Here is a 144,179-nt window from a genome sequence, read left to right as displayed (position 1 = left end):
ACTGGGGGCTTGTGTCCACTCTGACCACTAGAATACAGTGGAAGTGAGACCATATGACTTCAAGTCTAGGTATTTATGAGGATTTGCATCCACATGGGTTTTTCTTGGGATGTTAGCTCTGGGGGACTGAACCAGCCAAAAACCATTATCCACCACCAAATAAGGGAGTGAATGAACCTTCAAGTTATAGCAGATTCTAGCCTTTGAGTCTTCCAGCTGACCCTAGACATCACAAAGAGGAAAAATGCTGGTCTCATTGTGTTCTCTCCAACTACTGACCCATAAAATTCATGGTTGGTTTTTACAGTAAGTTTTGGGGTAATTTATTACAGAACAATAAATGACAACAATGACTTAGATGTTAGGATAATCTAGCTATGTATGACATCTGTAACACCAGTAATTTCCAGTTTTATTTGGGTTGATATGGGTGCTTAAAGAGATGCCCCCTTACTCTCTCACAATTCCCTCTTAAAGTTGCAAGTTAAGAAAATTAAGTCAAATTTCCCAGATAGAAGAGGATTTGATGTTGACTGAAATATATTCCTTCATTAGGACCTCCTGCTCCTTGGAAATTTTAACTGATTTGAACCTGAATTCTCTGTCTCTATGAATCAATAATTTAATTTTTATTTGGAGTATTTATGAGTTCATTATAACACTTCCTGGAATATCATATATGCAAGATCAATTTTTTTTCTATACAGTCAGCATTATTTGAATTTCAAATAGGACATGGATGCTTTTAGAACAATTCAATAAGGGAAAAGTTTAGCAAATTCTATCTTTTGTCAAATAATAAACTGTGTGTTAACAAGCAATTGTAAATAGTAATAATATGTAAGTGCATAGCTTCATACCCAGTGGGGAAAAAAGCTAAGTTATAGTGATAAACTCTTTTTTAGAGGAAAAAAATTGAGAATGGATCCAACATCAAGAGGTATTATGTAAAATATGTTGTATAAAAGTGGATTAATATTTTGAAAGATAACACTTCCATGCTACATTTCTTTTGAGTTGTTCATATTTTCTTCAAAACTTATTGATATACATGAGCTAAAATATATCTAAAATCTATCATGTACAATTATAAAAGAAAACAAGAGAGGTAGATAATGATAATGGGATATTAATGTTAGTGTGGTTAAAGTCAAACTCATTTATCACTAATGGCAATATAAATTGGTACAATATTTTTGGAGAGCCATTTGGCAATTCCTATCAGGAGAAATAAGAATGTTCATATCCGATGACTCAGGGATCCCACTGCTGGGATATAAAAGTAATAATATGAAGTTTTTATTACGTAAATTTTTTAGACTCAAAAAATAGCGATAATCTAAATGTTGAACAATTAGGGAATCGTTTTTAAAAGCCAGTGGATTCTTATGCAGTTATTAAAACTAATAATTTCAAAGGAAATGTAGTGCCATGGAAGATATGTTAGTTTTCATGGTAAAACATTAAATGATAATAGAATAATACAAAAATAGAAAACATTACCATACTAAATTTAAAAATAAATATAAATGTGGGCAAGCACTAGAAAGGAACACATAAAAACAAAAATATGTTGATTTTTAGGAGTTGTAAGCATCTTCAGTTTATTTTACATTTTAAGTTTCTGATATCCTTTAAGAAATAAAATAAGTTAAAATAAAATAAAATTCTGATATCCTTTAATTTGAAAACAATGATGATTCTACAATAAATTATAATAGACCCATACTCCTTAAACACAGTTGGCTACTAATTTAGATCTCTGTCATCCACCTGCATTAATAAAAAATTATGCTAACCATTCTAACAGGTAGTATCTCATTGTGCTTTTGATTTTCATTTCCCCAATAACTTGTGATATTAAATATCTCTTCACATACCTTTTGGCCATTTATATATCTTCTTTGGAAAAATACCTATTCAGTTCCTCTGCTTATTTTTTAATTTGATTGCTTGAGCTTTTTTGTTAATGAGTTGTATGAGTTCTTTGTATATTTTGAATATTAACCCCTTGTCAGATGTATGATTTGCAAATATTTTCTCCCATTCTGTAAGTTACTTTCTCATTCTATTAATTACTTATTTTACTTAAGCAAAAGCTTTTTCATTTAATGTACTTCTTGTTAGAATGACTATCATCAAAAAGACAAGAAATAACAAGTGTTGATAATGATGTAAAGACAAGGGAACACTGTGCACTGTTGGTAGAAATGTAAGCTGGTACAGTCATGATGGAAACAAGGATGGAGATTCCTCAAAAAAATTAAAAATATCATAATCCAGAAATCCCACTCCTGGACATATATTTAAATGAAATAAAAACAGGATGTCAAAAAGATATCTGTACTCCCATGTTGATTGCAGCATTATTCACAAAAACCAAGATGTGAAAACTTAAGTGTCTGTCAGTGGGCAAAGATGTGAGAAATATATATTTATATATATTTTACAATGGGAGATTATTTAGCCATAAGAAAGAAGGAACTCCTGCTATTTGGGAAAACATGCATGGACCTTGAGGAAATTATGCTAAGTGAAATAAGTCAGACAGAGAAAGACAAATGCCATATGATATCAGTTTTATTTGGAGTTTATAAAAATGGAGAGTAGAATAGTGTGGTTACCAGAAGCTGGGCTGGGGGATGTGGGGAGATGTTGGTCAAAGGAAAAAACTTTCAGTTAGAAAATGAGTCTGGGAATCGAAGGTACAGCATTGTGATTTTAGTTAACAATATTGTATTGTATACTTGAAAAGTGCTAAGAGAGTAAATCTTAAATGTTCTCATCATAAAAGAAGAAATGGTAATGATGTGATGTGATGGAGGTGTAGCTAAGGCTACAACGGTAATCTTATTGCAATATAAAAGTGTATCAAATCAACACACAGTACATCTTAAATTTGCACAGTGTTATAGGTTAATTATATCTTAATAAAACTGGAAAAAAATATGCAGCAATTCATACATAGCTGCTAAGAGAATGAACTGTTTAATGAGCAGAAATTTCCTAAAGCCAAAAGTTCTTAGCTTAAATAGATAATACAGGGATCCCTGGGTGGCGCAGTGGTTTAGCGCCTGCCTTTGGCCCAGGGCGCGATCCTGGAGACCCCGGATCGAATCCCACGTCGGGCTCCCGGTGCATGGAGCCTGCTTCTCCCTCTGCCTATGTCTCTGCCTCTCTCTCTCTCTCTGTGTGTGTGTGTGTGTGTGTGACTATCATAAATAAATTTAAAAAAATTTAAAAAATAAATAAATAGATAGATAGATAGATAATACATATACACATGGCAGACCTTTGCCTATTGGAAGTCCTATGATTTGAGTAGACTATCCTCATAAATGAAAAACATTTTGTCCCATAGTCCTCACTCTGCTCCAGATTTTACGACCTTTTTTCTAATTTTTTTCAGAATCTGCATTTTGTTCTAACATAGCATTAACTCATCCTATCCTCTAGATCTTATAAGGAAAGGTAAAAACAGAAGGGGCTTGGAGTTATGAGACACAGTTAGGTGACAGGAGACTATATTTCACCTACTTGATAATTTTGTTTGAGATGGACCTATTGAAGATCCCTTAGTACAAGGGTTCTTAAACTGTACCATGTTTAAGAAAACTTGAGGTTTGGAGCTTTTAACATATAACTTGTACACCCAGTCCACATGCCCAAGGATGATGCTTCAATGTCTCTAACCTGTGGACCAGGATCTAGGTTGTAACAACATTTGAAAGGGATTCTGATACATGTGGTCCCAAGACCATGCCTGGGAAATTTTGATAAAAATTTAAATGAATATACCTGGTTTTTCTTTCCAGGTAGTCCTCATCTGATCAAAAAAGGGAAGGAAAAAATATAAATATATGGCCTCCATGGTATTCTTCTTTGTTTAATTTCATTGCTTTTCCCCCAGGTGAAAGGGAACATGGAAAAACAAAAACTGTTTTAAGAGAGAAAAATATCCAATCAGATGTTATAATTTGTAAAATATTCTACATGACTAATCAAATATATACTAAAATTATCTATAGAAAACAGTGGAAATTTACCTGGTAAGCCCCAGGACCAGGGTAGGGTGGTCAATAGGCTACTGCCCAGACCTTCTCTCTGTCCTCAGTTCTTCATTTTCTGCACTAGATCAAAGTGAAGGCAGCAGCACTGCCACCAGCTCCCCGTCTCACTCTCTCACCTCCTCTGATTGTGCTTTCCATTTAATTGTGATTATCATGAAATAGGCCTTAAAAAGGAAAAAAAAAAAAACCTGAGGATTCTGGCTAAATAAATAAATAAATAAATAAAATTGGAGTCAAAGAAATCTATTTTAAAAAGTCCATAATCATCTAGCAAAAACAACAAAACTAATCAGTGGAAGTCATAGACATGTATGTCTTCCCTGCTCCCCCACTTTCCATGAGTCTTTAATGTTGGAAATTCTGAACATTTGTACCTTCTAAAGAAAATTTCAAGAAACTTAAGATGCATGATGGGTTTAGCATTTCCATGTTTTGGCCTTCACATTTTCTATACCTAGAGCCATTGGAAGCCCAGTGCATGAAAAATCTCTAAAAAAGAAAAAGAAGTATATTTAAGAATAATTGGTGGCAAAAGGATCACTGAAGATGTGATGTGTCTAGTATCCAAGATCTATAAAGGACTTATCAAACTCACAACCCAAAAAACAAATAATCTAGTCAAGAAATGGGAGAAGACATGAACAGACATTTCTCCAAAGAAGACATACAAATGGCCAACAGACACATGAAAAAATGCTCAACATCACTCAGCATCAGAGAAATACAAATCAAAACCATGATGAAATACCACTTCACCAGTCAGAATGACTAAAATTAACAAGTCAGGAAACAACACATGTTGGCGAGGAAGAGGAGAAAAGAAACCCTCTTACACCATTGGTGGGAATCTAACTGGTACAGTCACTCTGGAAAACAGTATGGAAGTTCCTTAAGAAGTCAAAAATAGAGCTACCCTATGACCCAGCAATTTCAATACTAGGTTTTTACCCCAAAGTTTCAAATGTAGTGATCTGAAGGGGCACCTGCACCCCAATGTCTATAGCAGTCATGTCCACAACAGCAAAACCATGGAAAAGGCCAAGATGTCCACCAACAGATGAGTGGATAAAAAAGATATGGTATATATACATGGAATATGACTCAACCATCAGAAAGGATGAATATTTACTCTTTACATCAACGTGGATGGAACTGGAGAGTATTATGCTGAGTCAAATAAGTCAATAAGAGAAAGACAATTATCATATGGTTTCACTCATATGTAGAATACAAGAAACAGTGCAGAGGGAAGGGAGGGAAAACTGAATGGAAGTCATCAGAGAGGGACACAAACCATGAAAAACTCTTAAGTATAGGAAACAAACTGAGGGCTGCTGGAGGAGAGGTGTGTGTGGGATGGGGTAATTAGGTGATGGGCATTAGGGGGGGGCACATGATGTGATGAGCACTGAGTGTTGTATGCAACTGATGAATTATTGAACTCTACCTCTGAAACTAATGATGTACTATATGTTGGCTAATTGAATTTAAATTTAAAAAAAGAATAACTGATGGCAAAAGAATCACTAAAGATGTGATATGTTCCAGATTGACTAGAGAGATCTATAAATGTCAGGCTGTGTTGGCACCAAAACTCTGAACTGCAGGGGGAAAAAAGTTTGAGAAGAGTTAAGAAGAGAAATTAAAAGAGCAAAGGAAAGGGAGAGAGGGAAGAAATGGGAAAGGAAAGGTCACAGGCATTGATGAGAACAATGGGAAAGTCTACTGTGGGGAAAAAAAAAAAAACACAATTGGGCAAAATAAAAGACATGTTTTAAAAGAGAGAAAACTACCAAATAGAACATAATGGCCTGAGAACATTCAGGGAAGAGCAAGTGGCATGAACTCCCTTCAATAGCCCTTGAGGACCAGTATTATTCCATCTTCAGGAAGAAAGCCTATGTAAGGAACATGGCACCAGTGCCAGCAATGGAGAAAGCTGTATTAAAAGGCTATTCTAACCTTTCTGCAGAGAAAACCTGGAAGAAATATAAAAAGATTGATGTCACCTTATCAGACAATGGAGATCTACATGCACCTTGCAACCTAAAATGGGAACACTTTGAAGATCAATAAAATATCAATTCAAACATTTTATATGCCATTGGAAGTCATAAAGGAAAAGTTATATTCTTTGCAGATTCCGAGGCAAAGAAAGGTTCATCAGCAGCCCTATCATGAGTCAAACTAGTTCACAACATTCTGTTTTTGTTTGGTCTCAATAAAAAAATAAATAAATAAATAAAAATAAATCAGTCTGTCCAGCTTTGTTCCAAATATATGAAATCTGTGTTACAGATGATATTTATGATGGCAATGAAGTGTGGCATATATTGGAGTAAAAATATATATATTCTTACATTAAAATTATACCTTCCACATTCCTAAGGTGTCACTTGGAGAATCAAAGAAGTAGGTCAAGATGGGGAAGCATAAAGAATTCAAGAGAAGTTCCTTTAAAGAATAATTACCTTTGCTGACTCTCAGACACAGATTTCAAGGGATTAATCTCTGTGTCTTGGGTTTTGTTTTTGAAATATTTGGAAAGATAAGAAAAAGCATGAAAACCCTGTCACTGGGAAAGCACTTTTCATTCAGAGTTCTTCACAAATATTTACAGCATTCATGTGGCTCTCTGACATGCTGCTGGAGCATAGTCTAGAAGGCAGTGGAGAAAAAGACTTAAAAAGATAAATCAATTTTTAACATCAGGGTTTTATCAAATTGCCTCAATTTTTATTTAGTTGCTGGACCCTGAGTGCCATGAAGATGTCTGTAATTAGCAAAGTTGTAAAATATTCCAAAAGCCAGCAGGAGGTTGAATGAATGAAAGTTCCATGTCCCTCCTAACTTACAACAACATGGCTATCTGAAAAATGCCAATTTTGGCTGTGGTGTTTTCGGAGATGCCTGAAGCTAAATATTGAAAACACAGGCAAATGGGTTCAACACTGAAGCAGATTGACTAGATTTTAAATATGCTATCAGGCTTTCCAGACATGTTTTCACCTTTCTATAAGAAATACTTTTTTTTTTTTTTTTACCTAATGGAATTGACTTCTCATCTGCAACTGTTCAAATGCACCCCAATTCTCAGAATGCTCTATCACTGAGTAATTTATCTAGCCTTCTTCATATCCACTGTTTTGCAATCAGTGTGTTGGGACATTCAGTTAAAAAAGCAGACCTCGATGGCATGTGTGCATCCAGAGGGTAACGTTTAAAGAGCAGGACAAGGGGTCCTTGGGTGGCTCAGTCGGTTAAGCATCTGACTCTTGATTTCCACTCAGGTCATGATCTCAGGGGTTGTGAGACAGAGCCCTGTGGCCGGCTCCACGTTCAGCAGGGAGTCTGCTGGTGAATCTCTCTCTCCTCCCTCTGACTCTCCCCACTGTTCCACCCGCCTTCCCCATGTTCGCTCTGGCTCGCAGCCATGCTATTTCTCTCTCTCTCTCTCTCTCAAATAAATAAATTAATCTTTAAAACTCTAAATAAAAATAAATAACTAAATATCAGGACAGGTGGGCCAGTCTTCTCAACTGGTTAGTGTACACCACAAAAGGAGCTCTTCCAGCCTCCTGGAAGGTCATAGATGTTGAAGTCCCCAGACTTAGAGCTATCCCGTCCTGATATGTACTAGCTGAGTGATCTTCATTAAGCTACTCAATTTCTTTGTACCCTGTGTCTCTCATGAACAAAACGGAGCTATATGGCGTAAGGTTGCTGTGAGGATTTAATGAGCTAATACGTGCACGAAACTTAGCCCGGGGACTAGCCCCTGTCTCAATAAACATTAGATACGAATTTCAACATTTTAACTAGACCATTGCGAATTATCTGGGTCCCTTGGGACTACTGGGGTTTAAGTGAGCACCCACCACTAAACAGAACTCCAACTCACAATAAAATATTAGCCCAATTTTAAAAATGCTCTAACAGAAATGTAAATTGAATAGTAGGGGAAGTGATATAAATAAATGTCCATGATGGACAGTGGAGGGGAGAAATATTTCAAGTTGATACAGTTTCCAGATTAGAATTTCAGGTTAGAGGGACGCCTGAGTGGCTTAGTGGTTGAGCATCTGCCTTTGGCTCAGGGCGTGATCCCGGGGTCCTGGGATCCCGCAGGGAGCCTGCTTCTCCCTCTGCCTATGTCTCTGCTTCTATCTCTGTGTCTCTCAAGAATAAATCAATAAAATCTTAAAAAAAAAAAAAAAAGAATTTCAGTTAGACAATTAGGATCTCTATCTAGAGAGATTTTTTTGTTGCTTGTTTTACTCCCTAAAAGCTTTCTGAACCAAAAACTTATAAAAGCATATATATATTATTTACTTTTTAACTCTCCAGATAATTTTCTGAGAGTTTGACTAATAATATTAATTTGGGTTTGTATAAATTCTACCTCCACAATTTTTAAGCACTTCAAGATATTAAAATAAAAGTTAGAGAGCAATTAAAAAACATAAAATATGCCACATATATAAAGATTCAGATGCTACCTTTGGCAGTAAGTACTTGGCCAGTAATCTATCATTCTGCTTTCTCAACACATTAGCGTCTTTAACATTCTGAGCAGTGGCTATATAAATGTATCTTGCTGAGCCTCAGGGTTCCTCAAGGGTGACCCAAAGGCAACACCATTGGTGGGGAGAATGGGTGGGTTTCCAGGCTTTCCATTCATGCCCCACTTTCCCATGCCACTTCTAGGTCCATTTTTACCTATTTTATACATGACAATAATTCTCCTTAATGGAAAAAGAAAACGGTTTGACTCCTATTAAATAGTTTGACAGCTCTAAATATTACATGAAATTCTAAATAAAAAATGCTTTAATGCAGGAGCTTTAATGCAGGAGACTGAGTCTTGCCCTTCTACATGAAAGTATTTTTTCCAAATTTAGAAAATGGTAGGTTTCAAAGTTTTAAGCCTAACCCACACTTAGAGATGTTCATAAAATCTCTAGGCCAACTGGTACTCTCCCTTCTCTGATCTGCTAAAGAAGCAAGTGTCCACACCTCTCCCAGGGCCCAGAGTATTGTTCACACCTTGTGTCCAAGAATGATGCTGGTCTTCTGCTCTTCTCTCTCTCCTGAGTTCATGTCTCCTTCCTCCACTGAGCCTATACATTCCCTTATAACAGGACTATGCCTTAGAACTCTTCAGTAGATTTTACTTTCTCTGCCCATTAAACATGAAGAATTAAAAAAAAAACAAAGCTGAACTAAATAAATTAGCTGTAAGTTTTCAGAAAGTCTTCTGTAGGAAAAAAGCAGAATTCTATTCTAGTGCTTAAATAGACACCCCTGAAAAAAAAATTTAGCAAAAATATAAAAGTATGAAATAAGCTGGGGGTGTTAATATGTTCTTGAACGACAACAAGGTAGCAAATGTAAATCAAACATCAGTCTCTCTGTAGTGAGGTAGGGTGCCAATTTTGTTTTAATTTCTAATAAACCCACAGGGGTTTTTTTAGTAGACTATAATAACTGAAAAATTGGATAAGGCCACCCAAGAGGCCTAATAGCTCATGGGGGAAAATGGCAATGCAGGTGTGGTCTTCCCAATTGTTTCTATGGTTAATGATTACCACCATATAAACCCCCTAGCAAACTAACCCTAAAACTCTGAGAAATAAAGACAATGACTCAAAAAAATATAAATAATGAAACAGTTTTGGCATGCATTAGTAAATTATTTAATACAAAAAAAAGTGTCCGATAGGAGTTAAGAGATTTGTTTTTTATTACCTTGTAATTATTCCAGGGTACAAAGCAAAGCTCGACAAAAGCAAAATTTTTTCTGTTAGGAATCCCCCTAATCCCTGGAACTTCCTTTCTAGTAAAAAATGTATTTGAATTAATCTATGATCCAATTGTTTCCTGTGAATAAATATGTATAAATGTTTGTGTGCATATTCATACTAGCAAAGTTATGAATCAGAAATGTGCCAACATTTTTCTTGAGTATACTAATGTTTACAATAATAAGACTGTATATTCTGATGATTATAATAATCCTTTAAATTCATGTTGAGCTTTACAGTTTATCAAGTGGTATTCTTTAGACTGTTTCATTTTTATTCTCACAGTTACCCTGTAGGAAGTTCTAACACCGTTACTGGCATATTCACTGTGTAGATGAAGATGCTCAGGCTAAAAGAGCTTGAGAGGACTGCCCAGTCACACAAGGAGATGTAGACATGCACTTAGCACAGTGAAAAAAAATATAGACACAAAGTAAAGCCAAGTGTTCTGAGTATGGATCTATTGCTTCTGCCACATAAACACTTTAGCTGCCATGATTTTAAAAGGTATTCTGAATCTGCATATCTGATATGACACACAAAATAAAATTTTCAAATATAACATCCTGCGATGATATTAGAACTATAGTAACAGACCACAGATTGGAATCAGTAAGGCAAATAAAAGAATAATGAATTTCATTTTTCTTCCCTGTTGCTGTCTTAACTCTATGCATATGACATCTTTATGAAACCTATACATTTGCTTTCTTTCATTCATCCGATTCACTCAGCAGATGTTTACTGGGTCTTCTATTTTCCAGGCAAGGTGCTTGGGGTACAGAGCTGCACAAAACAAAGCCACCCCACCCTCAGGATACTGAGAGTCTGCTTACAGATGCAACAGTAGGCAAACAAACAAATACAGAAATGGTGAGAATGGTACAAAAGAAAAGAATAGAATGGTGTGAATTAAGATAGTCGCAGTCTAATTTAGAGTGGGAGAGAAGTAACCTTTTCTGAGCATGTGACATTTAAGCTGCAGCCTAAACTCCTAAACTATCTTTCTATTTCTTTAACAATATTCCCCACATACATCCACTGTGCCAGCCTGAGTTCCTGACGGTAAAATCATACAAATGCCATTATAGACAAGGATAAACAGGATAGCTCTCAGAGAACTCATTGTATAAGAGCAACAGTGGAGCTTGGAAAAAAATATTTTCAGCTATTGAGTTCAAAATAATTAACACAATAAATTTTTGCTGGGTGCATTATTTTAAAACCTAAATTCAGACCAAAGAGGTCTATCCTGAAAGATTTGCAGATCTTCATCCTTCAATGTTATCTTTTAAAGAAAAGATTTTGTTCCTGGGAGTCTGATCCAAGGAGAAGTATTATCTTGAGAACACTAGGATCAAGTTTGCAATAAACTAAGATAAACTTAGTTTATCTCTGCCTCTTTGTGTCTTTCATGAATAAATAAATCAAATCTTAAAAAAAAATAATGTCTGTTCATTATGGAACCTAAATATCAAGAAAAGAGATATATATCCCTGAAGTTATTATGAGAACTGAAATATAAAACAATCATTACTATGTGTGGCCATGCTAGGCTTTCTTGCTCTAACTATAAAAGTTTACCTAGGCTTCTATTTCCAATCAAGAAGCTTATTCTCCTAAGAAAATGCACACATACAGAAATAAAGAATAAAAAATTGATTTTCTGATCCATCACTATGATTACCGGAAATTCTGTTACTCTTTGTATTCCAAAAATTTACTTTTTCTTTATCTTAAATATAAAGAATTACACAATAGAAGTGAAGAATATGGACTATAATGATTTTTCTTAACATTTTATTTATTCATGAGAGACAGACAGAAGGCAGACACATAGGCAAAGGGAGAAGCAGGTTCCCTGCAGGGAGTCTGATGTGGGACTCCATCCTAAAATCCTGGGATTATGACAAAAGGAAGATGCTCAACCACTGAGCCACCCATGTGCCCCAACTATAATGATTTTTGAAAGCAGTAAAAGCAAAGTATAATTAATTGCAAAGAACTAGATTCAAATATGCCTGCCATATCAATAAATATAAATGGATTAAATTCAGAAGGAAAGAAATGAATGGATAAAGTTATCTAAACCAAATGTAGAAAGAGAAGGAAGGGAGAGAGGGAGGGAGAAGAGAAAAAGGGAGGGAAGTAAAATAAGGAAGATAGGGGGACGCCTGAGTGACTCAGCAATTGAGCATCTGCCTTTGGCTTAGGGTGTCATCCCGGAGTCCCGGTATCGAGTCCCATGTCGGGCTTCCTGCATGAAGCCTGCTTCTCTCTCTGCCTGTGTCTCTGCCTGTGTGTGTGTCTCTCATGAATAAATAAAATCTTTAAAAAAAAAAAAAGTAGGAAGATGTAGAGGGAGAGAGAGAAGAGGGAGAAAGGAAAGAAGGGATGAAAGAAGAATAGATTGTAACCTTAATATCAGCTTGTTTTAATTCATGTCATAAAACATAAATAAAACAAAAGGTCACTATAATGTTAAAAGGAGATATTCATAGTGAAGCTTTTTAAAAGTCAAGACTGTCAGTGCACCAAAAGATACATAGCAACAAAATCCACAAAACAAAAACTATAGATGTTATCATGAAAAATACAAATGTAGTAGAATTTTAGTCTCCTCTTTTAGTCTTTGATGGATCAGGAAGAAAAAAAATTAAGAAATAATACAGAGGATCTAAATGACATAAAGAAGGACTGAGTAAATATGGATCAAACTCTGTTCCCTTAAATAAAAACTACAACCTGTATTTACATAGAACCATCATAAAATGATCATTAGGCCACAATAAAAATCATAATTAATTCCAATGTTACAATAATACAAGGGATATTGTCTGATCACAAAGCAATAAAACTAGAAATTAATAATAAACCAAAAACAAAAATAAACTTATTAATTATGCAACTTTGCACAATTATTTATCTTTCAAAGCTTTCATTAACTGCAAAATGAAAATAATACTGAAGTCATAGGGTAATTTTGAAAATCTTTGCATTATAAGACATTATACAAGTAAAATATTATCCAAGAAAAATCATATTTCTCTTCACACTTGAAAAATGACATCTTTGGCAGCTCCAATGATTTGAGCAACTTAGTCTATACTGTCCACATATGGCTATTTAAATAAACCAAATTAAATTAAAATCTTAGATTTCAACACTAGCCTCATTTAAAGAGCTCATTAAAAACATTATGCTAAGTGAAGGAAACCAGTAACAAAAGACCACATATATTGTATAATTCCATTGATATGAAATGTACAGAATAGGCAAATTTATAGAGGCAGAATGTAGAATAGAGGTTGCCCAGCACTGGGTGGGGATGGGAGAGAAGAGAGTGACTGTTAATGGGTACAAGTTTTCTTTCTAGAGTGACAGCAATGTTCTAAACTTAGATTATGGAAATGGATGCACAAGTCTGTATACTGAAAACCAACAAGTTCTACACTTTAAATGGGTGAATTTTATGGTATATAAATTATATCTCAATAAAGCTGGGGGTCTTTTACTTGTGAAAAAAAGAGTTCATTAGCTATATGTGGCTAGTGGCTACCACCTTGGACATCAGAATATTTCCATCATTGCAAACAGTTCTGTTTAATAGTACTGGCTTGGCTGATACTCAACAAATCAAACAAATATCTAGAAGTTCATAAGAATTATTTAAGCTTTACTTCAGCAAATTAACAAGGTCCGTCTAGTGAGAGTCTCAGATGAATTTTTTTTCTCACTTCACTTACTAATTATAGCAAAAGATCATCCTCTCACTTAATATAATCCAAATACATTAAGGTGCTAATTGAATATGCTGAATAAGCTGTGCATACTAATTGTCACTAATAAGTTTAATGCTGATTGCTTAAGTTTATAACAGCTACTCACCTACCTAGTGGTTCAAGTCAACTTGATATCCCTCACTCTTCATTAGGAAAATGTGTTTCATTAAGTTGATGTCATTATATGTGAGCCCAGAGGATTTACACCATGGGTAGTCCTTTTAACGTTCAAAAGTATACCAAATGTGAATCCTGAGCAAATTGCTCATGCAGCTGAAAGTGACTCTTACATCATCCCCAGTTTTCCAGTGATGCTTAGAGCATTCCATTATGGTAAGCTTTGAATCAAGAAGTAATTCTATGTCGATTACTTTTTTCACGCATTCAGTATATTTTTGAATACCTAGTATTAATTATAGTCTTGTGATCCTGGACATTTCATTTATCTTCTCCAGGCTTCAGATTCTCAAAAGGGAGGGAGAAAAGAGAGCGAAATTAGCAGCCTAATTATAGGCTTATGTCCCCTTTTCCCTCCTAGTTGAGGTAACTCTACTTTAAAAATTACTGGAGATTAGATCTTAATTGTTCTCACCACAATAAAAGAAATGATAATTATATGACATGATAAAGGTGCTAGCTAACACCACAGTGGTAATCATATTGCAATATATAAATGCATCAAATCAACACATACACCTTTTATTTACACATTATCTTTTAATTATATATCACTAAAAAAATAGTAGAGCTTATCTGGGGAGCTTGGAGAGGTCACAAATATACCTAAGAATTTTTTTTTTAATAAAAAGCAGACGTAGATACCACTATGAACAATGTCAGAGAGAGGAAAAGAAGACCAGCTGCTCCCTCCTTGTTGCAGTCCCCGTTAAAAACTTAAGGCCCTATGGCAGCCTGAGACAGCCCAGCAAGCTGAGCATGGATCATTCTGCAAATGGAAAACTCTCAAATGTCAGTGTAACAGAGGTTGGTTGATGCTGCATAGGCTGCAGTGCTGAAGGAAAATGAGCAGAGCATCTTGGGCTAATTCAATAAGTACAGAACAAGACTGTGACCATCTGATTGTTCCTTCCCTCTCACACCTATGAAAACCCCAACAATAAAGGAAGTGTTCCATTCCTGCCTTGATACAGATTCCAGCTTGTCTGTCCTTCTGAGGTTGGCTGGACCACTGGAAAATAAATATCTGTCTTATTTTTCACCATCTACTAATCCATTTCACCTTCCCAGGAGCAAAAAACTACCAGATCGGGCAGCCCCAGTGGCTCAGCGGCTTAGTACCGCCTGCAGCCCAGGGTGTGATCCTGGAGACCCAGGATCGAGTCCCACGTCAGGCTCCCTGCATGGAGCCTGCTTCTCCCTCTGCCTGTGTCTCTGCCTCTCTCTCTCTCTCTCTCTCTCTCTCTCATGAATAAATAAATAAACTTTAAAAAAAAAAAACTACCAGATCTACCAGAAGAAATAGGAGAAAAGGCCAGCTGAGAGGAATCAGGGACCCAAAAGAAAGAAGAAGGTAGGCAAGCCAATCTATAAATGTGTCCCCACTGGGCCAGAGCTAATGGAAGAAACAGAATAGGACCACTAATGAAGACTATGGTAAGAGGATCTATTGATCAAAACAATGAAACTCTAAAACAAACAGCTAATATCTGGGCAGCCCAGGTGGCTCAATAGTTTAGCGCTGCCTTCAGGCCGGGGTGTGATCCTGGAGACCCAGGATTGAGTCCCAGGTAGGGCTCCCTCCATGGAAGCCTGCTTCTCCCTCTATGTCTCTGCCTCTCTCTGTCTGTCTTTCATGAATAAATAAATAAAATCTTAAAAAAAAGCGAATATCTGAAAATTAAAATATAATAGAAGAATTAGAATTAGCAAAAAGAAAATACATTGGCGGAGGAGGAGGAAGAGAAGGAGAAGGAGGAATGGAACAATTTTGTGTCCTGGAAAATCAAGTGAATAAGTTGTTTCATTACACATAGGAAAAAAAAATAAAATTATGAAAAAAAATTTAGAGATGCCACTATACATACAACTATTAAAATGGCCAAAATCCAGAACACTGACAACATCAAATGCAGTGAGGATGTGAAGCAACAAGAATTTTCATTCATTGCTGACAGGAATGAAAAAGGTACAGCCACTTTGGAAGACAGTTTGGCAGTTTATTATAAAATTAAACATAGTCTTGCCATGTAATGCAGCCATAGCGCTTCCCAGTATTTATACAAGTGAATTAAAAACTTTAACATCTACACACACACACAAAAAAAAAACTGCACATGGATGTTTATGGCAGCAGTTATATTCCTAATTGGCAAAAATTGGAAGCAACCAAGATATCTTTTGGCAGGTGAATAGGTCAATAGGCTTTGGTACATCCAGAGAACAGAGTATTATTCAGCACAAAAAAAAGAAATGAGTTCTCAAGCCATAAAAAGACATGAAGGAAACTTAAATACATATAATGAATTGATTTTTTAAGTAAAAAGCAGACATAGATACCATTGTGAACAATGTCAGAGAGAGGAAGGGAAGACCAGAAACTAACCTGAAAAGGTTACATACTATATGATTCCAACTATGTGACATTCTGGAAAAGGCAAAACTATGGACACATATTAAAAAAAAAGCAATGGTTGCCAGGGGTTAGAAGGGAGAAAGGGATAAATAGGTAGACACAGAGGATTACTAGGGCAGTGATAATACTCTGTAGGATACTGTAGTGGTGAATATATGTCATTATAAATGTACAACACCAAGAGTAAACTCTCATGTAGGTATGGACTCAGGCTAATAACAATGTGTCATTGTAGGTTCATCAATTATGACAAATGAACTGCTCTGATGGTAGATGTTGATAATGAGGGAGACTATGCCTTTGTTGGGGCAGCAGGTATGTGGGAAATATCTGTACCTATTGCTCGATTTTGCAAAACCAAAAACTGTGCTAAACAATAAAATCTCTTAAAAAATAAGTTTAGAGGCATATGAAGAAAACAACTTCTGGAAAGACAATATGTAAGAGATAACAAGCAATTAATGAAATAACAGTACATTTTACTGAATTGAAGAAAAACTTGAATTCAGAGGATATGGGAATCTCCAAGTGCTAGGCAAATCTAAAGAGAAAAAAGATCTATATCTAAATATACCCTTGTGAAATGTCTGAGATTTAATAGTAAAGAGAAAATTATATGACCAGTCCAAAATAAAATGTGACTTTCGAAGTAAAAGCCAACACTCTAGTATCAGACTTTTCACTGCAATAGATGTTAGAAGACAGAGGAATATAACCTATTAAGAGAAAAGAACATCTAGGAATCTTATTCCTGGGCAAGAGAATGCTTGCAAACAGAACAAAACAATGACATTTTCTCTAATGGTAAGAAATACAGCAAAAACAAAAAGAAAATAAATGGTTGAACCTAAAAGGAATAGGTAAAGCATATGAAGGAAATGCAAAAATAATATACAGATAGAGTAATAGAATATAAAGTGAAATTTAAGAGCAAAATAGTATTTTATGCTTTAAAAACCATAATCTCCAAAGAATATGTAAAAACTGTATATTTGCAGAATAAAAATAAAATTAAAATATATAAAACAGAATACTAAAAATGGGACACTGATAAATTATGAGAGGATTGTGACATATCTAAGTATTTGAGATCATATAGATGAAATCTATGTAAAAATATGCAAGATTTGAATAATATAATCCTCAAGGTTGGACTACTAAATACATATTTAAAGAGAATATTTGGGCTGCCTGGGTGGCTCAGCGGTTTGGCACATGCCTTCAGCCCAGAGCATAATCCTGGGGTCGGGGGATCGAGTCCCGCATTGGGGTCCCTGCATGGAGCCTGCTTCTCCCTCCGCCTGTGTCTCTGCCTGTGTGTGTGTGTGTGTGTGTGTGTGTGTCTCACGAATAAATAAATATCTTTTTTAAAAAAAGAGAATATTTTACCATCTAAGAGAAAATAAACATTCTTCCTTCATTACTAGTCATATTTACAAAAATGTAATCATCTATTAGGCCAGAGGCAACAACCTTATTTAATTCAAGAAAAAAAAATGGGGGAGGAGGACCATATCTTGGACATTCTGCAATAAAACTAAAAAGCATTGCTAAACAAGGTAACCTAGGAGAAAGTTCTAGAATCCTAATCATAGGAAAATATGTAACTCCACATGCTGTTATATTTAAAAATGAAAGACTGACTATAAACTAGATGATAAAATGACTTAATAAACTAGGAAAACAGTAAAAAAATAAAACAAGGAAATTAATACAGGTAAACATCAAAACTGATAATACAGGATTAGAGAAGCTGTACACATACACACACGGAAGCCAAACAGCGGAAGTCTGCAAGGGGGGCAGAAGTCTTTCTCTACCATTCAGGGTCTTCCAGGTGGACTAAGAATTCAACTACATGAGACAGATGTAGAGGAGGAAAACACCAAGTATTATCACACGTGCATGGAGGCCCAATAATGAAATTGTGACCCCAAAGAAATGACCAAGACAAGCAGGTTTTACACACTTTAGACAAAAAGATGATAAATTTGTGAGGAATTTACAGGATAAGGAAAATACGTGTTTGGGAGCTTTAATTAGGAAGGAATTCTAAGTGGAATTTGGGCTGAGTTAGTAGATTAGTAAGAAAGTAACAAGGTTCATTTCTACAGCTTTCTCGACTTTAGTCCCACCTCTAGTGATCAGGATGTCTTTTTCCTTCTTAGTACAAGGAGGGTGTTTTTCATATGGGAGATATGTTTCCTGCTCTCAGGGAGACAGAAGAGGGTCTGAGGGCCCTTGCGTTGGCTGTTACCCCAGTAGCTTCAATTCAGATCATTATGCTTTTGGGGTACGTTTTGGGGTGGGTTGTCCTGAGCCCCTACAGATCTAATTCCAGCTGTGCCAGATCTTGCTAAGTAACTTGGGCAATAGTTTCATTCTCCCTGCACCTCATTTCCCTCATCTATAAAGTGGGAACAAAATAATAGATGATATATAGGGCTATTAAGAGAATTAAATGAATTCACAGTTGTAAAGATTTTGTACAATGCCTGACAGGTGTGTTATATACATGTCATGAAATGAAATCATAAAATAAAATAAAGATAGCAAATATGATCAATCAAGCACTTTGATATTTTTAAATATTTAAAAATAAATACATTTAATATTTATCGATTTTTAAAATAAAGTAACAAAATAGACAAATTCCTAACAATCTGGTTAGATCTCTTGTTTTTATAGGACAAAAGTGGGAACCGTGTTAAGACTCAGAACAAAGGGCAGCCGCGGTAGCTCAGCGGTTTAGCACCGCCTTCGGCCCAGGGCGATCCTGGAGACCCAGGATTGGGTCCCACATCGGGCTTCTCCCTCTGCCTGTGTCTCTGTGCCTCTTTCTCTCATGAATAAACAAATAGAATATTAAAAAAGAAAAAAGACTCCGAACAAACAAGAGTACAATATAAGCAACACTGATTTGTAACAACAATTTAAATGTTAAGCATCCAGGTGATGCTATATATATGTAGCATATAATATACATATTAATATATGTATAATATGTATAATATAATATACATATATGTACGTATAATATATGTATAATATAATATTATATATATAAACATTTTGTAGAAGAATAGAAAAAGGAAATGGTATGAAAGAATTCGTATAAAAACTATTGACAATTATTCTCTGACCTGAAAATGCAATGAATGTCAGAACACTAGGATAAGATTAAAGAGAACAAGAAGCAATCAATCCAATATTTCCTTTTTTTTTTTAAGATCTTATTTATTTATTCATGAGAGAGAGAGAGAGAGGCAGAGGAAGAAGCAGGCTCCATGCAGGGAGCCCGACGTGTGACTTGATCCCGGGTCTCCAGGATCACACCCTGGGCTGAAGGTGGCACTAAACCACTGAACCACCCGGGCTCCCTCAATCCAATATTTCTTGATTAAAACATGTATTTTAGGGATCCCTGGGTGGCGCAGCGGTTTGGCGCCTGCCTTTGGCCCAGGGTGCGATCCTGGAGACCCAGGATCGAATCCCACATCGGGCTCCCGGTGCATGGAGCCTGCTTCTCCCTCTGCCTATGTCTCTGCGCCTCTCTCTCTCTCTCTCTCTGTGTGTGTGTGTGTGTGTGACTATCATAAATAAATAAATAAAAATTAAAAAAAATAAAATAAAACGTATTTTACTTTTGTACTTAAAAATAAGATTAAGACGGAACAAAACCTCAGTCTCCTAGAAAAATAAAATTAGTGGTTTCAATTACTTCAAAAGACCCCTCTAACTCAAAAGTATTCCCAACTGTTCTATGTTCAGAAAAGGATAGCAGGATTTGTGAGAAGCCCCCTAAGAACAACCTAGCTCCTGATTTTCAGTCAAATTGAAAAACTGGAGATGAAACAAAACAATTGTACAAAGCTATATAGGAATAACTGCAAATATAATGAAATAAAAACGTTTTCACAAACTGCTGCTGGAAGTTAAGGAATATAATACCCACTCAGACCGAAATTAAATATTAACGAATTGAGTCAAACAGTATATTTTAAGAAATAACACACCATGACTATGCAAAGTTTGCCTTATGATTAACAGATGAGACATCAGTTGATATTATTATATATGTCATTATATTCAAAAATGAAGAAAGAAAAATATTATACAAAAAGATACTGAAAACAATCAAATTCACCATGATTCCTCAAAAATTAAATAGCAAAGGAATAAAAAAAAATCCACTACACAAGATGCTAGTATTTATCAGACACTATCATTAAAATTATTTACATTGTGAAATGTTAAGACTATTTCTCCTAAAATCAGGAATTAGTGATGTCTTATGTGTTTTCTAGTATTCAACATTTTAAGGATCTAATGAAAAAGAAAATAGAATTATTTTTACAGATGAAATGCTTTCCTGAAGAAAAAAAAATAGTTCAGAGTGGTTTGCATAACTTTCCTTATATCCCTTCATCTTCGTGAGACTAGACTGTAAACGGAAGCCTTCTCTGAATCATACTTATGATCTGTTTTTCCTCAGCAAGTACTTGGCACATCAACTTCACTCTGACACCAAAATTCTTGTATTGTAGTCTTGTGTTTTAATTTTTCTTCTAAAAATGATGAACTAGTTGGAAAGCTCTCAGAAGACAGAAATCCCCAGAGCAGTTGGTGTATTTGCTTATATGATAATTTAGATATATTTGGAATTAATGCTCTCTCATCTCTGAAGTCTTGCTATGGTCATTCGCTTGTCCCCCATTCTCTCCCATGTCCTTGACACCTCACTGTCACTTAATGCCAGAGTTCTTATAGTGTATTCCTATAATCTTGTATTATGTATGATCCACACAAGCTCTTATTTCTCCATAAACCTTTTACAGATCACTCTAGTCAAGTGGGGAAAAGATTTTTCTATTGATCTCCTAAAGGCTGTCGTCTAAACAACTCTTCTAGGGCTTATCTATGCTTTTCTTCCACAGAAATTGTCACACCAAGAATGGGTGCAAGGTTAGATTTGTTGAGTATAAGAAGAAAGAAGGGGAGAGAGGAAAGGAAGAAAACAAGGAAGAAGGGAGGAAGATGCTAACACAGAAACCAACACAAAACAAAATCCATTGTAAATATTATTATTATGGAGCTTTCTTCATGCTTCTTTAAGGAATTAGGTAATGAGCCAAATACAGAAGACATAAATTCCCTGAATTCAAAAGGAAAATCATCCTGTGCCCTTCTAGCATGTTTGAAATAAACTTATGCAGAGAATTAGAATCCCTGGGATTCCTATTCCTGCTGCAGACTGCTGGGTTTCTGCCTGGAACAATATGGGGAGAAGAGGAGCTCTGACCATCCTCTGCAACAAGCAGGTCCCCCTGTTCTCCATGTATAATGCTAGGTCTCCCCCACATCACTTGGACGTGAGGTCTTAACCCTGGGTCCTGGTTCTCAGTCCCCAGCAAAAGTCATACCCCAAGCACAGAGCCTCTTCTGTCCACACAGGAGAAGAGTGAGGTCAAGGTTCATCGGCCACTGGACTCAAGTGAGGGATGGCTTCATCATGGAGCCCTTTCCCCAGCAGCTCTAGTTCACTCCAAAAAGTAGAGAATCAGGGGCAGGGTCAGCTTTCAAGACTTAAAGCTTATATAATTTGGGAGGCTCCAGTTATGGTAACAATACAAAATTCTGTATTCAAAATTACATACAAAAGCAAATACTTATTTAAATTCTAGTATTCCTTTTAGGTATCTATTTTGGGGATTATTGTGATTTTTTTCCCTTAATCTTCATGATTTTAACCATCAGACATTTTGTTTTCTTTGTACTGTTACAGAAGAGTTTTTGGCATCTTGAAGTTTCTGCCAAACTTATTTTAGTTTGTATTTCCACAATATTTTTCCATCATAGCTGACTTTTGGTAGGGTTAATAATTCCAGAAAAAAAATACAAATTAATTTGGATTCAGGCATATGCAAGAGAAACTCAAATTAAGTTTAAAATCACTATTATGCTATATTGAACTACAAAATGTGATTAAATACCTCATATAAAAAATATACTGCTTTACTGAGGAATACACATAGGTGTTTCGTCACAGGAACACTTGTTTCTTTAGGCCATTCTGCTGAGTGTGTTTTTTTGTGGAACTGCAAGATTTCACCAGGAAAAGATACACTGAAGAACTTAAGACACAGTCCAAAGCCTCAGGATACATAAAACATGTAACGTTACACACAGCGGTACACATTCTTTGTAGTAGTCCAAATTTGTGCCTCAGAAAGTAGAATTCTGGTAAATTGTACTTCATATGATTCTCATCCAAAAAAAAAGTTAAGGAATAAAAGATATTTTCTACAAACACTATACATTTCTGACAAAAATGAACTTCTGTTTTACCTAAGCATATCTGAACACCAAATCCTCCACTTTTAATCCTACACATCTGATGATTGGAATACTTTTGCAGGCTAGCTTCTAACCCCATATATTTCAGACTGTAATATATATATATATATATGCCATAGTCAGACACAATAGAACATGACAGATTGCAATGCAGCTTCTGGTCTTACAATTTCTGATGATCCAGATGAGTTGGCCCAAAAGGTGCTTAGAGAATTCCTGGAAGCCACACCACACCTGAACACTAATGGATAACCCGTTGTCCCACTAAACCTAACGAAATCTACACCCTGCCCCACTGAAGTTCTCATCAGTCAGATCCAAAAAACAAAAAATGCTTTGGCCAGTCCACTGCCAACAACATAAGGGTAGGTGTGACTGCAGGAAAGTAGAAGAGTTACAGTGGAACTGGACAGCCACTCTGATTGTAATTAAAATATCTTACTTTTGCAAATTATAAAAACCAGAATTATACAACATATTGCTAGCAAACCCTCCCAGGATCTTGGAAGAAGCCTAGCCAGGTGAGGGTCTTAAAGACTGAGCTTCACAGACAGTCTACCTCTGAGGAGAAGATAACATATTTTCGTATTGACGAACTTGCCCATTCATAAAATCTGCTTACTGGAGAACCTGTATGGCTCAATCGGTCAGGAATCCAACTCTTGATTTCTGCTCAGGTTATGATCTCAGGGTTGTGAGATCCAGTCCTGTGTCGGAGTGTGGAGCCTACCTAAGATTTTCTCCCTGTCTCTCTGACCCTCCCCCACATGCACTTGCGCACTCTCTTTCTATGTATATATCTCTCTCTTAAAAAAATTTTAATAAAATCTGCTTACTATTCACTATCCTTAGATTTGTATCTGATTATTACTATCCATTACCAATCAGCAGTTGGTTGATATACCAACTGTTTCATTCTTTCTGAAAGGAAACCAAACTCCTTAGAGTTTGATTTCATTATTTTATTATATATTTTTTTTATTTCACACCATATTTCCAAGAGGCAAAGGCTCATTCAAAAATGAAGTATCTGGCTCCATTCAACTAAGGGCAGGATCACCTAGTCTGAAGCCTGATGGTAGGAGGGACAGTGGGGACAGCTGTGTGACGACAAGGAGAAAGGGATGTGTGATGGTGATGGGTCCCCATGAGCCAGGGAGGATGAAAGCAGCCTGAGTGTAGGCCGAGTTGGAGGCTCTGGAGGGAGTTGCCTGTGTGGATGGCCTCTCACTCGGTGAGCTCAAAATGCAACGGCAGTGGAGAGCAGAGCGGGTATGTCTGGCTCCCAGGGAGAGCACTCCCCAGGCCACTCCATTCCTCATGCCCTAAGCATGGAGGCCCCATCTGAGTCCAAGTGAAATAAAAAAGGCTGAGTGCTCTGTAATGGCATCCCCCACCCATTTTTAGTCACTCTGGATGTCTCCCCCCTCTGCTGGGGAGACCCTGAAACCAAAAGGGCCCCGGGGAAAGGCTAAGGCTCACCCACCTGCCAGAAAGGGAAGTGAGATGCCTTTGCAAGGCATTCTAAATGGTCTGGAGGAGCCTGAAGGAGGAGTCTTGATAAGAACCATGAAGAGTGTGTGGGTGTGCTTATTATCTCCATGGGGAAACTGCAGCTACAATTGTACCAGAGAGCATGCTATATTCAAGTGGGCACCAACATTTGAGGGTTATCCAGATCAACAAAAAAGAAGTGATAGGTGTACACAACCATGTGTGAGTGGTAACTCTGGGTATCACATGCATTTGCCTCACTTCCCACTCCCTGAGGTCTAGCTGCTGTCCTCACCAGCTCTACACTGGGACAAGAACATGCTGAGGTGGTGGGGCTACCCCAGGCAAAGGCTGCAAGCCTACAAAAACCTTAGAGCTAACTAGGCTGCTTCTCTGGAAGTGTGTAAAGATATCCATCCATGGCCATAAATAGCAGCTCCACCCAAGCATGCCCCTGCTACTCCTCTAACTTAAGCTGTGTGTCCCTTCAGATGCAAAAGATTTTCTCATTCATTGGAAAAAATTTGTTTTACCTCCTAAAACCAGCAGCAAAGGATTATGCCAATACTCAGGCCATTTCATCCGGGGATACAATGGACAGTTCTATTTGTAATAAAAAAAAAAAAAAAAAAAAAAAAAAGGAACAAACCCAGGGGCACCTGGATCTGATTTAACTCTTGGTCTCAACTCAGATCATGATCTCATGGGTGGTTATCTAATGGGTCATGAGATCAAGCCTCCCTCCCCCACCTCGTGCTCAGGCTCCACATTCAGCAGAGAGTCTACATTAGATTCTCTCTCTCACCTCTGCTTTTTCCCCCACCCCACGCTCACACTCTCTCTCATAGATAAATCAATCTTTAAAACAAACAAAAAAGATCAAAATGCAGTCATTTGCCCCCCATGACAGCAAACCAAGATTTAATTAGTTTCACTTTATCCCAGGAAAATATGACCTTTTAACAGTCAATCTGAAATTTCTTGACCAGCTCTAGTGAGGTAATCCACATAATAAAAACCTCCTCCTCATTGTTCCCTTCCCCCTAAACATTGTTCCCTTCCCCCTAAAAAGATGTTCTGGCCTGAAATAATCCTTTCTTTTCTTTTGCTAATAACATTCTTGGCCCACCTTCCTGCCTATAAAATCCTTCCATTTTATACAACTCATTGGAGCATCTCTCTTTGCTAGATGAAATGCTGCCTGATTCATGAATCACTTGATAAAACCAATTAGATCTTCAAATACACTCGATTGAATTTTGTTTCATAACACTGTGTTTAAGGCAGAGAAGTGCCTAGCAGCAGAATCCACTCTATGACTTGGTTCAGGGTCTTCCAAGAGTCCAAGAAGAACCATCCTTTGTTGAAGAACATCAGAGCCCATTTGACCACAGTGACCCCAGTTTCTAAAAATAAGACACTCAGCAGGATTTGTTCTTTATTAAGGAATCTCAAAGGCTGCCATTCTTCGTATGGTTCAGAGGTGAACATCATGTTTAAGAATATGGAAGAGAGCAACATGGCAGAAATTCCTGGTACCATGATATCTGAGACCAAGGAGACAGGAAACTTTGAAGCCCATCAGAAGGAGCAAAAGTGTAGGAACCAAGCTCTTTCCAGCTCAGCTTCCTTGGTTTTAAATTTAAAAAATCATACCGTCTGAAAATGAAATCATACTTTTTTTGAAGTGTTATCTTTTTTTTTAAGTAGGCTCCACACCCAGCACATGCAGCCCAACATGGGGCTTGAACTCACAACCCTGAGATCAAGACCTGAACAGAGATCAAGAGTTGGATGCTTAACCAACTGAGCCACCCAGGCATACCTGAAATGCTGTCTTTTTAAGTTTATGCATCCCATAGCATAATGGAGACCTCACAGTAGATTCCGTGACATTAACTGTACTACAGCCTGAGACCCCAGTTTTCTAGTAGAGCAGAGCCCTACTTCACACCCAAATGAATAGAGCCAAAGGAATGCTCTATCTGCTGCAACCATTATTTGCCTTTGGTTCCCCCAGGCTATGGCTAAATGTCGTGCTGTGGGCTGAGATGCACCAGAACTTCCCCCTCTTATTCCTCTTTTTCCCTCTGCAGGTCCCTGAACATAAAATTAAATCAATTCTACTAATAAAACAAGAACAGGATTCATGTCCTCTTCAGATATTCAGGGAAGGGAGGCAGCACACAGTAGTATTTGTTGGCAATCAGATAAAGACCGCCATCTAGGGTATCCCGGAGTGGCTCAGCGGTTTGGTGCCTGTCTTTGGCCCAGGGTGTGATCCTGGAGACCCAGGACCGAGTCCCATATCGGGCTCCCTGCATGGAGCCTGCTTCTCTCTCTGCCTCTCTATCTCTGTGTCTCTCATGAATAAATAAATAAATAATCTTAAAAAAAAAAAAAAGACCACCATCTAGGTTTAGCAATTCCACTTTTGGATATAGATCCTAGAGAAACTCTCACACATTTACCTTAGAAGACAACTACAAAAATGCTTTTAGCAAAATAATTCATAAGAGCAAAACATTGGAAATAGCCCCAATTGTCCATCACCTGGAAAGTGGGATACTATACAATAATGGCAGCTAACTTTGGAATGAATCTCACCGTTGAATATTAAGACCAAGTCACATAAGAACACATGTGTTATAGATTCATTAATAGAATAGTTAAAAAATGAGACCACTTAGAATGTGTACTTGGCAAAACTAGAGAAACACAATTATCTGTAGGGTGGAAAGGAGGAAGATGTCATCAGAGTTGTAAATGCAAGAGTTTCAAAAGGGTTAGGAATTATTCTCCTTCATAAACAATGTGATGGGTATTCAATTATTTTAATATTTTCACATTTTGACATTTCTGAATTCAGGAGGATCTTAAAAGGTGTACTTGTTATTGTGATAGAAGTCTTAACCAATTTCCGTGTTCACAGTATGTGCTATTAAACAGAAGTCTGAGAAATACTTGAGTAAGTACAAAATAGAAATTCAAAGGGACAAGAGAAGATGTATCCATAGGTCATGAAACCTATTTCAAAGGAAACATCTACATTTATTCTACTAATTCTCACATCACAGATGCCACCAAAAGTATTTCCCAAGTTGTTTATAACCTTGGATAGAGGCTTAAGAGTAATCTTCAAAGATATTTTTGAGTATTCTTTTGGCATAAGTAGATAAATAAGTAGTTGAAATATTTCTCATAGTTCTGTGAGATTTATGAAAAATTTAAGTTTAATAAAAGAATTTTGAGTATAGCAATCAAGTATTTACTAGAAAAATGTAAATCCAGTAACATCCAGCTGAAGGTCACTTTTTCTTTCAGAGCTTTACATACTGCCCAGCAGGGTAAGTGAATCTCTCTGTGTTTCTGAGAACCTTCAGTTCCTTGGCCACTATCCCAGTATTACTGTAGAGTTCTACTATAAAATATGAATAAAACAATTCCATTCAAGCGTTGCTCTGCACACCAGGGTTAAGGAAAAAGAAAAAGAAGTCTTTCTTTTTCCTTTAGCTCTAAGCCAATATGTTGCTTAGTGTCTATAAGATAAGCTAAAATCTCATTCCATTTCATATCAATTCAAGTAAAAAAACTTACTCCCTGATATTTTTAGGTCCACTTTTCATTTGTGAGGAAGATCCCTGAACTAGTAGGAAGCAATTCTTTGTACATTATAAGAAAAAATAAGGAGAGCTGCAGAATTGGTGGAAAGGGATACAACTGGGAAAATAAAAGCAAAAGAAATGATAAAGATTTTCTTTGCCCACAGATGCATGAGAAAACAAATGCACCAGGAGCAAAACATATTGATAGCTCACTAGGAAACACCCCATAGAAGGGCTGCTGGCTGGCTCAGTGGATGGAAAATGTGACTCTTGATCTCAGGGTTGTGAGTTCAAGTCCTAAGTAGAGCTTATTTTAAAAAAACAAAAACCTCAGTGGAACTGCTAAAATAAACAAAAGAGTTACTTTTGATTTTTGTAAAATAATTTATTTCCATTTAGAAATAACCTGGACATAAACTCAGTACCTTCATTCACATGGCCCACATCCTTATCCCCCCTAAATATACTTATTTAAATATGAAGGTAAATATGAAGGGAAGCCACTAAACTTCAAAACCCATCTGTTTTCAGAGCCATAGGGAGGATGATTTTTTTTTTTTAAGTGTTAGGTCTTGTTTATAAAAAGCAGTGTGTTCACCTGCAGGAAGAGGTAATATCAACATGGAAATAAGGCAGACAGAAATGCCAGCCACATGACCAGCCTTATGTTAGCCAAGAAAAGTCTGACCACCAGATTTTATAGAAAGAACTAAAACACAATGTAGGATGTAGGCAGTTGCTGGGAATCCAACACAGCTTCAGCAACAGAGTTATCCCATCCTGAAACAGAAATATCTACCGATCTTTTTTCCTCGGTTCTGCCTTTAACAAGACTCAACTGTCCCACCTGCTGCTGCTACTGTGCACTTCTCCATTCTCTCTTAGCTGGCTTCCACTTCTTCACAGTTTCTACTTGGGCTTCTCATCTGGTTTTGTGTGCTGTCTTCTTCTCAGACATCAAGCCACACTCTAAAACTGCTACCAGATCACCAGCATAACTATCCAGCTTCCATTGGCCAAAGATTCACACCAGAACTACTTACAGGCTCCTGGTCAGGCTGTGAACCAGCTACCCTTGCATCAAATGCCCTGGCTTGGTCAGATCAGCTCTGGACAAGGGCAATGGTACACAATGGAACCCAACAGTTCCATATATAGGCAAGTTTTCAAAAGGGAGTTTGCATGAGACTTGCTCTCTTCAGTGGAGAAGATATAGTATTTAGTGCATCCTCCATCACACAATTTCACATTCCGATGTTTTCTCATTTTTTGCATTATTTCTTATAATAAAAAACTTCAACTTGCTTTAAATATGCAATTTTGGATTGGATTTTTCTCCTTTTATCCCAGATCTATTGAATTTCTATGTTAAAAAAAATAGTAATATACTAGGTACTGGGCATGAAAGGTGGGAAATAAAACATTCTAGCAAAAGAGATATTACAACAAAAAAAATTGAAAGAAAATTCTTTTTATGCGTGGGAGAATAGTAATCAAGAAGTGGTCACATTTACGGTCAGGGAGACCGGGGTTCAAATTCCAGCTTTGACATTTCCTAACTGTGGATTTTGGACAAGTTGCTTAATGTCCCCAAACTTTAGTATCTTTTCTATAAAACAGATAATAATAGGACCTCCTGCAGGAATCTCTAGGATCTGTTTTTAAGCACTTAGGCGAACACACATACATGAGTCCACACATGCATATGCACACAAACATCAGCTTGGCACTTGCCATTATGAGATCCCAGGATATCACATTCACTCAGAATTCTTTTCTAAAGATTTTATTCATTTATTTGTGGGAGAGAGAGCGCGCACAAGTGGTGGGGAAGGGCAGAGGGAGAGAGAGAAGCAGGGAGCCAAGGAACAGGGAGCCCAACACAGGGCTTGACCTAGGATCGTGACCTGAGCTGCCTTAGATGCTTAACTGAGGCACCCAGGCGCCCCTCACTCAGAATTTTTAAATTATGTTTTGCAAAAAGGGAAAAAATGCCTTAGTTCTTGGCCAAGTCCAAAGAGATAGTGGAGAAATGTCTCAGCAAAACACAAAGACCGCTTCTTTTCTTTAGAATTTATTCTTTACTATCTGTACCCTATGCCCACTTGTGATCCAATCAGTGAGCCAGTGTTACCAGCCAAACATCACCCTTCTATACCGCATGAAGTCCATGCAGGGAGTGTTTTCACCCATCTCTCCTTGTTACTAACAATTCCGGGATCACTGGGAACAAATGCTTCAACCTATAATCAATAAGTATGCAGGAGCCATCTGGAATGTGTGCCAGAAAAGGCAGTGCTAAATCCTTCCCATTCTCCTCTCCATTTCCTGGCCCTTCCATAGTGAGATAAGAACATGTTCTAGTTCTGGAGAATTAAATGTGCACAGAAGTGACACATATCACCTCTGGGCTGAGGTGGTAAAAAGTTCAAATGATTTTCTATGCCTCGGTGACTGGCAAAAATCCAGTGGGAATAAATCTTTGTTGGACTAAGCTCAGCAATTGTAGACTTAATTTGTTTCTGAGGAATACTCTGGCTTCTACTGACTCATACAGAGTGGCTTTCGGTACTATAGGAAATTATTAAACTGATCCAAGTAAAGATGCTCTTTGTATTCCAGGAGGCAGAGATTGTAAATCATTTTGCCCTCACCCAAGAGCACCAGTCTCAATTCACTTCCTGAGTTGCTACAATTCTAGGGGCTACAGAGGCTGAGCCACAGATGGGGTGTAGCAATGCCAAGAGGACAGAAGACAATGTGTCACGTCTTCCACAAACCATCAAGTTTAATAACACACAGAATTTTCTTCTTATGCCAAGTTCTTTGTTAGCCAAAGTAAATGACCATTATTCAGACAACTGTTGTATCAGCAGTCCTATAACAGCTAATAACTTTAGAGTGCTCGTGATTCAAAGCACTTTGCGCATAACTCATTTAACACATATTAACAACCCCTTAAGGTTGATATATTCTCGTCCCCATTTTCAAGATCAAGAAACTGAGGCATGGTGAACTCTCACAATTTGGAGGAGACAACTGGTTCATGGTGAAGCCAGAAGCTAATTATTTGGTCTGCAAACAGATTCACTTGCTTCACAATGTGGTCAGGATACAAAACAGCACAGCCTACATGAAACGCTTTGTGAATAACCTCATCTGCCCTAAACATCCAACATGCATTTGCCTTTATCACGACTATACTGATGATGATGGCTGAGAATGGTAGGAGTCATCCTTGAGCTTCCCGGAGAGCCAAGTGTTATGTTGCCACATGGGCACTGTGGTCCATTTGCCACTGATGTGAATAGATACAATTCCAAAGACAAGAACTCAACCTCCAGTTGAGCTGAAAGAGAAGCATCCAGGTAAGACTAAAAGTGCCCATAAGTCCTATGCTATGTAGCATTTCAGCAGTTGTTGGTTAACGTATCTCTCATGTCCCTGTCACTAACATAAGTAATGTACACCGATAATCACTATCAACGGCGTTGTTGTTATTATCAGAATGACAGATAACCATACAGGTGCAAGAAGCGTTTCCTGTAAGGGAGTGCTTGTGTCCTGGGCAATAAATGCCTACCAGGATAGCAATTCAAAAGTGATGACACAGGAAGTTAGGTTTTAATTACTTCACTCAGCAACTGGAATACACAACTTGTCAATCTTAAGGAATATAAACCCCCTGTCAACAAACAAAAGGGAAGGCATGAAATTGAGGGAGGCTGGCAAGCAATGTACGAGCTAATCAGTGTGATTTTTAGGTCTTAGATGCATATCACATAGAGTATTATAAAAAGCATCAAGTAGGTCTGCAAATTCAATACTGAATATGGGAATGATTAAAGGGCTCCTGTTTTGCCATTCACAGATCATGTGGCAATATTTTAGAAATATTTCATAGACTATAATTTCTGGCACCTTCCACTCACATAGGTAGTGTGCTTCACTGTTGCCTAAGTGCCCACACACTAGTCAAAGGGCCAAGAGAATAACCAACAAGCCTGGGTGCATCTACCTGTCTGAACATTCTGCTCTTTCTGAAGAAGCTGGTTGACTTTTAATAGTAAGTTGCATGTTCTGTATCATGCCACCTTAAGTAATATGGAAATCTCTTTTAATTTTTCAAATGTAGAGATATAGCTTAAGTTTCACATATCAACTGAGAAAGGGAGAGGAGGCAGGTCATCATGGTGTCTATTTTAATGCATTTTTTAGTATATCATAAGCCTTTTATCTCAGTTTATGTTTCTTCAGTTCTTTACTGTTATTATCCAAGAATCCTTATAAGAATTGAGAGTTCGATCAGAGTTGACCAGATGGTCTAATTATTCTATAAAAATAATCGCTCATTTAAAAAAACTCATTGACCACAATGAGAGGATTCTAGGCAACCACACAATGAATCTGAAAACTGGTAAATAAAGAGAGTAAAGCATTTAACCTGTCATTCCTGCATGACCAGGCATCTAGGTAACAAACAGTTAATGAGAAAGTTTGTCTTATAGAAGCATTACAGCTAACAAATGAAAAAAAGAATGATGGGTTTTCAATATGACAAACACTAATGAATTACTGGATCTATGCACTGATCATCAGTGACTCCCAACATCACTAAAAGAAAGACAACCAGATATTATGTGTATCTTGATATAAGTACACAACACTTCCTATGAAGTATTCTTGCCAAGAAAGTCAAACCTGAATTGGTGAATTGATGAAAATCAAGCCTCTAGATCCTGCCACCAACTTACAGAAAAACAGGGGGCAGAGGTAAGTGTTAGTTAATATCACAGGCATGTGGTCAGGAAAATCCAGACTGTAGGAAATTCTACAGAACAAATGAACTCATTCCTTTAACAAATACTTTCCAAGTGGAAAAAAGAGATGGATGAAAATATAGATTAAAAGGCACTTAAGAGATATATCAAACAATTGCAGTGCATTAGATTCATTTAGAACTGATGCAAACAAATTACATGCTAAAATAACTTATGAGACAGGGAAATCTGAACACAACTACAATTAATTGTAAAATTTAAATTTACCTTTTAAGTGTTAAAATGGTATGTAATTATTTTTAAAGCGTTCATATCTTTTAGAGAGACAGGTTTTTTTTAATTATACATATAGAATTTGCTTCAAAATAATCTTGAGAATTGGTGAGGATAGAGATGAACTATGACTGGCTATGAGCTGGAGATTGTTGGAGCCGGGTGCAGAGTATATGAAGGTTCATTATGCTATTCCACCCATGTTTGTGTGTTTCGTATTTTTCATAGTACACAGTTAAAAGCCATACCTCTTTCAAATTTTAAAACTCAGATGAAATCAGGCTGATCATAAAAATTTGATGGTGATCTTGAACTTCAGATCAATTGCCCAAAAAATGATGAGTTCTTATTATTTTCCATTGTAAATTATAAACAAAAAACCCAATTTTGTTTCTCTATCTGTGACACCATATGGTTTGAAGGTTTGTAGGGGAGGAATTTTTCTCATCCAAATTCAATTTGAGGGAATTGATCAATTTCTCTGTAAATTCAAGCAAGAATTTGAAAATTAAAGAAAATATATGTAGTGCAACAGGTGGGTAGAGGAAGTCTGGAGTGATAATAGTGATAACCATCTTTTACCATCACAGAGGAGATCTATATGGTATTTGCCTACTCCTGATGAAATAATAAATTTACCTTGATGCAGATAATTTGCTATTTCATGTACACGGAGGGAATTTAGATGAGACACAGCCTGCAGCCTGAGTGGCAATAAAGAAATACAGTTGGATCTGTGCTGACAAATAGAAAATATTTATTCAATCAAAAAAATCAACAAGTTTCTTACACTTACTGCTTACTATATCTTTTATCTTTTTAGGCAATAATTTTCTATATAAAGCTGCATTGATAATGTTTGTCCTTTGATTCACTGAAAATAAAATAATAATGTTAATCATACTTTTCTCTGTTACTTCAAAATTATATCACCTCAATAATTATAATTCCACATGCTTGAATTTTGAAAGTTTGGATTGCAGGTAAGCTGCATTTTACCTATGCCTAAAAACCTTTCTTCAAAAAATCTTTAATTCATTGGCTTCTTCATGAAAACAATAAACTAGACATCGTGTTAGATATATAAGAGTCAATAAGAGTGAATAATAAACAGTCTGTGCTTCTTTGAGCTTATGGTATAGTAAGAGAGATAAACAAGTAAGCAAATTATAAATGCACAATTTTATTTTTTTAAAGATTTTATTCACTTATTCATGAGAGACAGAGAGAGAGAGAGAGGCAGAGGCACAGGCAGGGGGAGAAGCAGACACCATGCAAGGAGCCTGATGTGGGACTTGATCCCAGGTCTCCAGGATCACGCCCTGGGCTGAAGGCGGCACTAAACCACTGAGCCACCCGGGCTGCCCTAAATGCACAATTTTAATTTGGGGTAAAAGCTTTAAAAGAAATACTCAGGGTTAAGAGATACACACACACATACACACACACACACATATATATGTATTTATCACTATATATATAGTGAGTGAATCCACTAACATTTTTCATTTAAAAATGTTCATTGGGACTTCTGCTTCCTGTCAAGATTGAGTAAGGGACCAGATTTTTTCCTCCCACCTGGGAAAAAATAAAAAGATATAAAAATGGTGATGTTCCAATATTGGACATCAAGAATGCAGGACAGTCATTTTTGAAAAAAGGGAAACAAATAATGTGAGCTCTTTGATTAACTCAGCTGATTGCCCAGAGATTTCCAGGCAGCAGCAGAGGAAGCTGGAACACAAGTGGATTCCAGGACTCTCCCTGAGTTGAAGAGTCAGAGCTGGGAGCCAAGAAGGCCAAAGTAACTAGGGTACAAGAGGCAGACAACTGCAGAGATTGAGACCTGCAAAGAGTGAGAGCTCCCAAGATCTGTAAATGGTACTCCTTGGGTTTTCAGGTAGTACTAACCAGTATATCTGAATAAAGTCTGTGCATTGTTCCCAAGGCAGGGGGGAAAATACACAAGAGGAGTGAAAGGAAGAAAACTTGGGACTCCTCCAAGACTGGGAATGTTCTATATTCTCACTAGCTAGGGTAGAAAACTTCATGGTACATGATGTATCCACTAGAGTAGGTAAGAGGCAATTGTTCTAATACTGGAAAAAAAATCAGACAATAATAAAAACTGCATCATCCTATCTAAAAAAAAAAAAAAAAGTAAAAGCAAGCTTTAAAAGGATTAAACTGTTTCCAAGGAATTTAATTGTGTCCCAGAAAGCTCAAGAGAGTTTACAGACCACAAAAATATCTAGCACACAAGGTAAAATTCACATTCTAGCATTCAGAATAAAAGTTACAAGTCATACAAAGAAGCTTAACAATAGGGCAGCCCGGGTGGCCCAGTGGTTTAACGCCGCCTTCAGTCCAGGGCTTGATCTTGGAAACCTGGGATCGATCGAGTCCCACGTTGGGCTCCCTGCATGGAGCCTGCTTCTCCCTCTGCCTGTGTCTCTGCCTCTCTCTCTCTGTGTGTATCTCTCATGAATAAATAAATAAAATCTTTAAAAAAAAAAGAAAGCTAGACAATATGACTCTTCAATTGCAATAGACCTAGAAATAACATAGATAATAAAATTAACAGGCAAGGACTTTAAAATAGTTCATGTAAATAAGGATGTAGAATATATAATAATATCTAATAATGACCCATATCAAACTTGGAAAGATGAAAAATATGATACTTGAAATAAAAACTACAGTGGATGGGATCAACAGCATATCAAGAAAAGATCAGTAAACTTGAAGACATAGCAATAAAAATAATTCAGAATGAAACAGAGAGAAAAAAGACTGAAATTGAAAGAATAAAGCTCTGGAGATGTGGACAATTACAAGCAATGTAATATACATAAAAGAGAGAAGCAGGGAGAAAAAAAATTTTGAAGAGATAATGACTGATGATTTTTTTTGAGATTTATTTTATTTTAGAGAGACAGAAAGCAAGCACAGGAAGAGAGAGAGAAAGTTAAGCAGACTCTGTGCTGAGCAGGGAACCTGATGCCAGGTTCAAACTCATGACCTCAGACTGATAAAATTATAATCCAAAGATCCAAGAAGCTTAAGCAGAAATTATAAATCCAAAGATCCAAGAAGCTTAAGCAGAAATAAAACTACATCAAGTGACATCATAATCAGATTACTTAAAACCATAATAAAGAGAAAAATCTTAACAGCAGCCAGAAGAAAGACCATTACATACAAGAGAGTAAAAAGTAATGACCAGCTTCTCAAACACTGTGCAAGCCAGCAAACAGTGGAGAAAGATTTTTAAAGACTGAATTATTGAAATAGTATTAAAATAAAAACATTTATAGAAATGAAGAAAAGATTAATGATTCCTAGGGGCTAAGGACAGGATGGATAGGAGGCACACATGTGGCTGTAAAGGGATTGCATGAGGGATCTTTGTGGTTACATGTGATGAAACTGCATATATACTCACACAGGAGCGTGTAAAACTAACAAAACTAGTAATCAGGTATATGGATTGTATCAATGTCAAGTTCCTGATTTTAATATTATACTATAATATGCAAGGTGTTACCTTTAGGCAAAACTGAGTGCAGGGTATAAGGAACCTCTCTACTATTCCTTGAAAGTTTCTGCAATCTATATTTATTACAGAATAAAAATGTTTAAAAAATAAGACAAAAACAAAAACCAAAAGAATTCAAAATTAATAGAAATGTACTATAAGAAAAAAGCAAAGGAATCTTTTGGGAAGAAAGAAAATGATACCAGATGGAAATCTAGATCTACACGAAGAAGTGAATAGTCCCAGAAATAGAATATGTGCGGCAACTTTAAATTCATTTCTTATATTTGCATATCTTTAAATAATAATGGTCAGCTTTAAGAAAAAATAATTATCCACTGTAAGATATGTGACATGAGTTGCATATAAAATGTATATAAAAGAACCCCAAAGACCGGGAGGGAGGAAATGGAAATGGATTGCTATTAAGTTCTTATTCCACACATGACATATTACAATATAACTCGAAGACAGCTGGTAATAAATTAAAGAAGTATATTGTAAAATATACAATATTTATTTTTTTAAAGAAAGGTTATAGAAAACATGCCAAAAGGAAAATAAAAATACTTAGTCCAAAAGAAAGCAAAAAGAAAAAGGGTGGGGAAGGAGAACAGATAGGACAAATAGAAGGGTATTCGATTTTTAACTCCAAAATAATAACATTAGCATGAAACGTACATAGACAAAGATCTCTGTTACAGGTTGAATTGTGTCTCTCTGAAAGATATATTGAAGTTCTAACCCCCAGTAGTTCAGCATGTGAGCTGATCCAGAAATATGATCATTGCTAATATAATTAGTTGAGATGAGATCATACTGAAGCAGAGTGAGTTCTTATCTAATATGACTGATATTCCTATAAAATGAGAAAAGATGATATGAAGACAGACACACAAGAATACCATGTCAAGACAGAGGCAGAGATTGGAGTTATGTGGCCACTAGCTAAGGGACACCTAGGGCCACCAGTAGCTGGAGGTGGCAAGGAAGGATCTCCCCTAGAGGCACCAGAGGGAGCACAGCCCTTATAAGAGCTTGGGATTTCCAGGCTCCAGACTATGAGAAAATACATTTCTGTTGTTTTATACCACCAAGATTGTGTCACTTTGTTCTGGCATCCCTAGAAAGCCAGTGCAGTATCCAGATTATAAAGCAGAGAATGCCAGATTGATAGACAAGCAAGTGTCAACCGCACTCTGCCTACAAAAGACCCACTTTAAATATCAAAACAGAAATTTAAGGGGTGTCTGAGTGGATCAGTTAGGCGTCCAACTCTTGATTTCAGCTTGGGTCATGATCCCAGGTGGTGGGATTGAGCCCTGCAGTGGGCTACGTGCTCAGTGGGGAGTCTGTTTGGGATTCTCTCCCTCTCCCTCAATTCTCTCTCTCTCTCTCTCTCTCTCTCTCTCTCTCACACACACACACACACACACACACAAACACACACACAAATAAATAAATCTTTTTTTAAAATAACAGAAATTTAAACATGGAACTATCTCAAAAAGTTAAGTATAGAATTATCTCCAAAAATAAAACAGAATTACCATGTGACCCAACAATTCCCCTTCTAGGTATATACCTAAAAGTATTCAAAGCAGGATTTTTTTTTTAAGATTTTATTTATTTGTTAATGAGAGATACAGAGAGAGAGGCAGAGACACAGGCAGAGAGAGAGAAGCAGGCTCCATGCAGGGAACCCGACGTGGGACTCGATGCAGTTCTCCAGGATCACGCCCTGGGCCGAAGGCAGGCGCCAAACTGCTGAGCCACCCAGGTGTCCCTCAAAGCAGGGATTTAAATAGATACCGGTTTTTACCTCAGGAATAGTCACAATAGTAAAAAAGATGGAAACAATGCAAGTGTCTATCAACAGATAAATGGATATACTGAGAATTATGCCAATAAGGGTTTCGCCAAAGAAGATATAAGATGACAAACAAACATATGAAAGTATGCTCACCATGTTTCATCATTAGGAAAATATACATTTAACTAAAATGAGATGAAACTCCTAAGCTATTAGAATGGCTAAAATAAACTTTAAAATGACAATATCAAAAGCGCAGATGAGAATGCGCAACAATGGAAATGCTCATATAGCGCTGATGGGAATGTAAAATGCAACTGTTGCCTTAGAAATCTGTTTGGCATTTCTTAAAAAGTGACATGAATACCAGGAAAGGATCTGTTCCAGGTGTCTCTTGTCTCTCGTCTCTTGTAGCTTCTTGGCTTGTGGCAGCATAACTTCAATCTTCACATGGTGTTCTCTGTGTGTATATTCATCTATGTCAAAATTTCCCCTATTTATAAGGACATAAGTCATATTGGATTAGAGGCACATCAGACCCCAGTATGACCTTATCTAAACTAATTACATTTGTAGCAACTCTATTTCCAGATAAGGTCACATTCCTAAGTACTGGGGATTAGGACTTTGTGGGGGAAACAATTTGATCCATAACAGCACCTATTAGAATGGCCAAAATCTTCTGTTCTCCTAGAGATCTGTTTATTTTTCAATTAACAAAAAGTGAATTTCTGACGTTTTTGTTTGGGGTATTGGATTTAAAAGTATGTCATTTATGTCTGATAGATTTAATTAAATGTTTGGCAGGAGTTTATTAGGAACTTCTATTTATTTTAGCCAGTTTAGACTGCAGTAGATCATTTAAAATTCCATTAGAGATTATTGTTGACATTATTATTTTTAAAAAGTACATCTGATAGGAGAAAGCCTCTCTGGTGCCAAATTTTTTACTCTTCTCTAATAATTTTTTTTATTTGGTAAATGTGTTAACCTCATTCTCTCTTAGTAATTTCCTGATTTTGTAGTTTATGATTCAGATAATGCTATTTAATCAGTAGGTCAGACTAATAAGCTCAAGCTCCTAAATAAATAAATAAATAAATAAATAAATAAATAAATAAATAAATAAGACTGACCATATCAAGTATGTGAGAATATAAATGGTACAAGCACTTAGGAAAACAGTTTAGAAGTTCCTTTAAGAGTTACACATATTCCTACCATATGGCCAGCTATTCCACTACCAAGGTATTTACCTAAAAGACAAGACAGTATACACCCATGCCAGGGTTATACAACAATATTCACAGTAGCTTCAGTTATGCTTTCCAAAAACTGGAAACAATCCATGTCCACCAACAGGTGAATGGTTAAACTAACTGTGGTATATCCATACAATGGAATACTACTCAGCAATAGAAGAGAATGTACAACTGATACACAACTTAAATGGATATTAAAATAATCAAGCTGAGTAAAAGAAGTCAGGAAAAAAAAATATATATATATAGTGCACAGTATATGATCCCATTTGTGTACAATGCTAGAAAATGCAGACTAGTCTATAGGGGGAAAACATGGACTCACAGGCTAACTGGGGACAGGAGGAAGAGGGGCAGAAGAGGAGATTAAAACAGGATACAGTGAGGGGCACCTGGGTGGCTCAGTGGTTGAGTGTCTGCCTTTGGCACAGGGTGTGATCCTGGGATCCTGGGATTCGGTCTGGCATTGGGCTCCCTACAGGAAGCCTGCTTCTCCCTCTGCCTATGTCTCTGTGTCTCTCATGAATAAATAAATAAATCTTTTTTTAAAAAAAGGGCAAGAGAAAACTTTTGAAGGTGATGAACCTGTTCATTATTTTGACTATGGTGATAATTTCACAGATATATATATATATATAATAAACTTATCAAATTGAACACTTTAAAGAAGTTCAGTCTACTTCATGTCACCTGTACCTCAATAAAGCTGTAAAAAAAATCCTCTGACTCACTTAAAAGGGTATTATATTTATCACATATCTACAAAGTACCTAGGAAAAAGCCAGAAATACAGAAAATGCTCACTGTAAACTTGATGACTGAAAAGAATACTAACTAAAAATTGTGATTAAATTTTAAACTAACCTCAAAAGGTGTACATTTATTAAGTATTTACTAGTCTGTAGTATTTCTTTTGTTTATGCAGGCACAGAGCATAAACAAAAGTATAAGACAATATCGTATCAGCTTCTAAAAGAACAAATTACACAAAAATAACCAGTTATATATAATTCACTTTCATCTCTTTATTAAAATACTTTCTCTAAAGATTTGGGTGACACTGCTTATATGATTTATTTAACATTTAATAAATAAATCTCTATAAACAATAAGCTGAATTATATGCTTAGTTGCTTTATTATTGCTATTATTATTATTATTATTCTCTTAGACTAGCTGGGCTTTCTTCCTATTCCCTGTCTGGGGAAATCAAAATTAGTATAGTTCTTTTTCTATTAAATAAAAATTTAACAAGTCAGTTTCTAAAATTTTTACTTCTTGCACTTAACTCTACTTACCAAAATGAGTACTTTCCTCTCCCACATTCCGCCTATCCCCAGACCCCATTCAAGTATTTCTTTATCATATACATTAGCAACACAGTGTCAATTTTGGTTGGTCATCTTAAAATCCTTCTAAATGCGCAGTGAAACTTCAGCCTTTACTTTATTCTAATAGTCCATAATTTCTTAAAAATTAAAGCTATGCGCCCTTCCCAGAGCATCTATTAATAAGCCAAAAGATTTTATAAATCAGTTAGTGTCCATATACTAGCTGTCATCTTATTAAAATTATTCTTGTTCATGCATAGTTTCCTTATTAAAAAATAATCTTAGTAAGTTTTATCTTGGGTCTTCCCATTTGATTTATGTGGTAGATTTTATAATGGCAACTTTACCAAATCTCAATTTACAAAATCTCTGGTATGTGATATAGTATAATAAAACTTTGACTTGAGATATTAACTAGGTGATAAAATGCTACATAAGATTCATTTGTAAGGTGTAAACTGCTAGTTCTAACTTAATACCCTGTAACTAGAGAGAAATATAGAACTCATGCCTATGCCTGGAAGAAAAAAAAGGCAGAAGAGCCAAGAAAGTTGCCTTTTCACTATTCCAGCACCTTAAGAATGATGACATAAGATGGTGATCATCTGAGTAAAACTCAATACAGTACCAACAGTCCTCCTGGGAAACAGGATTCCCTATTCCTCTGTCAGGGCCCCACCATCCAGGGCAAGGACAAAAGATCGCAACAACCGGATCTACATCAAATCTGGATCTGACCCAAAAAATGTTTTCCATCTGTAACCACCTCTTCTCTTGCCAACTCTTGTCCAGTACCCTTTGCTACCACTTTTTAAAGCATATTAGTGTGTTGTGCCACTGACCTGACCTCTTCTTTTAAATACTGGTAGCAGCAGCAGCTTCTTTGAAGAGACAGACTCCCAAGAGCACGCTACTGAGCTTAAAGAAAAGCAAAAGGATGCAGATTTTGTGTTCAGTTACTCCATTCTTTTCTTAGAATGAAACACTGTCTTAGGGAGTCTATTTATATCATCAGACCCCTGAGGCACCACCACTCACCAGGAAGAATTTACACCCCACCGGAATCCCTATGCTCCCTCCTTCAGCACACTTGTAGTTGAATCCCAGTCTTTCCTTTATTTTACGAGCCTGGAAAATCTCTTTCCTATTCATTCAGTATCTGCACCATACTTCAGTATCCGTGCTATATAGTGAACATGACTAATACTCAAAAATAAGAACCAGACTCTGAGTTATATTTTCCAATATATCTTGGATTATCTTGAAATGAGTCATTCACCAAGGTGGTAAGACAGGATATCTGATAACTCACTTTCACTGAAAATATCAAGATGCTCTATAGATACCTGGACTGATTCTGTCATTTATTTGCTTGTTTACGCAGGTGAATATCGTTCACGAAATAAGGATCTAATGTTATCCTTCAGCAAAAACTCCACTCAGAGAAAACCTATACTTCTAAAACACTGGAACTCTGTGCTATTATTTCATTACCTGTAAATCGATACTAAAACCCCCAGACGATTTTCCATAGGTGTCAGAAAGAATGACCTATTATAAAATAAGGAGTGGGGAGATAAGGGGCAAGAAACACCAACATGCATCCAGGAACTCCAACCAATCTGTTTATGTCAAAATCAAATTCTCTAAGATCTTTTCTATCAGGGTCAATTCAATTCAAAGTGTAACTAGGACTTTTCCATGGGCTGACTGAACTGAATGACCTACACGTTTTTAAGGAGAGAAAGCGTTCAAGAAACCATCATAAATGAAATTGAAAGACAAGAGGATGAACAAAAAACAAATTCACAATACAAGTGACTGAGAAAGGCTTAATAGCCATACTACATAGAGGGTACAGAGACATTCATTAAGTAAAAGATAAACAATTCCGTATAAACTAGGCAATGTATATGAACTATCAACCTCAAAAGATAAATACTCAAGATATTTAAAAAATTGGTCACAATAATAATCAGAGGACTGAAAACTGAAATGATAATAATATACTTTTCTCACTTGCCAAACTGGACAATATTTTTACAATAATAATGCTCAGGGTTAGCAAGGGTTTGGGCAGCAAGGTGTTCACATATGTTGCTATTCACAATGCAAATTGCTCTTCTTCAGGGCACCTGGTTGGTTCAGTGGTTGAGCATCTGCCTTTGGCTCGGGTCATGATCCTGGGGTCCTGGGATCAAGTCCCACATCAGGCTCCCTGCAGGAAGCCTGCTTCTCCCTCTGCCTATGTCTCTACCTCTCTCTCTGTGTCTCTCATAAATAAATAAATAAAATTTGTAAAAAAATTGCTCTTCTTAGAAGGCAATGTATATTTATAGGATATGTATATTAATTTATGTATATTTTTAAATGTATACATATTTTAAAGGCATACATGTCATATATTTTAAAGACACAAATATATTTATATAATGTATATTAATTGATATTATGTATTATTATGTATTTTAAAATATAACATTGAAAACATATTTATTTATTATATATGTATATGCAAATATAATGGAAGTATATATTACACGATTATTTTGAAAGGTATATTTCTATTTTACTACCATTTCCTAACAAACTAATTGAAAATATGCTGATTTAAGATTCTGGCTCTCCTAAAGTGGATGACTTTCATGGCACATAGACAAAGTCTCCTTTGGGATTCTTCTCAGAATCTTTGGTATCATCTAATGGAGAATGAAGAATAGACATCATTCTTCAACAAACCAACAAAATTAGATGTATTGTCAAACATTACAGACACTCCCTCTACAGGCAGAGTAGATGGAATTTTCTTCCAATTGAATTTTTTCTTAGCAAAGTAACTATTTTGAAGAAGTCAACTTCACAATTTCCAAAAGAGGCCCACAAAGTGATATTAGCATATACATAATATGGGGAAATCCAAAAATTAGATCATTAAGGTATCTGGGTTTTCACTCAGTTGTGTGTTGATGGAAAAATGGAGTAGCTTCCAATTCCTTCATTATCCACTTCAAATTATTAGAATAAATGTCAGCAATTCTGGAGTCTATGACATCATGTAAAGACTAATTCTGTTCTCATTCTGCTCCAAGTTACAAATAAGCACTGCCATTTCCAGCACAAATGGATTCACCAAAATCAGTCATTATGTAATGCTTCTTTTATTTGACATTATAACAAACAATTTCCTAGAAGAAAACTTTAGTCTTGGTAAAATTCCAGGCTTTAAATTGAAACTACTTCACATTTTTTTATCTGTGTTTTTGATTGACCAATGTAGGGGGCTCATTGGTTCCAAGAGCTTCATGTTTCCATTGTATGAGTCTTTCTGTAAGGAAGTAGGCTTTGAGGCCCATCACATTTAATGATAAGCAAAACCAATGAGGGACATCAAAGTGGCTCAGTCGGTTAAGCATCTGCCTTTGGATTAGGTCATGATTCCAGAGTCCTGGGATGGAGGCCCACATCAGGCTCCCTGCTCAAACCTGGAAAAGGAAGATTTATCTCTCAAGGAAGATCTCCTTGAGAAGACGATGCCTCAGCAAAGTCTTAAAAATGAAAAGGCGTTGGGCAACCCGGGTGGCTCAGCAGTTTAGTGCAGCCTTTAGCCCAGGGTGTTATCCTGGAGTCCCAGGATCGAGTCCCATGTCGGGCTCCCTGCTTGGCGCCTGCTTCTCCCTCTGCCTGTGTCTGTGCACCTCTCTCTGTCTCTGTCTCATGAATAAAGTCTTTAAAAATAAATTAATTAATTAATTAATTAGTTAATTAATTAATTAATAAAATGAAAGGGCTTCTTTTATCTGTTCTTACTTCAGTGAAACAAATAATCAATTTATTAGGCACGTACTTTAAAACCATGCAATGAGAGAGGTTAAGCAGTGCCTTTAATATTTGGGCCCAGGGTAGAGTAGTCTGTCAAGAGGCATGGCTCTGGAGAAAAGCCCAGTGTGAAAGAAATGTTCAGGACAAACTGAGTAAGAACCTGAACTGAGGCACGTAAAATTTTATAATGAAAAAAATATGAGAGAATAGGATTTGGTAAGTAACTGGACATAGAAAGAATTATAAAACAAAGGGCACAAATTTGTTTCTATGAATTACCTGGAAAGAGATAGTGATGACACACTATTAATTAAAAACAGAGGTCTCATGATGTGCAGGTAATCACCTTTGGGGAAAGCTGCTAAGTCCAGTGAAAACATGTAAGTCTAGTTCATGAGATCAGTTGGCCTGAATGAAGAGGGACAGTGATACTGGGAGCTTGAGGACAGAGAGGTGACAGATCGGGGAGAGTGATCTATGAAATGGACAAGAGAAGAAAGAAGTAGTGGTAAAAGCCCAACTAAAATTAGAGATCATCAATCTTGAGTGTAATAAATTATTTCACCATTGAATGACTTTCTTCAGCAACATTCTATGACCTGGAAGCAAAAGCAGATGGAATAAATGCTGCACTGAGAAATGGTATCACAGAAAAGCAAAGCAGCAAATAAATCCATGTGCCCAAATGTTTGCCAAATACTAGCTCATTTAGTGCTCACCAAAGACTATTTAATAGAGCCTAATCAGACCTGCACTTGTCAGACCTCCTAGAACTTTCCACATGCCCACAAACATGGCATCATTTTATAGTTCCAATATGACTAGACATGTTTGAGGACTACTATTATGATACTTTGTTTAAAATGTTTCTTTTGTTCTAATAATAGCAAATAACTTCAATGAGATTCATATGTTCAATAATCTTCACCAAGATTTCAACTCCTGTGCTTTGAGAATTCATTTCATCTTGTGCAATAAGTTTTTATTTTGTTTCCATTGCAGAAAAAAGTAAGTTGAGACCTAAAACAGTTAACGAGGGTCAGTCAGCTACCCAAAACAGTTAACTAGGGTCATTCACTACCATGTGGTGGAGGAAGATTAAGGCCCAGACTTTTCACATTTCTACCTTGGTAGAAATGCAAAGCAGGCAAAGAGAGAAAAAATACCTGTTCATGAAGGTAAGAACAAGATTTAGCATGGGGCACCTGGGTGGCTCAGTGGTTAAGTGTCTGCCTTTGGCTCAGGGTGGGATCCCAGAGTCCTTCACCGGGCTCCCCTGTCCTTTTCCCTCTGCCTATGTTTCTGCCTCTCTCTGAGGGTCTCTCATGAATAAATAAATAAAATCTTTAAAAAAAATAAGATTTAGCAGATGTAAAGAAATGTCAAGTAAGTGTCAACTAAAAACAAGCAATATGTGACCTAGAACAGGGTTGATAATGGCAAAATCCAGGGTATGAGAGTAGTAATGAGCAGTACTAGGAAGTGGAAGTGGAAGGTTGCTGGCAGTATATTGAGCAACAAACTTTGATTCAATGTTCATGCTCAACATGGATATTAAGGTTCCTAAGTATTGAGCGGGAGATAAGAAGAAATATGAGAAAGTAATGTGAGCAGTAGCATGAACACAATGTCCAAGTGAACCAATGGCAGGAAACAATTGAAATGCCAAAGGCTTAGAAATGCAGAGAACAAGCTGAGCCTTTCTGAGTTTATAAGAATAACAAAAGAAGCCAACTAGATAGATAGATAGATAGATAGATAGATAGATAGATGATAGATAGTTTTATAGTTACAGTTAGAGGTGTTTCTACTTATATACATGATATATCATATAGTTAGATAGATATGTATACTTTTATATAACCTTATTTGAAGACCACATTTCTACTGAAGGAGTAAAGAAAGTCTGAAGATGATAGAAAGTTTCTAGCAGTGAAGTAAATGTTACATTAAAAAAAAAAAAGCCATGGGAGAGGTTAGGTGAGGGATGGGCATGAGTAGCCCATGAATGAAATTAATGGATGAGCTGAATCTGAATGAGTTTGTGTGGAAGAATCAGGAAAGACAAAGCAAACCAAAGAGAGCAGTGACTAATACCAGAGCCTGGGAAACGGAGAAGAAGAAAGGAGTATTTAAAAAAAAAAAGATATTATTTATTTATTCAAGAGAGACACAGAGAGAAGCAGAGAAATAGGCAGAGAGAGAAGCAGGGTCCCTGGGGAAAGCCTGATACAGTACTCGATCTCAGGACCCCGGGATCACAACCTGAGCCAAAGGAAGACCTTCAACCAATGAGCCACCCAAATGTCCCAGAAGGAGTATTTTTGTAGTAGTTTAATTCCAAAGTAAGTACACTATCATTAGAGTAGTAGGCAGAGATTCTTACAAAATTTCATGAAAGGTGTTTTCTGATTTGGTCATGTACTTTGTACTTTATAGCAAGATCAAGCATTTTCCCAGCCTGTTTTGCTCTTAAATAGACCTCAAATTAGAAGCAAGGTGTGTGCTTACCAGGAACATGGGATACATCAAACTCTAGTCTATGAATTTTTTATAGGCAGTGAAGAATTAAAAGATCAGATTAAATTCAGAGCAATAACTGAAACCCTGCTCAGAATTAATGTGCCTCATTACTTGAGTGAACCTTCAAGAGTAAATACTGCTCATTTTGCAGTCAGAGCACCAAACTAGTGACATGTTTCTAGTGAGCTCAGGCAATTCACTCATACTTTAATATGATATTTCATAATTATGATAAAATATTCTAGGATGGAAATTATGTTTGGCCATTTATGCAAACTTTCATTTTGTGCAAGTTAATATAATTCATGACCTGGAATGCCTCAGGGCTTAAATATTTAAATGATGTTTAACATAATCTTTCCCAATGGGTAAAACTATTTGGGGGGAAAAAAGCAAGATTTGAATGATACTAAGAAAATGTTTACTTAAACTTATATTTGCATGATGCTTAGAAGGAATGCTTCAATTCATTTTATAATCTACTGTTCTGTGCTGTTCTTTATTCTTAGGATATTTGTCATCTGAATCTCTTCAGATTTGTTTTAAGTAACAACAGATATGTGTTTTAAGTAACCATATATCCATTTTTACTAACCATGGTAGGTCATTTGCAAAGATGACCTCTCGTTTACGTGCACACTTGCAATGTGACTCTGCTTCTCCTCACACCAAGAAGTGTTTTTCTCCACCCTTTGAATCTGGGTTTGGCCATTTGACTTGCTTTGACCAATGGAATATTGCCACAAGATAAGCAAGCATGAGATAAACAAAGACTTAAAAAGTACTTGCACATTAAGGCTTGCTCTCTTTTGACTCCATTTGGAGCTCTAAGACCACAGTGTAGATAATCTTGAACTAGTCTACTGAATCAATCATTCGGAGTGGAGCAAAGCACCCCAGCTTGACAGACTGCTAACCACCTCACTTGTGAGTGAGCCCATCTTAGACAATTGAATCCTTCCTTGTTAAGCCACCAGAAAATGACAGCCAAGTGATTGGCCCAGGAAAGACCATCAGCCCAGCTGAGCTTGAAAACTGCCCAAGCTGATGACTCATAGAATCATAAGCAAATGAAATTATTTTAAGCCAATAATTGTTTTTACGTTTTGTTATACAGCAATTAACCAATGCATGAAATAGATAGCAATTGTTCATTTAAAGAGCAGTGGTAAAGAAGAGAAGTGGTAAACAAAGCACTGCTTTAGTTGGAGGAAAATGAGGAAATAAAAGTATGAGTGTTATGTTAATCCTCAGTCTCACCCAGTTGCAATATATACCTCCACTGACCCTCTAGAAAATGCTTAGTCTTGGAAGCTAGCTTATGGTATTTGAAAACTCTAGAAATATGTTACTTCCAAATGATAGCCATTCCAGTATCCTATTATTCTAATAATCCATTTATTAAACCTTATTTCCTGATTTGTTAATAGTGAAATACTGGGAAGCAGCTTCGGCGCTGGATTAGTTCATTGCTGCATCTCTACACTGATCACCAGATACCTGTGTCACAGTCATTCACTTTATATCACTCATAGGAAAGGCTTCTGAGGGAGATGACTCCACCAAGAGTTAGACTGCACTAAGCCCTTTGCCACAAGATAAGGAAAAAATTACCAAAATTACTGGTCAGGATCTGTGATAATTGTTTTTAAGGATGGATTTAATAATCACCAGTGGATTTTTTTTAAACTACCCATTTTTTCCCCATTTACTGGAAATTTTAATTCATTTAGTCTGAGATGGGGTGCTAACATCTGCCTTGTTTTAACATCACAGGTAACTACCATGCAATTTTACTAGTGTGAAAACAAAAGAGGACATTAACAATGTGATATGATTTGAGAGGTAACAAGGGATTTTTTAATAATATAACTACCTCTGCTTAGGTGGTTCAGTTGGTTGAGTGTCTGACTCTTGATTTAGGTTCAGGTCATGATCTCACTCCTGGGATTGGGCCCCAAGTCTAACTCTGAGCCCAGCAGAGAATCCGCTTAAGGATTCTCTCTCTCCCTCTTCCTCTCCCCTTCGCTCCTCCCCCTACTCACACATATGAGCATGCTGTCTCTCTCAAATAAATAAATCTTTAAAAATAATAATAATAATAAGATAAAACCCCTCTGACCTAATATCATGCTTGATGTTACACTGGCTCTTCTTTGGCAAAAAATAGATTATTCATGTGCAGGGCAGTTACATCATAAGGGAAAAGCTTTTAACCAAAAGACCTGGATTCTCTCATAATTGCTTACCTAACCTTGGTAGAGTCATTTAACCTCTCAGTTACCTCCTCTGCATGATAGGGAAAGAAATATCTGCTTTCTGGATTACTGTGAATGTCAAATGAGATGCATGGGAAAGTATTTTGAAAAATCTAAAATGTCATCTAAAATAAGGAATTACCACCTTTCAAGAGGAAAAACCCATTAACTTCTCAGAACAACCTCACTTATTTGAATCTCTAGCCTATTACCTAATAAAATCATGAGGAAATGAGAATAGGCCCAGGTAATTTTAGATTGGAAGGGAGGAGACCTCTGAAGTGGGATAATATTCACAAAGGAGGAACCAAGCATTTCACTTCAATGGGGGGATCCTCCCCAAGTGGCATGAGGACAACACAGATTAATGGAACAGAATGAGGTAATTAAAAAAAAAAATGTTGGACACAAGTATCACCTACTTCCTTATTTAAGGAAGCTCAACAAATGGCCCCAAATCAAAATGGTTCATTGGCTTCATTTTATTCTTAAATGATGGGACAGACAGAGAGAGAAAGAATAAAGTAAGATATACCTCAGAATAATGCACTTGATTGGATATATTTGATTTTTATAGGCAGCTTTTCTCTTCATCTTTTTTCATTTGAAAATCAGATTATATCTATTTTTCATATTTGGAAGCACAGACCTATACTAGCAGAGTCAGAGGAGGAATTTTGCAGATACAGTAAAAATAAAAGTGAATTGCTCCTCTAATTGCCTTGCAGACTTAGCTTATATGAATAATTATTCATAATCTTTTTTGATGCTGTAGTGTAATAAGTTTTTTTTCTTTTGATTGCAATGAAATAGGTTCATTTATTGAGGCTATAACGATCAAACTGAAAACTTGAAAAATGATGGACTCGTGTACTAGAGAAAAAAAGCGTCTGAATATTTAAAACACTAAACAGTAAAAGTAAAGTTTTTCTCACTTCAAGCTTTCGGGAATTTTAGATGATAGTAAATCCTGTGCACTTGGTTTATTTTTTTTAATGTTAACATACTTTAACTCATTATATCCAAAATATTATTTCAATATGCAATCAATATAAAAAAATATTGAGATATTTTACAGTCTTTTTTCACACTGAAATTCAGTGTGTATACACTTGCCATATATTTCAACTTGGATTAGCCACACTGCAAGTACTTAGTAGCCACAATGATGCTAGCAAACTGGAATAATCACATGGATTTAAAATATAAGAATATTCTTAGGAGAAGCAACAATTTAACAAAGAAATTCAGTTAATTTACATAATAAAGAGCTCAGAGGTGTAGGGCAAGTAGATTAGGGACAAAGCCTCTGCACTTGAGCTTGACAATGGGGATGGGTGGGGGGAAAGATAGTGGGCTCTAAGGGAAGAAGGTGCTGTGCTGTCTGGCTGAGTTGAGCAGTCAATAGGAGATGAAAAGGAGGATTTTATGAAGCATTAAGGGCCTATGGGTCCCTTCTATGGAGTTAAAAGAAAAACCTAAAGATTTTGTTATTTTAAAATATTTTAAGTTTGTATGGACCTCATTCTTTGTCAAGGGCACTGCTGTGTATTACAACCACAAAGGTTAAAACTTCAAAATCTTAATAAAAATTTTAAAGGAGGAGGATTTTTGGTCCAAAGACTAGAGTGGGGGTGGGAGGATTAAATCCCTAATTCATCCTTCTTTTTCATTTTCATAGAATATGAGTTTGAACACTTCCTATTGCCTTCTCTGTAATTACCCATTGGAAAAGAAGCAGCAAATCTGGTGAGTTGGGAGTCTGACACTCCCTGGGGCTCACATTTCTGGGGAAAGGGCCCTGATGTTCACAGCCACTGGCCCAACTGTCTTCCTCTGTGCTGTGGGCTGCAGCACAGGCTCTCCCTTTGTGCTCCTCCCACCCCTTGCTCAGCCTCTCTCAGGTGGTAACAGACATATAATCTCAGTGCAGCATCATAACTGCTTTACTGGAACCTTAAATTCAAAATAGCATAAAAACAGGAAGGTGGGGGTCAGGGGTTTGGAGGTCATTCTTCACATCAGAGGGCCTTCTCTTCTACTCACACACCTTATATAATGCTATTTTGTCATTCCACATTACTATAGAAATGTTATTTTCTACCGGCTTTATGTTTTTTTTTAAGAGGAGCAGAGGGCGAGGTAGAGAGAGAAACCTAAGGAAGGTCCACGCTCAGCACAGAGCCCCATGTAGGACTCGATCTCACAACCTTGAGATCATGGCCTGAACCAAAATCAAGAGTTGGATGCTTAACTGACTGAGCCACCCAGGGACCCCCTCCCAGCTTTACTGAGATATGATTGACATAGAAGTTTTAAGTCTAAAACATAATGATTTGATATATGTATATGTTGCAAAATAATTACCACAAAAAAAAGATTAGTTAACAGTTCTACCAAACATCACACAGTTATAAATTTGCATGTGTGGTAAAAATATTTTAAATCTTCTCTCTCAGCAACTTTCAGATATACAAGACACTATTGTTAACTATAGTCACCATGTCACATTACATCCCCAGAATTACTCATCTTACAACTGGAAGTTTGTACCTTTGACCTCATTTGCCCATTTCCCCCACCTCTCACACCTGGCTCCTGGCAATCACCATTCTACTCTCTGTTTCTATGAGTTCAGCTTTCTTAGATTCCACATGTAAACAAGATCTTACAGTATTTGTCTTTCCCTTTCTGACTTATTTCCCTCAACATAATGCTTTCACATTTCATCCATGTTGTTGCAAATGGCAGGATCGCCTTCATTTTATGGCTGAATAATATTCCACTGTATATATAACATTTGGTCTTTATCCATTCATCTATCTGTCAATGAACACAAGTTGTTTCCATGTCTTGGGTATTGTAAACGATGCTGTAATGCATATGGGGGTACAAAGATCTCTTCAAGATAGTGATTTATTTCTTTGGGATATATATTCCAGTGGAATTGCTACATTATATGGGAGTTCTATTTTAATTTTTTGAGGACCCTCCATACTGTTTTCCATAGCAGCTGCACCAATTTACATTCCCACAACAGTGGAAAAGGGTTTCCTTTCTCCCCACAACCTCCCAAACACTTGTTACTTCTTGTCTCTTCAATAATAGCCATGCTAACAGGTACAACTCTGTTTGCTGTAAGCCCTGACTCTCTTCTCTGTTTCTATCTGATTCCTGCCCCCTGGGTTTCTGAGACTTTTACAACAGTGTCCTATCCCTGAATAGCGGCTAGTTGGTCTTCTTGTGAGAACTGAAGTTGAAAACAACCTATGTCACCATGTTGATATGTGTACTTGGTTTTAATTCAAAGAATGAGATGCTAATTTGGGAAAAATATGGGAATTCTTCTATACTCTCTAACATAAAAAGCAAAAACTATAGTCCTTTCTTCTTTTTTTTTAAAGATTTTATTTATTTATTCATGATAGTCACAGAGAGAGAGAGAGAGAGAGAGGCAGAGACACAGGCAGAGGGAGAAGCAGGCTCCATGCAGGGAGCCCGACGTGGGATTCGATCCCAGGTCTCCAGGATCGCACCCTGGGCCAAAGACAGGCGCCAAACCGCTGCGCCACCCAGGGATCCCCTATAGTCCTTTCTTCTAAAACAAGTTCATCAAATTATTTTAAGATTTGTGTGGAATCAGAAAAGACCCCGAATAGCCAGGGGAATTTTAAAAAAGAAAACCATAGCTGGGGGCATCACAATGCCAGATTTCAGGTTGTACTACAAAGCTGTGGTCATCAAGACAGTGTGGTACTGGCACAAAAACAGACACGTAGACCAATGGAACAGAATAGAGAACCCAGAAATGGACCCTGAACTTTATGGTCAACTAATATTCGACAAAGGAGGAAAGACGATCCACTGGAAGAAAGACAGTCTCTTCAATAAATGGTGCGGGGAAAATTGGTCATCCACATGCAGAAGAATGAAACTAGACCACTCTCTTGCACCATACACAAAGATAAACTCAAAATGGATGAAAGATTTAAATGTGAGACAAGACTCCATCAAAATCCTAGAGGAGAACACAGGCAACACCCTTTTTGAACTTGGCCACAGTAACTTCTTGCAAGATACATCCACGAAAACAAAAGAAACAAAAGCAAAAATGAACTATTGGGACTTCATCAAGATAAGAAGCTTTTGCACAGCAAAGGATACAGTCAACAAAACTCAAAGACAACCTACAGAATGGGAGAAGATATTTGCAAATAACATATCAGATAAAGGGCTAGTTTCCAAAATCTATAAAGAACTTCTTAAACTCAACACCAAAGAAACAAACAATCCAATCATGAAATGGGCAAAAGACATGAAGAGAAATCTCACAGAGGAAGACATAGACATGGCCAACATGCACATGAGAAAATGCTCTGCATCACTTGCCATCAGGGAAATACAAATCAAAACCACAATGAGATACCACCTCACACCAGTGAGAATGGGGAAAATTAATAAGGCAGGAAACAACAAATGTTGGAGAGGATACGGAGAAAAGGGAACACTCTTACACTGTTGGTGGGAATGTGAACTGGTGCAGCCACTCTGGAAAACTGTGTGGAGGTTCCTCAAAGAATTAAAAATAGACCTGCCCTACGACCCAGCAATTGCACTGTTAGGGATTTACCCCGAAGATTCAGATGCAATGAAACGCCGGGGCACCTGCACCCCGATGTTTCTAGCAGCCATGTCCACAATAGCCAAACTGTGGAAGGAGCCTCGGTGCCCATCGAAAGATGAATGGATAAAGAAGATGTGGTTTATGTATACAATGGAATATTCCTCAGCCATTAGAAACGACAAATACCCACCATTTGCTTCAACGTGGATGGAACTGGAGGGTATTATGCTGAGTGAAGTAAGTCAATCGGAGAAGGACAAACAGTGTATGTTCTCACTCATTTGGGGAATATGAATAATAGTGAAGGGGAATATAAGGGAAGGGAGAAGAAATGTGTGGGAGATATCAGAAAGGGACACAGAACATAAAGACTTCTAACTCTGGGAAATGAACTAGGGGTGGTGGAAGGGGAGGAGGGCGGGGGGTGGGGGTGAATGGGTGACGGGCACGGAGGAGGACACTTGACGGGATGAGCACTGGGTGTTATTCTGTATGTTGGTAAATTGAACACCAATAAAAATTAATTTATATAAAAAAAATAAAACAAGTTCATGTCAATGCTAAACACTATTCAGATCAATAAAAATTTGTTCGCTAACCTGGTGAAGACATATTTTTCTTCCATACATTTCCTTATCCTATTAACTACCAAAATTTGCCTTCTGACCTTCTCTCTCCATTCCTACAAATGAACACAATGGCATATATTCCTTTTTTCATGGGCTACAGTTGAGGGCAATAGTAAAAGACACCTGGCAGTACTGTCCAGCTATCCTGAGTTGGACAAAGACTAAAACTGACTGGCCAAGTGGCTTTCTTCACTTCTGGAGATGTTCTACAAGTATGTATTATCTTATATGTCTTGATTCTCTGCCTAGATGTCTGTTATAACCTGGGGTCATCCAACCAAGCATAATTAACAGGCAAGTTACCAATAACAATACAGTCTGATAGATACTGGAATAAAAGTAATATAAAAGTACAGCAATATTACAACACATCATAGGGGCAGTCAGGGACTTGTCTGTGCACTAATGTCCACGGAAGATGGTGCTATTAGTTTTCTATTGCTGTGGAACAAATTACCACAAGTTTAGCAGCTTAACACAACCACAACACCTCCTGATTATCTCACAGTTTCTAGGGACCAAAGTCTTGGCTCAGCTTAGCCAGATCCTCTACTCAGTGTCTTCTTCATCTGAAATCCAGCCATTGGTTGACTTACATTGTCACCTGGAGCTCAGGGTGCTCCTCCAAGCTTCTGTGGTTGTTGGGAGAATTCAGGTCCTTGCGGCTATAGGATGGAGGTCCCTGTTTTCTTGCCGGCTGTCAGGCTATCATCCCAGGGCTACTCTCATTCCCTAGGGGCTGCCTGCAGGCCTTTGCCCCACAGCTTTCTCCCCAGCCTTCTCAGAAGGAGCAATGGGAAAACAAAAAAAGGAGACCTTATTTAAAATGAAGTGGGGCGCCTGGGTGGCTCAGGTGGTTAAGTGTCTGCCTTCGGCTCACGTCATGATCTCAGGGTCCTGGGATTGAACCCTGCTTTGAGCCTTGCATCAGGCTCCCCGGCTCAGTGGGAGCCTCTTCTCCCTCTTCTTCTCCCTCTCCCTCTGCTGCTCCCCCTGCTCCTGCTCTCTCTCTCTCTCTCTCTCTCTCTCTCTCTCTCTCTCTCTCAAATAAATAAAATATTTTTTAAAAAAGAAAAAGGCAAACAACTAAGTCAGAAACCTCCCTGAAGGGCGAGGTTTCACGCACCTGCCACTCATTGCTGCCTGCTTAACCAGTAGGAGGAAGGTAAGATAAGAATAATTTTGGCAAGGGAGGAAAGACATTTTTCACATAGGAATTTTATCTCCTGCTTTTAGGGAAAAGAGAGAAGATCCCTCCCTGCCCAACAACACTGCACCAACCCCGGGTTGATGCCAAGGAGAAACAGCCACAACCGCCAACATTCATTCTTCTCGGTGAACTTTGTTTCCATCAACATTCCCCCACTCTCCTCTCCAAGACTAAGAAAAGCCAAGGACCTTCCCCTTGTTTCCTCAGACTAGCCCGTGGCTCACCACAACTTGCTTGCTTGTCCCAAATTGCAATGCCTCTCCTCTTCCAGAATAAACTCATTGTTTTACTTAAATAAAATGCTTTTTTGCTCTATTCAAAGTTCCTAACAGTTTACTTTTTCAAGGCCAGGAGAACAATCTCCTCTCCAGTCTGCTAATATGGAGTCTTATAGAATGTAAGGTAACCACAGGAGTAATCATCCCATTGCCTCTGCCATATTTTATTGGCCAGAAGCAAGTCACAAGTTCTGCCTACACTTCAGAGGAGAGAATTACCCAAAAGCATGACTCATTTGGAGGTCTTCTGAGGATGTGTCTGCCACAAGACGACAAGAAAATTTCACAAAGAGGAGGTCTGAGATGAGTTTTGTAGGCTGCCTTTGATGGGACAGCAGGGGGAAGGAGTGGGGAGAGAGATGAGGAAAAGACATTCCAAGCAAGTTGAAGAGCCTTAGCAACAGAGCAGAGGAGGGAAGTACAAAACATTCTGAAACAGCAATTAGTCCTTAGAATGGAATAAAAGGACCTCTGTTCTTTCTACTTTGTGTGAATTTTTAGGAATCCCCAAAAAGAAGGCAGAGTTTCTGCTGTGAAGTCTTTGTGTGAATTAGACAAAGACACCCCTTCTCCCGGTGTGTACACACACCAGAGACAGTTGGGTGGCTGGGTGACCGCAGGCTGACTTTCATCCCCCACCCCCTCTTCTCTACGATGGCCTTGGGGGGGAACACCTGCAGAGGAATTGGGGAAGTGGCTAGCCTGGTGCTACTAGACAACCGTATCACATACGTTCCGCACCAGAGGCCTGGCCACCGAGCCCTATGGAACTTTCCCGTGGCTCCTTCTAAGGTTTTCTGCCATCACCCATGAGATGGCATTGGGCTGCCCTGAGCCCGGGCTGACCCCGGGGCACATTTCAAAACTGGTAGATCTGAGTGGGGAGAGGGATGGCAGTGGGTATGCAGAGACTGTATGCAAGAAGAAGGAAACCTAATTTAAAATTGAAGACTAGAAAATTAAAGTTCTGGAGATTATTCTGCATTTTTTTTATAAAGTGGCAATTTTCTCCAGGCCTTCCTAGCTCTAAACACTAATGTTTCAAAACAAGTTAGGTATAATATATTTCAATATTCATTAACTAAAATTATTTTCAATCCAACTCTATACATGGTATTAAGGACGAAATGCATTTTTATTTTTCAAAAAAATAATAATAATAAAATTATTCCTCAAGTGCCTACCATATGCTAGGTACAAAACTTTATAAACATTGTTTCAATTCATCCTTACATCCCTGAAAAATAATTATTAACATACATATCTTATTGAGATGCCAGGATATGAGGTCCAAAGCAGGAGTTCCATTCCCATGTATTTTGTGTGACTCATGCCTCTCAGGAGTTGTACAATCTGTCCAGGTCAAATGTTCCCACTTAACTGGAAAAGGAAACCCTAATCCTTTGGCTCATTCTTTGTACTGCACCAAAGAATAAACTTCCATTGCTTCAGAACTCTGGAAAATTTTACGTTTCAGATTTGAGCTGTGGTTTTACCGAGTTCCATAGCTATTAGGTATTTATTGAGCCCTTACCATATGTCAAACACAGTCTTTGGTGCTCTACCTGTTATTTCATCTAATCTTCATAGCTTTCTTTCTCAGATATGATCAAGCCCCCATTTCACATACAGGGAAACTGAGATGACAGGTTAATAAACCTGCTCAACGAGAATCAGGCAGTAATTGGAGGGTTCAAGATTGAACCCAAGTATCCTTGACTCACTGTGCAAAACTAATCTGAGAAACTATGGGGGACACAACACACTCCTCAGGCTGACTTCCCCACATAGTTAATCTGAAAGTATCTTCACATTTATCTCTTTCCTATTTAAACTGTCATGCTACTTTGCAATGATTTATCATCACACATCAGATTTTATAGTCACCTCCACACAAATCTGCGGCTGATTAATTAACTAAAATTGGAAGACATTTTGATGATGAAAAGTGCTAAGCATTGCTATGAATAATAATTAGTGTACTACTCCAACTAAATTATGTATGTCAGTATTGGGAATCAATCAGCAGAGGGAGGGTCAGACCTCAGATGGCCAAACTAGATAAGATGGATTAGTCAGAGCAACACAAGTGACTCAGACACATATTAGCAGGAAAAACAAAAATAAAAAACAACAGGAGCACCTGGGTGGCTCAGGGGTTGAGCATCAGCCTTTGGTTCAGGTCGTGATACCAGGGTCCTAGGATCAAGTCCCACATTGGGCTCCCCGCAGGGAGCCTGCTTCTCCCTCTGCCTGTGTCTCTGCCTTTCTCTGTGTGTCTCTCATGAATAAATAAATAAAATCTTTAATAGATAAATAAATAATAAAAAATTAAAAAACAACAACAACAAAAGCCTTCCTGACCACCTACTATAAGCTATGCACCATTCAGGATCCTGGAGACACAATGTCGAACACCATAGAAATGGTGCCTGCCTTTGGGCATCTTAGATTTCAGAACATGGCAGGCATGACCTGTGGCCCCAGCACAACAATCTACTGTGCTAAGAACATCTGGCAGTCCGCAAGCATAGCAGAAGAAAACAAGTACATGTCCAAGGTCACTGTGATTCAGAGCTTGCTCTCCAGTCCCTAGGATGGTTGAGATGCAGGTGAGGTTTTGGTCTTAGAAGAGAACCAAGACAGGCAAGGCTTTGATGGGGTCTCAGCTACTGAAATAAGGCAATGACCTGCCCACAGGAAGTAAGCAAGAACTTGGTAACTAGAAACAAATCAGGGCCTGATCACCAGGAAGGGTAAAGTAAGGTTAGTTTTCAGGCCTAGACTTTTATAAAGCCCCCTGCAGCCTGCTAGAAACAGCAGTGACCCCAGAGACCGAGGTACACATGAGCTATGTTCTCCTGTGTACTTGCTGCTGCTGTGGGAACCAGAGAGCCACGAAGGGAGGAAGCCCCATAAGCCACCCCACTCTCCCAGGCTGTTTTCTTTCTAAGATGTCTCACATTTATATAGCTGTAATGAAACATCATGCCACCAGAAGTCCCAAACCGGAAGTTACCCAAATGGTAGTCACACACAAGGCCCTACAAAAGACCTTTTTTCTGAGCAAGAATTAGATAGCTGTCTCACAAGTTTTCACAGTCCTTGCTCTAAGCTGTGAATTCGCTTTAAAAAGGGAATCAATCCTGAAGCTGGTGCACATGCAGATGTGTGCTGTCTTGGATTGCAGGAGGCCGCTGTGACCCACTCAATTCTCTGATTTGAATTCTTATCGGGGAGTCAATTTCTTCACAGGTGCCATTTCATTTCCCTTCTAATTCTATGACTAATCCCTTCCAATACTGCAGAGGCGTCTGCATTTCTTCCCTTTTGCCCTACTCTTGTTAATTTTTCAGGTGTGATAGGAGAGTCCTTTTCCTTCGGTGATGCGATGCGTAAGCCTATAGGCTATAATCCCCAGTGGTGACTGGCACAAATTGCATTCATTTGATCAAACAAATTAGAACCACTGTCTTTTGAGAAGCAATATTTTCCCAAAGAATGAGATTTTTAAAACGGGATGTTTCAAGTGTCACTCACCCCACTTTCTTTAAAGACATTTCTTCTCAAGAGCATCATCACAAACAAACTCATTTGCATCTAAGCTCGGACCTAAGCATTGCCAAAACTGTCAAATATGTTAGGACAAGTATTTGTAAATGTTTCCATGTGAGGTATATAAAAGGCTAAGTGACTCTTCTGTGGGCATGTGGTAAAATATTCAAGAATCAAATATTCTACACAACTCCTGGTGACCAATAACCTTAGAAGGTTCTTTCATATATTTCAAATTATTTTATCCACAAAACTAATTAGAGTTATGATGCCCATTTGGCCTTGACACGCTCATGTTTATACACATGGACCCTCACAACAGCCCAGATCTCCTGACCTTAAATTATTTTCCTTTCTGAACTGTACATGCTCAAAAACTGTTACCTAACATACAAAGAGGTGGATCAGGGAATAAGATAAATAGGTGATGGAGATTAAGAAGCGCACTTGTTGCAATGAGCACTCGATGTTGCATGGAAGTGTTGAATCACTATATTGTACACCTGAAACTAATATTACACTGTATGTTAACTAAGTGTAATTTTTTTCAAGGCTTATCTAAATTCAAGCTAATTAACATAGAGTGTTTTATTAGTTTCAGGGGTAGAACTTACATATAATATGCAGTGTTTGCATATAATACCCAGTGCTCATTACAAGTGTCTTCCTTAATGCCCATGATCTATTTACCCCATTCTCCCACTCATCTCTCCTCTTGCAACCTTCAGTTTGTTCTCTATAGTTAAGAATCTCTTATGGTTTGTCTCCCTTTCTGTTTTATTTTATTTTTCTTTCATTTCGCCATGTTCATGTGTTTCATTTCTTAAATTCTACATGTGAGTGAAATCAAATGGTATTTGTCTGTCTCTGACTGACTTAGGTCGCTTAAGATAATACATTCTAGTTCCATCCACATCGCTGCAAATGACAAGATTCCGTTATATTTGAGGGCTGAGTGTATATATACCATGTCTTCTTTATCCATTCATCAGTCTGTGGACATTTGGGCTCTTTCCACATGTTGACTATTGTGGATAGTGCTGCTATAAACATTGGGGTGCATGTGCACCTTTGAGTCATTATTTTCGTATCCTTTGAATAAATACCTAGTAATGCAATTCCTGGATCATAGGGTAGTTTTATTTTTAACTTTTTGAGGAACTTCCACACTGTTTTCCAGAGTGGCTGCACCAGTTTGCATTCCCAACAGTATATAAGCCAGTGAGATAAATTGCTGTTATCCTTAGAATGGCTGAGGAAGGTAAGGTTCTCTCTTGGTAAAAATTCATCCTGAAATGACTAGGTTTTTTTTCCAAAAATACTCAGATGGTTACCTCTTTATTGAGTTGGAAATTTTTATATCAAAATAGACTCTTAAGGACAGCCAAAAGTAGGCTAAAACTCTTGATTTGATTTTTTTTTCCTCACAATATAGTCTTCCTGAGGTTTCAAACTGGGAAGGCTCATCATCAAGGACTCCTTGTCATAGAAGGTGACCAGAAGAATACAAAGCTCTTTGGGTCTTAACCACTACATGACCCTACTTCTCATTGTACTGTGTAAGTAAACACACAAAGACACCCACACACAATGTGTGTGTGATTTTCACATGCCAGTCACTGCAATAAGGACTTCTGCATGTTATTTTCCATGTCACCACTATAAGTGAGGTATAATCTTATTACTTTTTGTTCTATTTTTGTATCAAAACTTGCTAATTTCAGAAATACAAATTTGAGCTCTTATTAAACTCCCTCTTTGCTAATAAATAAGATGAGTTATATAATTGGGTAAATAATCAGGCCTTTTAAAAGAGTTAAAGATGAAATTGCCCAAGGAATAAAAATCAATGGGAGTAAAGACCTCATAAGGAAAAAAACTTGTACATCCAAAGTCAGTAGATGAGAGTAATTGACACTGCAAAGATGATGCTACTAAGGTAGTTTCTAAGAAGATTAAGAAATAAATAGCACTGCAAAAGACTTTGCCGTAAACTTCAGAGAAAATAAATCTGTAAATAATTTCATATTCAAGCTGGAAAGTGTATTTGGAAGAACAAAGTTGCCAAATTTCTATTAAAAATCAGATACAGACAACCTCCAATGATGAGTGATCATAAAGCTCAGCTTTGTAGTTCTAAACAGTGACTGTAAAAAACCATTATCCTCTCTCTTTCACACACACACACACGCACGTGAACATGCACACATACACACTGATGCACAAAATACATTTTGCATTTTTATTCTACTTGCCAATATTCATAACTTAATCACTGGTCAAATGCATCTTCCACCATGTTTTGCTTTCTTTCTAGCCCCTTCTCCATTCACAGGGGCCTGGGGTCTCACAACCATGAAAGTCAAGTAAGTTATCGAATTTAATATGTTTCAACATAAGCATATCAAAAATTTCCTTAAGAGAGGCTAATATGCTATATTCACACGGACATATATATGGAAATATTATTTTTTAAAGATTTATTTATTTATTTATTTATTTATTTATTTATTTATTTATGATAGATATATATAGAGAGAGAGAGGCAGAGACACAGGAGGAGGGAGAAGCAGGCTCCATGCAGGGAGCCAGACATGGGACTCGATCCAGGGACTTCAGGATCGCGCCCCGGGGCCAAAAGCAGACGCTAAACCGCTGAGCCACCCAGGGATCCCCGCATACATATATATATGGAAATATTAATATGTGAGAAGTACTGAAGGCTTACTATGCATCAGACCCTTTATAAGCATTACTTATAATCCTACATGTAACACTATGTCTGCATTTTAACTTGAGGAAACCAGTACACAAAGACATTAAAAGATGTGTTCTAGGTCTTAGAAATAGAAGTGACAAAGTTAGAATTTAAGCCCTTTTCCTTTTTTTCTTTTTTTTAAGATTTTTTTTTAATTTCTTCATGAAAGATATAGAGAAAGGCAGAGACAGGAGAAGCAGGCTCCATACAAGGAGCCCCATATGGGACTCGATCCCAGGACGCTGGGATCACACCCTGAGCCAAAGGTGGACACTCAACCACTAAGCCACCCAGATGTCCCAGGATTTAAACCCTTTTCTTCCTGACCCCAAAGACCTTACTCTTTTTGCAATACCAATCTGTCCTGTAAGTACATGAGACACAGCAAAAAGGAGCCCACAATCTCTAGGAATCTTTATAACTAAAAAAAGTAACATAAAATGATTAAGAATATCAAAACAAATGGAGTTGGAGAGAGAAGAAAGATAAAATCACAGATTACTCAAGACCTATTTATCTATGAAATAATTGTTTTTCTTTAAACAGAAGTCACAAAAAAGTTACATTCAGATATTATTTGAATGCACATAAAGAGCAATCTTTATAGTCTGTATAGTCTGCACATGTCTAGACTTTGAGAAATGCTAAATTGTGTAAGCACCTTTTGAGACAACCAATGCCTTCCTACTATTTGAGTTGATACATGCAAGGCACTTAGGGCCTTGCATGGCTTATAGTAAATGCTATACAAGTGTTTGCTGCTGTTGTTGCTATCTTTGATGATCTGTTCCTCCCCCTTCTCCTTCTCCTCCTCCTCCTGTAAAAATTCCATCACTGCCATCTCTGCTAATAGACTCTTGCAGTCATAAACTTGCCTCCTCCTTGGCTGCAGATGGTCAATCCATTAGAAATCTGACTCAAACCATTCAGATTTCCTCTCCCAGAAATTTATTTGGTGATTGTACATCATCTCTGTTAGCAATAAACTGAGTGGACAGTTAGGGGTCCAGGAAGGCTATTTAATAGTACATGCACAAGTAAGTCAACCTGCTAAGAGAGAGGAAAGTGAAGGAGATCAGAGAAAAAGACAACAGAGATATCTCATAGACCCAGAGGGAGGGAGACAGAGAGAATGAGGATGCAGTGGATTGGAATGACATTTCATTTTGGCTTCAGCTCTTTCTGACTTCACTTCCTCTCACTAGGGTGATGTTTACTTTTAACACATTCCCATTTTTGCTTAAGTTAATTTGAATGGATTTTGATAAATGGCAAAAGTTATTGCTCATTATAACAAAAATGCATTCCAAAATAAAAGGTGACAAAGAAAATTTGAGGAAAAAACCCAAGACCCACATTCTAATTTACTTATTTTAGGAGAAAACACAAGAATGACTTTAGATTGAAGTTGTTTTTATAATACTCTTGATTGGAACGATTCTACTTTGAGATTCTACTTTGAGTATACTCTAGTAGTTTGAGATTTAGACCTGTATACTTCTTTAATGGCTTTCTGGAACATTTTTCTGTAAGCGCACTACTACAATGCACAAAATTGTATCTTGATGGACTGAAAGGATTAAAAAGCTTCTTTTATTAACTGACAGCCTGCTGAGAAATGACTTGGGTACGGGCCAAAGGAGAGGATTCTAGCAAAGACTGCAATACCTGGATACTATTGACACAACAGTGGGAAATATTAATATAAGTTTTAGAGCAATCAAGTCTTCATGGAAGCATATGTAAACTGGGAAACAAAATTGTCTGACACATATCCTGTTAGTCTGGTATAGCTGAATTTCCTGTCTCTTGAGAATTGCTTCTTATGACTGGTTTGAGATTTGAAGTATGAAACCATGTTATTCTATGGCTATAAAATGGTGAGACTGATTTCTGTGATGAATCTACAATAAAAATCATCTTTTCCCATTTTACACATGCACACACACACGTATACCATCCTGATTTACACAAAATTCTTGCATGCTGAGAGGCAGGCAGCAGCAGTTCTTTTTTCCACTTCACCATAGTAAGGATTTCCTGCTGTTCCTTCTTTCCACACCCGCACATCTGTTCTGACAGTCTACTACCACCATTTGTGCCTCTCCAAGATCCTTCCTAGATCCTTCCTGTGCCTTCCTAGAGCCTCTACTTCCAACCTCTGACCTTGTCAGTCCTTCATCCAGGCCTGCTAGAGACCTCTTCCCTAATTGTGGAAACTAAATTAGTGACCTGATGAAAGGTCTCCACCCATACTTCTGTGTATACAGGAATGAAGGGAGGAAAGATAAGTTACAGACATCCCAAGTTAGAATTCTGAATATATCTTCCAATGTAAGCAATAATATAAATAACATTATATCTTTAATGTAATTGCTAATATCCTTCAATTTTTCATTCATTTATTCATTTACTTATTCAACAAAATATTTTTTGTTGTTGTCTACTATATTTCATTCACCATTTATGAGTTTGGGGAAATGGCCATAACAACAGATAAAAGTATGATTTTTTTATGGATTGGTCTTAATACATAAACATGATGAATAAATAACATTGATCCTATACGGAATTGTGTACTGAGTTCATAATAAGCTTACAGACTGCAATAATCCCATCAGTTGAGAAATTCCTATATATGTCTTTATCTATACATTCATAAATACCAATCTCTTAGTCAAAATCTTAAAAGCCTGTTTGTTCATTCATAGACACATTGCTAAATAAATATACATACTTAGTATCCACATACTATGCCACAGGAACTGGTATCCAGACCTCAAATCATTGGTGGTGATTTCTCATTATTGCCCAAAACATCACATCAAATTTCTAACACGTATTTTAAGTCTAAAACAGAGTTCCAAATCCAAAATTTTGTTTTGGTTTCCACATAAATTAAGCATAGTTGCCAAGGACATGTGCTTTGGAATCAGACAGCCCTACATCCAAATCTTAGTATTTTGTCACTTTGTGCAAGTTATTAAACTCGTGTAGCCCTCAGATTTCAGAGCTGTAATGAAGATAATAGTACATATCATATAAAGTTGATGTGAGAATTAAATTAAATTAAATACTGTATATATTAAACCCACCATGTGTAGTACAAGCTAAGTACTCAAAAACTTATTAACATATAGTGGTTATAATTCCTCTATTTGATGAGCCAAACATCAAAAAGAATTAGTTGACTTGGAAACCCTTGAGAAACAATAGGCTACCATGTTCCTCTTCTGATAGAAGTATATTTGGAAGGTGAAAGTACACAAATTCTGTTTTGTAACTAGGTGGTCAATTTTATTTTTTTCCATCTCTGATTCATATAATGTTATCATGCCTTATGATAAGTGTTTCAATATTCCCCTCAACTGTACTGTAAGGAAGTAAATATAGTAATTCCATGAATATAAATACAACCTCAACCTGAAAAGTCTTATGAACACTCCAACCAAACTCCAGAGGAGCAGCTGAAGGTGATTTTTTAAAATTATATCTCTGACCAAACCTAAGGGGCAGATATGGATCAAAATGATGTATGAACAGGCCCCATAACCATTCCCCATAAATAATTTCCTTGCAGGACTTGGAAATGACATTGATTGAGAAATGACATGCTATTTCTCACATGAGCTATTAGCTAAGACATCTCTTTAACATTCCTTTTTTTCCACTTCTCTCCCCAGGGCAGCATTTCAATATACAATGCTAGTCTGGAATGGGCATTTGTTCTGAAGGAGAAATGCCTTTACAAGCAGCTCTTCCTGAACAGCTTCTCCAGTGATGAAATAGCTCCCATGCCTTTGTCCCAGGCATCTACCCTCCAGTTAGTTTCCTCAGCATCTGACAGATGAGATGTTCTTCATTTTCCAATCATGCCAATGCTAAGCAGGAAGAAAGAAAAATTATCTTTAATTGACCTTCTTACTGGAGAATTAAAACCACCCTTTGCCTGTAATAAAATTCCTTCTAAACCCCAAAGGGCAGTGGTGTCAATTAAAAGTTAAAAACCTCAGGCAGAAAGCAAGTCCACATCACCACATGGTTGAAAAGTATGCTATCTAATCAAGCATTGCAGGTCCTGGGGTGAGGAGTCACCCAAAGAGCAAAACTCTGCCCATGTGAGGAAAAGTCTCAGATACTAAATAGAGGAATCAAAGTCTTTCTGTTTTCATAAGATATCCTGGCCTTAAACATGAAATGCAGAGTTCCTTTTTCGCCAGAACCTAAAGAATCCATTACCCTTGTGCTCTGCCTTTCACACAAGTAATTTTCTTTCCTTATTTGCATCCACTCACCCTCACTAGTCCAGGTCTTCTAGCTCGACTTTGAAAATAAAATTAAAACAAAGAAGACTAATAATCAAGGAGTAGACATAAAATAAATATAATTGTCTTATCTTGCCTTCTTTGTTTTTTACATTCTATTGAAGAATCCTAAGTCCACATATATATCTTTGCAAATGCTGTGCATAGATCAGTAATCTTTATTTTGAAAATATATTGAAAAAGTCTTTGTGTACCTGTCTCTCTCATTAGACCATAAGCTCCTAGTTACAAAATCTATGCCTTATACATCTTTGTAGTACAGCATAGGATCGTGTCTTGGAAATTTTGCCTCTGCTCTTAACCTGTTTACATTTAGATAAAACCTAACATGAAATTTCTATAGCCAAATTTAAGGATGAGTTTGAGTTGACGTTACTTGAAAATGAAGGCAGTTTGTGTCTGTTAAATACTAAACAGAACATCTAGCTCTGATACCAGAAATATTTGTGTGAACTTTTGATCTTTAAAAATATATTCTTTTATACAACAAAGATGGCATCGTAAATAAGTGAGGAAAAGATGGATATTTTTAAATGCCATTGAAATAAAGGATAGTCATTTGGAAAAAGGTAATTGAAGTTTCATTTCACACTGACTCCAAAGAGATCCGATATCTAAAATATAAAACTTAAATTAAGAAAATTATACACAGAGAAATAAAATAAGAGTAAATTTCTTTATAACTTGGGAATTGGAAAAATATCCCTGATTCATGATTTAAAAACAATAAAAGGAATAATAAGTTTGATTAAACTAAAATTTTTTAAAAACTTACATAAGAATAAATATCATAAACTGAAAGGACAAACTAAGAAAAGATATTTATAACAATATCATAGGCAAGGGGATGATATTTTCATGACATGCGGATATCCTAAAAATTGAGGCAAAAAAACAAGAACCAGATAGAAATATGAGCAACCAATGTGAACAAACAATAAACAGAAGAATGAAACATGACAAGATACTCAAACTCAACCATACGTGAAAATTTTATTAAGATATCACTTCTAACTGGCAAACATCCAAAATATTAACAATGTATTATTTTATTTTGATGGAACAACCCCATGGCAGATAAGAATACAAAAAGAGTTAACAGTGATAAAGAAGGATGTGACAGTAACTAAAAGTAGTAACTTTTTTTTTAAGATTTTATATATTCATGAGAGACACAGAGAGAGAGAAGCAGAGACATAGGTAGAAGGAGAGGCAAGCTCCCGCAGGGAGATTGATATGGGACTCAATCCCAGGGTCCCGGTAACAGGACCTAAGCCAAAGGCAGACACTCAGCTCAACCACTGAACCACCCAGGCACCCCTCTAAGAGTAGTAACTTTTTAAAAAAAATCCTTCTTTAAAAAAAAAGTTACTAAAATACTTATGCATTTTATTTTTGACTCAGCAATTCCACTTCTAAGTATCTGTCAAGAAATGGCAAAATTATGAAATATTTTACATACAAAGTTCTTCATTGCAAAATTATTTTTAAAAACCAAGGCACCTTGGTGGCTCAGTCAGGTAAGCACCCAGCTCTTGATCCTAGGATCCATCATCGAGGGGCTCCATGCTCAGTGGGGAGACTGCTTGTGATTCTCTCCCTCTCCCTCTGTCCCTCCTCCCCTTCTCAAATAAGTAAATAAATTTTTTTAAATTATATTTAAAAAACAAAAACCAGAAACAACTCAAATGTCCATAGGCAGGTACTGGTTAAATAAATTACAGTAAATTAAATAGTGTATAATCATAAAAAAGAAGAACATTGATATACACTGATATGGGTAGCCCAGGTGGCTCAGCGGTTTAGCACTGCCTGCAACCCACGGCGTGATCCTGGAGACACGGGATCGAGTCCCACGTCAGGCTCCCTGCATGGAGCCTGCTTCTCTCTCTGCCTCTCTCTCTCACTCTGTATCTCTCATGAGTAAATAAAATAAAATATTTTTTAAAAAAAAGATATACACTGATATGAAATGATCTCTAAGATATACAAAGTAGAAAAAACGCAGAATAGCATATACATTATACTATCTTCTGCACAAGAAAATAATTTATTTGGTAGATTATGTTTGTAAAAAGAATTTTTTGTAGTAAACTTGTACTATCACAACTTATTACAAAAAAATAGCTATAGAAAAAGAGAAGAGGATGGAATACATTGAAATTGAAGCAAGAGCTCTAAAATATGACAATAAGAAAAAATAAACTTACTTGTATATCCAGTTAGAGACATAAGCACACATACAAAACTGTTTTTCCACAAATGTTTTGATTTTTCATACTTAGTGGAATAGGATATATTTCATGGACAAATAGAGTTCAAAAGAAATCTTAACAGTATTCATTTGTTGGTACTCATATTGGTAAGTTTATTTCAACATTATATATGTGTGTGCAAATATGTAATTAAGTTTAATATTATACTAAAATACTCCATGTAAGAGAAAAAGGCACAAAATCAAAAATTTGACTTAAATATTTTAATGTTAAATCTGAATTTGAAATACTGTTATAGATTCATATTTTTTCTCCTTTGAAAAAATACAAATGGAAAAAAAATGTTCTGTCTACAGAAGATACCTAGAAGTAATGAAAACCAAATATTTTTAGGCACAACTAGCATTATGGTTTCCAAATACCATCTCTCTCTAACAGGATCCAGGGAATTCAGAGGAAAAGTTGATTCTACATATGGATCTGGAAATAAAGATGAACATTTTGCTGTGTCAGGGAGCAGGAAAATTGTCAAAGTTAAAGGATCATTTCCAAAGATCACAGAAGCCAAGAGGAAGGCTTGAAATGATTTGAGTGTCAAATATAATAATGAATGTAATTGTTTAAACATTTAATATAGATATAATTTAATGAATAAATAATATTTTTTTAAAAAAGCAAAAAATCTATTTAATACACATTTAAAAAATCCTTACTTTGAATCCTTGACATTTGAAAAATGTCAATTAAAAGGATGAAATTGAGTCTCCATCGGCCTTTACTAACTATATTTCAGAGATGCAAAATCATTCTTCTTTTTTTAAGATTTTATTTATTTTTTTATTTATTTGACAGAGAGAGAGAGCACAATCAGATGAAGTGGGAGACCTAGAGAGAGAAGCAGGCTCCCTGCTGAGCAGGGAGCTGGATAAGGGAAAGTTCTTTGCACAGTGGTGTGGGTAGAATTATGGGATTGTAATATAAAATTCTTAAAAACACATTTTATTGCCTGAAGTGAAATAATTGATCCAAACCTTATCAATAGATGAAATCATTAGACAGGAGCCTTTACAATGCGGGGAGGGTTTGGGCTGCAATCACTCAAAGCACCCTCATCATTTGTGGCATCACAAAAATTTAGACAATGCATGCACCTTAATGAACTGTGACAAAAGGCACCCTGTGCCACTTATGAGAGTGTCTTACCAAAAAGTTTGAGGGAATTACAGTGAAGGGAATAAGGCAAGCCTATCTTAACTAGGATGGAGACACCAAAAGCATTACCAGTAGCCATTACCCAGAAATTTACATACCACACATATTCCACAGTCATAGGGTTTTTTGAAAATAGCTGAAAATGCCCTCCTCCCTGATAACCATCAGTCAGCTCCAGGGCAGGTAGCTCTCTCTGAGATCTGCAGTCAAGCAGAAGGAAGAAAATAATAAAGAAAAAAGTACAAATCAATGAAATATGAAACAAAATACAGTAGAAAAAAATCAATGAAACCAACAGTCAGAATGATCCAGAAAAAAAGAGCAAAGAAACAAATTATCAATGTCAGAAATGATAAAGGACACTTAAATAGAAACCTGAAGAGATATTACAAAAACAATAAGGAAGTAAGAAACATTTGAATTACTTGAAAAATAAAGAACTCTGGTTTTTTGTATGATACTTGTACAAATACACTAGGAAGGGGATGAGATGGAATGGCATTCATCACTTCTGGCTTGTCTGAAGATTCAGGACCGCTCAAGAAATCTGAACTTTTCGAGGTGCATGGCTTTTTCTCCTTTCTTCAGGAAAGAACTAGGAATCTCATAGAAATACACAAAATGAGCCAAATCAAGATATAAAAAGAGCTTTTCGGGAGAAAAACAAAATATTAATTAAACTTCAAATTAGGCCCATAGCCTGACTTGGAGAAGTCCTACTGGAGAAATACTACTGAAAACAACACATAATGAAAAAGGAAGGGGCACCTGGTTGGCTCAGTCAATTAAGTGACCAACTCTTGGCTTTGGCTCAGCAAGTCAGGGTGGTGAGATTAAGCTCCATGTTGGACTCAGTGGGGAGTCTGCTTGAAGAGTCTCTCTTTCTGCCCCTTGCACCACTTGCTCTTGCACACATACACTCCTCACTCTCCCTCTCTCTCTAAAGTAAATAAATAAATCTTTAAATAAATAAATAAACATACCAAATCCAGACCTTCATTGACCTATTAGACTCAAAGCCCTGAGGAGGTAAAATGAATTAATAATATTTTTAACTTTTTACATTTTTTAAATCTATATTTAGGGGTGAGTGGGTAGCTCAGTGGGTTGAGTTCTGATTCTTCATTTTGGCTCAGGTCATGATCTCAGGGTTTGAAATGGAGCCATGTGTTCAGGCTCCATACTCAGTGGAGAGTCTGCTGGAGATTTTCTCTCTCCCTTCCCATGTCCCTATCCCTCTCCCCGTGCTCACTTGCACTCTCTCTCTCTCAGTAAATAAATCTTTAAAAATAATAATTATTATTATTGGGACAGGAAAGTCCCAAGAACAGTTAACTCCTATATGCCCTTCACCTACATTCACTGATTGTTGACATTTTGCACATTTGCTTTCCATTTCTCTCTTTTCTCTCTCTCTTTACATATATTTACATATATACATATTCATAAAAACAATAAAAATAATTATTATTACTAATGTTATACCATTTGAAAGTTGGTTACAGATATTATGATCTTTTTTTAATGTTGACCTTTTATTTATAAATATTCCCATGTTTATCTTTTAAGAATATATCCTTACATAATCTCAGTAGTCATTAAGTTCAGAAAAATCATTATTGATATGATGTCATAACATAATACACTATAATACCATAACATACATCCTTTATATAATTTTGTTCCTGATCTAGAATCCATTCCATAATCATCCACTGCAATTAGTTGTCATGTCTCTTTAGCAGTTTCTCATCTGTCTTCTCCTTTATGACATTGATATTTTTTAAGAATAAAGCAAGTTGTCTTCTAGACTCTCCATCGATATGGGCTGTTTGATGTTTTGTCATAATTAATTTTTCCATGTTTGGCAGGAATGCCAAGTAACTGATGTTATGTCCTTAGTGTGCCACATCTAGAGGCACATGATGTTTATTTATCACATTACTAGTGATGTTAACTTCAATCGCCTGGCTCAGTTGGTTTCCACAAGGTTTCAAGGTTCTATGTAAAACCATCAATATTTCCTTTGTAATTAACAAGTAATCTGTGAGGAAATACTCTGAGACAGTTTAATTATCTCTTCCTCATCAAACTTTCACCTAGTAGTTTTAGCATTTATTAATGACTCTTGCCTAAGTCGATGATTGCTATGGCAGTTGCAGAATGGTGATTTTTTTTCAACTCTGTCTTTCCTTCTACATTTATTATAAAAAATTCCATGATAAAGAAGAGCTTTTCCTTCCCTCCCATTTATTTATTTATCATCAGTAGAGACCCAGGAATTCTGTTTTATTTAGTGAATTCTTAGCTATTGCTGCTATATTTGTGTTGATGCTTAGATTGTCCCAGGTTTGGTCATTATGATTCCTTTAAGCTGGCTCCTGTGCCCTTTTTATAATATCCATTAGTTTTTAGAACATCCTTCTGTATTGACTCATTAAGGTGCTTCAAACATATTTCTCTGTCCCAGCCCGTGGAATCAGCCAAGTCTCTAAGATATTCAGAAACCATTACATGGTTTAAGTCTACCTAGAGTCTTTGTCCTCAAATCTATAAGTTTATATCTCCTCAATATTCACTTTTAAGGAATCTTTTTCCTATGTAATTAGATGGCTTTCTCATGCTGACTACATAAAAGTGTAGTCTATACTTTGACAAGATCATTCTGCTCCTTTAGAGGAGAATGGTATTTCGAAACTAAACTCTGGGTGCTAACCATTCTCATTATACCAGTGTATAATGGCTTCTAAGTGCATTGAGGAGATAAAACTAAGAAGCACAGACTTGTATTATAGATATGGTGTATTTTAAATCATGAATCAAGAAATGCATGTGTATTTTTACACTATGAATTCTTATATATATAATTCCAACCTAATACCACAATATTCTTTTCCACCTTCCCAAATTCCATATTTGTATCTCTCTTCTGCCACAGAAAGGCAAGCCTGGTTCCCCAAAATAAGATTACATTAACTCAGTTTCTCATTCCTACTGTACATGCAAAATGGTTCCAGGATTTCCACACTCATACTATACAAACAAGAAAAAGTTAAGGAATGTTCAAGGTTCAAGGTTTTGTTTTTTGGATTTTGGGTAAGTTGTTTTGGATTTGACAGCAGAGGTTGAAGTTTTGTTGTCTTGAACTGATGGCATAGAATCAAAGCACTGTGTTTAAAAGTTATGAACTAATAGTATTTAAACTTGGACAGTTAATATTTACAGAAGAACTTAATGCTCCTTATCTTAAAGTTCTATCCTAGCCTTAATTATGATATAATGTACAACACAAAATCTCCATAAATTCTCATTTTCCAACTGCCCAACATTATCCTTACCATATCTTGATCTTGTCAGGTGCTTTCAAAGCCTAGTATCATATACAATCATATCCAACAGATGCAAACTGTATTTCCTAAAGAGGTACCACTGAACACACCCTTATATAATACACAACCAGTGGACTAGTTATATAGGGGAAAACACCAGTGAAAGTCAGTTTTAGAACTGTATTGAAAACAGGATCATTTCAAGTGTTTCAAACTCCTAATGCTGTCCTTAAATTCCAGAACATGTAATCCATGGATTTGTACTTTCCAATGCAAATATACTAAGGATTTTATAATCTAGATATCCATTGCCATTGGATAGCTAATTCAGAAGCAGGAAATTTACAGAAATAAGAAGACAATTGCAACAGACAATTGCCATAGCTACCAACACCACCAACTGAGGAATTTCTTATCTGGTCCAGATCTTCCTAAAAAGTATTAACACAAACCCATCTAATGCATATGTTTCCATTGAACTCTAGGCCTCCCACAATTGCTGCTGTTACATATATACCAAAGATCTCAAAATCACCCATAGAATGTAAAAAATGGAAAGGGGCAGGTCACTAATAATGCAAATTATAAGTCAACTACTTTGTCATAAATCAATTGGAACCATCACATCATTTGTTTAAAACTACCAAAAATGTTCTTTGCAATTAGACCAATTACAATTAAGAAGCAACTGGTACCAGCTGATTACCTTTCTGCTATCTCAATATAGACCCATGGGACTATTTTTCCTATTTAATTAGGTGGGCCGTCCATGCTAATGACAACAAAATATGACTCACACTTTGAGAAGATCATACTGCCTTTCTGAGGATTCAAGACAAATCCCTCTGCATCCCATATTTTTGGTGAAAAGCCTAGCAAGGTAACTTATCAGAAAAGATCCAAGACACCAGATATAATGAAAATGTCGTCCTTGGACTGAAATCTGTGATCCCCAATTTATAATGGACTATAACTAAATGACAAATAAAAGAGCTTAAGCTTTAGAAGTCCACTCAACCCGCAAAAATTTGTTGGCTAGCATAGTTCCAGCTAATAAAATTGTCCCTGACTATTTACAGGCTAACCAAATCCTGAGTCAATACAATAACTAATGCCTGGGGAAACAATTCAGAAAAAGTAGAATCATTTAGTTGCAGGGAGGAGCGGTGGTAGAGAAAAAAAGGCACATAGTTTTAAAGTTTGGCCAAATTGATCCATGAGACTTATACTCCTGGTTGGTTCTAGGCCAGTTAAAAATTAGATACAAAGTAGAATTGCAAATATTTCTTTTAGAATTATGATCGTCCTCATACTTCTTGCCTCTTCTCCAGAATCATAAGCTTAAAAATTACCCCACTGCCACTATGCCAGTGGCACCTGCTGATGTTACCACCATCAAAACAAGTGAAACCATTACAGCTCACTTAGCCCTCTTTGACTAAAAGGAAGATAGTGCTATTTTGAGAGAAATGGTAGAGTCTTAGTTTAACTAAAGAGAAGCATGTAGCAAAGTCCACCCAAGAGTTCAGCAACAGCCATACCCAGAAATAAAACACATCATTTTCAGTCACAAGAGTTCTCAGAAAACTCCTAAATAAGTACAATCGCTTTCCCTGATAAATGCCAGTTTGCTTCAAGAAATATTCCCACACCCCCCCCCGCCCCGTTAAGTTTTAACTAGTAGTTAAATCCATGATGCTTGAGCTCAAGGCTAATGCTACTGTCAAATTGAATTTTTTATCAAATAGCTTTTTAAAAATACTACCTACATCTATTAATTCAATTCCATTTGATTTTGATAAAGCAGAACAGGAGTAGGATAAGTTCAGAGGGTCAGAGGATGAGTTAATAAATGATTAATGGAAAAAATATCCCTGGAAGGCAGTATAATAAAATGCTTTTGCTTTTTCCTCCCTAATTCCTCCTTCTGGCTGTAATTTAAAATAAACAAAGTTCTTAGGCAACTACTGTTAATAGTATGTATAGTACAATGCTCATAGTGGGACTCTGTTTAAAAAATAAAATAAAATGGGTCCTATGGGATAAATAGAGTGAGTCATACTTCTCCTAGATTTCTCCTCCAGACACTTCAGTATTGTCTCCATTGTGCTGTAAGCTAAAATGCTGAGTGGAATCCCAAGGGGAATCAACTTCCCAGTTTCAGTGGTGTCCAACTAATGTTCTCCTTGGACTCAAACTGTAAATCAACTCATAGAAGGAAAGAGTCATGGTAGTTGCTGCCAAGATAGCAAACAGTCTTTCAACATACCAATTTAATGTAAGGATTCAACTTGTTAAATTTATATTAAGTCCTTCTTATGATTAGAGCAAATTCATTTTGAGAAGAGTTCAATTATAAAACCATCAATAGGACTTACTAATTTCAATAGACCATTTTGTTTCCGGGTAAATTATACAAATTACTAATATGTACAAGTCCCATTTGAACTTTCAGAAAACCCCAGGTACCAAAAAAGGAGATAATAATTAACTAACCATTCTTCATCTTTAAACAACTGATCGAAGAAGAAACACTAAGGTATGTTCATTCACCATTGCAGAAAACAACTCTGACATGTTGGAAAATTCCTGAACAATATCGATTTCACTATTAAGAAGGAAAACTATCTTTTCCTCCTCAAAATGACTTTCCTTTTAAATAACCCATGACATATTGGACAATGTTATTAAAGGATGTTTGATTCTTTTTTTCATTAATCTATAATAGGTTAAATATAGCAAAATAGTCAAAATGTTAGTCAATTAGCCATTTTTTCATCTTACTATTTTAAATGCATTCCTAATATCTTCAGCTATAACTGCATTACCAACCACCTAAAAAAAATTCTATGGCCTTTTTTTTTCCACAAGCTTCCCTTGTAATCAACTGAGGTCAGATCAAAACAATTAATTCAGCTCTAACAGTATTTTTCATATCTTACTAACTTTTGATAATTACTTTAGGATTCTTTCCCAGACACTTGAATATTAATAGCAGAAAATCATATGACTACATTAGATTACATCAGCTAATCCTCCAAAGCAACTGTTCCTCTCCAGTTTGGGCAGAAATCAACACCTCAGGCCTCACAGAGATAATACACAATACACTGTAACCCACAGTAATTAAAATCTCTGTTAGCACATTTTTTACTTCTACAACTTCCTCTTACTGCTGTTAAAGATTTTTAAAAGTTAGCAAGGGTCTTCTACTGATTGAGTCCTATCTACCTATGTCCTTTAGGGAATGGGCAGTATATAAATCAAGAAATAAGAGTAAACATCTTATTCACTGCTCCCCACATGGAATTAGCAATCCTTTGCCTTTTTTTCAAATGTCAAAAACCACAGTTTTGGAATGGCTCTGGAATGGAAACTCAGGGAAATCACAGAAGTGTTAAATCAACAAAGATTAAAATCTCCATGAGAACAAGGTCTAAAATCCTTTTCACTGTTCTGTCCTCAAAACTTGGCACAAAGCAAAGAAAGGTGGTTGAAAGTATCACTATTACTTCACTGGGTTCAGTCATTTTGAATTATGTTCAAATGTTTTATTATTGCTGTTGTTACTTCACAAGCATTTGTTGACTTTCAACCATGTGAATCATGAAGCCAAGCACTAAAAAGGATATAAAGATATACACTACTCAGTGTCTACTCTTAAAAAGTTTAAATTTGTTGGAAACCATAAACATAGCAGTTACAGTTATTAAGTAACCATAGTGAGGGGTGCTTGGGTGGCTCAGTAGTGGAGTGTCTGCATTTGGCTCAGGGTGTGATCCCAGGGTGTCAGGGTGTGAGGGTCCTGGGATAGAGTCCCTCATCCGGCTCCCTGCAAGAAGCCTGCTTCTCCCTCTGCCTGTGTCTCTGTCTCTCTCTGTGTGTCTCTCATGGATAAATAAAATAAAATATTTTTTAAAAAGGTATTCATAGGGATCCCTGGGTGGCGCAGCGGTTTGGCGCCTGCCTTTGGCCCAGGGCGCGATCCTGGAGACCCAGGATCGAATCCCACATCGGGCTCCTGGTGCATGGAGCCTGCTTCTCCCTCTGCCTATGTCTCTGCCTCTCTCTCTCTCTCTCTCTCTCTCTCTCTCTCTCTCTCTGTGACTATCATAAATAAATAAAAAAATTTTAAAAAAGGTATTCATACTGATTTAGGCAGTTTATACATGAACCCTTTAGTCTACCCCAAATCCTGGGAGATAGGTACTGTTGGCTTTATTTTAGATTTTACAAACCTAGTACCTATTTCTTAATTTAGGTGTCCCCTCATCCTTATCCAAACCATTTGCTTCAGGAAAAGCTGATTCTTATTTCCAGAGTCCTAGCCCTACTCTACCTCTGTAGTTAGATGAATCAAAAACAAAAACAAAAACAAAACAACAAAAAGAAAAAAGGATCCTTTACTATCAGAGCCAGTTTGGTTGTTTTTTTCTATACTTTGTAACCAAAATGCTCTAGCTGATACACAGGATAATATTTGCCCTCCAAAATTAATAGCATTTTCTTGAAGAAGTGGGGGTTACCTTTTTCACTGCGTATTTTTTAGACATTAGGGTGAAGGTTGGATGATTTCATAATATAGAAGCCCAAAATTTCACTAAATAAATATTTGTCGGGTGAATGAATACCTGAACAAATGAACATATAATGAATAAATTATTTTTTTAATAAATTAATTTTTATTGGTGTCCAATTTACCAACATACAGAATAACACCCAGTGCTCATCCCATCAAGTGTCCCCCTCAGTGCCCGTCACCCATTCACCCCCACCCCCCGCCCTCCTCCCCCTCCACCACCCCTAGTTCATTTCCCAGAGTTAGAAGTCTTTAATGTTCTGTCTCCCTTTCTGATATTTCCCACACATTTCTTCTCCCTTCCCTTATATTCCCTTTCATGAATAAATTATTAAATATAAAATAATTCCCTGTTCCTGATTATCCCTACCCTCCCAGGCCGAGATCCATGATTGAAATTGTTATGTTAAAAGAAAGAACAGGAATTGATTATATGTCAGCTCTTTGAATTTATTTAATTTTTCTTAGCCAGTTGATGACAGCCTACTATCCCTATATTGTATAGTAAAACATACTAACCTACCCTCCCCCCTGCTTAGCATTACTTGAAAATCACACACAGCTGAGGTTAGGAGGCTAATGCCCAGTAAGTCAGAAATAGAAAAAAAGACACACATCTAACACTTGCCCCTATATATACTGACTTCCTTGTCATATTCCTATCCATTAGTAAGTAATGTTCACCATAGGATTAGAAATTAGACAGTAGAATGTGTGTTTGTTTTGTTTTGTTTATTTAAAAGTGCAAAAGATCTTATTCAACTACTAGTGGTAGTTGTTAAAGTCCTTAATGCCATGACTTAGGGATCTTGTTCTCTAAGGAAGCTGAAGAATATGTAAAGATGATACATAGCCTGAGGGGAAAGGGTGTGGTGGGGAGAAGAGGAATACTCTAAAAATATGAGTCACGCAGACATGCTGAAGGTCCTTCATCTTATGACTGATAAGTACTCCACTGAGAAGGAATTAGCTCTCACATTTAAAGTGGACAATGACCATAGAAAGGGAGAAAACGGTTATTTCCAGATGCTGGCAACTTCCATGCTGCTCTATTGCTGTGTCATACTCACAGACCTGTACAATGACGAGAGGAATAATTTCTAATCTTCCTGTTCGAGAAGTAATTTTATTGATCACCACTTTATGTTTTATTTTTCCTATGATTCAGCAGGTCAGAATTGCTCTAGTTCCAGTACTTTCCATCACTCAGCAAGATGTCTATGGGGTTTAAATGTCTTACAAGTTAACAGGAGGTGAAGAAATTTATTTCAGCACCAAGGAGAGTGCCTGTTACTTTCAAACGGTTTTTTTATGTGTTCAAAACTGCGTTATTATTCATGAGGCTAAAAAAAAAATTTGAAATGTGATTTAATAGAAAGCTGCTAAGAATTTACTTCATTCATTAGAATAATCCCAATCATTTCTATAAAATTTAAAAATTGCCAGGATTCTGTATATGTTCATGATTTCAACAATGTGCTATTCTTTTGGCTTTCAAATGCAATAGAATTAACAATCCTTTGCCTTTTCTCTTTTCAAATGTCAAAAACCACAGTTTCTGAATGGATCTAGAATGGAGGAAGACTCAGTGAAATCACTGAGTTAATTTAATCACTGTGTTAATTCAACAGAGATTAAAATCTCCATGAGAACAAGGTCTAAAATCTTTTTCACTGTTCTGTCCTCAAACCTTGGCATGTGATAAATGCTCAATTAATATTTATGCGAGTCTTCTAAGAAAGAATGAATTAATGAATGATGTTCATTAAGTCAATAGGAATGAATTAGTGAATATCTTCTCTCTACCGAAAGGGCACATTTTGCACCTGGGAGTTCCTCACACACCACATTGCTCAGCCTGAATCCCAAACACATCTTTCTTTGGCCTATATCAATGAAGTCTCTGGATCTCTGAAAAACCATGCTCCAGATCACACCTTTCATCTCCGATAGGCTTTCAGTATAAAGGTTTCTCTTTTGAGACCTGCAAGAGTCACTGGGGTTTCAATCCATATTATCCTACATCTCCAAGGCAGAATGGCATTCTGGTTCCTCCAACACTCAAGCCAGTCAGCCAACCTGGTTCTGCCCTGTAAGCCGGTGGACAAGACACAGACACAGGTCCTCCTCCATAAGGTCCCCAAGTAGACCATAACTATATGTACCTATTCCTAAGCAGCCCAAACAGCCTCTTCCTTCTGTGCCAAGAGTAGAAAACACCAGGCCTCACTCTACTGAGAGACCTTCAAGAGACCAAGCTGTGCTGAGAGACAAAGGACAACAATGCAATTCTGTTTCAATCTGCCACCAATAGCCAGGCATGGGGTCAAGCTGAAATACCACAAACTACCAAACCAGGGCCAAGGGTGAAAGAGAAACCATGAACAAGTAAAACCACAATGTTTCCAATAGTCAGCATGTTGTGAAGACTTCTCAAAGCTCCAAACCCCTTTCCCTTTTTCTGTTTGTGCGATAAAACATGTGTGAACAAAGTCAATCCTCCTGGCTCCCAGGTAGGCACAGCCCAGTTCTTAGCTCCTAGGAGGCTTCTGGGCTAAGGCTCCACTCTACTTGGACTGTACTATCAGGCCCCCAAAACGGGGGGGAGCTGCCAGGGAAGGACGGATTTCCATTTCAAACTGCATTCTGGTACTTTGTACTCCAGCACCATTGGCCGATCAATATTTAATGCTTGGAGATTCTGACTCTGCGGGAGTCATGTCAGGGGACCTTGGGAGCCAATCTGCTTGAGCTTCTGAGTGATAATTATTCATGGGCTCCTGCCTCTTGCTCTTTCTCTCGCACGGTCCCACTCTGCAGACTCAGTGCCTTATTCAGTCTTCTCTCTCGCTCTCTCCGCTGCTGTAGCTGGACCCTTCGCCTTCGCCGCCGCTCAGCATCTGCACATCCCTACAATGGCTAAAACAGCAATGGGTAAGGCATCGCGCCTCGTTCTCCCTCGGCTCGACCTGGAGCCCACCTCTCACCTTCCCTCTTAGAGCTTTGAAGGCATTCGGAAATATTTTATAGAGAAAAAGACGTTAATGGTAAAAAAAAAAAAAAAAAAAAAAAAAAGAAAGAAAGAAAAGAAAAGAAAAAAAAACAGGAACCGGGAAGGAAGAAGGCAGTTCTGCGGGTTTGAGAAGGGCAAAGAGGGGGGGTCCCTGGAAATCTAAAACTAAAATTTTCTTTTGGAAGGTAGAAGCAGGTAAGTTGCCCTCCCGTGGGTAGAGAATTTGTTCTGTTTCTATGTTTTAAATTAGGGCCCAATCGTTGGGGGGTGGGGTGGGGGAGCTACCTTTACTGTTTGCCTTAAATGAGGTTAAGGGACATTTTTGGAAAGTGCTTCCTAACATCCTTTATTTATTCTCTTGTTTAAAAAAATAAAAGAAAGGAAGAAAGAAAATGGGGAAGACGGGAGGGAGGTGGGGAAAAGGAAAAAAGAAAAACGCGAAGTCAAATCGGTCCCTTCTAAGGTTGTTTGAAAGATGGGTGGAGACGGGGGGAGGGGGGCGGCGGGCGGAGAACCGGGCAAATTTTATGGTATTGTCTCGTCGGAAAAACCGCTAGTCCTGGGGCGCGGTGCGGGGAGGTTAGGGCGGGGGGTGGGGGTGCTACGCTCCTTTGTTTTAGGGAAAGGGAGGGGAAGGGGAGAGGAAGTCGGGGAGGGCAAGGAGGGCGCGGGTGGGCAGCTGCAGGGGCGGGGTAGCGCGCGGCGGGGCGGGGTGGAGGGACAGCGGTTTCGCAGGGCTGGGGTGGGGTTTCTTTGTGTGAGGACGAGCGGTCCCAGGGGGAGGCACCTGCAGCGCTGGGCGCACAATGCGGACGGCCCCACCCTGTGTGGAGCCGCGCCGGCGCCCTCCCTCCTCCCCCCTGCCGGGTGCAGCAGCTTCAGCCGAAACAGGGCCGGGGTGGGGAGCGCAGCGCGACACCCCGGAGCCCAGCCCGGGGCGGGGGGGGGGGCAGCAGCGCCACGCCCCGCGCTGGTCGCTCCTGCTCCCAGCCTCGGCTTCCCAGCGAGCCCTGACCACTGCCCCTGCCTTCCCCACCCCGGCCTCATTGTTCTGTTGAACGGAGAGGAGGCCAAAAGTGGGTTAACATTTTTTTTTCTTTTCAAAAACCCACACTGCATACAGAGGGTGACTAGACACTGACGCGGAGAAAGGCTTCTTTGAGCCCATTGATCGTTCGGGGTAAAAGCTTCGGGAACCTGGGTAGGTGTAGATACAACAACACAGTTACAAAAGAGGCCAACTTCTGCGGTCGAGCCACGTGAAATACCCGTCTTCTAGGTCAAACGGGACCAAATAACCACAATTTCTACAGGCTCAACCTAAATACTACATATAGGAGAAACGGTTGAGACAGAGATTCCCCGGCGGGTCGTGCGCCTCTAAGCGCCCCCACGGTTCCAGGGGCCGCTGGGGTGCACGGGCAGGGAGGGGCCCCTCCCCGGGGACCGCTGCGGGACGCGCCCCGCGCAGCTCCGCCCTGCCCCACCCTTTCTGCCGCGCTGGGGAGGCCTCGGGCTCCGAGGCTGGGCGTCGAACCCCGCCGGGGAGGGGCAGTTACGCGGTCCGCAGACCCAGGGCCCCCTTTTTCAGCCCCGCAGCCCGGAACCCCCAGACGCCCGGCGCTCTGCGCGCACGCACACCGGGTGATGCTCGGGGTCCCGGGCCCCGCCCGGCCATACAAAGGCGCCGCCCCGCCCCAGCCGGCCGCAGGACCGCAGAGGTGACCCCTTCCCGGAGGTGCGGCCGCGGGTTTTCTCCTCTCGCCCTCCACGGCCCGCGGAGTTCAGGCCACTTTCTCCCCCCAGCTGAAACCCCGGGCCCCACGCGGGGTTCTCCCTCGATTCCCGGGACGCGCGCCCTTTGGGGGAGACCGCGGCCGAGCGTGCGCGGCGCCGCCCCACCCCTCCCCACCCCTCCCCTCCCGGCTGCGGCCCGGCCCGGCCCGGTCCGCCGCTGGCCGCTGGGGGGCGCGCTTGGCGAGCCGGCGCGTGGAGCGCTGCCAGCCCTGCAGAGCCCCGCGCCGCGCCCTGTGCGCTCCCCTCCCCCGAGCTGGGCGCCCGCCCCCGCGGGGCAGCCGGGGAGACGCGCTTCTGCGCAGTGTCCTGAGCTACCCCCGCGTCCCGCAGTTCGCGATTCACCCGCAAGTCCAGAGAGGTCCCCAGGCCGAGGGACGCGGGGCGATCTCGCTCTGCGTTCTGCGTTCTGCACCCACCCACCCCCACCCCACCCCACCCCACCCCACCCCACCGCACCACCGAGAGGTTTCCGCTGCAGGAGGGCGGCCGCGGACTCATCGTTATCAGTATTATGTCAAATCTTTCTAATTATTCTTATTACTTCGTGACTCAGTGGCCTTATCGATCCAAAAGGCTTGAATGATTGAATTTCATTAAGGAGCATTAACCCTTGTTGCACTCACTTTTCTTCCTCCTACTCCTCCGTTCCTTACCCTCCAGCCTTCAAAACCAAGAATTTTTTCGTCCTGTTCATTTTACATTATAAAGCGGAATGTATTTTCAATTCCTGTCGGGATTACATATGTTCTTGTGGGTCTCATATTATGTGCAGGTGCTTACTAAGGGTAGGGTTTGTGTGCCAAAGATTGCTGGAAAATTCTCCGCAGATAATTGTTTGTGACTGCAATGGGTAAAATTATACATATATAATTGAGATGTTATGATCTTCACTGCATATTCCATAAGGTCATGTCTATCAATCAATATATAAATAACAGGTGATGCACAAAATGTAACCGTTTCTTTTTTTTTTTTTTTGAATTGTTCTTCCAATTGCTGATTATTGACAGTCTCAATTCTACACAGAAACCTGGATCGTGAAATGGTAGACACCATCCCATTAATAAAAATCCCACCCAAAATATGACAATTGCAAGGGTCCTTTCTGTCATGAGTAAGCTGAATTTGCAAATCATGAGAAGTAAAACCCCTGCAATGCTAAAATAATGGATTTTGAAATCATTTCAGTTGCAAAGCATAATCAATTAATCACCAGGGTGGGTGCTTTTTCCTGATTTATTAAACAATTATTCAGCATGATTGTACTAGGTGCATATAGTATTCCCCATTATCTTCTCTAATGAAGTGGGTGCCTTCTAAATGGATATATAAATAGCCGGAAGCGGAAAAATGAGAATTTGGTCAGGATTGCAAGATCAAGCTGAAAGAGGAATAGCAGTAGCTTATCAATCAGTTCTATATATGGTTAATTCCAGCTGAGTAAGCTGAGCCTGCCGTAAGCATTATGTGAGCCAGTGTAGCCAATACAAATAGCTAGTATGATGGTATGAATTAATATACCTGGTGGTGTTTGTCTACACAGGTTAAAATTCTCTGAAAGCATATTTTAAAATAATAAATAACGAAGATGGAGTGGTTTTTAGCATTAAAGTCTGGAATTTTGTTCAGTCACAATTTGCAATGGTTTTGTGAAGTGACCTACAGGTTTTAGTAAACTATTCTATCCTAAGGAAGGGGGAAAGGAGTATTTTTATTGTTAGAATGATTGCCTCTGCTCTTAGGCATTTACATTTTTAGCGGGATTTTATTTGTTGCACTAAAAACACATTTACTTTGGGGATTTTTTAAATTATTAATAGAGAGATTATACAATAAGCATTCAGTCATTTGGCCCGGTATGCCTTTCATCAAATAGCCTTTTCTCTATGGTTTAAAAAGAAAAAAGAAAAAAGGCTGCAAGAGGCTACATTTTACTCAGATTCAGGAGTGCCTATCAGTCCTTTCAGTTTGCCACAAATCCGATTCACACAACATGATAATCTTCCACCCTACAATTTAGGATCAAAATAGTTACTTAATTCTCTCAATATCTAGTAGTTACTATCATCCAGAATTTCAAGTTAAATTTGTACAGTTTAAAATGAAACTGGATATGAATCAAGCATATATGTAGTTGAGCATTTTTGTCATTAATGAATCCAGACCATCTTTAGGAAAATTCCTGATTTGTCAATCACCACTGTTATTTACTCCAACTGAGTAGGACTGACTATATGCCCCATCCCACCCCAGGAGTTGATGCGGGCCCTGAGCAGGTGACTGCCCACTCCGGGTGAGGCCACTCCCAAGCTGCAGAAATCTAATTCCAGCTCGCACCAATTTCCTATTTGGCCTTGGAGAAACGCACACTATTCTGTTGTCAGAGGACCTGTGACCTTATATGAAAAATACAAGATATTTGCCAGATAAGAAGCAAATACCAAATTAGCTGATGCCCCAGATGTTTCCAGAACTGAGGCTGGTTTTCTTTCCTGGTTTTCTGAATTGGAAAATCTTGAAGTTCACATTAACTTTCACCCCACTAGAGGGCAATCAAGTTCTCCTAGGAAATAGGTGATTTTTTTAAGCCAGTTTCAAATACTATTTAATAAACCCTCTTTTTTTTTTTTAAATCTGTAACATTCAACTGCTTATTCAATAAACTAATGCCATCCTTTACTCTAGTGGATGAAAAGGATTTGTGCACCTTTTCAAGGAGATGGATAAAATGAGTGGAAATGGGTGTAAACCCTGGTTAGTTATTCTCTTATGATTTTACTTTCTGGTTTCATTCCATTGCTATTATAATTATCATTGATGTTACTTTGGGGAGTTTGTAGTGGATGAATGGTAGAGAATGGTCAGTAGTAACAGCAAAATTATATAGGAACAGAATATTTTAATGTTTAAATAAAGGAATAAATTAACAAAAACATTGTTTACTTATTCATTTATTTAAAATGTGCCCAAGATGTCGGGGACATACCCAGATGTCAATGTCCACCTCCAGGGAGCTTGCAGGCTAGCAGCAAAAACACAGATACAAAGTGATACTGAGGGAGGAGTTCCAAAAACAAACATAAACTAATTTTTTAGGATCATCAGAAGTGGATTTATTTCCATGTTTGCACTGGCAGGGATTTTTTTCTCTTATGTTTCATGTAACTATAATCCATCTGTAAGATATTTAATAGTCTCATATTACTGTGCTCCCCAAATTTAATGTGCAGATGAATTACTTGTGATTTTCATTAAAATGCAAATTCTGATACAGTAAGTCTGGTTGAGGCTAGATATTTTGCATTCCTAACAAATTCCCAGTTGATGCTGATTCTAACCACCAAACCTGTCAGTTTTAGAAATAGAGAATTGTGATAGGCATGTTCCTCCCATACTAAGGTTTGGTATCAGGTCTTAATATTTTCAAATGCATGGCAATCTTTACAAAATATTTCACTTCCAAACTCATACTCTTAGGGATTTTATTCCTCCAGGAGTTATGTGTTCTCTGCCCTCACTCTCTTAATTGGATTTTTAAAAATATATTCGTGTTGTAGGACTCAGCAGAAGACCTTCAAGAGAAATGTGGAAAATGAGAATTTGGCTGTGTGTGTTTGTGTGTGTGTGTGTGTGTGTGTGTGTGTGTGTGTGTGTCTAAGAAAAAACAGATATGGCTTGTGGCACAGTTGAGCAAGATGATGAATCAGTATTGCTATGCTAGCTTACTGTTATTTACAAAACAACATGCAGAACAAAGAGTTCAACTCAAACCTTTTAGTTATGGGATAATCTAAAATTTGCCTAATTCCATTTGCCATATAGCTAATTCCATTTGCCATATAGCAAATTCGCTACAAATATTCCACATACTGTAGAAATTAAAACAGAAGATTGAACAACACTAAAATTGCCTTTAAACGTAGCCCATACTTGTTACTTACCAAATTATTCTAACAGATAATTTCTTCCATGTGAGAAAATTATTAATAATGTATTGAGTATGGGTGCATCTTGAAAACAGATTATGAATGTGTTTTCTCTTTACTTCAGCCAATGAAAGACCTCTCTTATTCCATATTAACTTTTTAAGAAAGTTAGCCAAAAGAAAAAAACAAAAACTGGTCTTCGAAGAATAACATCAAAAATACCATATGTCAGTGTTCCCATCCAGTGGGTGCATTACCACATTTCTGGAAATGCTGTCCTACAAAATTATACTATACATAAAATATCTCAAATTAGAAATACAACATTTCCCAAATAGGGCACTAAAAACATAGTCCCAAATAAAACTGGCCACAGAGTGGTAGGATATAACGTTATGCAACCTAAAGTGGGATTAAGCCCAGGGTTATCCATTCCTTTTGTTGTTGTTGTCAATCAACACTTTTCCTCTGCCACTGTTCTCTTTCAAGATTTATTTTTCTGGCATAGACATAAATTTTAGAGTGTCTGCAAGAAATGACTTTTATTGATTGATTTAATCCTTATATAGCATATATAACATGCTAGGCACTAAGCGCTTTACAGATATTAGTCACAGTAATCGCCCAATAATCTGAAAAAGTAAATACTTTTATGGATAAGGAAACTGAGGCACAGAGAGACGAAGTGACTTTTACCCAAGGTCATACTGTTAGATACAGAACTTGAGCCAGGCCTTCTGGTTCCAGAATCTGTCTCTCTAACCAGTACCATCTACTCTTATATATGCTCCATGTCAGAGGTGTTCCCACCATGGAGGGCAAACTTGTGAGGCCACCATTTTGTCTAACAAGCCTGATATGGCCTTATCTTTTCTTAGTACAGACTCACTTTGAAGAGGAGATACCTTCAAACTGGCGACTACTTTTAATTGCTAACTTGGGACTTATTAAAATAATTGCCATGATTTAGGCTTTGGGGGAACAAGAGCTCTGAGACCTTGGGGGTTGTAATGTATGGAATACACGGCTGTCTAAAGGCTCAGCTAAGGAAGCAGCAGGAAATTCTGATGTGGACACACCATGACGACCGGTTCTGGGAAAAAAAAAAAAAATTAATCAATGGCATTGTGTTTATCATATTTTAAAATGGACCCTTACCTCCCTCCATAGATATTTAATATTTAACTTTTTTAGTATTTTGTTTTATGAAATAAACCTAGAACTAAAAGAGATGTACCACCCAGGCATCCACCTTTAGTGTAATCTTTAAATATTACTTTAAGACTCTTCCCCTTATTACCTCAAAAGCAAGCAGGCAGGAGGAAGGCTCTGAATCCCTTGTGAAACATTTTTAATTATCTTTTAATAAAGGAATCGGGTCCTGTCATTTGTCAAGGAGACATTTGCAGTAGTAAAACCTGTATTTATATAACCCATCTTTATTAGCCATGATTAAAGATAACATTTTGTGTACATTTGTTCTCACAAAACACTTTTATGTGAATATAAAGGTTAATTAATGCATTCTGGCAATCATTTTGCTAGTCATCTGGAAATATAGCTTCTCTAGGAATTGTACTTAAGCGAAGCAGCCATACATTATACTATAAAACTGTAACAAAAAAATTTTAAACTTTTCTCATTTGTAATTTTGTCGACCTCCAGATTAAAATATTTAATACTTGGAAAAAGTGCAAAACTCAAAAAATTTGACCAGAAATAGATAATTACAGTTTTTGTGTAGTACATTAAAAATAACATTGCCTGGGACTCTTTTTTTTTTCACACAAAATCATAAAGCAATGCTGGTATGAGTGCTTATTTAGCAGTTATTCTTTTGGAATAATTGTACTTTTGAGTTCAGAGTGTACACCATCCATAATACAAATGATTAGTGTAACAGTAGATCATCAGAATATCAATCTGTCAATCTTTCAACCTTTCAAGTTGGGTCTTTGTATCAGGATAAAAAGAAATGGATGAACTTTATCTAAACCTAGTTCCACAAATACTTGCACAAGAGAGCATTTTAAACTTTAAATTTTTGTTTGCACTCTTCACTTCCTCTTTTGGAAGATTCTTTTCCCATGCACTGCAGCCCCAGTCTGATTTCCATTCAACAACATCACCCACGGTGAACCTAATGATAATCTTTCAGTTCCAGGTTCCTCCTAGATAGAAGCCTAACTCACGTGACAAAGCTCAGCCCATAATATACTGACTGTTGCAAAACTGAGACCAGAAAATCTCATCTAGACGTTACTTGTTATCACTTCCAGACTCTCACGGGAAGGAGCACCAACCTAGTCAGGCAGTTGAGCAGACACTAGAATTTATTGCTGTTTCCTTTGGAACCTTGCTATGGAACATATTGCCCTTATGAGTGTAAAGTTCTTTATTATTCCTAACACTAATATCTATTTTTGTAATTTAAGTCTTGCAGCTTTATCTGAGAAATGCCAGTTAACATCCTTCTCATTACCGTCATTCAAACACATGAAAAATTACCAGAGTCAATTCTAGTCTTTTGATGTACAGATTATATGACCCAAGAGTCCTGTCACTTTAAAAATCTTTTCATTCTACTTCAGGCTTATCTTTTCCTTTTATATTAAAAAAAGAGAGCAGACAAACATAGAAGATTGAAAAATGTAAAATGTTCAAAAGAAAAGTTAGATAGCATGATCTTCTATAATGGACCTTGTAGCTCTCAGAAAATATTTACTTGCTCTGTCCTTTTTAATCTTGATATAGTCTCTATGAAATGGGCCTAGTATACATGTTGTTCTGTTTAAAATGAGTAAAGTTAAGCTCAAAGAATTTACTCAGTCAAGTTCATTTGTGGTAAGCTTCAAGGCCAGGGCCAGAACATATGTCAAATGAAGATATATATATATAGAGAGATATATACAGGTATATATAATATATATTAGATAAGCATTCTATTTGATTATAATGGTATAATATATGCATGTAATAAAAATAAAACTAATAAAGTTTAGCACTTACTCTGTAAGTCCTGAAATCAAATATGCACTCAGGAGGGAAGTCACACACTAAACATATTTGCCTTTAGTCACAAGTCATTAATAGTTAATAGTTAATGACAAGACTTATCAAAATAAAATAGATTCAAACACCAATTCTCTTCTGAAGTCATGAGAATATAAATAAATATGATTCTCTTGCTGGGGGTATTTAGTCTTTTGTAGAAGACAAGACTCTATACATACAAAAAAAAGTTGAATACCAATAGTAATAATTTATAACCGTAACTGGAAGTCTCCACCATTTAAAAAATTTTATTATACTACCCTACAATATTACAGGACAGCTCATGGTGCTACACAAAGAACATCAGTTAGGAAGTACTATGATCTACCCAGAGGATACAAACTTGAAATATCTAACTAGTGTCCTCTATCAACCAATCCAATCCCTTAGTTAAAATGTTTCTCAATCTTTACAGCATATCAGCAGCACTCAGATCCCACCCCAGAGATTCGGATTCCATGGGTCTGAGGTGGGTCTTATTAATTTGCATTTCTAACAAGCTTCTGGATGGTGCTGATGCTGCTGGTCCAGAACCACACTTGGATTAAATCTAATGCTGGTGATCAGTGGGGTGTCTGGAACAGTGTGGGGAGTAGCATGGTCCTCTAGTGTAATTTCCCTCCTCTGACCAGCTCTGCAACTAGGAACTCAAAAGAATAGAGGACTTAAGCCCTAACAGCTCCGCCCCTGTCCACATGCTGCTGGTGCTGCATTGCTGGAAGAGCCAAGGACAGGATTCTGAAGACCTGAGCCCTCGTCTTGACTCTCTCAGCTAGCCAACCTTGGTCAGGTCCCTTTTCTTTCTGTGCCCCTATTGTAGCTCTGTAAAGTGGCAAGTGTTTGTTTCAGAGGGCCCTTTTCAGAACCAAGGAAACAAATGTGAAAGTGATTAGTGTCTGTCAAGTACTATATAAATGCAACTTGTAGCTTTTTTGTCATTAGATAGAACAACTCGATATTTTACTCATGTACCCATGCACATTTAGAATGAATAATGAGGAAACAGAGAGCACAGAAACTGAGTCATTTGTTTAAAAAAAATACTTCCTAAATAATTTTAAATTTAAATAATAAGTTCAATTTATTAATTGAAATAAAATGTTGAGTGAATTGCTCGGGCAACAGTATCTGATATTTCAAAGGGCTTATGCTTAGGTCCCACCCAAGATTCTTCTTTAAAATTCTTCTTCAGTGAATGTTGGCTGAGAAGAAGCAACTCATCCAAAGTTTAATCTCTCACAGTCAATCCCCATTTTTTTTTCCCCAACCCAACCTTCTTTAAGGGAAGGATGGTGAGAAGTGGCTCAAGATGGTAACCATCAAGCTAAGATAATTACTGGGCAAAGAAGGGATACCCTTGCAAATAGAAATTTAAAATGTGAGAGAGTTGAAAAGGAAAAGGTAAAACTCAGTACAAATTGTTCTGCCCTTTGCCATACCATCTTGACATTCTCTACCCTCTGAGTCAGCACCATTGAGCAACTGTACAAGCCCACCTTAGACAAAGCAACCCAAGTGCACACATTCAGGTTTGCTGAAAGCTTGGTTTAAAGTGGCCTCCGAAAGTTAAAAACAAAAGGGAAAAGCTTTGTATAATAAAGAAAAAGCAACTTGTCATGGAACTCAAAGGAGTGCAAAATGCTATGAAAATTTAAAACAATACTATAAATCCCCCCCCCCAAAAAAAAGCTTAGGTCAGCAACATTACTATTATATGAAAGTGAGCACTCTGGCAGATTAGAGGTGGGTTGCATATTCAATGGACATAGTTTTGAATCCTGGCCCACTACTCACTATCAGATAATTCTTGAGCAAATGATAATTTCTATACCACAGTTTTCTCAATTATGAAATGGGGAAAATAATGTTACCTAAATCACATGGTTGTTATGATGTTTAATTAAACAATTGAATGTTAAGCACTCTGTAATAAAAAAATGAAAAAAAATAAATAAATAAAAAAATAAAAAAATGAATCTCTTTTCAAGACCCCCTAAATAGATAATGAAAATACTAAATAAGAGTAATTATTTTTTTAAAAAAAGGAATTATTTAAAGTAAACATCTAACTTCTTGTGCTTTGTGATTTTCTACATCTAGTAGCAGCAACAAATCTAGTAGAAATTACTTGGAATTAAAGAAATGATCGCTATTCAACAATTCTTTGTGATGGAGGGAGAGCTGATATTATATTTATGATGCAGCTGCAAGTATAGTATATCTCCAAGACAAATCCCCTCTGGGTCATGCCAAAATTCAAAGTACACTTCTCTTGCATTTATTTCATGTTTCACAGTCATATTTCATATCTCACCCTACTTCAAATACATATAACACTTCAATAAAATTGACAATTCTTGTCTGCCCAATAAGGCCCAACTACATAAAATTCATTAGAATTAAAATAAGAAATAGAAATAAAAACTGATTCCAGAAACACTAAGATGTAAAAGTCTACACTGAGGTCTCTTAAAGAGCAGAAAAGGGGGCACCTGGGTGGCTCAGTGAGTTAAGTCTCAGACTTTTTATATTAGCTCAGGTCATGATCCCAAGGTTGTGAGAGTGAGCCCCATAGCAGGTGCTCATGCATTGAGCAGGGAGCCTGTTGGGACTCTCCCCCTCTCCCTCTGCCCCTCTCTCTTCTCTCTCTCCTAAAAAAAAAAAAAAAAAAAAAAAAAAAAAAAAAAAAAAGAAAAGAAAAGGCAGGAAAGGGGGAATTGTATCATGTAACACACACATACCACACACACAGTCTCTTGCAATCTTATCAACCATCAGTTTCATCTGAACTCAACAGCACTTGGCCATTGCAAAATCCCTCCTCGCTGCTTCTCCAGTCTCCTCCCTACCTGGCATTCTCCTGGTGTCCTACTTCCACTTCCAACCCCCTTCCTCCAGCGAGATTTTTTCTTTCAGAGATAACTCCAGGTACTTTCTTATCTGGATCAGTTCAGCCTTCCTCAGCTCCATCCATTAGCAGATAGTACAACAAAGCACAACAAAGATACTAGAGCCAAACAGTACAAACATAATATTCCTTAGACACAAATGTGGTGGGAAAAGCCTATGACTTTCTTAAGCTTACTCTACTCTAAGTAGAGTTTCATGTTATTCTTCAGTCATTCATGACTGTAACCCCTTTTCAATCAATAGTGTTTCAGGTACCAGTCAATGTGAATCTGGAAGAAGTTAGCAGACTGTAATCGTTAGAATAATAAAGATACCCTGAGAAATCAAATTAGCATTCATCAGGAGTCTGACTTTACAAAGGCTTAAGGGAGGATAATTGACTACCAGTTTAAAAGAGCATTTTAAATATTTTACCTCCAAAATTTCATATAAATGTATGGTACATAAACTAGGAATTATATTTATGACATAACTGCAGATATATTAATAGAGATATGTGCTTACATTTACAAGTGTTGTATAGGTCTTTTTCAAATTAGACACTGTTGATTATAGCAATCTCCATATAAAAATACTCAATATTTTTTCCCATTTAAAGGCCATAAAATACAGATAATGATAGACTCCTACTTTCTCATAAAAAAAAGAATAATGACAAAGGAGGAGCTTCATATGGAAAGCATTAAAACAATGTAAATCCTCACAAGTTCGTTAATACATGCCCCCGGTAGGAAAGATCAGCTTTAAAGAAAATGTAGACATTTCCTCACCTGAAAACACCCAGCAGGGTTCTGAAATACCAAACACAAAGTAGAGAGAAAAGAACTTCACATTCTCTATCAACCAAAAACTTGGCTTAAAAAAAAAAAAAAAGAAAAAAGTTTAGTAGTAGAAAAAATAAAAGAAAAGAAAATTCATTATTTAGGAAGAAAATCTTTTCTAAGTTCAAGACTAACATGGAAGAAATACTGAATTAAGTAGCTTTGAAAGAATTGGATTTCGCCCACTGCAATTTTTCTTAAGATGAAATCTTAAAATAGTGTTCACAGTTGCAGTGTATATTGGTTACAAATTGCCGTAAGCTGTGCTACAACATCCAAGAGAAGAAATACAGAAAACTGTAACTTGCGGAGAACACTGTCCTGTTTGCCTGGCGAAATGAAAGCTTACTCATCTAAATTAATTGCAAGGGGAAGCCGTCACTTCTGACAAATAACAAATAGCCCTGAAGTTTTTCTATCCAAAAAAAACACACGTTTTATCACTTCTGATAAATTTTAGAAGTGAATGGGGAAATATGTAGGGTAGTCAGCTTCGATCCATCTATACTGAGGGCTTCTTTTAGTACAGAACCATGTTCCACTTCCTTCGTCTCCCCTATAGCACCTCTGTGGCTGGTGCTAATACTACCACTCTCAGCTAACGTGCATTGAGTATGTAATCTGTCGGGTTCTGCGACTACTATGCCAAACACTTTACCAGAGGTATTATCTTTCCATTTTCACAGGTGAGAAAGGGAAGGAGAAAAAGTCACAGACAACCAATAAGTGGTGGGCCAGGATTTAAGACAAAACAGTTGAGTCCCAGACTTCACCTGGTTAATCACCAGTGTCTCTCTTAGACATCATAGAAGCTCTGACTGTGTTCATTGATGGATGAAATAAGGATGAACAAAGAGAATATGGCAAAATTGTACAAAATAAGGCTCCTTGATATCTCACTATAGCCAAGACCAGTAAAACTTCAAAAGGTCACTCAAAGGGGATCCCTGGGTGGCTCAGCGGTTCAGCGCCTGCCATGGCCCAGGGCGTGATCCTGGAGTCCCTGGATCAGTCCCACATCAGGCTCCCTGCATGGAGCAGGCTTCTCCCTCTGCCTGTGTCTCTGCCTCTCTCTCTCTCTCTCTCTCTCTCTCTCTCTCTCTCTATCATGAATAAATAAATAAAATCTTTTTAAATAGTCACTCAAAGACTAAAGATCAATTTATAGAAGAATCATCTTCACTAACAATATCTTGTATCAGTACAGCATTTCTAATTCAATCCTTACAACAATACCCTATCTCCATTTTGTGGATAAATAAACTCCTGTTCAGGTTTAATAAGTTGTTTAAAGTTGAAAAGAGCATAAGTCTTCAGCTCCTATTCATATTCTTTCCATAAGGGGGAGGGGCGTGTGTGGGAAGCAACACAGCATATAAATGTAGAGGAAACATTCACTTGTTACCTTTTTCTCCTTGAATAGAGATAGTTGATTACCAGCTGTTATGAAGCATAAATGTAGTAGGGTTTTCTTAAATTTTGCCAGGGAACCAAGCAATCATAGTTGTGCCATTAGCTAGTGCCATTTTGAAACTATGCAGCTACAGCTACAGCTAGGGGATAAGTGCTAAGTGAGAGAAGCAAACAACTTCAAGTATGCAGAAATACCAGTCTGTAGCGTAAAATGAAGCTAGTACATTTAGTAGAGAGAAAAGTTGAGCTCAACCTGGCTCTAACATCTGGTCTCTTTAAATCCCACTCTATAGCTAGATTCAGTGGGAAAGCCAGCTGGGCCACTGACCATTTCAGGTACCATTTGCAGCTGATGAACAGCCCCACCCTGCTTGGCAACCAATGGAAGTGTTCACAGTATGCCTAACTGCCATACACACTCCTATGTGGAAGGAAGATATAGAAAACAGTAAATGAGACACCTTCACTCATCCTCAAAAAACTTAAATATAGTTGGGAAGAAACAATTAGCAGCAAACAATACAGTAGAGGAATAAGGGCTAACCACTGTGAAACAAGCCAGGGGAATTATTGTGTTTGAAAAGAGAAGAAATCCAAAGGCCCTTGTGATGGAAACCATTAGGTTTAATTCATTCCTGTATTTAGGGAGATACAAACCCAGCCTTATGGAATTTCATGAGTCACAACTGTTGGAGACATTTCTGAATTGGCACCACACGCTAGTACGCAGATCCTCTAACCTGCTCTATCTGTTATTATTTGGCAAGTGTTTTGAAGATGTGAGCCGTATTCCCAACCACACATCCACTCTTTTATTTTTTTTAAGATTTTATTTATTTATTCATGAGAGACACACAGAGAGAGGGAGAGAGGCAGAGACCCAGGCAGAGGGAGAAGCAGGCTCCCTGTGGGGAACCCGATGTGGGACTCATTCCCAGGACCCTGAGATCAAACCTTGAGCCAAAGACTATGCTCAACCACTGAGCCACCCAGGTGCCCCAAGTCCACTCTTTTATGAGTAATATTCGGGCAGAGTAAATCTAGAGGAAATAGACCATAAAATAAAGTCAACATTGTGCCTTTATATATTATGTATTAACAAGTGGTGATTTTTAAAATAATATCAGCAACTTATGCCAAATTCCAATCCACATTTGTCTATGCAGATCAAACATTTGACTCCATTTTTGCTTGCATTTTTTATTGGGAATTTTTAACACCAAATCATATGGCATTTGCTGCCAAAAATAAATAAAATATATAGGTTATTCCAAACTTATTCAGTCAGTAAAAAAACATGTAATCCTTCTCATATCTTGTAATACTCAAAAATGAGTATTACAAATTCCAAAGGAGTTTTAGATGGTATCCAAAAAGCCTACACTATGTGCATCATTTATTCTGCCTCTAAAATTGAAAATTATATATTTAAAGGCAAAAGTGAATCTTAACGTGTAGTATATGGAAAAATGAAATTTGCTCTAATAGTTTGACAATTTAAAACATGAATCGCCTTATGAAGCACATTATATATTTAATAGTATTTTATATCATATAATTGTTTATTATGAAACACCAAAACTTGAAAAGAGGAAATATTTTGCAAAGTAGAAATATCAAGGGTAAGTTTGTTTTCCTTTTCTTTAAAATTTAGTAATGCCTTAAAATAATTGTTTTTTAAAAACGTATGTAAAGAAAATGCTTACTGCAGAAGATACAAAAAGATGAATCTACAGGTAATGAGAAAGTTACTCTATTTAAAGGCAAAATTGCTAAATTTGTAGGATCACAAAATTTCAGAGCTTGGAACTATTAGTTATAGATGAGGAAAAGTTCCAAAATAGTTCTTGCTCAGGGTCATAAAACTTTTAAAAACTAAAAAAAAAAAAAAAAAAAAAAAAAAAAACTAAAGTCCCAGAAAGATCTTTAAGGTTCTATAATGCAGTCATTCCTACCTCTCGGGTGCAGTTGATTCAGCCAAGTGCTACTGCACAGGATGATAGTTGCACTCAAAAGAGTCTCCACATATGTCATAATTTTATAAAACAAAAGGAAAATCAATTCTTCCTAAAAATTCTGTGACTAGAAGGAATTCTGGAAGTAACACGGAGTACACATATTGCATTGGTGGGTAGAAGCAGCTATAAACATGATATATCCCAGGAACTTTGTATCCACACCTGAGTGGTAGGCTTCACATGCAGAAAATTTTGTTTCCCAAGAGGAACTAAAATATATGGCTATCTTTGAAATGCTGCACCCAAGTGCTCTGAAAGAGGAGATTAAAGACTTCCCAGGTCTCAGAGGAAGGAAAAAAACCCTGCCACAATGCAAAAAAAAATTGTTTTTTATTGCTCAATATCAAAAATGTACGGACAATTTAGAAACACGAGACTCAAATATTGAAGGAAGCCATTGATTTATTAAAAGCCTACCACCACTTTGATTTTAGGACACTCCTGTCCCACTTCTATTTTCCACTTTGTCTCTGCCACCTGCATCACTCCACCACCTATCACCCCCAAGGGGGCCCTTCAGAGAAATAAAGGTTATTAAATCTGATTTCTTCATCTATAAAACGAAAATAGCAGATGACTTGGATGATTTTAAATGTTCCTTCCAGGCCAAAAATGCTGTGGCTAGTGATTCTAATTGCCTTAGACTAAATCGTCTTTTATATTTTAATCCTTTTTGTACCAGTGATGACACCAGGTGACTGCAGACCGCAGTGGCTTCAGACACGTTATGCACTCACTTTGTGTTTTGCTTCACGTTCCCTGCAGAAAACTACACTAATGCAAGTTGTAGTGTACACTCTGATGAATCCTATTTGAGCAAATGAGTCTTTATGTGGCAGATCTTGAGGATGTAGCATTTAATTTCCAAAACAAAAAAAGCAATGTTCATCCCATAGCTCAATTAACGTGAAAGGTTTCTTTCATGTTCCTTGGCTGCCTTGAGAATGGCCACTGAAGATCACACTGTGGACGCTGCAACAGTAGAGGTGCTTCACACTCATCTCCAAGGCTCTGGTACTCCCCCCAAACCCCCACAGCTAGCTACTCAAAAACAATAGTGTTATCATAATTTTTTAACATCAAGTAGTTCTAAACCTTAACAATATGAATATTTCCTATTTTTAAAAGATGTATTTGTTTATTCTATTCTCTGTAGCATGTATGAGGTGTGAAGAGCAAAGTCAGGGATTTACTTTGAGTCAGAGAGCAAAATTACCTGCCTGTTCAGTTTTTGTTCACTGTACCAATTACAGAAGCATTTAATGTGTGGCTTCTGAATGGACAGCTGAAATATAACTCTACTGAATGTGATTTTAAAATCTGAATTTTTAGGCCACTATTAAGTAAATGTTACATACTGTGCATTTTACAAAATTTCATTAAATGAGACCCTGGAACTTTCATTAGGTTCTTGGAAACAAGCAAAATGCTTGCCCTTACATGAGGTTTTTGTGGCCATCGACTGAAATATTTTATATTCATTATTTACGTACCATTTATTTCCTAAGAAAACATTTAGGGAGACTAGTATGAGTGCAGTTTGTATACTATGCAGATAAAGATTCTATCCAGTGGAACCTTAAACATTTGGCAATAACACCCAGTTAAATACTTTTATTAGCAGTCGATGCTAGTAACTATTCTAAGTAGCATGTATTTTGTAGGACACACTCAGAACTAAAACAACATATAGAGCTTCTTTGAATGCATAGGAACTTTGCACCTTTCCAAGGTAGTAGAAGTTTACATAGAAACTCTTCGAGAAATATGCTTTCAACTTTTTTAAGTTTTCAGACCAATAGAAGAGTTAAATCAAGATTAACTTCTAGGGTTTGTCACCCAAATTGCTGTGGAATCTGTGCCTAATCCTAATCTGTTTCTTCACAATGTTTTATATAAATTAACATGTTTCAGAAAAAAAAAAGAAAAAAATTAACATGTTTCATTATATGAAGACATGCAGCCCCATCTTGTGATTGACAGATAGGATTTTCTCTGAATTCATTTTCCATATCCTCAGTATCTCAATCACTGGTCTATTTTGGAGGAATGTCAATTGGCCCATTAATAGAGATAAAGTCATCTGAATCTTATATGACAGATTTTTTTTCACGTGTGATAAAAAGTCTTGCATTTTCTATTTCTGAAAGTTCTTGCTTTCACTGAGAACATAGTAGGTAATTTACTGTATTGTAGTTTCATACCACTTTATTCAATGCAAAGACACAAGTCATAGACTTAATTCTAAATCCATGAGGTAGAAGCCAGGACTTGTTTTCTGGAGAAAAGCCACACATTACAACCAAGTGAAAAAGAAAACCAACATCCTTATCATTGATAACCAAAACATTTTTGATTCTAGAAATTGAGCCCACAAATGCAATCATTAGTCTACATAGGAAGTGTGAGTTTTGCTGAATTAAGAATGGATAGCAAGTATTTTCCTAGTCGTCAGCTAAAAAATTTAAAAGTAATGGGAAGGGAAAAAAATAACGGGGAGTGATTTAAATTACTTGGATGAAGAGGAAGCCATTTTGTGGACACAATTCAGAGGACACCATGGCAGCCTCAGATGACAGTTGCATCCAGCTCAGGAGGCTACACCGAAGAGAAGAATCATTCCTACGTGAGACCTCTACTCAGACAGATCGACAGACTTTCCAGTGTCTGAGATGGCTTTCTCTCATTTAAGTCCCAACCAATCTAGCTATCATTTTAGGCTACACTACTACCTGGTAGTGTTGAGGGCTTAAGAAAAAAAAATGTCTTTTAATACTCAAAATTAGATTGGCAATAAAGTCTTGAAATATAAACAGAGGTGCTTTCATTACTCCTATAAACCAGTGTAGTTTGATCTCCACATAGGACTGTAAAAATTTCTTTCATTAGAAGGAAAGAAAAAAAAGGACAAGACCCTGCATGATATAGTGGGATTCTCATTAAACTCGGCAGGAGCTTTAACTGGAATCAAGGGTAAGGTGAGGTCTCAGATTGGTACAATTTACTGCTCTGACTACAGTTTTGATCACAAGAACTGATTCATGTCATCCAATTTCTTTTCCTTGTCACAATTGCTTTGCCAAGAATCAATTGAATTGAAATTTAAGAGCCTCATATGTTTCTATACAACCCATGAATGGGTTGTACAGCTTTGACCTCCTCAAATGCCCCTTAATTTGATCGGATATCTATTCCTGCAGGGAAAATATACTGTTTCAGCTGATCAAACATTAATCTTTCAGACCCTCCCTTGTCATTGTATCTTAGGAAACCATAATTTGGCGGTGGGGTGAGGAGGTGGGTAACATGAATGTAGACTGAATCCATTTTAGTACTAAGCCAATTAGCATTACATCATCTTAACAGAAATATCTAGAACATTACCTCATATCAGTGATCTTCTGGGATGTTAAAATAGATCTTCAAAAATGTGAGATATATTTCTCATTTAAATGTTGAGTCCTCAATTACACATTCATCAACTGTATTCATCAGCCTTTTTTTTAAGGTCCAAATTCAAGCAAACATGGTATACAAGTGTTTTAAATAAAATCCTTCTTCTCTATTTCATCTTTCAAGAAAAAAATCACTCTAATAGAGCTCCCGAAAGTATTTCTAAATGGGATGGCAGATCTGACTTTTAGAAAATAATCTGACTTCAGGCCCTAGGACCCCAAAGCAATTGAACTACCAAATGTAATACACACACACACACACACACACACACACACAATATGTTCAAAATCAAGTTAAAAGGAGGATGAGAAGCTTAATTTATGACATGGAAAAAGAAGGTGCCAAGGAAAGATGTAAGATCACTGATGTTGATCTATGTGAGGATTACGTTTAGAATAGTAAGGAAATAATTACTCTGTCTATTTCATATTTTTAAGTACACATAACCTCTCTGCTGCTTTAATCTAATCTAATCCACAATCTAATTTGACTATTAAATTTTTAGTACTGATTGTATTGTTCTCTTCGATGCTCTTTTTTCTTCAAACAAAAAATACTCCTCAGATTCACACACACAAACACAAAAGAAAAAGGGAAAAGAATGAGAAAATTCAAGTAATTGCCAGCCTAAATATATCACTCTTAAAATATTGAAATAAATGATGCAAAGGTTTTTTCCCCTAAAATACTTAGGTAATTACCACTTTCTCCCCTTACCTCATTAGCTGTGATATAAATGTATAATGATATATTCAGTCATATTAGAATATATATACTCAGGGATCCTTTTGAGAAACTGTCCCTGAGTTTTCTAGCCATCTCTCTATCAATATTTACTCTCCAAGTAAAACATGTTTAAAATAAAAAAACACTTATAGTTTCTTTCTGTAAATCTCTGTACTTATAGTCATGTAGTCAATAAGCCACATGTGGGAATTAATTAAAGAACAAATGCTAAAGGAAAATGGGAAGAGAGAGAAAAAGGTTTTTGATTCTCTATTTTCAAACTCAATAGTAATACACATTACTTTCTTGCTAAAAACAATATGTATATGCTGAAGGTGTGTATGATGCATCTGAACAGATTGTTGGAGGAAGAGAATGGCATTAAGAGCAAGGCACAGAGGCTATATTCCAACTGAACCCCACACTTTATGATCTATTGGATATCAGGCAAACTACTCCACTTCTCTGCATCTCTTTCTTTCATCTGTAAATCTAGTCTAATTTTATCTTTCTCATAGCACGATTGAGAAGATTAAATGAGAAAATGCATACAAATATCCTACCACGGTGCCTGATACATCGTTTGTGCTCCAAACCCAAAGAGCAACTAGCTACCATTATTCATAGTTCATGGTAGCCCTTTGGAAGAATGGAAAAACAATGGGTGTTCATACATCATTAGGTTAAATGGATATTGCTCTAGAATCATTTTACATCATTATGGGCATACATTATACCCATACATCATATGGGTTGAATTTTAAATGAATTCACTAGAGAAATCACTAACTTGCAAACATTAATAGTTAATAGCAAATGCAATCAACTATGGGAAAGATTATACGGAATTACTTGTTACTTCTCAAATCCTTAAAAACATGCACAGAACTCTACTTGGTATTGGAGCATAATGAAAAAATGAGTATATGCCGAGTTCCAAAAACCAATAAAAGGGATTGTGAATTCAAAATATGAAATATCAATAGTAAAATCTTATTAGCACATTTCTAATAGTCTTCACATTTGCTTGGATTTTTCATTGTTGATTTTTTAAAAAGTTTATCCAAATTCCATATATTTCAACCCACACCCTATTTTCTGCTAGGCCAACCTATCCTATGGTACTCAAGCTTTAGTGACACTGTCTGGAAAGCTTTCTTGGCCGCCCATCTACGATTTCTTGCTCTCTTCCCTCTGCCCTTGACTCTAAATACAGTTATTGTTTACAGTTATCCATTCTTCTTTTGTTAAGTCTCATTTCTTCCCTTTCTTTTCCTTTCACCATTCCTTACTCTTTTCTTAAGTCATACCACATTATTTGCTGTATTTCAGTCGGTTGTGTCTTAAGTGTATCTCCTGCACAACCAAATGGCTAGATAAATCTTTCTAAGAAGAGGCTTTCACCAGGTAACCCCCCTTTCAAAATGTTCAATGGCTCCCTATTGCAGAGATCATTGTAGTGGCCAAATTCTGACAGTGAAAAACGATATTGTTAATGGGCTTCCAGAACTGTGCAAGCAAACCAGGACTTTCAGCTAACTCATTCTCACCTCTGTGCCTCTCAGACTTTCCACAAAAACATACCTGAATGTGGATTCAAAACCAAACACTCAAGCTAATATTTCTTTTAAGTAACATGTTGAAAATTTATGATATCCTGACATTCTGGTAAAAAATATGCCTATGGTTTTCTTAAGGTAAACACAATATCTTACTTAAGTCATAACTTTTTCACATGAACAAAAATTCAAAACATCTTACCAAATGTCTTAGAGCAAAATTGATCCCCAAGAAGTCTTTCTATCAGGACACAACTCCTAAAAACCTCTTGTAGTGCAACCCATGAAATATCACATAGACACATGATATTCTTAGATAGACAGTCGCATTCTTAAAGACCATGAAGTGAATGATGCTCCCTAGAGTTTAGTGATCATATCTTGCATGAACTCAACTCACCGTCCACCCATAAAAACCTTCCAGATAGCTTCTTCAGAACCCCATTTCCATGCCAACAAGAATAAACATACCTTCTCCCTTCCTTGCTTTCCTTAACACTATTCAGTCTTTACCATCCAGATCCATTTACTCTGGTTGCTGTATAAAATACAAGTCACCCAGTTAAATTTGAATTTCAGAAAAGCAAGGAATTATTTTTAGTATGTCCCATGCAATTAAAACTTAACTAGGCATCCTGTATTTTTACTTGTCCAATCTAGCAACCCTAACCGTTAAGCCATTCCTAACCACTCTTCCCATACACCAAGGGCTTTGAGGTTCTTCTCAATTTCTAATACAAGTCACCTGCACCTCCATCCAACACCCTATTTCACATTTGTTTCTATCCATATATTCCATGTTTTTATATCCATCTACTTCACTTCCCATATTTGAAAGCTTCTTGAGAATGAGGATACTATTATATCTCTTCGTAACTCCATATTGCCTCACGGAACGCCTGCCCATAAGTTGTGATCATAAATATTTGTTAATTGAGAGAGTGACTTAAAATCAGTGAGCAAGATAGCCAACAATTATTTATTAAGCAATAGCCTTCTGTTCCATCCAGACCTGCCCTGTGAACTTTTTCATAGATAAATAAGATGTAGCATTTGCCTCCAAAGAGCCTATAGTTTTGTAAACAAAAACTACACATCAAAACCCAGTAGTGACTGACCCTAGACAGTATAGAATCACATTTAAGAGTATATAATCAAGATTTTATAGTACAGCCAACTAAGGGCAATAAGAGATCAATGTGGGGAGCACCCCCCAAGAGAGGGAAACACTGAGGAGGAAGGATCTGAATTGGGATTGAAATTTTGGCAAGAATCTCCATGAGAGGAGAGGCTTAGGAAAGGCAGTGCCTCCTGAGAAAAGTTTGGGCAACTGTACCGAGTGAAGAGGAAACCTTTCACTGGAGAGCATGACTTTGTTGCAGGGAGTCAAGATTTGCTTGAGCTGTGATTGCCAAGTGGTTTTAAGGAGCTTCCTAGGATTCAGAGCAACTATGTAAGTGAGAATTAATGCAGTGGCTGTGGGTAGGTTCATGCCATGGAGAGTCGTGGCCCTTTATCAAAACAATGTAGGGATTCTCTTAAGTAATCACTCACTGAGGTCAATTGAGTTTTGTCCCCAAACCACCCAGGAGAGGAAAGAGCAAACTTGTCAATCTTGGTTATACATTAAACATTACACATAGGGCTCTACAGTGTTGGTCCGTGACAACCTTTGTATCTCCTGCCTTCATTAACTTATCAAGCATGACAGAGCAGTGGCCTTACTAAAAATTATTGAATTTCGTTTCTAAGAAACTGAAGACAAATGTTGGGGAGTATTATTTTCAGTAGAAATTCATGTTTTCCTGCAGCTGTAATCTGTTACTGATCTATGAGATAGAAAAATCTTATTTTATTTTTATTTTTGGCTTTGTCCTGTCTAATAAAGTTGGTATCTTTAACATGTGCTCCTAATATGTGCTTAATTTTGCAAAATATTTTGGATATCATATTGCTTTCTCTTATTAAAAAAAAAAAGCACCAGCCTACAAAAACTTGCTGTTTTAGGTTTTATTCTTCATGGAATTAAATGTGTTAAACCACCAAATGCTTCTATCTATCAGAAACTGTGATTCACACTGAGCATCCATGTAAAGACCTGCCTGGACCTTTATATACAAGTGACATGGTTTTGTTAACTAAATAGATAAATAAGAGAAAGAAATAAAATTTCAGCCTTCTAAAATTCCAAAGGCCCTCAATATAATCTCTCAAAGTAGGTGTCAGCAAGACTGTTATGGCAAAAGTCAAATTGTGTTGCTTATTTTAAAGGAAATAAGCTAAACAGGGATAGAAATTCTCTTAGACCTCTGGATGTGTCACATTGAGCCATATACAATATGGCAATATTTGATCATTGCGTGTGGTTCAGTGATATCAAGTATGTCCAGGCTTGACACATTGCACCTCATCCTGAAAGCAGAGATAGAAAAAGGCCTCTTGGCAATCTTGATATTGATCCATTTACTGCATTTTTATCTGGAGGCCACATACAACTTCAGCCTCTGGGGGCCAGTTTTATTTACAAAATTGGTGGTGGGGTGGGTGGACAGTTAGCTAACTGATCTTTCAGGACCCTCTTAATCTAACATTCTGTAGCTCTAAAGCATCTGGGTGTTGATTCTGTTTTCAGTTAGCCCACAAAAGATGGATTTGTCAATAATGCCCAAAATAACCTTCTGGGAATTCCTGTCTTCCCAACGTGTATTCACCTTCCTTTGAGTAATCGTAATGATTAGAAGCCCCTGCCAAGAGGTAAATATTACCTGTGAGATTCAACATGTTAGGCCATCATCACAAGTTTATGCTTTTCCACAAGTTAGTGCAAAATAAACCTATCATTTTTCTTCCATTTTTCTTAATTTATTGATGATCAACAATGGTGAGAAGAGTCCACCTCCCTATCCCCCCTCCTCTGGTCATCTCTTGTCCTGGTGACAACCAGCACTGAGGAGATGCCTTCCAAGGTTACCTGGGCAGGAGGCCTCTTGACAGAGAAAGGGAAAAATGAAATGGGGGGGGCGGTGAAGGAGGAAGGAGATCACTCACTGAACTCCTGTAGCTTGCTTGGCAAGGTGGGCACCCAAACCAGGTTCTGTAGAGGAAAGGAGAGCCTAATCAGATCTCAGATCTATGATTACTGTGTGTGTGGAAAGAAGCTGCAACCAAAAAGTGCACTTGGGATCAAGAGAAAGCAGTAACATAGGTCCTTGGAGGATGTATCTGCTTGAGAACCATCCTGATGGGTTCCCTGCCTGTCCCCCACTGAACATGTGGCCACTTGGGCCCAAGCATCAAGGGACACCTCCTGAATCCTACTTATGCCCAGTAGACCAACATACACACATACTCGAACGGACCTATCTCTACTAATTTTGTCTGCTTTTGCTTCTTCCGTGTCTTTTCTCTCCTCTCTCTGTCCTGCTGGATCTTAGTTCCTCCTGCTTTCCTTTCTTTCTCTACTCCCTTTCTCTCACTTTCTCTACTTCCTTTCTTTCTCTACTCCCTTTCTCTCACTTTCTCTACTCCTTTCTTTCTCTAACTCCCTTTCTCTCACTTTTTATCTAACGGGCTATAATGTGTAATTCATGGCCTCCGTAATAAAGAATATGCACTTGATGGTCCTGTTTCAATCTTCGTTTTATTTATATTTTGCAAAGCTATGCCCCTGACAATATTCATTCTGCAGCAGTCTATCATTATTATTCAGACTAAAAAAAGCATTAAGAGGAAATTCAGAAAATGAATGCTACTAACTTTCAGTCTTTTATTTTAGCCTACAAGGAAAAAATGAAGGAGCTGTCCATGCTGTCACTGATCTGCTCTTGCTTTTACCCGGAACCTCGCAACATCAACATCTATACTTATGATGGTGAGTTGCCTACAACAGAAATGCTCCTGCTAACATAATTTGAAAAAGCTTAGATACACTTGTTTCTCTCTCACAGCTCCTGTTATAATTAAATCAGTATTTTGTAGATCTTACTATTGACTTTCGTGTCTAGCTATTAAGGTCTTATTGATTGCCTGTTGCTCAGAATAGTTCAAGGTGTTGTGTTTTGTTTTGTTTTTAAGTAAACTCTAACCGCATAGTCAGGCTCAAATTCACATCACTGAGATCAAGAGTGACACGTTTGGGGCACCTGGGTGGTTCAGTCTGTAAAGCATTGGGCTCTTGATTTTGGCTTGGGCAGTGATATCAGGGTCGTGAAATCGAGCCCCGTATTGGTTTCCATGCTCAGCAGGGAGTCTGCTTGAGATTCTCTCTCCCTCTCCCTCTGAGCTTCCCCCCATGTACTCTCTGTCTCTCTAAAATCATAAATAAATAAATCTTTAAAAAAAAAAAAAGACACCTTCTACTGACTGACAAGCCTACCTCCCCTAAAAGAGTTTGAGTTTGATGCTAACAACAGCACATTAATGTCTCTTAAGGAACATGGCTAGATTGTTGTTAGCACCCACATCCAGCATATCAACATCGATTACATGTCTAAGGCTTTTCTTTGCAAATAATATAATATGCTAAGCTTTAGCTAGACCAAATCATAATTTGCAAGAAAATGCTTTATACTTCGAAAACTCAAAAGAAAAAAAATCAACAACCATCACTGTTTTCCCTTTATGATAGTCTTAATAAAGTTCCCATATTTTGAATATACATATCAACAAGCTAACAAGTTCCCATGATAAAAATGACTTATGATGGAGGCCCCAATAATGAGAATTTTTTTAAAGATTTTATTTATGTATCCATGAGAAACAGAGAGAGAGAGAGAGAGAGAGGCAGAGACCTAGGCAGAGGGAGAAGCAGGCTCCATGCAGGGAGCCTAATGTGGGACTCGATCCCAGGACTCTGGGTTGATGCCCTCAGCCGAAGGCAGACGCTCAACCACTGAGCTACACAGCATCCCCCCAATAATGAGAATCTGAAAAAGAAAGCCTAAAGAATTGGCATGACTACAAACTTCATTGCAGTGCAACACTTTCAGTTTGATTTATCCAGATTCATTCTACTCAATTTGGTTTTCTTCCTGGCTCTACCATATTTGCATGACCTCAGGCAAGTTACCTAGATTTTTTTCTCAGGCTTATTTAACTCTGTATCTTCCTCCCAGTGTAGTTGTAGGCTTTAAATGGTCTATGGAGGGGATCCCTGAGTGGCTCAGCAGTTTAGCACCTGCATTTGGCCCAGGGTGCGATCCTGGAGTCCCAGGATCGAGTCCCATGTCAGGCTCCCGGCACAGAACCTTCTTCTCCCTCCTCCTGTGTTTCTGCCTCTCTCTCTCTCTCTCTCTATCTCTCATAAATAAATAAATCTTTTCTAAAAAATGGTCTATGGAAGGCAAATGCTTAACACCAAGCCTGACCCCTGTAAGCAATTGAAAATGGTAGCTGTCATTACCAACAAGATTATCGTCACTTAATCCAGTCAATCCATTTTGATTAAATATCAAAATGTTTGATAGAGTGATATGTATGGCAGTTAGAGCCAAGGTATATTTTGGTACCTGCTGGCTTATCATTTTTCTCTTCCATACGTGTAAAGACAAATATTGAGGACAAGCTGAAGGCATCTGTGGCACTTAACCCTGTCTGTGCCTTTCAAGCCTGCTCCAGGGACGCCTGAGTGGCTCAGCAGTTGAGCGTCTGCGGGAGTTCTGGGATCGAGTCCCACTACGGGCTCCCTGCGAGGAGTCGGCTTCTCCCTCTGCCTATGTCTCTGCCTCTCTCTGTGTGTCTCTCATGAACAAATAAATAAAATATTTTTAAAAATAAAGCCTGCTCCAGGACACAGAGGCTTTTTCCTTCCAAAGTTATGCTAACACAACACAAATGTCCTAAATGCTAAGCAACCATTTCTAAGGCAACATCCTTCGTGTGAAAGGGTTTCAGTTTCCAACCAAAAGTTCAGTAGAATGCAGGCCCATGCCCATTTTGTATAAGCCATTCAGTCAACAGATCAACCAGAAAGAAGTTTCCTCTGCTGGATACAGCTGTGAGGAGTGATCCAGCCATGTTTCTTCTGGGATTCCAATATCTCACACTGTGTTGCCACAGAGGCTCCAAAGATAAATACAGAACAGGCCTCTCTTTGGAGGAACTTAGAGCCTATGAGAAGAGACATATGTACAACATTCAAACAATCAGCAAACAGAACCCAGTGTGGTTAAATGCTAAAAACTGCAGATTATACAAAATGTACTAGTAAGACAGGGAAGACGGTGACAGGTTCTGCAGCTTTAGGGATTGAAGATGGGAAAAAGAAAGTCAGAAGTTATGTATAAGCTGAGTCTTAGATGCTAAATAGATCATTCAACATTGCTCATGCATTGCTTTCTAGAATTGATAGAGAATTCCAAATTTCCAATAAATCTTTGTTATTTTTTTTTTCTCCGTCATTTAGCCTAAAAGTGCCTCCAGCCATGGTAATTTAAAAAAAGATAAATCTAAATCTGTGCCACTTTATTTTCATATGAAGCTCATGTTTATTCAAAAGATAAATAAAGTTTAGTTTAAAATCAATCCAGGCTATTTCTTCCTAAGTAGGCCTACCATTATTCAATTCCCTATGGACATGTTGAATTTCCCAACACTGTAAGTATTTATTCTTCTAGAATATATCTGTAATTATACGAAAGAAAGAGGTCTTGTATGTTCAAATCAATGTAGAGCAGATAATCACATGCAGCATTTATCCCTATTTGCCAGAATAACAATGCTACCTTCAATTGCCAGAATTCAAATTGTTTAAATAAACCCATGCTTCACCTCTCTGTATGCTTAGCATTCTCAAATATTCATTTTCAGATATGGAAGTGAAGCAAATCAACAAACGTGCCTCTGGCCAGGCTTTTGAGCTGATCCTGAAACCACCATCTCCTATCTCAGAAGCCCCACGAACTTTAGCTTCCCCGAAGAAGAAAGATCTGTCTCTGGAGGAGATCCAGAAAAAGCTGGAGGCTGCAGAGGAAAGAAGAAAGGTAACTTTTCCCATAGGTTTTTAAATTCTTCCCTCTTTTTTCCCTCTCTTCCCCCTCTCTTCCTCCTCCCCTCACCACCCACACATCCTAGCAGAAGTTCCAGGGGTCAACTATATGTGAATTTGCAACATCCCAACACATGTAAATCTTCCAGAGACATAGAGCCAGGCTATATTTCAAGTAAATATTGCTTTTAAACTACTTAGAACCAAAGATCTTAGACATTAAAAGAGCTTCAATACCTTAGTGCCCTTCTCCCTCCCTTGGATCCCTTATCATAAAAAATTGCCCTACCTTAGTCCATGGTGCATATCCAAGAAAGCATAGCTTTTGGTAACTTAACTCCAAGGTTTGGAAGTGAGGGATGCAGAAGTGATGATTCCTCCCTCTCAGGGTCTATGTTCCATCCCCAGTGTAGTGCATGATTTTCCTTGAAACTATAGACCATCAGATCCTCCCTCTGAAATATCTCTGCCCAGATGTTGCTCTGCCCACGAAAAGTGCCCTGAGACTGCTCTATCCTCCTCAAGGCCTTATCTAAGCCTTGATGGCATTTTTCTCTCTTTTCCATTGGCCCTTGTTTGTATTAGAGCCCTTTTCTTTTCCAAAATCTGTAATTTTTCACAATTAGATGACTAGGCAGCCAAGGGTATTAAAAAATAGAAGTGCAATCAGAAATCCCAAGGACTCTACACATAAAGATAGATGTCTGAATACATCTGTACTGACCATGTGACTGTTTAAGTTCATCCCACCAAGATGCTCTTGATCCACCCAAATGGAATTATTTTTAGGTAATTCTTTCCTATATTGTATTTTCCACTGAAAATCGTAATGCATTTTAGGGAGCATGTAGTCACTAAGAATATGCTCCATGCACAGTTTTATATGAATGGAAACTGCATTTTTATAATAATCTTTTCTTTTATTAATATGTTGTCTATAAAAAGCCAATACATTCAACACCTTTATATAGAATAGTTACAAAGAAAACAAAAATAGTCTTTCTCCTAAAAACTGATGTCTCTAACAGTCAAAATGGGACAAAGCCAAACATGTGTCTCTTCATGTATGTGTGTGTATAACGTGTGTGTGCACATATGCACACACAAACAAGAAAGACTCAAAGATTAGAAGTCCTCAGATTAAATTTCTTGAACTAGAATATACTTTTTGTTTTGGTCCTTATAGTTGAAAAATCTTCTTATGTCAGAAAAATATATGAAATACAATTTCAATTTTCACCAAAGGGTGAGATTCTTCAAGCATCTGACAAGTATTTCTTAATGTATATGTTTATTATATTTGATCAACTACGGTTATCACAGATGTGGATTTTAAAAGGAGGAAATTGAGCTACTAACCCAAGTCTATGTATAGGAAGTTGCTTTAAAAAATATTTGGCAGGGGTTTTTTTTTGTTATTTATAGCTTTTTTCTCAGTTGTAAAGCAAAATAACTTACAGTTAGCCCATCAAGACTTTTTTGCCAACAGTTATAAGTAACTGAATACAACAGTGAGGTATGTTGCACTCAAGGCAGTTCAAGTTCTCTTACAGGTAAGAGGCAATGGCAGGTCCTAGGCTGTCATATAGAGATGCTGTGACTTGGTTAGAATAGAAAGTCAGTGACTGAGCTGAGATTAAAACTTTGAGATGAAAATTCAACATCATAGCTCAGAATGTTGCTGGTGTTTCTGGGTAATGTAATTAATTTGAAGGATATTATTAAAGGGAAAAGAACAACACAGAGATTATCAAAATTAACTAGGTAGTCTCACAAAACTCCCTGAGTTAGCTAATTATTGATTCTGATAAAATTCCTATACTCTGACAATGATAAAGTATCAACAATTACACATTTATACAATTGAATTGAGCTAGAAATTGGTCGCATGGCTAAAAGACATTTTACAAATATAATTATCCAGCATTTTGACACCAGGAACAATATTCTTTGAAAGCCTTTAGAATCAGTATTCCTTCACACATCTGGTATTACTTGTTACAATTTTCAAGGCAAAAGTCATTATATAGATTATGTCCTGGTAGTAGGGTTTTAATTAGAAGAAAACATAACTAATTAACGGAAAGTACCAACTTAAAAAATCATTAATTGATTTTATTCTATTGGGTTGTGCCAACTTAATTAGTGCTCATTAGAAGAATTATTAATTCTCCTCAAAGAGCCTCCAGCCAGTGCATATATCTCAGTGATTACCTTCGTGAGGACATGCATATAACCAAAACTCAATTCGACTAGCTAAAGCACAAGTGGGTGTGTGACTAAAACATCTAGGAATGGTTACAGCTTCCAAAACAGCTGGATCCAGATCAAGCAATATGGTCAGATAAAACCTTTTTATATTAGCATCCATCTCTTCCTGCATCTAATGGGTTTCAAGCCCCAGAATGTTTAGTTTCCAGTCGTGGCTCCCAATTGATTTTCCTCACAAATTAGCCACTCCAACAGGAAGAAGGTTTTTCTTTTCCAAGAGTTCTAACAAAAGTCTTGAGATTGAGCCTCAGTGTCCTGTCCCGGGTCACACACCCAATCTTGAGCCCATCCTTGTGGCCAAGGGGATGCAGTACTTTGATTAGCCAGCCTGCATCACATGACTTGCAGAGGCAGTGAGGTAAGTCCCTGCGGAGATATGTGGAGGAGTAGAGCCCTAAAAGAAAATTGAGGTGTTGTTATCCAAAGGAGGAGAATGGACTTGGACAAGCAAAATTATGGATATCTACAATTTTTATCTGTAAGGGTTTAGTGTTAGTATAACAATTGGAATAACTATTTAGCTCATACACTAGTGAATCGGTGATTTTCCTAGCCCTGCCAACAGGAAAAAAGACAGTCTCTGCAGCTATGTAGAAGAGTGCTGTCCAACAGAAACATAATGTAAGCCACATATGTGCTTTAAATTGTTCTAGCAGTCACTTTTTAAAAAGTGAAAAGTAACATGAAAGAGCCATATGTGGCTAGTAGCTACTAAGCTGGACATCACAGATACAGATAATTAGACCAGAAAAATGTTAGTCAACCATGGAGGCATTTTAGGCCTAACTTTTTCAAATTGGTACCAGATAATTATTCGGTTTCAACTTTACTATTTTTTTACATGTTTTCTAAGAATAACATTGACAGAGAAACTCCACAAGATACAAAGAAACTTCCATGCTATGATTTCAATCTGTACATGATCAGAACCAACCCAGGTGAAGTTTAGGACTTACTGTTAAGTACCAGGATCTCCTAAATCTCACTCACACTTTCTTACTTGGCTTCCATTGGCTCTGCATTTGCTTGTCAATCCTCATGGTGGGGAGAGAGCTTCTCAGGCCCAATTTTCACCTGTCGGTCTCTCTTCTGGTATTCAACTTCATTATTTTTTTTGTAGCACTAAGCACAATTAGTAAGCATATGCTTATTAGGTCCTGTATTCCCCTCCATTAGATTATAAACTCAATGAAGGTAGGAATTGTGTCTTTTGTTATTAGTCCCTAAGGAATAGTACTACAAATATTTTTAAATGAATAAATAAATGATAATTTTCAGAGCCAAACATTAAAGTAGCAATATGTAACTTGTTTTGACTTTTTATTTCATCTTCAGATCCTAAAACAAAATTATAGTCAATACATTTCCAAAGGATATATTCTGAAGGGCCCTAAATAAACTCTACCATCCACAGAATTCTTGGTCTGAGAAAAATCACTCAATTAACAGATATTTATTAAGCACCTACTATTTAACTGGCACTGTTCTAGCTACCAAAGATGCTTCATCAACCTTATTCCAATTGCGAAGAAATAGCTAATAAATAAGTATATAATACATCAGATGACACCAAATAAAGCAGGGCAAGGGTAATTAGTGCAGAGTGAAAGGCACTATTCGTATGGGGTAATTTTTCTTAAATATGAGAACATTTGGGGGAAAAAAAAGCATAAAGGAAAGGATTAAGCTCTACAGCTGTTCTCCCAGGGTAGAGCATTTGAAGTAAAGAGATTAGCAAGTACAAAGGCCCGGGGGTAGGAGTGTGCTAGGACAGTTTAAGAAATAATACAGAGCTCAGTGTGGCTCTGAAGCAGAAGGACCAAGGGGTGACTAGTAGGAGGAATTGAGGTCAGAAGATAACATTTTAATGACTTGACTTTGACTTCAGCTGAAATGGGAGACCATTGAGATAGATAAAACCATTTCACTACTTTATGTGAATCACAGCATTTTTCAGAAAAATCTGCTTAAATGAGCTGAGCGACTGCAAAAATAAATAGTGTTAGATAAATAGAGAAGACATAAAAGTGTTCTAGACTAAGAGAATGGTTCCAGAACTAAGGATACTCAGAGGCAAGAATACATACATGACATGTATTTTCAGGGCAATGGATAGACCAGTGAATTAGTGGACTTGGGTAGGGAGTTGAAGAGTAGTGAGGTAAGGTTGTGGAGGGCCTTGAATGCCAGATTAGGCATACTCAAACTCTATTACAAGAAACATAAAAAAATCGCCAAAGGCTTTCAAAAATACACAGATGTCCAACGTGACCCAGTGGTCAGCAACATTTTGTCCTGGATCTATTTCCTTTCTCATAGTTACAAGTTTTAAAAGATTATGCCTATCAAGCATACTATTAATATTAATAGTGGTATAATATTAATACAATAGTATTAATAAATTAATATAGTAGTATTAATAAAGTCCTTTTGTCATGGTTATAATCAATGGAATCTACAACTGCCAATTAATATTTTTGATTATCATAAAAAATAAGCATTTTCTCACTGACTTAATTCTAAGTCAATATGAATATAAAATTAGACATAGACATAAAGGCGAAATATGATTTCTGATAAGGCTTTTAAAACATTAAAAAAGCTTATGACCCCCTCTCCCTTCCTTTGGTACCATCGAAATGCCTGCTTCTGGGGGTTTAGGGATCACATATGGGAGCCAGTGACCTAGGCTATGTCGTGGAGGACTTCTGGGTTTTCAGCTGGAGGGCTACCACCAAGTCATCTCCACATGGGCTCAAACTCACTTCACCATAAATATTTTGGCAGTGTCCCCAATTCCTCACTTCATCTGTTGACACTAATGCAGCATTGACCATCTGGTTACTAGGTTGGACAATCCTCCTTTGAACCAGAATTAATGCCCCATTGATTGGTTCATAAAAGAAATTTGTTATACAAGAAATGAGCCTTTTTCCTGCTTTCTCTCCTCTCTGATTATCTCTGGGAATCAGTGTTTGCTGCCATGAGACTGTATTATCTCATGAGGTCAGCTTGAAGCTCATGTTTTGAAATCAAAGTTTCCATACTGCAACTGACCCACATGGGTGAAACAATATAAACATTTGTCATCCATCCATTCAGCCAGCTGGCCAGCCAGCCAGCTGGCCAGCTAGCTGGCCATTTATTCATTCAACAAACGTTTAGCAAGAAACAGCAGAGCTAAGCTAACCATATCCCAGTTGGCCCAGGACAACTCCAGCTTATTCCTGCTTGTTGGATATCATTATTATTTCAATCTCATAAGTGCCCAAGTTTGGACAGTAAATTATATGGTCATCCTAAGCCAAGCATAGTGTTTAAGAGCATCTTTAAATGCACAGTGGGTAAGAACATATGCTTAAAACAATACCTGTGATCCAAGTCTGGTTCTACCACATAATAGCTGTGTGACCTAGGACAAGTCACAAACCTGTCTATGTCTTATTTTACCCATCTATAAAATGAGACCAAAAATAGGATGCTTGTCATGGAGTTAACGTGAGAAACAGAAGTCCTATCCTACATGAAGCACTACATGAAGCACATGACAAGCACTGTGGGACAGTTAGCTATTATTATGCAAAAACACATCTGGTTCCTGCCCACAGAGACCATATAGTCCAGCAAACTCACAATTTTTTAGAATTTTATTTTATTTAAATTCAGTAAAATAACATATAATGTATCATTAGTTTCAGAGGTAGAGTTCAGGGATTCATCAGTTGCATATAACACCCAGTGCTCATTGCATCACACAGCCTTCCTTAATGCCCATTCGCCCAGTTACCCCACCCCCCAGATCCCCAGTTACCCATACTCAGCTCCCCTCCAGCAACCCTCAGTTTGTTTCCTATAGTTAAGATTCTTTTATTGTCTCCCTCTCTGATTTCAAAACTCATAATTTTATAAAGAAAAGAAGTTCATTATTAACAAAGATATTGAAATATTACCATACATTTCATAGATATTTTCAAATATTATAAAATATTTATCAAGTTACAAAGAAGGAGAAACAGTTTGATAGGTACCAAAGTATATAAATAGGTCTGCCCGAAACTACCAGTGGCTTGAAAAAAAATGAGTATTAGGAAAAAATGATGAAAATGTGAGCATTCTAATGACACGGATAACATCTCACCCTAACATAGGGTGAATCACAAAGAGCACTACTCAAACCAGTTCATCGAGATAATTGGCATACTGACAATATTGGCACATATCAACTCCAAAGTCTCTGAATCTCTAAAAGAATGATGCTTATTTTTAACAAAATGGCATAAAGCGGACCATTAGTCTCCGAACTTGGTAAAATTTCATTTTCTGTTTGTTGGCATCGCATAGATGACAATTGAAGTTGCATCCAGGAAAAGAGAAGGTGGTTTGTACAGCCATGGATTATGAGCTAAATTGTTAGATCGTTTGTAGTTCAACATTCGGGAAAGCATCTGCTCCTTGGAGAATGGGACACCTGGTCCACAGAACCCTCATGGGTGCTCTCCCCTCAGTGAAGAGCACCCCCGTGGTTCCATGGTTCTTGTCCTAGGAGTTCACTAAAGTAAACACATTACACGCTTTAGCAGAAGAGCTCATTCTAAAGGCCTTTGGGTTTTAATCGTTTTTAAATGTTTATTATGCTTCTCATTCTTCAATACAAAGTGAATATGACATCCTTTTGTTTTACATGATTATATTCAATTATCTTATTTTAACAAGACATTATTTATGGTTCCAACTGGGTCACTAAAGTTTTTTCATCATTGACAGTAAAGCCAATAATTAAAGACACATCCTCTAACCTAACATTGTAAAGATGCTCAGGTACTAGGGGATCCAGTGTCTGATAAATGGTTCTAGTTAATGGCAAGTAATATACCCAAATGATGAAGGGGGACAATAAAATGAAGGGCTAGAAATGTGTTCACTTCCAAAATAAATGAAACACTAGCACCATCTAAAATATAGTCTTAAATCTCTTATGTGTATGTAAAATAAAGTGAGTTTTATATACCACTTAACTCAAATTTATCTTCCATTTCATTTGTATAGTAATTAAATTCATACTTGGTAATACAAGGAATAGTAATGAACCCCTTTGGAAAATGTTAAACTGTTCCTCAATGTATAATAACTCTTCTCTCTGTCTCATTATTTTTCCCTTCACGTAGGTCTCATGCAATCATTTCAGTGATACTGAGTTCAGTTGAGGAGGTTTATGCATAGAAAAGGTCTTCACCAATTCTCGGTCTCCGTTATTATAATAACAAGGTGGAGAAGGATCCCTAATCTCCCAGAATGTCATGTTGGATGTCTCAGTTCTATAAATAGTTTGTCTTGACGTTTGCATTATATCAGCTGATGATTATCATGCCCTAATTTTCCATTTTAGTGTTTCAGTGATCTTCTATATTAGGTACATACTGTTCAGAGATGGTCCTCCATGGTCAGGCCCTTTTCCCTCAAACAATTTATTTTTAACAACTTTTAGTGAATCCTACCTTTCAAGCCTCCCAGTGGGAGTTCTTTTCTGCTAATCTTCCCAAGCAAGGAATAAAATAAAAATACCTTTTCCACCATGTAGTGAGAACTTTACTCCAGCCAAAATGAAGGGAAATGCTTCCACTTTTGTCTAACACATATTTTTATTTTACATCCTCACATGCACATTATATTTTAGGGCAGTTTTCTGAACTAAATGCTCATTTGTTGAGAAATATTAGAATCATAACCAATTTTCTTCCTTGAGGCTGTAACTGGGAGATAAAGGTGTATTTTTTTTAAGATTTCTTTATTTATTTGAGAGAGAGAGAGCAAGAATGGGAGGGAGAGAGAGAAAGAGAATCGCCAGCAGACTCACCAGTGAGCACAGAGCCTGTTGGGGGGGCTCAATCTCACAACCCTGAGATCACCACATGAGCTGAAACCAAGAGTCAGAGGCTCAACCAACTGAGCCACCCAGGTGCCCCTGGGAGATTAAGGTGTATTTATGAGAGAATCAATTTCTTCTCATGAATAAAGTCAGAGAAGTTGTAAGCAGTGATATCTGGGTGCTAGGCTGTGAAAGAAGGAAAAGGAGCATGATTGTCTTCAGCAGTGGCGTTACGGAGACCTTAAAAGCTGAGTGAGAGACCCCAAGACTGTTAGCTCTGCTGAAGAATGTGTGTAAAAGTTGAGTATTTGTGAGGAGAAACCAAGATAGGGCACCATAAATATTTTCCTCAGTGTGGCATTCTTTCCATAATCAACTTCATGTCATGTATTTTTTTAAATGGACATGAGCCTCAAATATTTGAAACACAGGTAATCATTAGGTCCTAAAAATGGATTAGTTGAGACAATGGTGACTACAGTGTTCCCTCTGGATGACAACAGGCACTAGAGGCAGGAGCAGCCCTGAAGTGGCCTCGCATGGTTTGGCAGGTCTTCGTCATTTAGCAGCTGCCTCACATGCGAATGCTCTGGACTGCCTTCTGTTTCTGTTTCACCCCATTAATTGTGCTAAAGAAATACACTTGACACCTATGCTGGGTAAGCTCATTTAGCCCCAATGGCTGCAAAAGTACTAATGCCATTAACGGAGGCATTTCAAATGCAGCCAAACGCTGCACCCAGTAAGGCAATAGGCCTCTCTCCATTACTGATGATGGGGCCTGTGGGAGTGTTTGTCCCCACAAACCAAGTGTGCCCCACCAAAGAATGACGTTTTGAAAAGGCATGTGCTGCAATAATGCCCTTTTAGACCCCAGGGCTTCCCTTCTCAATTCCATTCGCCTGCTGTCTCCTGGCTGTCTTTTTTTTTTTTTTTTTTAAGATTTTATTTATTTATTTGCTTATTCATGAGAGACACACAGAGAGAGGCAGAGACACAGGCAGAGGGAGAAGCAGGCTCCCTGCAGAAAGCCTGATGCAGGACTCAATCCCAGGACCCCGGGATCATGACCTGAGCCCAAGGGAGACGCTCAACCACTGAGCCACCCAGGTGCCCCTCCTAGCTGTCTTTAGGTCTTTTGCAAAAGAAAATTAAGAATGCAAATATAAACTATAAATTAAAACACAGTTTTAAAAGTGCGACAGTAAATTTGAGCACCTGAAAATTAAGTTACTCAGCTGCCCCTTGATAATGACCCATGGTAACTCTCTCTGTGAGCTGCTACAGTGAGGAACAGCATGTTCCAGGCCCCTTGCCCTCGATCCATCAGAGAGAAACTTTACATACACACACACACACACACACACACACACACACACACACCTTTAGTCCGTCTGTCTCTGTCAAAATTCAGTAGTACTGGAGCTGTAAAGAAGCAAAATCAATGTAGGATGCTTTACCAATAGTCCCACCTAGAGGCGGGAGGATGAACCAGCTAGAAAATACTTTTTCATTGCTTCCCAAGAGGCTCCGTTTGAACTTGAATTTATTCTGTGTTAACACTTTCTTCATCTGGCTCTGATGCTTCTGCTCTAATCACTAAGTAACCACAGGGTTTTAAAGATGACCTAGATGACCTCAGCATGTTCAAGTGGAGGCCAGAACAGAGACTTTCTATTTTCTGTGGCCAAGTGGACATTAACTTTGCACTGCTCACAAGTCTCCAAAGAAAATTTGGCTAAAGAAAGAAAAACAGGCAGGTTGGGGTTGGGGCGGGGAGGTATAGGCGGTGGAATGAACTGAGAAAATGAATTTGACAATTTGATTGGCTAGAGTTGAAAAGCTTACTGCAAAAAACTCAGTGTACAGGTGATCAAAAAATGGGGCAGGGAAAACACTAGAACTTGCCCCAATCTTCCCATATTCTCAGGCTTCAAAGGATGCTGCTATCCAGTGATTAACTGCAGCATTCCGGGTTGCATAAATGCTTAGCAGCAACTTATTCTCAGAAACAAAACCAAAAAGTCCTTCATAGGGATTAAATGCTTCTTCTAAGATGGGGCATCCAAAAATTTCACAGCTGAAATCTCAGCAAACCCCATCTCCCAGCGAACCACATTCTACAGAAAGCTCTAAGCCATGCAGATGAGTACTGAACAGTGCTCAAGCTAGTAGTGTTCATTTGAAAAGAACACTCTCGAATCAGCAGACCACTGTTCCGCCAGGCTGGCATTTGGGTGACTATAAGATGGATTTGTTTTTCTTCCCCAGTCTCAGGAGGCCCAGGTGCTGAAACAATTGGCAGAGAAGAGGGAACATGAACGAGAAGTCCTTCAGAAGGCTTTGGAGGAGAACAACAACTTCAGCAAAATGGCAGAGGAAAAGCTGATCCTGAAAATGGAACAAATTAAAGAAAACCGTGAGGCTAATCTAGCTGCTATTATTGAACGTCTGCAGGAAAAGGTAATCCCGACAAAGTGGGCATTAGCACGCATTCACATGCAACACAGCTGGGTGGCTTTCCAGTTCCCCGGGGACCAGAGACTTAGTCAAAACTTGCTTCAGGTGCAGAGACAGCCAACCCCTTGGGCAGGTTCTCCCTTCATAGCATTGACTTCGTGGGTACTGCAACATGGTAGAGGAATGGGGATCCAACACTAGAGCTAGAATCGTGTCAGATTTTTTAGTGGTGAAGGGATTCAGGGAGGCTGATTCATGCTTTTCAAGTACATAAAAGATTTCTGTGCAAACCTTAAGAGCCGATCTATTAGGAAAATATTAAATTGGAAATATGAACCATGCCATACAAATATATAATATTAATAAGTAGTGATAAATATGATAAAACAATATGTTCAATATTTACTATTTAATTTAGATGTAATATTAAATACATAACTATTTGGAAAAATGTGCTTGTCAGAAAAGAACAGAATATCTATGAAAAATGGGAAGCTGATACTCTCCATGTAGGAAAAATCTACTTGGCAAACTAGAGTATGATGATCGCATGGAACCAAAGCAAAGGGGACCCAGTAGAGGATGCTCATTTCCTCAAGTTCTGGTATCCTGGTGCCTTTCTGCTCACCAGCCCTAGCATATACCCACTCCCCTCCATCGGGATGAGCAGTGCTGGAGAGCCTCTGGAAAATGTTCTCTCTTTCCCTTGTGTGGGCTCTACTGCTGTCTATCCACCACCACCACCCAGAAAACTTTCCTTTGAAAATGTATAGTATAGCTATGAATAGTTTAGCTTTGTCTATATCCAGAAATTGGATTAAGCATGAAGAAATATGATTTTTGAGAAACGATGTCTAGGTCCTTTTCTGAGCAGTTGCCTCCTGCGCCAGTAGTGAGTGCTATCACATGTTGGCAATGGAGAGAGAGATAGGACTGTCCCTGTTGTCAGAGCATATAGAGTCTAGACAAGATCAGCCTCCTGTTTTCTAAGTATTTCTTAGGAAGACTCGTGTCCTCTATTAGAATTAGCCCATCTCATCTAAGAATCAGACAGCCCTACTCTGATGTTTGCATCTACTCTGATGACTCTGTTTTTGATCTCATTCTCTGATTACAAATATCAGGCCAGAACCAAAGGAAATCAGGTACAAGACCTAAAAATATATGCCCTTAGTTCCATGGAGATTTTTGTGGGCATCTGAGCTCTTGAGGAATTTGTGAAAGCATCGCTGGGGAAGCATGTGTGGGCTCTGAGACAGCAGTAGGACACTGAGGCTCTCGGATGTGTGTAGAGAAAGTGCTAGATGACCTGGGAAATCCACTTCAAGCCTTGGTCAAAACCTTAAAGTTAAAATGTAATTCACTTATATAGGCTAGTGCTTCCATACTCTCAGAACATTGTGTTTCATCTAAGTGCATCAGGTCACAATTTGAAGGTGGCACTTCGGCTCTCTGCATGTTACACACGGTGGTACCATAGGAAGTGCTTTGCTGAGATGCAGGAGAGCAAAGGTCCACTGGCTAAAACTTATGCCCCTCACCTTGAACCATTCAGTCTTCCTCCATTTGCCCTCCGTTCACACATTTCTGCCCAACCAAGGAGATTCTTGCTGACTGGTACTGGTACCATGGACAGCAGAAGACCACCATGTCTTCTGTTCTTGATAATTATGACTCAATCATCTCATATCCTTGGCTCTTAAAAATTAAATCGAGTGGAGCTTCTAGGAATGGGGCGTGCTGGTTATATTTCAGGATTTTCAATTACGCCTTAGTATCGAGTACAAGATTTCTATCATTGACAATAAGGACCATTATTGGTTTTGAAATTACACACAGGTAAATATAGAGCACGTCCCTCTTGATTTCAATTATAAAATGGTACATAAAATTTGCATGTTTTAAGTAGTATTTCCAGAAGTGTTGGATTTTAGTAAGCAATTTCTTTTTTACTGTGTGTTTCTTTTCACTCCCTCCCTGCCCAGCACCTTGTTGCCTTCTTCCCCATTCTCACCCAGATTTAATCTCCACCCCCTTTCAGACACACATGCATACAGACATGCAATTTGTCCTAGAAATAATCAACCTGTGGACAGTTTAGCCTTCCTGACATGAAGCTGCAGAATCTCCACAAGTGGGACCCAGGCACCTACATTTTTTAAAAACTCTCCAGATGACTCCAGGTTTGACTAGGGGTTTATAGCCCATTCTGACTTAAATCTCAGCTGACAGTATTCTATCTCCTGCTGAATAATGCAGCCCAGATCATTTTTAAGACCACATTTCCCCTGGTATTTCATAGCCACAGAGACGTTTTTCAAATCTAATGGGATCTTTGGCCAGAGTTAGCCAAGATCTATTACCTTCTCCATAAAGTAGAGAGATTCCTTGGGGATACCAAATTTACTTCCATTACTTCCTACGTTTTCTTTTTCCTAAAATAAGACAAAGTAAGTTTCTTATTATGACCAATATCTAGCCTTTTGTCTGAATGAAATTACTACAATGAGATTAAAATTTTAAAAAGAATCAATAATAATAGTAATGTTGAAAATACATGAAATTGCTAATACACATAAGCTGTTCTGGAATCTGATGCATCAAAAGATGATTACCACTGAAAATGAGATCTATTAATGAGTTAGTTATTCACTGAGTATTTATGGAGTACTGACTATGTGCTTAGAAACCTGGAAGGAGATGTAATATCAAAGAGCATTTACTAACCATCTCTTTCCCCATGCAGACAATATAAAGCCCAGCAAAAAAGAACAGTGGCAAAAATTAGAGAATAAGTTAACATATATTATGGACCAATATAGATAGTAAACACAAAAGCACTGGAAAATGTTAGTAAAAATAAATCCACATCAAGGCTAAGACACAAACTTTCCACCATTTTGACAGGCCTCACTAACCCTATCAATTAGCCAGAGACGTGATACAATTTCATGTGAGCTTTTGCCAGCACTCTGCCTCCATCTGCTCCCCGTGCCCCTCTTGTACTCAAGTAGGAGAACAGAGCATCCAAGCAGAGCATGTCTTCCCATGAAGTCCATGGTTTTTTTTAGTGTCATTCACAGATAAATTCCCACAAACTTCTTGGAAACCCAGCCATGTTAGCTCAAAGTCCCTAGCTAAAACCAAAAGCCTAAAGCAAAAACAATCTCAGTATGTTCAGTATGTTTACAACATACTGAAGTGTTCTTTAAACTAAGAGATTTTTTTAAAGATTTTATTTACTTATTCATGAGAGACAGAGAGAGGCAGAGACATAGGCAGAGGGAGAAGCTGGCTCCCTGAGGGAAGCCTGATGCAGACTCAACCCCTGGACCCCGGAATCACACCCTGAGCCGAAGGCAGACGCTCAAATACTGAGGCACCAAGGTGTCCCTAAACTAAGAGATTTTGATGTGATTGTCTGGGGTGGAATCCAGAGATCAGTATTACTTTTAATATTTGCCAGTAGGTGCTAATATTTAGCAGGAATTGAGAACCACTGAGCTAAAGACTTCTTAAATATGCTTTGTTATGTTGTCACAAATTATATTTAAATATTTTTTATCTCTGTGCTATAAAACTGTCCCTTTTTCCTTCAAAAACGAGGGTTACACTCTTTTTTTCAACATCTGTTTTCATAGCATCTCATATCAACACTCCAGCTTATTATATAGAAAAGAATCAAATGTGGAGAAAGGTGTAGAAAAAGGAATGTCTATGCCACAAAGAGCTACACTAGACTGATCTGTTTATGTCACTCAAATTGAAATTACACATACCCAACAGTCTTCAAATTGAGTGACATAAATAGTCATGCCCAGGACTCAAAAGTGTAGTTTGTGGACTATGATTGACACTCTGGTGAAGTTTACAATGTTCCTATTCTTGGCATAGTATAATAGAAACAGACACTGAGACAGAGATGGAGACAGAAAGAAAAGTACCTGTTCCTCCATGCAGAAAGGATTAAAGAGACACTTTCTTCCTCCCTGAATGTGTCCTTCCTCTCCTAACACTCAACAGTATCCTGTAGAAAATTCACTCCCTGGCACATCAGAAACCCTGAGTAGCAACAGCTGTTCATCAAACTCAACCAGGATCTGTAGTGGATAATTCTGAAAAATCAGCTAAAGCAGATATAATCATTTTAACAATAATACATACATTCATTAAACAAAAAACTTTAACATCAAACATTTAAATGTACAGCCAGTTACCAATCTTTTGATATAGGCCAAGACCTTTTTGAGAAATGAATCAGTCCTTGTCCCCCCCCCGCACTTTCCACCTATATCATATTAGCCATGATGTACAGTATCAATTTCTGTAAAATTGGATGAGGACTAAAGATATCTGCAAAATCATATGGATATATATAAGATCTTAACAACTTTTCTTTTTTTCAGTTTCCCCTGGCTTTTGTAGTTGATCCAATATCTGATCATAATACCCTTTCTCGAGTATTTCCAAAGCTTTCCCTCCACCCTGACAATTTTCTATTACTGTAATATTTAATTAAATTATGTGATTAAATTTTCAACTAGCTAGTCAAACAGGCTGGAAATATCATTGACCACAAGCAATATGTAATTCAACTAGGGAAAGGGAAAAGTATGTGGAAATAAAAAGAAAGAGCCTATAGCTTCACAAGCAACCCAACATTTAGGAGATACTAGAATGATGGGGGGGGATGGAGATTGTTGGCTATCCTAGCAGGTCAATTAAAAGGACTTCTACTCTTATAGAAGTTGAATTCTTATTGAATTATCCACTTAATTCAATGGTGTCACATCTTCTTGCTTTTATAGCTCTATCACTAGCCACTGCTAAGACTGCCCAGACCATAATATTGTAACAAAGACCAAAGGAACTTTCCATAGTGTTCAGGAGTGAGAGAACCAAAAAAACGCAGGCAACCTTGACAGCTACTTTACCTAGCCAATCACAAAGGACAGTACTTAGGAAATAAGAGACATTGCTTTAGTATAATTGATAATTTCACCTCTGATACAGAAAAGTTGGAGTGAAAACACTGTAGCCATTACTTCAGTGATTATCACATCACATAATATGATATAGCTTAAAATAATAAAAATAATTTGAGGGACTAGGATTCTGTGATTCTTTTCCTAAGGCACAATTTTGATGTTGTATAACTCTTTAGATAGAGATCTCAACCATTATTAATTTTCATCTATTATCAATTTTTATTCTCTTATCTGATTTTTATTTGTTTGGGGGGGGGGTCATTCTCATTCATGAGTGCCATTTACGTAACTATTTACCATTGAGCTTGTCTCATGAATGAATAATGAAAGGAAAAGAGGAGTTAAAACTAGCCCTTACTGATAGCTCCTTGTGGGCCAGCCATTTTGCCTGTACTAATGTATTTAATCCAAACAATAACCCTGTAAGGAGATACTGTTATTGTCCTAATTTCACATCTAAGGAACTTTGTCTTTAGAGAGGTTAAGCCATTTGGTCAAGATCACAAAGCCAAGTAGACCACAGAGTCTGGATTTGAAGCTGTGCCTTTTTGATTCTCACCCTTTATACTAAGCTAAAGCTACAATTCCTTGCCAATCTTCAAGCACTGCTCGGTAAGCAGGCTTGGCAGTACCATTGGAAGTTTTTATTCCAGTGACCACTGTCATCTTGATATATGACAATGTGCCTTCCTGGCACCAACAGCTCACTCCTGACCCCTCTTTTGTTTTGCAAGTGCATTGTCATTTGTAAAAAGAATTCTTGATGATATTGATTGACCTCATCTTGCATTTGAAATAGACTCATGTAGCAGAATTTCATATGGCACTGATACTCTAGGTCATCTGATTCAAGTCCCTGGTTTGTGTTTGATACCTAACAAGGCAAAGGAGACATTAAAAGGTAAAGAAAAAAAAAGAACACCTCATATTCCTTGGCTTTGACCCAGAAATCTCTCTAATCACATTTTCTTAGGGAATCAGAATTTTTCCTAAAACCACCTTTCATACACTTTTGCATATCAAGGGAATAGTTGCATGCAATGCTAAAATATGATTTATTACACCTCCCTTATATTGATGGAAGGAAGGAGGGAAATTGCAGAGAACTTCGTGAATATAGATATGCTTCAGACTGTCTCGCCATGTGTCTGACAGCGCCTGATGAATAGTTGAAGCTCAATAATGAAATGAATGTTACCAGAGACTGGCCTTGACTGTTTGATGAGCTTTCTCAGAGTATCACAACTACCTTAGTAACTTCTGACAACTGCAATTTCCTAATTTAAAAAAAGAAAAAGACTATGTTGAAAACCACACGCCTTCTGCATGTCTGCCCTTTGATTCTCCCATGTTCATATCATAAAGTCAAATTGCAATTTCATGGTTATATATTTGGTGATTTGATGATTGCAAAGTTTTCCAAATAATAGATTTACCAAAATACCTGAAATAACAATATTTTTCCTAAAAAGTCAGAATGTATTTAATTTCCCTTTTTTATGTTTATTTCAAGCTCACGGATCTATTTGTTCTTTTCTGTAGCAAAACCCATTTCCTTACGACTAATTTTGAGTTTAATAAGAAATGTGCTCCAGAGCAGCCCAATAATACTAATTATAATTCTCCCTATTATATTATCAATTTGAATTTGTATCAATCTTTAGACGTAGATCTCTGTTATTTTGTTCTAGTAAACTGATGGCCTGGGCTTTTTCCTAATTTTTGTCAGAGCTCAGCTCTCACTAATTAGTTTCTTTGTGAGAAAGATTTTGCTGCATCTTTTTCCTCATAATGGCAGGACAAAAAGAAGGCAGAGCCAGCTATAGCCACACTACTTTCGCTGTGACATTTCTAAATGGGACACATATAACTTCCCTATATGTCTTTATCCCCTTCTTGACATGGCTTTTAAACATACATGAAAAGCTCTTTCAAACCAATTAAATAAAATTGCATTTAAACTCTCTAGAGTCAACTTCCTGCTTAACTCCAATTCTATCTTTCAAGGAAGTATATAAGATGTTATATGCCTTTTTTCTCCCAGCACCTACATTTGAAAAGACACATTTTCCATGCAACTATTAAATTTTCTCTTTCCACTAACATTGAGCTTACATAGCCGTGGTTAGCAGAGTGGGCTGTAGAACCAGGCTCCCTGACATGGGGTCCCAGCTCTGCCGCTTGTTAGCTCTGTGATCCTGGGCAAGTGACGTATGCTTTCTGTGCCTCCCATCTGTCAAATGGGAACCAGCATTACGCCTCTACCATGGGACTGTTGTGAGGAGAAAGGGAATTTAACAGGTAAAAATCTGTATTCATGCAGAACTGATCACATGTTAGGTGCCTAATCAATGTTCAGCATTATGAAGAACACAGTAAACAAAGACTCATTGAGATTAAGAGTTTGATGATAAGATTTACTTTATAGCTGGTCAAGGTCTTTGCCCCTGAACTAAGGGAATCCACAAGAAATTTCTGGAGTTATAGGAGGAAAAAATAGCTGTGTAAATAAGATACTAAGTAGAAAAGTAATACTAATAATCATCAGCATTTTGAAATTTCAATTCAAGAAGCAATTATTTAGTACCTATGGTATGCAAGACAATGGGCATATAGTCATTTAGTACAGAACCATGTACATCTACCTTTCCTCTCAGTTCCCTCCACAGAAAGTTCAGTTCCCAAACCAATCTTAGTGCCTCAGTTCCTCAGGTAAATAAACACCCACCAATCACGGGCTTAGTGCAAAACACTCTACTATGCCCAGCAAGTGTAACTAAAGTGAAAAAATGTAGTCCTGCCCCTGAGTGAGTTTATATATAAGCATCTACTTAATATAGAAGATGAGACAAAAACAGAAATGCCCAGAGCAGAAGTTAAAAAAAAAGGGCTGCCACCTATTTGCCACATAAGCAAAGATTTGTGCAGGTGTTCAAATGGAAAGTAAGGTTAATTTTATTTTGTGGTCTCCTAAAAATCTTCATGGAGGAAGATGTAACAACCACATGCTTTAAAGAGTAAGTTATGATCCTGACAAAATAGAGACAAAAGACTAGGAATCTCAAGCATTAAAAATTGCATGAAAAGACAATTTCATTATATGGAAACATCAAGTATGTGTGTGTTAGAGAAGAATGGAGGGTAAGGCTAGAAAGGTCATTTGGAGTCAAGTTTTGAAAGGCCCTGACTACCAGGGCAAGCATTTAGGAGGCATACAAAAAGTCATCTTCCTGCATCTAGTCCTCTCAGAGTGTCCACTGGCAATTATAAAGCCCTTAAGGGACACCTGGGTGGCTCAGTGGTTGAGCATCAGCCGTTGGCTCAGGCCATGATCCCAGGGTCCTGGGATCGAGTCTCACATCAGGTTCCCCTCGGGGAGCCTGCTTCTCCTTCGGCCTATGTCTCTGCCTCTCTCTTTGTGTCTCTCATGAATAAATGAATAAAATCTTTTTTTAAAAAAAAAAGCCCTTAAAATATTCTGGAGGAGGAAAAACACCATTAAAATGAGAGGGCAAACAACAATGTGATATTTTAGTGCTATTTCCTAGATTTCTACAGTAGCCGTCATATTGAAAATTCTCTGAATCATATGATCTCTTGATCATAGTTTTGATCAAATGCAGCATTAAGGTTTTTTTAGACTCTGTAAGGCTTACAAGATCCTCTGTAACGTAACACTTCCTGGGTCTCTTGTTGTCATTTCTCGTAAAATGAGAACAGTCCCTAAAGGGAGACACCAAACACCTGGGTGATTTCCAGGGAGAATGTGTATCGTGTACAGGAGTAAGCAGGCCTTCCTGGTTCTCTGCGGAGCAGACAACCAGGCTCTGTGACGTTGCTTCTCCCTTTGGTGTTTTCCAGGAGAGGCATGCTGCGGAGGTGCGCAGGAACAAGGAGCTCCAGGTGGAACTGTCTGGCTGAAGCGATGGAGGGTATGGCACGCCCTACCATTAGGAAATCCCCCTGCCTATATTATAATGGATCATGCGATATCAGTATGGGAAATGTATGACATGGTTTAAAAAGAACTCATTATAAAAAACAAAAAACAGAATCAAAAATTAAAAAAAAAAATTCAATGCGGTCTCTTTGCAGAATGTTTTGCTTGATGTTTAAAAAATACCTTGGATCTTATTTTGTAAATACTTACATTTTTGTTAAAAAATACAAGTATTGCATTATGCAAGTTATTTCATAATCTTACATGTCCTGTAACAGGCTTTTGATGTCGTGTCTTTCCACTCAAATGAATTTGCTAGGTCTGTTCTGTTTGAAGCCCTCATGTTGAACTCCATTCCCTGCCCTTTTCATTCCAACAGAAAAATGAGGTCAGTAGACAGTCTATGGTGCTAGAAACCCACCATTGCCTAATGACCTAGACGGCTTTGTAATCTCTGAATTTGACTAAGACCATACCTAGGGTACAGGTATTATGATTCCACGCAAACCTCCACATTTGTTCACTCATAATCTACTAACTGCCTAGAAACCACAAAACCAGGCTAAGAAAAGAAAAATACACCAATCATAGCATTTACTTCTGCTTCTACTGGATTATGTACTACAAATGTGCTTTGGCGTTAGAAAGGGATGGATGAGAAGACAGATCTGAGATCAGTCTGGGTAGAAGCAGAAAGCTGAACCTTTTAAAACTGCTGAACACAGATCCAAATCCACATGGTTCAAGCAGCCGTGAAATCGCTCTTCATGAAGTGGGCTTAATTCTCTAGTTTAAGTTCTTTTGATGGAATGAATTAATTAATGTGTCAGGTGGCTTATTTGTGGATGCCATGATTGATGATGTTCATTTTAAGCTCTTACCTATAGTACAAGTACATGATGCTACTGAATATTTTTCCACTTGGAAACTGTGAGCTGGTTGTTGCATTAAAACACACGTACAAACAAGATCAAAAACACTGCGGACTTTCACTCAAGCTGGTCTTTCTTCCCCAGTGTGAGGCAATCCTGCCTATTAAAATAAAAAGAAATTACTCCATCTGTGAGGGCTGATACAGCTAAGGGGGGTAGGCAGGGCGTTTGTGCCAACTAAGAATCACCAGACACCCACCATAAGTACCTATCGCAGTTTTGAAGTCGTTTCTCCCCCAAATCCCAACTCCTGAAGGTTGCTGCCTGCATATTTACTCTTCATTAGTGCTATTTTCCTGTATGTCATTGTGAGCAAGCTGTGATTAATAAAGAATTGGAGTTCTGTGAACTAATAAAGGTGCCGTCTGTTCTCTTGCCCCTTCATGGACCCGACCCCGGAGTTCAGATTTTTAAAGGGTGCCCATTGGATTAGCCAATCTCCTAAGCAAAGAGACAATAATTAGTTTGAAGGAAACCAGTGCCCTGCTGATTCACTTCCCTTCTGGAACAGCAGGCGGCATCTCTTTTCTCTCTCCTTCTGACAGGCCAGCACGGCAGGAGAGGTCTTCAATCTGTTCCCCTTAAAAGCATTCAGGACTGAAGGAGATAACCATAGGTTCGGACTAATAATTCGGAGAAAGAGACCCCCTTTCAGAGCACTTGGAAGGTTCCTGGCACACCTCACACTCTCCCATGTGGCCAAAGAACACCTTTGCCAGCCTGTTAAATGTGATTGCCCTGCCATACTGCTGAATCTTGCGCTGCCAATAAGCACACTGCACACATGGACACAGCAGGGTCCTGTCAATGACCCAGATGGATCCTACAGGACCAAAGGAACCACATCCAGTTTTAGCAGAAAATCATAAATAAATGAAACCACACAGACTTATGAGTAAGTACACTGGGCTGTAGTCCATAGAAGCACTAGCCCAGCCAAGTTTGGAGGTGAGGCCACCTGGTCCCTATCTTAAATATCCTTTATTTGTAGGAATCTAACACAGCAATGATCAGTACACATGCTTACAGATGTGAGCTCCATGATCTTCCTTTGGGAAGTCAATTGGAGCTTCTGATTGGCATAAGAAACTCTGCATTTTCATACTGATTTTTATGTAACTTAGTTCATAATTGTTTCTGATAGAACATTATTTGAATGGCTCCCATTGGGCCAGACCCTGTGATTAAGCCCTGGAAACATGAAAATGAATGATCACAAGAAGCTCACAATCTACTTGCTTATTTTTGGCTCAGAACTAGCAAACAGGATATTTTGGTCTGTCCTTGCAGCAAATTAAGGGAGAACATAAAACTTCTGTGAAGCTTTCTGAAATATTAGAAATAGTTGACAAACATTTCACGCTACTTTGTGAGTCCCAAAATTGGAAATACTGACCGATCCAACTGCCTAATCCCAAAGGTGAAGAAGCTAAGACACAGAGAGATGGAAAAGGATAAGTGATTTCGTTCCAGGTCACACAATGCCCACTTATCATGATTTCTCTCCTTATTAATAGCTTATCAGCAGACCATCCTCAAATCTTACCACACCAGTGAGGATATGTTATGTCTTTGAAGCTCCTCTAGACTAGTGGTTCCCAAATTTTGGTGTGCTTCCTAGTCATTTGGAGAGATTTTAATAAGCTTGCTGAGCTCCAACCCCAGAATTTCTGATTCCTGGGGTCTGTGTGGAAGCCTGAGAATATGCGTCTCTATCATGTTCCCAAGTAATACTAACACAACTTATCTGCAACCTCACTTGAGAGACCCCACTATGAAATAGAATCAATACAGATATGTGGATTCTTGGTGATGGCCACAATGGTGATCGTGTTTCAGTCAGGGCATGTTCCATTGGGGTGGGGCTTGAAAAGAAACTCATACTATGTTATTCAAAAAAGTAGAAGTGGAACCCAAAGGAACCCAACAAGAAAAAAAATGAACAACTACATCTTGCAGATTAATAAAACAATAGAAAGAAAACATCTAAGAGACGGATAACGCCAAGGAAACAATCGTCTTGCATCTCTGACACAACGTATTTCACGGAGTCTGGCTTCTTCAGGACTGTGTTTAAATTGTATATATGACTTTGAAATGCATTCTGAAGAAAATTCACGTACTCTCATTGGTTTAACGATTTACCCTGCTCTCCTATTTCTTCTATACTCAAAAATACACAGAACAAATGAAGGTTGACAAATATTTTCTCTGGAGGCAAGCACCAGCCTTTACAACACTTCTGAGGAGAAAACAGAAGTAAAAATGTACTGATAGCCACGCTGCACCACATCCACCCCCGTCCCAGTGAGGGAGAGAACAAGAAGGAGGAGATAAGGCACCCTTGACCTTAGCTACCAAATAATCGATCACCTTTTGTGTTCCCAGCCCTACAAAAGCAATTATCCTTGACTTCTAATCAGGTGCTTTGCTGAAAATTCTTAAGGCAAACACACAGTCCAAAACAAAACTTAAGATTCCCAAGCTCCTCCCCCAAATTACTGCAGAGTCATCTTGGATCCCTCACTGTCCTCACCACCCACCTCCAATCAGTCATCAAATAGTATCAATCTGACCTCCCAATTGTTCTTCATTTCTCGCTTCTTTTCTATTTCCACAATCACTGCCCTACTTTAGGGTTTTTTTTAATTTTTTTTTAATTTTTTTTATTCATTTATGATAGTCATACAGAGAGAGAGAGAGAGAGAGGCGCAGAGACACAGGCAGAGGGAGAAGCAGGCTCCATGCACCGGGAGCCCGACGTGGGATTCGATCCCGGGTCTCCAGGATCGCGCCCTGGGCCAAAGGCTGCGCCACCCAGGGACCCCTACTTTAGGTTTTATTAGATTTTACAGCAACCAACACACATCCTTCGCTCCAATCTGCAGTCTCCTCTACACTCTGTCTCTCTAGTCCTCTACTATCTCTTCCTGCTTCTGGATCAGAATGAAATTTGCACTCCTATGCATGGCATTCAAGTGCCCTACTATCCCCTCAATATCTCAAGAACATTACTCCTCTTAGACACCAGACTATTCACTTTGACAAGAAACTTATGGTTTCTGGAACATGCTACATACTCTGTCTAGAATTATCTTTGCTACAAATTCAAATAGAGATGCTAGATTAGGCTGTGATAAAACCTACAAAACCTCAGTGAGGCTAGTAAATCACAGCGCTTATTTCCTACTCCTGATTCATGTCCGGCATGGGCCACTTGGACTCTCATTTCTCACTCTGCGCTAAAGGCCAAGCAGTTCCATGGTCACGCTGCTGGTCACTACGGAAGAAGAAAAATGGAAGTGGGCAAATCACACACTGGCCCTCCTAAAGCTTCTACCCAGGAGCAGCACACATCATATGTCACTGGCCAAAGCAAGCAATATGTCCACGTTTAACTCCAAATGGGAAGGAAAGTACAATTCTAACATAAGCTCAGAAGGAGGCAAGTCAGAAATATTTAATGAAGAGCACCAGTGACTACCACCCTACTGGTTACCACGCATTCAATCACTCTCCTTCCCACATATAAAGCACACTCACTACTGTCCCTAAGATAAAATCCCCAGGTCCATTTGACCACAGCAGCAAGCTCAATATCCAGGGTCTCTGGGTGATGCACAGTACTCTCTCTGACAGATGTGGATGTGAGCCCTCTTGAACAGAAACAAATTAATTAAGACAAGTTATTTTCCTCAATAAATTCAATATGCAATGATGAAATGGGGATAGGATGATCACAATAAACACCTAAACAGCCTTGTTTTAAAAGGAAATGATAGAGGATACATAGCATTCACTAACAATAGAAATTCTGGCGAGATATTGTGAGGGCTCTCTACCCTTGCGATAAATAGGGAACATTCTTTGCTCCTGTCTCTATTCTGATACCCAGAAAGAAGCTCTCTCATCTATGGTTCTTGGACCATGGCTCTAAATAGATCTGCTTGTCCTTTATTCTCCTTGGCCACATCCACAGGGGCACTGGAGAATATGCCAATGGAATATTGGAATCTGAGCAGTCCTCTCAACCAGCTGGCTACCCTCCATGTGGATCCAAGAGTTGCTAAGTTTTTACTGATCATCATATGGGTCCAGATCCTGGCAAGAAACAGATGATACATCACTATAAATAGGTAGATGGAGAGAAATTAACAAAGATTCTATTGCAGTAGGATAGTATGGACATATTGAAAGAAACCAACTAAGTAAAACACCGAAGGTGTACTAACAGAGAGAAGCCATTTACAACCACCTCCTAAAGACCCAGGAGACAGTTGTTCCTATAGAAAAAGGCTACCTGGGCAGCCCCAGTGGCTCAGCGGTTTAGCGCTGCCTTCTACCCAGGGCCTGATCCTGGAGACCTGGGATAGAGTCCCACGTCAGACTCCCTGCATGGAGCCTGCTTCTCCCTCTGCCTATTTCTCTCTCTCTCTCTCTCTCTCTCTCTCTCTCTCATAAATAAATAAATAAATAAATAAATAAATAAATAAATAAATAAAATTAAAGAAAAAGGCTATCTAATCTGGGGCTATGAGGGGCTATGACCTTCTGAAAAGGAATTTAGCCTCTAACAAATGTAGCCTGTCAAGGAAGGATTGAGGAAACATCTTTCTACTCTCACCCTTCAATCTCTAGCCAAGGCCTCACATTGGCCAAATGCAACCAGAAACCAAAGGGGAAGAGAGCTCAGTCAATACAGTGCATAGATGTCAACCTCTAAGGCTGAGCAAGAAGAAGAAAGGTAGAGAAAGACCGTGGAGGGGCAAACAGAGTGTGGCCACCTGCAGCACAGATCACAGTCTGACTTGGTGGACAGCACTGATGACAGCTAAGATGCCTTCTCACTTATTTGTCATTAGCACTGTTCACTAAATATTTCTGGCTTCCTTTCGGGATTGTACTTCCTGACACTTGGAGTTAGGTAAGGTTGTATGAACTACATTGGTCAGTGGGATGTGAGCAGAAGTAACGTGTGCCCCTGAAAGTGGAAGCTTTAAGAGCAAACTCATGATTCACCAACCTGTTTCCCTCCACTACTACGACCTGGAATAAAGATAAAGGAGAGCACAGCCCCCATCAGTGAGAGACATGTAGCATGAGTGAGATGAACTCTTTTTAAAGTCTTGAATTTTGGAGTTGTTATTCATTAACAAGGACTAGTGGATTGAAACTCTTTTCACCATCACCAGGTCTCTTAGCTAGCCATATCATCTTCAGTCTGAAATTGAATGTTTCAGCAGCTTCTGAGTGGCTTCCATATCTTCAATTCATCTGAACCCTAAATGCCAAGGAAACCAATTAAAGTCATGATATTGGGAAGGAGACGTGATCTAACCAACTGAATTATTTATCTTAGATACTAAAAGGCAAATTGAATGTTTTCATTGGTTTATTATGATGATAACTAGAATCACCTGCATTGTTTTAAAGGGTAAGAGAGCAAAGAAGTAAAAAAAACAAAACAAAAAAAAGAAACAAACAAACAAACAAAAGAAATCTCACAGAGGAAGACATAGACATGGCCAACAAGCACATGAGAAAATGCTCCGCATCACTGGCCATCAGGGAAATACAAATCAAAACCACAATGAGATACCACCTCACAGCAGTGAGAATAGGGAAAATTAACAAGACAGGAAGCCACAAATGTTGGAGAGGATGCGGAGAAAGGGGAGCCCTCTTGCAATGTTGGTGGGAATGTGACCTAGTGCAGCCACTCTGGAAAGCTGTGTGGAGGTTCCTCAAAGAGAGAGTTAAAAATAGACCTGCCCTACGACCCAGCAATTGCACTGCTGGGGATTTACCCCAAAGATACAGATGCAGTGAAATGCTGGGACACCGGCACCCCAATGTTTATAGCAGCAATGTCCACAATAGCCAAACTGTGGAAGGAGCCTCGGTGTCCATCGAAAGATGAATGGATAAAGAAGATGTGGTTTATGTATACAATGGAATATTCCTCAGCCATTAGAAATGACAAATACCCACCATTTGCTTCGACGTGGATGGAACTGGAGGGTATTATGCTGAGTGAAGTAAGTCAGTCGGAGAAGAACAAACATTATATGGTCTCATTCATGTGGGGAATATAAAAAATAGTGAAAGTGAATAAAGGGGAAAGGAGAAAAAATGAATGGGAAATATCAGAAAGGGATACAGAACATGAGAGACTCCTAACTCTGGGAAATGAACTAGGGGTGGTAGAAAGGGAGGTGGGCGGGGGGTGGGGGTAACTGGGTGACGGGCACTGAGGTGGGCATTTGACGGGATGAGCACTGGGTGTTATTCTATATGATGGCAAATTGAACTCCAATAAAAAATATACAAAAAAAAAAAAAAGAGGATTTGGCCTCTAGAATATCCACCATATCCTTGCCCCTTGCTACAAGATAGATTATTGGGAGGTAAGGAAGGAAGATAGAAGAGTTGGATATGACTCAAAAAAAAGGGCGAAGTGATGATTTCCATGATTGTGTGTGCCATTGCACATTAACATGTGATCTAGCTTAGCATCTGTGATATAGCATATAGAACTGAACTGATACATTTATTTAACTTGCCTTCAGGATCTGAGGTAACATATTTATTACAAGTAGGTGTGAAAAGGCTTTCCAGAAGTATCCATGGATTTAAATGAAATGCTAGTACACCTTGTGTCTCCCTTTAATACACAAAAGGATCTACTGAAACCTCAGTCATTGGATTTGGTGTGTTAGGAAATCATAACTTTTAGAGGTAGTTGACAAGTATGCATGTGAAGCTTTTGTATGCTAGAGTTTTCTCTATTTTTAACTCTTTGAGGAACCTCCACACAGTTTTCCAGAGTGGCTGCACCAGTTCACATTCCCACCAACAGTGTAAGAGGGTTCCCTTTTCTCCGCATCCTCTCCAACATTGGTTGTTTCCTGTCTTGTCAATTCTCCCCATTCTCACTGGTGTGAGGTGGTATCTCATCGTGGTTTTGATTTGTATTTCCCTGATGGCAAGTGATGCGGAGCATTTTCTCATGTGCTTGTTGGCCATGTCTATGTTTTCTAGAGGTCAAATCCAAATCCAAGGGTGCCTCTCTACTAACTTTCATGTTAGCCTTAAGCACTCAGGTCTTTGAAGAAAAAAAAATGCTATCCTCTACCCTACTCCAATCCTATTTTTCCCTATTCATCTCAGTCAAGCTTCCAGAAGCTGTTCCTCTCTTTTACTTCCCATGCACCCCTTAGCCTACGACCATCTGCTTTCTGTTCTCACCTCTCCAGTAAAAGTACCTAACGCCCTCTGTGATGTTAAACCAAATAGAAACTCTTAGTCTGGCCAAATACTACTAAGGTCACCCCCAGGTCTTACCTTCTCTAAGAGCCTTCCTTCACACTCCACTAGACTAGCAAGCCACCCTCCCCCATCCCAAAGCACTTGTGCAAAATAGTGTAGTAGGCAAGGGCATGGTCACTGGGGCTAAAGGTTCCTGGCTCTCTGGCCCGGGGCAAGTTGCTTGTTTTCTTTAAATTTCTCACCTATAAGTTTGGGATAATATAATACTAAATGCAAATGGCTGATTGAATCACTGTTCTCAATTTGTTACTCTCCCCATGTGTCCTTGACATTTGCCATGTGACTTGCAGGACCTCCCACTAGAGGAGAGAGAATATGTATTCCTATCCCACTGATGTCGTGTTTGACTATGTGTCATACTTTGGCCAATTGAATAATAATAAATTTGACATGAGTAAATTCTCTAAATGTGCAGAGGCTGGCTAGCTACCTTATACTCCTATAATCTGTCATGAAAATATGTCACAATAAAACTGCTGTAACAACGAGAATGTGGAGACAATCAGCAGACTTAAGTCCAATCAAAAGCCTGGAGCAAGGCCAGCTAACTGAGCCCCTAAAACAGAAAAAAAAATATGCAAGAAAAGTAAATATTTGCTGTTATGAGTCCCTGAGGTTTGAAATGGTTTGTAACACAACATTATTACAAGATGATTAATATAATGTGTGAGAATATTGCTGAGAAGACTAAATGAGCTAATATAAAAGATCATCCACAGCCCCTGGTGCACAGTAAATATCCCAATAATTATTAATTATTAACCTATGTCACACTACATTATAATTTCTGTTTGCTTCGATGTTTTAACCATAAGCTCCTCTAAGATGAAGTTTCTAATTTATTGTTGAATCCCTAGTATTTAGCAAGTATTACACACACACACACACACACATTTCTGGTGAGTTAGTGAATGAACAAAATGAATTAATGAATCCATTGACAAAAATACTTACACAGTACCTGAGCCATTTAATAAATATTAGTTTAAATATTATTTTAAATATTAGTTCCCGTCTCTTTCCTCCTTCTGTAGTTTGATAGTGCCTGTTTGGTTTTAAATTACTTATGTCATATAAAGTACCATTTTAGATAATCAGAAAAACCAACTTCTGTGAAAAATGGAAAACTTTCTTACATCTAAACACAAAGAAAAACAGAATAAAGTCACTTGGGGATAACTCTTTGACCAGAACTTTACCACCAAAAGCTTCAGCTACACACACCATCAAACTAATACTGGTCCCAACAGATCACACCACCTGGGCTGCTGACTCTGCTTGCAGGTCATGCCGTTACAGGCTACTGCTAGTCCAGGTCTCTGAAGCCTCAAGATCCCATTTGTTGCTGAGGAAATGGAGTCTAGATGAACTAAACTATCATCAGAAATGGGAGAGTATCGCATCAGCACAGTTCGTAGGGTCTGGTAATAAACCCCTGGTATTTGTGTCCTGAACACTGGATGTGCTCTGTCTCCTTCAAATCACAAATTCCCTCTGTTCCCAATGTAAACCCCTCTCTCCCCTGAGTACAATTTTTCCTCTGCTGGTGTCTCAAGAAGACATGCTAAATATCAACCTTGCTCTTGTTTGCCATGTCTAGATCATTCCACTTCCTCCCTAAAAACACTGTCTTTTTTTTTAAGATTTTATTTATTTATTCATGAGAGACACATGAGAGAGAGAGAGAGAGACAGAGAGACAGAGAGAGAGAGGCAGAGGGAGAAGCAGACTCCATGCAGGGAGCCCGATGTGGGACTCAATCCCGGGTCTCCAGGGTCACACCCTGAACTGAAGGCGGCGCTAAACCACTGAGCCACCGGGGCTGCCCTAAAACACCCAGTCTTGAAGCTCATGTTACCCTACTATTCAACTTCTTCATTGTTGGCATTCACTACCAACCTCCAGGTGTTGTTGCCTCATTTTTCCATTATTTTTAGTTCTTGAATCACTGTAACTCTCTTCAACTCTACTTCTGTTCTAGTGATTGGCAATTTTAATATTCACACAGTTGAGGCTTCCTCACTCTGCTTGGATTGCTTGGCCTCCCCTCCTCGAGTGATCTTGGTCTCTCAATTTTCCTCATCACTCAGCCTTCTGGTTATTCCCTAGACCTTCTCATTATCAATAATCCAAATCCCACCATTGTCTCCATTCCTTGCATCTCTTTGACCACCACCTGCTGTATCCAGTTGAATCTCTTTAGTACCTTGACTCTTCCCCTTCAACCACACTGGAACTCCAGTCTCTTGACAGTAACTCTTCATGTTCTTTTCCTTCCTTAGTCATCATTTCTCTCCCCCTTACCAGCCTATTTTCCATGGGCAATCCTTGCCATCTCTCTCTTTTTTTTATATCTTTACCCTCCCTGAATGTGTTGTACTTAGTTGGCCAAGCCTGTAACCCCAGATAAATTAACTCTCCATATGGTTCATGCTTGTACCCATGCAGATGAACATAACTGCAGGAATCACACAGCTATTCTGACTGACATTTCTTTAAATTCATGGACATGATCTTCAGTGGAGTCCTTAATTTTTTCTGACAATCACACTTTATTTCTCTGGTCTTATCTTTATTATGTTCTTTTACACTGCCTCAAACCTCCAACATCTCCTCTCCTATGTTCACACTTAGTTGATGACTCTGCTGCCCACTTCACTGAGCAAATGAAGTAATTAGAATATAATATCCATCAACTCCCACCAACGCATCTATCCACCTACCACGCTTATGTTCTGCTTTCCAGTCCATTACTACAGATGAGCTTTCCAAAGCCAAGCCTTCCATTGGTGAACTAGAGTCCATCTCCTCCAACCAACCCAGATACATTGCTCCAAGAAGTCTCCACTCTCCCTCCTATCTCATCATCCTTTTTCTTTCTACAATGTCAGTATACAAACATGTTACTACTTCTTCCATCTTAAAAATTTTTTCTACTCCATTTTCCACCAGCTACTGACATATTTCTCTGCTTCACCTTGCAGAAAATTCCCAAAGCATTTTCCCTGCGCACTATTTCTCCCCCTTTCTTCTCTCATGAGCCTCTTCAAGGAAGCTTTTACTCCCATTCTACTGTACCTACAATGTTCTCGTCAGAACCAACAGGGTGCTAAATAGGGTGAATGACAAAACGCTGGACCCATACAAATCCTGAAAATTTGAAACATCCTGTCCTTTAAATTATCAAGAGAGGTAAAAATAGTTTACCTACAAAGGAATAAAAATCAGATTGCCTCTGACCTCCTGTTGGCAACTCTGAATGCTAAAAGCTAATGGAATTTTTTTTTTTTTGCTAATGGAATATTTTTAAAGTCTTGAGGAAATAATGTAGAATTCTATAATCACCAAATAATCAATCAAATGTGAAGGCAAAATAAAGATATTTTCAGAGATATAAAAACCATAAGAGTCATTGTCCATTCCTGAAAAAAGTACTCAAGGATGTACTCTGCCAATACAAGAAACCAGTAAGATGTATGGATAGTCTGATTATTGTCAACGAATATGCTAGATATCATCTAAAATCATTCCGCATCCTCCTCATTTCCTCTGTGCCATCCCCAGAGACTAGAAACTTGTGAACCACATTTCCTTTGCCAGCAGAGTTCTCGATACTCTATAGATCCTGCCAATGATAAGCACTTATATCAGATTTGGAAGGTGGAAGAGAGGAAGGCATTCTTTTCCCTCTGGAATTAGCAGTGGATGTGTGGGCTTCATCTAAGCATGATCTTCTGTAGCGGTCACATATCCCTGACAATGCCTCATTTCAGGAAACCTGTGACCACGGACATTGGCCCTTCCTGCCATCTCTTGCTTCCTGGGTGGCAGTGGCAAGTTTCTGGCTTTCTGGACAAAACAGCTAAAGGCCTTTTGACTTTCATTCTTGCAGGTCTTCCAAAGTTCAAGTAAACACTGAATTCCCTTAAATCTCTTTCCCTTTGAAAGAACTGGTTCCTGACTGAATTTTGACCAATAATGGCCCTTTTTAAAAGTAATAACAATTTGGAACCTTAAAAAAATGTTATCCAAAAAAGTATTATTCATAAAGTAAAACTGTCTGGAGTTAAAGTTCAAATCAGGTTTCTTCTCAAGCCTGTGATCAGGGTACTCACATCCTATCTTATCACTTAAGAATTCAGCAAACTCGGGCAGCCCAGGTGGTTCAGCGGTTTAGCACCGCCTTCAGCCCAGGGTGTGATCCTGGAGACCCGGGATCGAGTCCCACGTCAAGATCCCTGCATGGAGCCTGCTTCTCCCTCTGCCTGTGTCTCTGCCTCTGTGTGTGTGTGTGTGTCTCTCATGAATAAATAAATAAAATCTTTTTTAAAAAAAAAGAATTCAGCAAATTTAAAAATACATGAAACCTTGCGATGCCTGGGTGGCTCAGCGTTTGAGCATCTGCTGTTGACTCAGGGCGTGATCCTGGAGTCCCAGGATCGAGTCCCACAGGCTCCCTGGGAGGAGCCTGCTTTTCTCTCTGCCTCTGCCTCTCTCTCTCTCTCTCTCTCTCTCAAATAAATAAATAAATAAATAAATAAATAAATAAATAAATAAAAATTTTTTTTAAAAATACATGAAATCTGAAGAAGAATAGATTATTTCTTAAATGTTTACAAAATCTAGAATACTGACAAAGTATTGTGCTAGACTTTTAAATTCTCAAGATCTCCAGAAACTACGATAAATTCTAGGAAGATTTTGCCATGCAGTGAAACTCATTTAGAGTAATATACTCATTAAAAGGCCCATGAATCTCAGTTAGTCTCTGCAAAGAGAACAGCATGCAAGGAAAACTACTGCAAAATGGATATTGCTGTATGTATAAGTTTAAGGTAGATTCTTATTCTATGAATAAGTGCGAAGATATTTTTCATGGAAGCACACCAGGAACAAAGCTTATACAGTTTGAATTGGGAGTCAAATTTTAGGAGTGATACCCAGATTTCAGGGTTTATTTCCTCAATCATTTCAGAATTGAAATATTATGAAATGTAGGTTAAAAATCTAAGTACATCAATAGGCTAGGTCTGTATGTGGCACACACTAAGGAATGCAACACCAAACAGAACAAAAGTAGGGCTTGATTAATGCAACTAAAAACACAGAAGAAACCACAGAATCTGTAGGATTTCACTGCCACAACTTCTGCTCACTATTGCTCTGGCAACTAGCCCTAAGGTTCATTGATTCATTCAGCAAACATTCATTGAGGATCTATTGTGCAGTTTACACAATCTGAGGAAATTATCACATTCGTTTTCAGTCTTTTACTCCCCCTTCTACACACAAACATATGCCCACTCTCTTCACTTATCTTTTACTTGCATCAACCACCCTCAGGAATGTCCTTATTTTACTTCCATTCTTACTGAGTCGTGTTTGCATTTAACTTTTGTGGAGTGGTTCCTGCACATCAGGCTCAGCATATAAGAGAAACTTATCCTCAGCTCTGGGGCCATCCAGATGGTGAACTGGTGAAAAGTCAAATATAGCTCTCTCACGCTCTTGCAGTGGCTGTCGGTTGTCCATTGGATAGTCTTAGTCTTGGCATCTTCCAACATTACTGAACACACATTCCCTGCTCCTTCCCAGGTCCATGGTTTTGGTCATGCTGTTCTCTCTGCTTGCGTGCCTTACCTCCCTGTGCAGCTCAAGCATCCAAAGTCTCCTTTAAGGAACCCATCTTGAACACACCTCCATCCGGTGCCACCTCCCCAAATTTGCTGGCTCGCCTCTCCGTTTCTATGACCCTATGTGGTTGCTTCTTTCAACTGAAATGATTTAACTTTCATCCATTCACTCCACAAATGTTATTAAGGTATTACTAAGTGACACCAATATAAAAATTAATTTATAAAAAAAAAAAAAAGGTATTACTAAGTGCCAAACACGTGGCTGGGTGCTAAACACACAACAGCAACAAGTCGTCAACAACAATTAAGTGTAAATACACATATGCATATATTCATATCACTTAGGAAAATGATGAGCTTCACACTCTGTTAGAATAAAGAGACAGATAAGATAAAGTTGTCCAAAAATTTCTGGTGGTAGCAAATGCCTGGCATATAGTAGGTGCTCAATATCAAACTGAGCAAGACTACACTGGAATTATAAAAGTGTACGTGACAGTTACAGTGGTTTAAATAACATGGTGGAGAGGCAAGGACAGTAAGGAAAGAGGAAGTGTGTGGGGAAGCAGGGAGACAGAGAGGGAGAGAGGTCCTCAGGCACCTCAGCCTGGGACATGTTGCCTTCCCTTTTTCTCTTTCTGGAGGAAATACGTGATCACTTTGGACCACCAGGGGGCAATGTCTGATCACATGTGAGACCAACTCTTGACCCAGGCAATCATTTTATTTCAGGAGGCACTCTCTTCTCCATTTGTTAAGAAACAGAGGACTTGAACATAAAATATTGTTGTTGTTTTACATTAATAATGAAATACGCATACCTAGAAGATAATAAACACTGTCGTTAGATTAAAATGTATTAAAATGGAAGACAAAAAGAGGCGTTTCATATTCATAATTTTATAATTATCCTTATCTAATGGAACAAATCCCCACTTCCTAATCATTTCTAATTTTCATCACTCAACTATAGGTCACAGCAGGTATTAATACTGGGTGGGAAGGAGTTTTCCGGTTTCTCCTCTGCATTTATGCTGTTCAAGCACTTCCAACCGCTGCTT

The 144,179-nt window shown here is 38.0% G+C and overlaps 1 protein-coding gene across 1 annotated transcript; it reads left to right on the top strand.

Moving 5' to 3' along the window:
* The first annotated feature begins 80,831 nt into the window (after positions 1-80,831).
* Positions 80,832-130,502, top strand: STMN2 (stathmin 2). Its single transcript, XM_055318339.1, has 5 exons — positions 80,832-80,952; positions 106,487-106,582; positions 109,519-109,691; positions 120,105-120,296; positions 129,143-130,502. Exons 1-5 carry the CDS (start codon positions 80,934-80,936, stop codon positions 129,200-129,202), a joined length of 540 nt encoding a protein of 179 aa, XP_055174314.1. The 5' UTR covers positions 80,832-80,933; the 3' UTR covers positions 129,203-130,502.
* The last annotated feature ends 13,677 nt before the right edge of the window (positions 130,503-144,179 follow it).

This window comes from Nyctereutes procyonoides, unplaced genomic scaffold, assembly GCF_905146905.1.
Source record: "Nyctereutes procyonoides isolate TBG_1078 unplaced genomic scaffold, NYPRO_anot_genome, whole genome shotgun sequence".
NCBI classification, from domain to species: domain Eukaryota; kingdom Metazoa; phylum Chordata; class Mammalia; order Carnivora; family Canidae; genus Nyctereutes; species Nyctereutes procyonoides.
This window is presented reverse-complemented; position numbering and strand designations above follow the sequence as displayed.

What these genes read in the sequence shown, in the direction of transcription:
- STMN2 (XM_055318339.1), top strand. An exon ending in CAACATCTATACTTATGATG is followed by an intron (nt 106,583 to 109,518) that starts GTGAGTTGCCTA and finishes ATTCATTTTCAG; the next exon opens with ATATGGAAGTGAAGCAAATC. An exon ending in TTGAACGTCTGCAGGAAAAG is followed by an intron (nt 120,297 to 129,142) that starts GTAATCCCGACA and finishes GGTGTTTTCCAG; the next exon opens with GAGAGGCATGCTGCGGAGGT.